The sequence below is a fragment of the Centroberyx gerrardi genome, chromosome 16, assembly GCF_048128805.1.
Source record: "Centroberyx gerrardi isolate f3 chromosome 16, fCenGer3.hap1.cur.20231027, whole genome shotgun sequence".
In the NCBI taxonomy this organism is placed as follows: domain Eukaryota; kingdom Metazoa; phylum Chordata; class Actinopteri; order Beryciformes; family Berycidae; genus Centroberyx; species Centroberyx gerrardi.
Window position 1 is genome coordinate 1701565 of NC_136012.1, and position 144179 is coordinate 1845743.

General features: G+C 42.0%; 2 protein-coding genes across 3 annotated transcripts; one reads left to right on the top strand and one right to left on the bottom strand.

Moving 5' to 3' along the window:
- Positions 1-3193: 3193 nt before the first annotated feature.
- Positions 3194-89372, top strand: stox2b (storkhead box 2b). Of its 2 annotated transcripts, none has more exons than XM_078289318.1 (4): positions 3194-3533; positions 71795-71947; positions 83737-86131; positions 89168-89372. In XM_078289318.1, the coding sequence occupies exons 1-4, from the start codon at positions 3194-3196 to the stop codon at positions 89370-89372; spliced, it is 3093 nt and encodes a 1030-aa protein (XP_078145444.1). The 2 variants fall into 2 exon arrangements, with proteins under 2 accessions (XP_078145444.1, XP_071751569.1); XM_071895468.1 differs by lacking the exon at positions 3194-3533 and adding an exon at positions 64139-64235.
- Positions 89373-98644: 9272 nt separating this feature from the next.
- On the bottom strand, positions 98645-130107 carry enpp6 (ectonucleotide pyrophosphatase/phosphodiesterase 6). Its single transcript, XM_071895491.2, has 8 exons — positions 129795-130107; positions 114216-114395; positions 109790-109901; positions 108858-108999; positions 108470-108649; positions 104025-104162; positions 102363-102486; positions 98645-99708 (listed from the first exon to the last, which is right to left on the bottom strand). Exons 1-8 carry the CDS (start codon positions 130054-130056, stop codon positions 99497-99499), a joined length of 1350 nt encoding a protein of 449 aa, XP_071751592.2. The 5' UTR covers positions 130057-130107; the 3' UTR covers positions 98645-99496.
- Between the last annotated feature and the right edge of the window lie 14072 nt (positions 130108-144179).

The window sequence follows — 144179 nt, forward strand, 5'->3', positions numbered from 1 at the left end:
AAAGGAAATGATATTCCACCGTCACTTAACGTGAATACCACAGGTAATAATGTTACCTACCGTTAAGGTTTGCAGGACAGCAGAAGATGTGGATGTCTGTAAATTGACAGCAGAGAGTGTAACTCAATGTGTGAGATCCAATATGGCATTATCAGTGTATGGGACTGAATGTGGCATTTAGCCCATAGGTGAGAGGCCATTTCTTAGTCAAAGACGCCCTCTAGAGGCCATCTCACGAAGCGACATCTCACTAAGCGTTACCTGACTGACTGACCGCCTGCCTGCCTGACCTGAATTTGCCTTGTGATGCCCTCAGCTGCTTCATGGGAAAAATGGCCACCGCTCCGACCATCCAGTAACATTGATTTGAATGGGAATGACTGTTGTATCCATTCAAGTTCTGTAGGTGTGGTGCGCTCAGCAAAAGTTTGTCAGGTCAAACTTTTGCTTGTAAGTAATATCATCAAAGTTTGTCAGGTCAAACTTTTGCTTGTAAGTAATATCATGTGCATCTTTGACGCTGGAACTAACAAATTAAAATTACTATTGTTATTGCTTTACTTGTACTTATCCATTTTAAATCTATCTACATTCTAATACATTTTAAATTACATTTATTGCAGAGTACAAATGTTGTGTACAATTTAGCATGTGGAGGAAATGTTAGCTAATGTAATGTTTAATGTGAACATTTATCCATGATAGCAGCAAATTAACATTAGCCAGAAAGCCTTGCTTGCTAGTTTGCCAGCTAATGGTAAGAGAAACATATAACAAGTTACACACGTGACGTTATTGATTAGCATTTTCATTTATTGTCACACAATAAATTGTGTTGATTCAGGATTTACTTTGTTTATGCAGGCTATTTTGTATTTTTTTAAGTAACTCAGTACCTTTTAGGCCTAGTCTTGAGTACTTTAAATCAGCTAGTTTTATTTGTATTGAGTAGATTTTTAGACCAGTAATTTTACTACTTCTTCATTAAAAATTCGGTATTTCAACTCAATTTTGTTACTCTTTCCACTAGTCTGTTGTTTTTCCGTGATAAATTTTAGGCTTTTGTTTTGAAGGAAGCAAAATAGTTTATATTCCTGTCTATTTCTGGCTAACCCTAGCATAAATGATAGTAGTCCACACATCCCTACTAGAGGTACCTGCCTCTCTGTGTGTGTGTTTGTGTGTGTGTGATCTCCCAGCTGCATCAAGTCAGCTGGAGTTAGCTCGAAGGAGACCATAAATCAGACAATTTTGCCTCCAAAATAAAAGTGTACAATTTGTTACTTTTGGAAAACAGCAGAACAGAATAAAGCAGTAAAAATTGCATGAAACTTCTGAATGGAATTGTTAGATTAAGTATGGAGTAAAACTATAGTTGTAAAACTATAGTTGTAGAATAGATACTAAAAAATAGTGTTTAGTTTTGGCAAGTGACTTTGGCAGGGAAAGGGGAAATGTTAAGATTTAATGTTGTTTTCTTTAGCTGGCTGTTAGCTTTATATATATCGTAGTAGTCTATATTTAGTATATGAACATTGGCTAACTTATTACTGCAGGTTTAGCTGACTATCATACTCCCATTCCATCATTACCACTAGTTTTGTGAAGCAAATATAACATACAGCTAAAGGCACATTGGCTGTCCTGAGGGGCAAAATATATTTTGTATTGTATTGTATTAATTAATGTGCATGAAAATGCTACTGTGTGTGCTCAGTAGGCTATATAAGATGTGCACATTTAATTAGAGCTCTTCTCTGAGTATAACGTCCATAACATCCCTATGGAGATCCCATTACCTCTCCATATCTTTGTCAATATTTCTAACAAAAAACAATGCCTTGCTTGTCAATATGTCTTGATAACTCATTCGGTGTGTTATTTACCTTAAGTAAATTGTGATTAATGAATATGCATTATACTTTATCAAAAGCGTGAATATTTTTATTCTACAAAATATCAGGCTAATTAAATAACCTAAATCAACGCAATTCAACTAATTAAGGCATGTGGGTGAAATCAGCTTGAAACTTGCTGAATGGGCTAAATCCAGCACAAGCTTTAAGTATTTCAAGTCAAGTTTATTTATATAGTCCTTCATTACAAGCATGTCTCAAATGGCTTTACATATCATATACATGTCATAGGCCTATAGGCTACCATAGGCCTACTACATCAAACACACGCACGTTCACATTCATGCCTATGGGCAATATTGAGTTTCCAATTCACCTCACCTGCATGTCTTTGGAATGAAATTGCTGGTACAAACTAATGAAAGTGCCAGCGAATATTAAACAAAATGAGGGTATGATACGATATTGTGCATTCGAATTAATCATTTCTCTGGGCAGGGCACCCAAATATAATATATGGGAAAATATTAATATTTGCATTACTCAAAACAAAACAAAACAGAACAAAACCAAAAAACCTACCTGTTGCAACAACTACTGGTTTTATTTTGAAATTTTGACCGGAAAACTTATGTTTTCATTCTTGCTACCTTGACACAGCTCCGTATCCCTGCTATCACCGTACCTGGCTGACTGACCTGCATCCAGCTCCGTTCATACACAATAACCCACTCTACCGGAGCTTGCCAGGCACAATACAGGACACCTTTAACCGGCGACTAACGACATCTTGTTCCCCGTTGACGGCGAATAGCGGGAAAAGAGGGACAGGTGTCCCACGAGACCCGGTTACTGCCTGGCGACGAGAAAAGGGGGGCTCGTCGCGCGCCGCATCCGTTGCCTGGGTGAATTCATTAGCTAACGTTAGCACCAAGCTAGCTAACCTACCTAGAAAGGTATCAACGACGTTTTCTCTTCCCAATTTAAAACGAAAATCACGAATGTCATCTTATGTTTCGAGTGGGAAGCGTTCGAAATGAATCGTTACTAAATGCCGTCCCCGCTTACGCGGCGATATATTTCGTTCGGAGAGGAAGAAAGACCGTAAAGGTGTAGGAATGTGTTTCATATTAGGCTAGGCAGCTAAGGGGGGCTAGCAGGCTAGCTTCACGGACACAGTCACAGGCTATGCGGCTGCTGCAGAGCTTAGCCAATAGCTAGACACCCTGCTAGCTAACATGGACTGTTTATTTTCTACGGAGCCGAACGGTGTCTGATGATAGTTAATACGATGATAACATTGCATTCGGCAGCCAGCTAGGAAGACCGACACGACAATGGAGTCTTTCTTGCAGATAGCCCCCCATTCCCTGGCTATAGTGCTGTCCAGGGTCGGGGCTGGGGAGGCAGGGGGGGCGGCCGGGGTGTCAGAGAGCGACGAGTTGCCGAGACACCACACCGGCTACGAAATATTCGCCGATTTTAAAGCGGAAAATACCCAGCAACACGTGTGGAACCAGCGGATTACCGAGGCTGTGTCCGAGACTTTCTTCCTGGGATGGATAGACGAACATGTGTTGCTGATACAAGGGAAGGAGGACCATTTGGAGGTGCTGAGGGAGGGATGGATGCGGAGGTCCCTCAACCCGCCCCGGGGCTTCACCATCAAATACCTGGGTAAGGCCTCTACACCGACCGTTGTCTGGCTAGGTTTAGGCCAACTATTATTCGTGTGTGTATGTGTGTTTCAATTGATGGTATGCGGCACTGCCAGCTCCATTCAGCACCAAGACATTGACACTAATAATACTGATACCCATCATCGTCGCCTGTTGGGCCATTTCTGGGCTGCATTCAGAGGCGCTGCTCTGTTACTTTGCAACTCTCCGTTTTGCAACGCTTCTAAACAATTGTTCAACTTCTACGATGAAGCACTGAGTATTTGCAGATGATATTAAATCCACTGAAACTGAAAATGTTTTAAAGAGTGTAAAATCCAACTCGATGCGTCCTTGATGAGTATGACTTTTAAAAATGTGTTTTTAAAATGTGTTTTTATCATCAGGTAGTCTCATTGAGATTGGGATATTTTACAAGAGAGACCAAAGAACAAGAAATACACAATACAATTCAGTCACACATTGCAGCAGATAAACAATCTGCAACAGACAGGGGCATATATTAGGCTATAAAAAGCAATCACAACATCATAGAAAATGTGAGCTAACATGTCTTTAAATCGCTGAGGGACAAGAAATTCTAATTTCTAAGTGGTCTGCAGACTTTGTACCAGATGTCTTGTTCTCGTCACTATTTCTCTGTTTGTATTTGTCCACCATTTGCACTTTGTACTGGATGATTACCAGACTACTTGGAATAATGAGATTCATGAATGTGGATTTATCTTGTTTAACTTACTACCTTACTAACTTACTCAGGGTAAGACGGTGGCTAAATGTCTAATTTTTAAATTGCTTTACAGGTAGTGTTTTAGTAACAACCGGGAATGCAGACTAGGGTAAACCCACCTAAAATCAGTTTACCCAACTTTTTATTTGCAGAATAGAATTTGCCACCATTTTAGGCTGGCATAAACCTTACAATATGAAGTTTATAGTATCATATACATCATATACATCATAGTAAGCATTATCAAACTTATGTAGGTTATATGAGGATAGGATGTTTAAATGACAAAAGCATGAATTAATACTTTTCTGAAAAGATTATTGACTTTTGTTGATTTTGGTGGTTGACTGATGATCAACTGGAGATTGTAGTTTACTACCTTTTGCATCCTTGGTAACAGTTGTGATTTGCTGAACGCACCCCAGGGAGGAGGAGGGCCTAGTCTGGACCTATCAAGCAATAGCTTGTCAGCTCCCTGTATAAAGTAGACTTAAACTCCTTTTTTAAGAGTTCCTTGTCTGTTCTATACTGTTGGTGTAGCCTTTCTATCCTCTCTACATCTCATTCTCTTTCTATCCATCCATCTGCAGGGATAGACTAGTGGTGTGGTGTTGCTGGAGCCAGGAGAACAGCATTGGGTTGAGAGTTGAATTCTAGTTAGTATGTCAGTGTTTCCCCAACAGTGGATTTTATAGACCTTGTAAGTGATGTCATCATTATGGGTGTTAGCCATGGCCAAATACGGACTTACGGATCTAAAGCTATTTCTCTGGGTGGAAAATGAATTGGAAATTTAGGCTTGGATGTTTTTACTAACATACATTTGTCTCTCTAATGGCACTGAGTCCACACAAGTCCAAACAATAATTTTGCTAACAACAAACTAACACTGGCATGCATATAATTTGCGTTACCTGATAACTCCCATTTAAACTGTGGATGCATGTTCTGATGTTGCAACTCAGACAGATGACAATGGTTTGTTAATGGTGTGTAAATGGTCACAAATATGTTGGAAACGGAGCTAGAGAGTGCCAAAGCAGAGTTGAGGTGTTTGCGGGAAAAGTAGGCCTAAGCCTGTTGTCACAGTAGGTACTCAGCATCTCAGCAGACTGAGGAGGTTCTCAGAATGGAAAAGGGATTGACTGATTTACGTTTGGTTATATTCTTGGGTTGGACTTGGTTTGTCTTGCAGGGCCGCGGGCCAGTGGCCTTTCAAAATCACTGGCCCCACCATTGTAGCCACTGGCCCGGTGATATATGAGTTCATTCTGACTTGACAAACATGAATGGCCAAGAATTGATAACCTAGGGGTGATAACCTAGATGCTAAGCCGTAAGGAGGATAAGGACAAACATTTGGCTTGCAGTGTTTCAGTAAGGTAGGTCGGTTTACCTCAGTTGTTAAACTATGACAGACAGTGGTCAAATTGTGTATTTACATGTGTAACTATCTTTGTCATCAAAAATCATTTGGATAGTTGCCCAAGTGTGTAACGTGTGCATTTTTTGCAAGTGTAGTCTAGTTTGCTAACGAGCAGCGTTTGTCATACGCTAGCTAGCTAGCTAGTTAAGGTCTTTACACACCAAGGGCGATTTATTCATGCTATTTATTCGCATGCCGATAATATTCTTCGAACTTATATCCAGTCAATGCAACCTTGCATATCAACAGAATTTATGATGAGCTGAGCGAATTTGCGGCATTTATTTTTCCATTTTTGCGACATTTCGCCTGTGACATGAACACATCTCACCAATCAGTTTGTTGATAAAGTCACACAGACAACGTATGGAGAAGGATAGCAGATGAGCTTAATCTGTATGCCTAAACTCTCCATGCTCTCTCCTCCTCCTCAATATTGGTTGTACCCAAATATTGATTTTTTCCTCTTTTTACTGAGCAAAAGCAGGACCAGGTCATCATCACTTGATGTTGACCATTTTTTCATGGGACAATTTTTTTTAAGAACCTGCATAATTTATTCGCAAAATCACATCGCGTTTGGTGTGAATATATTTAGTCTGTCAAATTCGCCTGTGTATTTTTGGCAGTTTTGTGTTTGGTGTGTAAAGACCTTTTAGTCTGCACACGTTTACACTTCTGCTGTTGTGCTTTGCTTGATTTATTATTATACCGCCCGGTTGTAGTTTGTGCTCAATAGTGAAAGGTTAGTCTTTTGTTGATAATGACATTAATGCTTACCATACATTAGAAGACATTTAGTCTGACACTCTCACATTTAACAACAATCTGTCTCAAGTAATGATTTTTTAGTCATAGAGGAGCTCACATTTTAAGATTCTGTTAAGCCTGAGAATCAATAAGGAAAATTGTCTGACCACTAGAGGGCAATGGAAACCGCAACACATGTATAAAAGCTAATAGCTAAGCTAAATGTACCTACGGAGAAGTGTCGCCAGTTACCAGTCTCACTTTGACAGATCTTTCTCCCGCTGAAGGTTACGTGTCCCACAATGACAAGAGAAGAGGTAGGTAGCAAATTTACTAATTTAACAAGTTCACTCACTCGCTTCATTGTCTCCACCATTAGGAGAATTTCCAGGAATGGGAGGAAGTGAGGGACGCTTTTAAACAGTGAGGGAGGTGCCAAGCTAGTTTTTAAAAAATGAAAAGCTACTGAATGGCCTGAGAAGAGCTCTGTTCCAGAGTGGAATTTGACAACAAGCTTTAGAAAAGAGGTGAAAACAGCAACACAGCTGGCTGCTGTGTGGATATTGGTTTATATCGTTATGTCTCAGTGAAATCTCCACATAGCACATGTTAGTTTCAGGATTGGTTATAAGGTCTGATATTGCTTATTGCAGGATTTTTCAGACATTTGGTAGTTCCTTGCTTGCATCACGCAGGTTTGGGGCGGCAGTCTATGTATGCCATATGTCATATCCTATGTATAGGAAACACTGGATGCTTTGAAGGTTGGAAATGGCATATGCGAGTCAGGCAGATTAACCAGTGACAGAGACTTTTATCTGATATTCGAAATCTCCGCCAGTGATGTTGTGAATTATTGGGTGCGTTTGTGAATTGGAACCGGTTACACAAATGTTCCCTGATGGCAGGGATGACATAATGTTCGTTTGTCATGACTTTTCTAACTTTGACAAAATTTTGAATAATTTGCACAGGGTGTTGAGTGTTAAAGGTTTGATGCTATTTCTGATGCTGCACGATATTGAAAGAGGCATTCTGACACATTTTATGAATCATAGATGGGTAGCTATGAAATCGTGGTTTCAGATTAAAGTCAATTGACGGTTGTTTTTTGTTAAAGGGTTGATGTGACTTCAGATGTTCCTTCTTTCTTGCTTGCTTTGTTTTGTTTTCTCTCTTTCTCTTTCTCCCTCTCTTTCTTTCATTACCACCTCTCTCCATCCACCCACTCGGATAAGTCCTCTCACAAATTTCTTATTCTGACATCCTTTTCTCCCTGATGTGCTGCAGAATGTCACCTGGGTAATTTTTTCCCCATGATAATTATCTGACCTGTTATTACTGTCATTTTTTTTTTAGGGTGTAAAGCTTGAATGTTCGCATGCCTGGAAATAGGCTTATGCCTCCTGGCCAGCGGGAAAATGGCAATGTTGAGCCCTGGTTATGGTCATGTTGGCTGTTTTGAAGACTCCATTAACTACTATGCTGGATGTAAAGTTGTTGATTCAGATTCAGATTTATTATTGGCAAATACATATGCACATACGAGGAATTTAGCTTGGTATTCTGGGGACAGTTTGCGCATCGGGTGATACCCCCAGGAGCAAATTTATTATCTAAACTTGGTAAAATTAGGTGAATAGTTGGCTGTTGACTGACCAGTCGACTCTTCTGGCCCATCCCTACTACTCCCTACTGTTCCCCATGGGCCACCGTAGGTGATTTGTGGGGGCCTGTAACTGGGAGATTCTTTCCAGTGTTTTCTGGGTGAGAAAAATTTAGTAGTTTATGATCAGAAAACAACCGAGTAAGCAGCTGAAGCACTAGGAAATGTTGGCACCACACAGCCAGCAGTACGAGAAAATACCCTACTCAAACCACTGTCAACAACAAAATAAAACAACCAGTATGGTAAAAAAAAAATCTGGCCAGTGATCAAAAATGGACAATATTTGGTTGCTTTCTTTGGTTATGAATTGATGACTGAATGATAATCTCATCAGAAAATGCTTTCCTCTTTGAGATCAAGCATGCAGAATGCCGACAAGGTGGTTTGGTTAATTACATTATAGCAACATCAACGTTGCCTTATGTGAATGCATTCACGGTGGCTCGATACACACATGCAGCGCCTTTCGCACACGCTGCATGGCGCACGCATGAATCACTGGTCCTTCAAAGAGTCAGGACAGCAACAGGTTATAGAAAGTGCTATAGTTAGCTAGCTAGATGTAGGACTAAAAATGTTTCTTATGCCCCTGTCATTTCGTGTTCAGGGCAGTAACTTTAAAAACCGCTGGCCATTTTACCAAATTGGTTTGAATGTCAACCCATGATGTGACAAATTATTAAAATTATTAGTCGTAGGTCACTAAACTATCAGCTCAGAGTGTACATTGGTCTTGAATAGATTTGGCTTTGATTTTTGCTTGATCTTTGCTCTCCATTAAAAACAAAGGTTAAGGCGGCAGCCATGCTGATCCATCAGAAAAAAAACTGACAGAATTATTGACTGATAGATATCTGTCCTTTGGGCTGTTTTGGGGACATCAACATGGTGGTCAAGGCAGAAGAACAGTAAGGCTTTGCTCATAACGGAGCTACTTCATAGAAATTTGTTTTATTTTATTAGCTTCCTATTTTAGTCAGTCAGTCAATGCACAGACACAAAATAACCCACACTAGGGCTGCACGATTAATCGTATTAAAATCGCGATCTCGATTCATACCTCTATGCGATCTCATTCCTTAATGACAACGATTCTGCCGCATGTTCATTAGGGACATCTGTTGCATCAAACCAAGCGCTCCTAACAAGTGACAACAGTGCGTTTCACCACGTGACGAAATGTGCACATGCAGAGTGGGCAGAAACCGGCAGAAAGGAAAACAAATCCAGAGAGAGATATAACAGAGAACAGTAGACACACATGGGAGAACATTTGTTCTAAAGAAGAAGAGAGATGTAAGTTGATTGTTTTTATTATAAGTGTTGGATTCATCAAGCATTTGAATTAGGCTATTTTGTCTGTTAAAAAACAAGCGCATATCTTTGACAGGCCGACAGCGCGTGTGTTGAGCTCAATTCAATGCATTGCCACACGGTTATCAATTGAATTCAATCAATATAATTACATTGTGTGTGTCGACTACTGTGTGTAGCCCATGTGACCCGCAAAGTTGATGTGACAGTCCCATTACATTCTCATTTTATCCAGAATTGTGCAGCCCTAACCCACACTCACTGTCTTAAAGCAGTATTCCACTTAGTTTTGGAACTTGACCGCCATGAGAACCATAATAAAAATAAAAGCTGCAAGCAGCGATGATCGGGCCCTCGCACTTTGCGCACGTCGGGGTGTGCCGCAGCCGCGGCGGCGTTACTGGACACCGACCGGTCGATGCGGCTATGAATTTTCAGGATAAAACATGTCATTTGCTTTTGGCAGTAGGTGGCGCTACGTCTATGATTCAAAATTGGCCTGTAGATGTCTTCAGGCCAGGACTCTGATCAAACATGTGAAGTTTGGGGCAGATTTGACCATGTACAGCCGAGTTCCAAACCACTTCCTGTGTTGCCAGTAGGTGGCGCTATGACTGTAAGGGAATATTGGCCTGTAGATGTCTTCAGGCCGGGACTCTCATCAAACATGTAAAGTTTGGGGCAGATTTGACCATGTACAGTGGAGTTACAAACCACTTCCTGTTTTGCCAGTAGGTGGCGCTATGACTATAACTGAATATTGCCATGTCGATGTCTTGAGGCCATGAGACTTATCAAACGTGAAGTTTGGGGCAGATTTGACCATGTATAGTCGAGTTACATAGCACTTCCTGTTTCGTGGCGAAATATGGAAATTCGACGCCTCGCCACGGCCACGCCGTTGGACGAAAACTCAAGCTTATACTCACTTTTAATCGTCAAGGTCTGTTATATACGCTGACCAAGTTTGAGGTGGATCCGATTAACCTCCTAGGAGGAGTTCGTTAAAATATGACCCCTGTAAATGGCCAAAAATGCACAAAAATGCCACAATAAATTCAAAATGGCTGACTTCCTGTTGGGTTTAGGTCATGGGACCTATTGAACTTTTTTTTAAGTCTGGACATGATACATGTGCCAGTCAAATTTTGTACATGTAGGTGAAACGTACCGCGAGGGGTATTTCGTAGAAATTTTGTAGAGGGCGCTATTGAGCCATTTTGCCACACCCATGCGCAAGACCCATAAAATATGTAATTTTTCAGCACTTCTGAGGTATGTGCAAAGTTTCGCAACTATCCGAGCACCTTTAGCCCCTCAAAAATGCGAATCATTCGGCAGAAGAAAAAGGAAAATAATAATTCCTTGCATTACAATAGGGCTTCGCACCGGTCGGTGCTCGGGCCCTAACTAATCACCAAGATCAGATGCAGCTGGACGAGTTTGTAGCGTTGAGATTTTTACTTCCCATTCATTTGAACGAGGCCACGAAAATAGCCTGAAAACGTAACATTTAACACGTTTGTTAACATATTCAACAACATATCCCGCTACTGTGATTTTCAATTGACGTTTGGTCATATTTTTTAGAATGTCATTTCGCCAAATAGCATTTTTATTGATATTGATATTGATGAATAACCCCCATGTTAAAACTAAGTGGAGTATTCCTTTAAGGTGGAACTGTCTCACACACGACAGAACAAAAGTGACCAGCTTCTCCTGTTGAAAACACCTTAAATAGTTTTTTTAGACATACGGAAAAGCTCACTGGCCACCCGGACTAGGAGATTAAATGCTAAACTAAATACTATGCATTCAGAGTGTGCGCACACACACAGCCTTGGTTGTACATCCGCTCAACTCATAAAAAATACGCATCAGACATTATTCTAAAAGTATCGGTACTAAAAACAAATGGGTATTGTGATACTTTTCTAGTAGGGATGCACATTTAAAAAAAAAATCTTGATCGATTTGCACTGCTAGTTGACGATCAAATATCGATGTTTGTTAGGCCCAAATATGTTACACCCCCCCCACCCCCACCCCAACAAAAAACACGCGCGCGCCACTACACACACTTGAAGTGTGAAGCATTATCCAGACAAACAACGTAAGTCACACTGACAAGCATATTGAAGCTGAATGGAGGCTACAATCATCAAGAACAAAATAAGAATATTATTATGTAGGCTGAGGCTACAGTATTAGTCTATGCAGGCGATGCAGTTATGGCTCGTAAAAACCTGCTGCATTTTCATCTGGCATTCTCATTCCAATATTAATCTGACTGAAATAACGTTTCCAAACTCCAAATGAAATAAAAAAAAACTATTGTTGACCAAACCCTAACCCTGGGGTTAACTGTTTTAGGCCTGTTGCTTAAACATTTTCATTTATACAGATCAGCATGTCCAAACGCTCTGGAGTAACGCACCACATACGCACCGTCTGTCACCGTCTGCCCAGCGGCAGAGAAGACGCTCTCTGACGGGACAGAGGTCCCGGGTGCAGAGGCACCGCTGTCTTAGTGCTGTCAGCCTGGGAATCCTACCTGGTGGGCTTCCCACCAGTCCAGTGGATTCATATCAAGTGGTGGAGGCATTTCTTGCAAGTAGCTCTCCACTTTGGTTTAATGGTCATTTGCGCAGTTGGACTAACCAGCTGTGATGACGCAATTCAAACGGTCGTTAACCGTTAAGGTTAATCGCCGTGATACATAACAAACAATAAATCGATCATCGAGTTTTGTTGGACATCCCTATTTTCTAGTATCAGTATATCATGCAACCCTATTCTGGACATGTATTTTTTGTATCCCAGACTTGGTCAGTGTGTGTTATAAGTAGAGGAGAACAACACAGTAAATGCTGACATAACTAGCTGGTTGATAATAGAGAGAGTGGTGCCTCTCATCTCTATAATGGAACACTTCCTCCATAGCCTCTAGTGGTTGTGGTATTGGTGTGTGCGTGTGTGTGCGCTTGTGGTGGTGGGCAGGAGAATAAGACCTTTATTCACAGCATTCCTGCCTTTCTTCTCTTTAATCAGAGCAGAAAACACACCACACACACACACACTCTTTCTCTCTCAGTCGCTGTCTTGTATGAGACAGGCCCATAGGTAAATTTGAATACTGCAGTCTAGTAGGTTGATGTCTGTCTACGTACTTATCTGTTTGTCTGGAGTGAGGTACAGTGTACTACACACATATACACACACACACACACAAACACACAAACACAACCCCACATCGGAAATTTTGTCATTTACTATATCTTGACGTGCGTTTGATGTTACCAGGTAGGAAACTACTGCTTTAGGCTCCTTTAGGGACCATGTAATTAAACTATGACAAAGACATCTGCACTGCCTACATTTTAACTTAATTTATCTTAAAGCCCCTACATGTAGAATTTGTATCTGATTATATCATCCTCCAATTAATTTTGATACCAAAAATGAGACCATCGCGGAAAAAATTGTTTTAGTCTATGTGTTGCTTTCAGTCTGTTCATTCTCTGTGTCTGGGGGTACGAACTGGCTTGAAGTGCCGTACTGACTTACGGCAGAAAGTCAAACCAAACCCGAAACACAACAGATGCAGTTTGAATACAGGCTAGTTGGTTAGATTGAACAGCGTGAAGCTAATCAATGTTGCAGATAGTGGTAACATGGAAGACAGGACTCTTAACTGCTGGACCCTCTGCAACAAAATAAAACGAGACGGAACACGGCAGACCGGAGCCCCCGATCACCAAACCCTGGGAACCCCATGGAACCATCGGCGCCCAGCACTAGTTCTATAAGAGGCTAAAAGAGCTATGAAGGAGCGTGACAAAGCACGGGGTCAGACCGACCAGAGTTAACCGCGGCCGGGCGTTCATTCGTCAGATTGCTCCAGGAGCTGGAGGGGTTTAAGACCGACGTAGAGCTGGCTTTCTTTCTCCTACACATGTAAGTGAAATACGAGTAAGGATGTCAAATTGTGTTACCGAAGCTTTTAACAATTTTTTTAGGACCAGTGTGTTTTATATCTGCGCTTATGTATAAAGGCATAGTTTATTTATGTAGTCAGCTATCTGTAGTTAGCTTCACTTGTCGGTACATAGCTCACTGCTGACAGAGTGTGGGGCAACAGAAGGGAAAGAAACTATCGTAGCCAGTTTGATCGGCCATAATCGCCACATTTAATACAACTCTGTACTCTGACTACTTGATTTAGTCTAGTTCGTTAGCGGTAGCATTTACCATTAGCTGCAGCTCGTAGCATCAGAATAGTAAATCATCAGTAAAAACATCTGTTAACTCGAATTGTCACAATAACAAACTACTTCATAGTACAATGCTGTCATTAGGAATAATATAGGAACTAATGCTTGAGCTACAGTTATCTGCACTGTACTTTACTGCACTATACTGTACTTTGTTTACATATTCCAGCTATATAGAGCGGGGTATTGCAAACACGACTAAAAGGTGGCAAAGGCGTTGGCGACAGTGTCTTTTTTTGGCACTACCACTAGGAGTTGCCAAAATCAAAAATTTTCAAATCCTACACATAGGGGCTAGTGGACATTTTTTTAGAGATTGCTTCACATATAGGAATGAATATGTTGTCTATTGAAATATGATTTAATACAGAGTGCAAAATGAAATGAGTGGCTAATGTAAACATAGCCTATATACCTGTTAAGTTGGATTAGTTTAAGGAAACGTCCCTCCACATATCCAAAGGCATTATGCACATTTAAATATATATTTTTTTACTTCTTCAAGGTGCTACATGTATCATTTTAAAACATCAATATATCATTGTCAAATGAATTGTGATACCTTGGTATAATTACTGCAAACAAATGATACCATGCTGGAGATGAACTGTAGGTTGCAATTCGGCTGCAGTAATGTGGGCATTGTATCATGTCGTGGTGGTGAAGAGAGAGCTGAGCCACAAAACAAAGCTCTCGATTTATGTCAACCTTTTTTCCGACCCTCACGTATGTCCACGAGCTCTGGGTAGAGAACGGAAGAATGAGATTGCGATACAAGCGGTCGAAATTAGATTTCTCCGTGGGGTGGTTGATCTCACCCTTTGGGATAGGGTGAGGTGTTCAGAGATCCAGGCGGACCTTGGTATTGAGAGGAGCCAGTTTGGGTGATTTGGGCACCTGGTAAGGATTCCCCCCAGGGACCTTGCATTGGAGGTCTGCTGGGCATGGACTGGAAGGAGACTGCGGGGCACATCCAGGAAAGGCTGGGAGGACTATATTTCCTGGGAACACCAAGGGACCCCCCAGGAGGAACTGGAGGAAAAGGGAAAAGGACGTCTGGGCTACTCTGCATGCCTTGTTGCCAACGCGACCCTGACCGGCTAAAAAATGGATGGGTGGATGGATAATATTGTAAAAAAGCAAAAGGTGTGAACAAAGCGAACATAAGGCACATAAACTGCTGGCTAGGGATGGGACAGTATATCTATATTCAATACATCGCAATACAAAAATGTGACAATACGTATCGTGGAGCAGAAAAATGAATCGGGGATATTAGCTACATTTTGACATTTTTACAGCTGAACAATTATAGAATTTGGAAACAAACATTATGAAAGATTTTTACTAAGCATAGAGGTAAAAACAATCTCTCTCTGGTGTTGTCTTCATCCTCCGCTAGCTGCTTTCACTAGCAGTTATGTCTATCCTAGCATTTGCACGAACTCGTCTGAAGTGTAACAGAAGCCCAACGGAGAGAATTACTGCCGTCATTGCCAACATGATTGCTAGCCCACATTTTCCAGTGTTAAATAAGGGCCTGTTGGCTCTTTATGTTTCTGTGTTTGGCTCAGGGGCACTTCAACAGGTCTCTGTGCTGTTCTCAGGTGAACCCTGTTGAAGGGCAGGAATGTTTGTGGAGCTGCTATTAGTCAGAAGCTCAAGTTACAACAACTATGTGGTTACTACACACCTTTCTACCTCTCTCTCTCTGTCTCTGTCTTTGTGTCTATGTCTCTCTATATCCCTCTCTCTCCTTCACTACCACACACACACACAGACACACACACATAGGCCTACACTTAGTCCTGTACAGACAGATGAAGTGAGTTTTGAAGGTGGTTGAGCTGAGCCTTTCATCAAGAAGAAAATTACTTTAACACCTCCCGCACCTGTGTGCACGCATGTGTGTTTATAAGAGGGCTGCATATTGCGTGTGTACTGTGTGTGTGTGTGTGTGTGGTAAACCTCTCTTCTCCTGTGTTGGGGTGCCAACTGGCCTTTCCCTGCAGGCATGGACTTTCCTGCCCCCCCTACGTCTCTCTACCTCTTCCTTTCTCTTTTGTCTGTCTCTCTCATTTCTGTTCATTTCAGTTCATTTAATTTTGAATTCAAAGAGATGTACTGACAGGATAGGATTTTCCTGTGTTACCAAAGCAAACACATAACAGCTGCCTCAACAACCATAACAACACAACAAAAAAAACTTTCTTCCTCTCTATCACCCTTACACCCCTTCACATACACGTACACACGGTTTGTGTGTGTTTTGAGAGGTGTATTCCAGACAGGGGAAGCTAGGGAATTTGAAAATGTTCTGGGAAAGTCAGGGAATATCACAGAATTTTACAAATGGGTCACTTTCCAGGAATATAGCAGAATGTATTTTACAACTTGTTTCACACAATCATTTTATTCGATGACTTTCAGCCCAACTTGGGTGGAAAACAGACAAACAAAAAAAACAGGATGGAAAAGCAATTGATTTAGTTATGTTTGATGTAGTGAGCTTGGGATGCTTCCCTAGCTGCAGAATGACTCAGTGTTGCCACCTTCTGGCCAGATTCTGTAAGTACCTCCTTTTAATCACAGTTCACTGGCCACTTTTTCTTGAATTGTTACCAGCAAAGATGCTTGCACCTTTTCAGTGATAATTTGTGGTAAAACTTGCAGGATTTGTGATATTTGTGAGCCTGACAAAAAGTTGAGGCGATATGTTTACTGATGCAGTACATGGTGTGTGCACTGTAAAAACTCATAGTGCAATTTAGTGAAATCAACTCATCTTTATCCATTAACACAATGTATATAGATGTGTTTGTCAATTTCAACTTAAAAGTGCTAGTTATGAGCTTCATCACTTAAAATCATAAGTTCACGTTATTAGCAGACTTCCCAGTATGCATTGCATTCAGTTTAACTCTCCAGAAACTCTCCCTTCTTCTGGTTTGAATGACGTTACAGGATAGAGACTTGTTATGTATCTATGTTTGGTGAATCATAGGTCAATTTATGATAAAAATAAATAAATAAATAAATAAAAAAACATGATAAAATCTACTATCTATCTTATCTATGTATCTGGGAATTCACAATCAAGTAAGTTTCTCTCTGATGCACATGGCAAGTACAATCCACTACAAGTAAGTGTATTACAGATGCATACTATATGCTGAACTGTATTAATCATGTGAAACAAGAGGAACTGGAACTTAAACCTAGCAAACCTTGTGGAAAAAATAAGTAACACTGGATTTCAGTTCATCAATTAATGCATTCAACTTGGAAACACAAATCAGCATGACTAGACATTTGTTGATTGAACTTATTGTATTAAGTTCACTCAGTTAGCTTTTCTACATTAGAACAACTAACTAATTATCTTTGACCTAACTATTCAGTACTACTTCAGTCAACTCAGTCAACAGTCAATTTTAAGGCAGCAAGGAAACTTATGTTTTTAAGTTAAACTGCCTTAATATTTTTTTGCAGTGTGGAGGAGTTGGTGACTTGCAGTGGAAAGGGATATTATGTGATGCCCCCTGCACTAGGGTGAGGGTTAGCCATGGAACAATCTATCAAAGGCACACAGCAACAGGGTTTCCCCTGGCTTTTACCCAAGAATGGAAAATTGATCACTGTCTGTGACCAAACAACATCCTTTAGGGCCAGAGATATGGCTATTGGAACCTTATGCAAGGGAATTACACAACTGAAAGTCATTCAAATGGCTTGGGCAAGGAATCACTCCAAAATCTGTTGGATGTTTCACATTTTCTTTTAGGTTTTCAATTCAACTTTATTGTCAGTCCTCCTTCCACAAGTGCACAGACAAAGAAAAAACTTTTGGGGGTTATGGCACATTCCAAACGAGTAAAAATAAGACGAAACAAAACGGTGCACAAGACAACATGGTGCAACAACACAACGGTAGGTCACATATGCGTTTATAGTAAGCAAAATGGGAGTCCAGGATGTAGGCATAAAAGTGACTGATCATAGTGTGAAACCAGCAAACAGGAGGGAGACTAAATGTTATGTTTCACGAAATTAGGAATTGTAAGAAAACAAACACAAACTGTCAACTAGGTCTATTGATTCCATTTTCTAGTGCCAAAAGTAGGCATTAGAGGGCTGGGTTCAAGCCTATGTGTCAGCAAGCATCTGTCCTGCTGAAATGTCCTTGAGCAAGACACTGAATCCCTACCAGATCCAGAGGTGCTGTTTTGTACCAGACCCTGACCTCTGACCTCCCTATGAATGGGAGCAAGATAAATGACTGTTTCTCCTCCAGGGATCAATAAAGAATTGCGTTGTTTACCATGACATTTGCAGTGGAGCGAATGTCACGAGCGAATATACGGCACCTTAAATTAAATTAAATTAGATTGGAAGGAGATGACACATTTGGTTACCATGTTGTTCTGGTCCTAGGAGAACTGTTGCCCAATGTAGGAAAAGATTCAATACCAAACAGAAGTTAGCAGCAAACCGTGGGGGACAGCTTGGCTACAGGAGGGTGGCATCCACCAGCAAGTCCCTGACATCTATAGAGGATGCGGCCGACTCCACAATCCCCACTGCGTGTGTCATGGCGCATACTGACAATTCTATGTTGTTCCATGTTCTATGACATTCAACCACAGCCACATGTGTATATAGTTAGAAGGAATGAAAAATGTATATTATTTTTTCCTGCTTGAGGGATTGAAGTCAAATTGGCCAACATCGCTTGGTAAAGCCACAAAAATAGCACAAAACATGACAGCGTTTTGTGTCATGTGCCGTTGACCTGGTTTGAGCAGGTGGGCAGCGCAGGCGCAAATCCCTGTAATCCTTGACACCAAAATTTCAATGCACTGCTTGATCGCAACTGACACACCCCATACCAGAGGTGGGGGACTCGAGTCACATGACTTGACTCGAGTCAGACTTGAGTCGCAAATTTGAGGACTTGAGACTTGCTTGACTAACATTGATAAAAGACTCGACTTGACTTTGACTTGGTATTCATGACTTGAGACTTGATTTAGACTTGAGACAGATGACTCGAAAGGACTTGACTTTTTTTTTTATTAAATATTTGCATTTTTCTAGATATTTGTTTTTGAAACATGATTGGGTGACTTTTAGTGCAGTGCGCGCAACCCAGGCTTAAAAGACAGTGTCTAGCAGGACCTAGAAAACAATGCAAGACAGGATCGAGCTGAAAGCATGTTGAAAGGATTCTCCCATACCTGCGCTGATTTTCTCTCGAGCCTTATATTACCAGACCGTTTCTGATTCAGACAAGACAGCTTATGAATTGACAGCTTTTCCAGACAGAGCTTCATCATTCTGTTCGCAGTCCCTCACTAGTTCTGCGTTTACATGGAGCCTTTTAATCAGAATAGTAGCCCAATCAGAATAAAAATGCCTCATATAAACGCCTCAATCAGAATAAACTGGCTGATCCGAATGAAATTTCATTCCGTTTGAGAGGGGTGGTGTAACCCTTTCATAATCCGGTCGATGGATACAATTTCGTCATGTAAACACTCATTCCGATCACTTTCCTTATCTCGCCTCTTTCTGCACATGCTCGCGCATTTAACGTAAGTAACGTCAATTACGTTACCCTTTTTTTCCAGGAGGATTCGAATGGATGTGCTTGTTATTAACCCCGGGGCGCTCGGGCTTGATGTAGGCGGCGCAGCCCGTTTTTTTATCAAGTCCTGACTCCGCCTCTCCGGGCCAGTTTCGGTTTACAGCGATGAAAATTACAAATGGACCCAATCATTGCGGGGGCAAAACAAAACGTCTTTTTCTGACACTTATGGAGTCATATGTTTTGATAAAACTGTTGCTTCATCAGAAAGAACAGCAGTAAAGAAATAACCGACACAGGTCCATCTTTTAAAAACGTAAGCCCCTGCTGGATTCGGTGTTTTGCGCATGTCAGAAACTTTTATTCTGATTACATACTGTGGAGCATGTAAACGCACATCTCAATGCGATCGTTATATTTAGCGCTCATGTAAACACTTGCGTAGCAATCTTCCTTCGGAATGATTTCATTCAGAATGAAAAAAAAATGTCTCATGTAACCGCAGAATGGTCTCTCCCTCTCTCTAATCAACTGTGTGACAAATGCAATCCTGCGAGATCAGGCAAACAAGATGGTATTTTTCCTTGATGAGGATTAAAATTTCAGTGTTCTAAATGTATGGATGTGTTAGTCTACACAATCCACAGCAGAAAATGGTAATCATCAGATAGAATAGGCTACTATGTTTCATTTTCACGCAATTTGAACAATTGCCTATACAGTAGGTACTTGCGTGTGCCGCATAATAAATACAAAGTGGGAAACTGTTATAATAATAATAATATAATAATCTATTTCAACATTCAAAGGGTCTTAGATAAAGATTTCAAAACTGCCATGATCATCCAGACATGCTAGTCACCCTCCACACCTAATATCAGTCATTTCAACTCTCTATTTTAACGTCACTCACTATCCTCTATGTTGAAAACTGTCAATGGAAGGCCTAATTAAAGGAAAAATGACAAAATGCCTAGAGATGAAATAGCATACCAATATTATATGCTATCATATATGTCTGTTTTAATGTAATAAGTGATTTTAAAATGTCAGTAGTGTAACCTAATGTAACCAGAGCAGCCTATATTTTTAGGAAGGAGGTTGAAAAGAAAAACATACCTGCAGCTCACAAAGGTAGCAGTAACTAGTGATTGGTGGACACACTATATTACAGTCATATTCCCATTAAGTTAGTGAAGACCAACAGAAACAGAAATTTCTCAAGTGTCAACAACTACCAGACATTTACAGTATCTATACCAATTGGTCCCATCATCATGTTTTGTCTGAGAAAACAATCTATTTCATTTTATCAACAAAAGTATTTTGTTAAATATTTTTTGCCCAAACTAATATAAAAGTAGTACTGATCATTTTTTTAACATGTATTTTGCACTCAAAAGAGTATTGATAAGTATTGGTATCGATAAGCAGTATCAGTAGTGGTATTGGTATTAATAAAATCCTAACCATACCCATCCCTAGTTGTAGAGACTAACAGGTGCAGTTTTCTCATAACATGGCTCGCCATTGTACCCCTTTCTCTCTTGTTTTAAGCACTTCTTTCATGGTGAGTTGACTTGTGACTTGCTTGACCCGAGCAATGACTTGACTTGTCTTGCTTGACGTTTAGCAGTGACTCGACTTGACTTGCTTGAGTCTAAACACAGTGACTTGGGACTTGCTTGAGACTTGAAGGTTAAGACTTGAGACTTGCTTGTGACTTGCACATGTGTGACTTACTCCCACCTCTGCCCCATACTGCACCTCCGCTCCCACTTGGGGGCAATCAAATTCACGGCGAGTCACCAAAATACCAGACGGCCGCAGGTGAGAAAAAAAAACTGCGCGCCTGATGAAAGAAGAAGACTACTGCATTAATTTAGGGATTGGTTAAATTTGCATTGACTCATTATGGAGGGAGCGATTTGACAGCTGGAAGCTAACACCAGAGGGGCCTTAGTGTTGGTTAATGTGTTTTTTTAAATCGTAAAATCGTAAATCGTTTTTTTTTAAAAGTACAGCTGTGGGAGGATTAAAATGCTACCCAAATTATTCTATAGGAATTGGTAGCAATGGGTATTGGCTAAATTACATTTTCAAATCCCTTTCAATATAAAAAATGCTAAATAAAACATTGACAGGATAAGTAGCTTCAAGCCGCTATGTGTAGGATTTGAAAATTGTTGATTTTGGCGACTCCTAGTGGTAGTGCCAAAAAAAGACACTGTTACCAACGTCTTTGCAACGTCTTAGCGGCGTTTGCGATACCCCGCTCCATACAGCTGGACTATGTAAACAAAGTACTACTGCAGGTTACTGTAGCTCAAGCATTAGTTTCTATATTATTCCTAATGACAGCATTGTACTATGAAGTAGTTTGCCATTGTGAGAATTCGGGTTAACAGATGTTTGGGGATCGCTGTCGTTGTACGCCTATGCAACATTTTACTATTCTGATGCTACGAGCTGCAGCTAATGGAAATGCTACCGCTAACAAGCTAGACTAAACACAAATCAAGTAACATTATCGGAGTATGGAGTTGTATTAAATGTGGCGATTACGGCCAATCAAGGTGGCAGAAGGCAGGAGACCGGACTATATATGACGCGATTACAGCCCACACACTGATTGGACAGGAGGAACGTCATGGTCTGCTCACTCATGTAAGTCACTATGGCTTCTTTCCCTTCTGTTGCCCCACTCTCTCTCTCTGAAGCAAATTTTCTAGGTTAGGTTACATACGGGTAGCTTAGTAGCTGTACAGGTAGCTGACTACATAAATAAACTATGCCATTACACATAACACAGATATAAACCACATGGGTCCTAAAAAAAATAGTTAAAAGCTTCGGTAACACAATTTGATGTTGTCTTCCTGGTTTGGTTGAGGTGCATCCTTTCTGCTATAAGTCAGTATGGCACTTTGCACCAGTTCGTACCTGGGGGATACAGAGAATGAACAGACTAAAGCAACACATAGACTAAACCAATTTTCTCTGCGCCAGTCTCATTTTTCTACTGACAAACTTTTATAGTATCAAATTAATTGGAGGATAGAAAGAAAGTTTGACAGCCTCCAGTCTCCAGTGCAGATGTTGGATCTGGACTCTTTACTTAAAGTTTCCCCAGCACAGCTGATGACAAAGCCTGTGAACTATAAAAGGTTCACCATAGAGGGATCAGACTACACCAACTGAAAGCTTCCAAAATACTATGGTGGAAGCTGGCACATTGAAATCCTTTATAATGCAGTATCTTTGTTTGTCCACTAGGTGATAGTGTTACACAGTAAGGTAAAATGCTGCCTCACCAGTGGAGTCTACTCCAGTAGAAGGCAGCTGTAATGAATGAATTTATGTCTCTCTCTCTCTGACTCTCTTGCCAGTAATTCTCAGGCAGTTCAGTATGAAATGGTAATATACTTTAAATTAACTTATAAATTGCATAAAAACAACATGTTGCATGTTCCATGTTGCACCACTATCTGAGACAGTAGTACTGTTTTTTTTTCTACAATGGGAAGATACAGTTGCGAGTTTGTACTCAAGTTGGATGGAGGTTGCAACCCTGCAAAATTTTAGGATTTTGGTATGATTTTTGTAGAAAGCTGATTTGTCTCCTAGTTAAGCTCTTGTGCTGCTTAAGGAAGGTTAGATTTTTTTTTTGTTGACAATGGGACAAAAAAAAAACACCCTCAGATTGCTGGGGTCAGAATTTTTCAAAGTAACTCTTCAAGTTACTTTGAAACTCTTCATAGTTTGGCATTCACTTTTTTCAGGAGTGTCTTATATGATGATAATGGTAAAATGTCCTTACAGCACAGTTCCTTGTTGGTTTGCTTTCCATGAGTTTTTGTCAGTGAGCAACCTCAACATCTATTGAAGGAAATCACATTCTAGGTGCCACAGCTTACAGAAAATGAACAGTAGCTCTTTAGTCTGTTTAGTATAGTGTTGTAGACAGAGCAGGTCGGGTCTTGTCAGCCTGTGTGGTATCTATCTCTGTAACACTCATCTGTCTGGGCTTCTGTCACGATCTTATGTAAGAGGTGGTTCCTTATTCTCAACCTGTGTTTTTGTTGTTGTTTGAAGACCCTCCTATCACAGTGTTGGACCGCTCCACCCCCAACAGACTTGGCTCAGACTCACAGTCCTCCCTGCTGTTTGGCTTTCGACCAAAAGTTGGAATGCGCAAGGCAAGATGCACGGAACGGAATTCAAGCGGTGCACTCCAAACGACGCACCCCTAACGTTAGTGAAGGCGCCTGCGGCAGTTTTGGAGCACCAGAGGCAGGGTCCAAAATGAACACTCGCCATTCGCCAAATGCGGGTAAATTTAGTCTTTGGCGAGTAAATTATGGAGACCACCCGCCACTCTGGCTGGTAGAAAAAAATGAATTTCCTACACGCGCTGGAGAAAGCTGCTGGTTTGCTGTCACTTCAATCTGCTAGATCTGCCGTGCTGCGTGTGTCATGCGTAGTACGTAATTGCGTCAGTCATCAAACCGCGAGATTTTTTGTTATAGTACGTGAGGTACTTGTTGTCATCCGGGCAGTTGAAACAAACCCAGCCATGTGGAGATTTATTGTGGGAGTGGAGCCCCCAGGAAAGAGAAAGAAAACAGGCGAACTTCAGGCCGAAGAGACCACTGCTGCCACAGCCAATGCAAGCGCCCCCTCCTTGTCTCATCCGCCAAAACTATCATCGAGGAAATTCTGTGAGAGGTGGCGATACAATGATTCAGGTGCTCCAAGAACATGGCTGGAGTTTAAGGAGGGGGTCATGTTTTGTAGTGTGTGTCGTGTTAACGCAAAGGAAAAGCGCAGAGGCAATTTCTTCGTTGTTGGCACTACAACTATGAAAGTGGAGAACATCTTGGTTCACGAGAGCTCAAAATGTCACCGTGATTGCGCGCAAATTGCAATAGTAAAAAGCAATTTATTATTTTTGGCTGGTAAAAAATCTGTCTGGCCAGTAAATTTTTTCATCTACCAGCCACCTTGGCAGGTAAGCCAAAAAGTTAATTTTGGACCCTGACCAGAGGGCAGATATTTTAATCGGCAGCTCAGGCATGGCACCGAAATGAGACACCAAAATCTGCATTGCTATTCGGTCCAGTGGGTACCGGTTATATGGGAACCGGTGCCATAGTGGTACCGGGTTTCGGTACCCAACCCTATTCAAGGGTAGGCCCAGGCAGTCCTTTTTTTATTTAAAATTCCTCTTGTTGAGGGAGAACATGAATGAATGCAAGTGAGAGGCAGAGGAACCACTGACATGAATGGGTTGGTTGCAGTACTCCTCTACTCCCCTCAGCAGGATGCTTCGTGTGCATGTGTGTGTTTGTGTGTGTGTAAGTGAGTGACTGAGCGGGAGACAGACAGAAGGGGGGTGGGGTGGGGGTGGGAGGTGACTCCGTCTTGGCCCTGTTATGTGTTTGCAGACTGGACTTGACCATGTGACCTGTATGGTCAATGATTTCACACTGACTAGTAATACACAAATTACACACATAAACACACACACACACACACACACACACACACACACACACACACTCTAATCCACTGAGAGGAAGCAGCAGAAGCCCAGACTTTCTTTTTGCCTTTCTTACTCAATCTCCGTCTGTATCTCGGTCTCTCTCCATCTCTGGTGTCTAAAGTTTAGGTTCAGTTAGATCTTAAATCGGTAGAAGCTTGGAGTATTTGACAGCCTCTGCTTTGCCTGCTGTCCAAACTCCACACTGATACACTACACAGATCCACCGTCCCCTTTTTTCTGTCACAAATGGAAAATAATGGCCCGCCTGACAGCCAACCACAACCTTTTCACTAGACCACTAAGCCACATTTTCCCCTGGTGGAAACACAGGCTGAGTGCATTCCATCACCATGTGTAGTAAAGTCCTGGACTAAGGTACACATTACATCCTGTCAGCCCATTCATCAGCAAACATAAACCAGTGATTTTCAGACACTAAAGTGGGTCACGATTAGATTAAAATGGGCTCCCAAAATTGGGTTAGACCGATATATTGGTTTGACATTGGCCTTTAATTGAATATTGGATATTGACCATGTCAACCACTGCTGATATGATGCCTCTGCTTTTCCTCTGTAAAACTTGAAATGAAATTTTACTGGATAAATGACTGACTAGGTAGCTGATGGAGAATCCACAGGTTGTATGGCATAGTTATTATATATTTTAACCTGTTACTGAATTAGAAAAAAAAATTTTTTTGCTAACAACAATGGTGTTGATGTTGCGTTATACTGGCTAAGTATGGCGAGCAATTTTTTATTTTTTCATTACAGTTTTAATATCCATCAGAATCCACCTCAACAAATAAAAAAATGCATAATAGAGGAGCCCTCAAAAGCAACAATAGTCAGTATTAGTGCTGGACATAGTTAAAGGCATCATTTTACACCCCTATTCATTTTGACTGAAAGGGGTTGGCTATCCAGTATGCCTTATTTGGGCTGAAAAATTATGTCATGCTTGAGAGGACAATTACAAGAAAAACTCATTTGCTAATTTGAAAAATTACTTTTTCTTTAGAGCTGAAAATTCAAAACTAATGACCTCTCTATCTTCGATGATAGGTAGTCACCATGAAACACACTCGAAACATGTTTCAAATGAAGTCTATAAATTAAGTTTCTAATCAAATGTCGCATGAAAACCTGAAAACCTGAAAACCTGGCTGTCTGAAACTTTTCAGTTGACGTTTATTCAGTGGGCTTTGAAAGGGTTTCATATAGGCACAAAAATGGTCAAAGGAATCATGTAGGCTAATCCTTAAATAGAAGTTAAAACATAAAAATCACCAAAAATTTAGTTAATTGAGCTTTTCACCACATCTATGTGGAGGCAGCGGGTTCTGAGTCCACCAAAAATTAGAAGTTTGGTTGGTCTCAGTGGACCTCCATACTCTCAGCTGCTAGCTAGAAGAAACCTGACACCACACACACACACACACACCACATCCCTCATTCTGTTCACACTTGTGTGAACAGAACAGAATGCGTGTTTCCATCCTCCTTTCTCTCCCTGGAGACCAGGGGGCGTGTCAATGACCTTTGACCCTCTGCTGATTAGAACAGCATTGCTTTGATGTCCTTAACCCTCCTATACACAGAGCCCGCCCACAGTGGTCAGTGATTGGCTGTTTTATAGAGAGGGGAATCTCTGTATGCATGGAATGAGGTGTCAATCATCAGGACGGTGTTTTATTACACTGGTGTCAACACCTCCAAACTGAACCAAACTGTCTCTGTGTCAGATTTGTTGAGAAATAACTGGGATGGTTCGTCATCAGAGTCCTATACAAGGATGTCATGACTTAAACATATTAAGATTAAACTGATTACACGTGGTTATCGCTTATAGTATTACAAAATAAACTTTTGTTGCAACTGATTCAATGACAAAATATTTTCATCATGAAAACTCAGCACAGGATGCCAATAGCCTGTTGACTGCGTTGAAGCAGTATACTGCAGTGGCAGTATTTTGCTTAAACCTACCGGAAATCCTTCCCTGCTCAACCAGTCAGCATTGGTTAACGCTCGACGTGCAGTTGAGATTTCGGGGGTGTGCACATCGGCTCCTTTGCGAGCCTCTGCAAAAACCCTTTCTATGTATCCCTCTGCAGAGACGTTTATGTGCACCTTCGCAGAAGTATGTTTCGAGCTGAAGTCCAGCTCATGCACTAACTTCATCACAATGCAATGCATTTGCAGCAGATTCTCATTTGAGAGGAATGAGTTTTGACTGGAGCGTAATGCATTCAACACATTAAGTTTGATCCTTGCCTAAATTATCATACAGAGAAAATTACTGTTAATTTAAAATGTAGTGTAGCGCAAGACACTCAGGGTTTCATGCAGCACTTGACAAGCATAGTTATAGTAAAAAAAAACTTAAATAATCTAAAACTCCATTTCATTGAGACCAAAGCTGTGTTGAACACAGGGTTTCTCTGCAACATAGGCCAAAAGCCACATTGCAACCAATGAGCAGATTATTTTAGGAGAATCACAGCAAAAATAATTGACATATTGGCAGCATAGCCTGTCTGTCATGTTGGTATTTAGCTCTGTTAGCAAGTAAGTAAATCCATTAGCAACCTCAAATTATGTCCTTCATGCCATCGCAAATCATGACTTTTCACTGCCTCCCCTCTTGTATTTGCTGTTATACTCCGTTAGCCTACAAATGAGCTGAAATTAATTTGACTTTTCAAATGCAACAATTGAGTTCATTTACCTTTCCATATTAAACAGAAATGGTACATGGAAAACATAAGTGTGCATGTTAATTATTTAGATATTTAGCTTAGTCATCTACTAGCACCTTCAGAAACTACTACCTCCTGTGAGCAACGCTGACACTGAAATGGGAAAGCACACGCAGGGACAAAAATTATGCTCAAGTTGATTTAAATTTTCAAACTTTTTTTCTTGACTGCAAAGACTTGCACTATTATTTAAAATGTGAAAACACAAATCCTTGTGCATTTAAAAGCTATGTTTCAATTCAAATCATCATGCTCTGCGCAGTGCGTGATCTGTCTAAAGTTAAACAAATTTAGGTTTTGCCAATGTTTCTATGTGTGTTGAACTAGAGTTTTTAGAGGTTATGTGAAAAGGCTGTACTAGGCTGGTTCCTGCCTTTGTTGCAGAGTGGATTCAGAGGCTAGGCTTTTTGTTGTCAGGCTAGGTGATGTAAGACTGGCTATTGTAAAGCTACATGTTGCCTGTGTTGCTTTGTGTGTTTAGCCAGATATCCCAAAGAGAGGTGATGTTACCAGGGTTAATTTAGGTTGGCTAACATTGCCTCTGTTGCTGTGTGTGTTGCAGCATTTGGCCAGTTCACTGCTAACTAGAGTAAATCTGAACTGGTTTTGTTTTGTAGGTTATAAAATGTAGGTTATGTAAGGCTAGATATTTAAAGGCTGTGTTGCACAGATAAGACTGTACTAGCTGTTTTTAGGCTGTGATAGCTGATGCTGTTGCTGTATGTGTTCAGAGGTTAGGCCAAGGTGGGGTCCGGGGACATCTGTGGGTCCCAGAGGAGGTTACAGGGGGTCCCCAGCAAAATGATGAATAGTTTACTAAGCATTAAGAATCGCAAGAGGAATTTCACTATTACATAATTTAGTAGACAATTAGCACAATTGAGAATGTATGAGGATGACTATGTTGTTCATAGGTTTCATTCTCACCATTTTTACCTCCCCACCTACAGTATAGATAGATGGGGCTCCTTTCAATAACATCAAATGATCTAATGGATATCTGTTTAGGGGTCTTTGACATGCAGAAGTTTGAGAGCCCCTCGGTAACTGAGCTTATCTGGTGACGTGTTGCTGTATGTGCTTAGATAGAATCTCTAAAGAAAGGCTATATTGTAGCTGTTTGGTTATTTTAGGTGATGTTTAGCTGGACGTTTAAAAGGGTTGGCTGTGTGCTGCTGGTGTTGATGCCAGGCTAGACGCAGTAAGGCTACGTGAGCCAATATTGCTACCTATAAACACTAGCTGTTGCCTGTGTTGCTGTGTGTGTTGCAGCATTTGGTCAGTGTGCTGCTAACTAAAGAGTAAAGCTAAGAGCCACTAGCTGATTGGCTGGCTCATGGACCTGGCTGCTAGCCAACAAGACTTTCTAACCACACACACACACACACACACACACACACACACACACACAGTCCTTACATTCCCCCTAACAATTCCTTCCAAAAACACACAAGCCGGGCTTACTAGCCACCATTTGGCAGCAGGACATCAATGTGTAGAAACTCTGGGTCTGTTTTCTGTGAATGGGCACACTGACAGCAGCACAACTCAGCTTCAACAGGAGGAGAAATGAGGAGGGGAGGGGATGGGGGTGGGGGGGTGGGGGGAGACGTACTGGTTCACTGACAAGCTTCCTGCCCTCCCCTCCCTTCGCCTCCTCCCTCTCCCTATCTCTCTCCCTCCTCTCCCACAATAACACAGCAACAGAGCGAGCGAGAGATCGACACAGAGTGAGTGAAAGCGCAAGCAAGCGAGCAGCAGGCGTAGAGAAAGAGAGGCGAACGGAGGGAAGAGAAGACAAAGGAAAAGCAGAGGCACCGCTCACTTGGCTGTGGATTAACCCTTTTTCCTCATCGTTCATCGCGTCCGTTTTTTCTTCTCGTTTGCGGATCCCTCTCTTTTATACGTCCTCCATCATCCCTTCGCTCAGCCGTGGTAGAGACACACACACACACACACGCTGTCACACACACATGCACACATTTTTTTTTTTCAGAGGAGAAGGTTAGTTAGTAAGGTTAGTTTCCATGGATGGACAGCTGAGGCTGACAGAAGTGTGAATGGTGTGATAGAGGATAGATAGAGGAGAGGAGGAGTGTATCTGCATTTCCCAGGGAGATTCTGTCGTTCTCTCTCCTCCCTCCGATGGCTGATCTGCTTCTTTCCTCTCGGCCTCTTTTGTATTAGCGCCCCCTCCCTCCTTTCCTTCTCTTGCTTCGCTGGGCTTTTGTCTATCTGACAGGGATCCAGGGGTGTCTTTCTACTGCCCGCCCCGCGTAGCGACCCCATTGACCCACACAACTAGCGTTGTTCTCCCCCCCATTCCGACCCCCCCACCCCACCCCAAGTCCTGATGCTAATGCTAAAGCTAAGACTGGATGAATGGGAAGCGAAGCAGAGGCGAGGCTAGGCTAATGGCTAACCGCTGGAGCAATATATACACACCTGCTGGATACGAGGGGTTGTCAGTGTTGAGCACATGTGTGCGTTGTGTGTGTGACAACTTTTGTGTGTGTGTGTGAGAGTGTAAAGCCAGAAGCAACATCATGGAGCACTAGTTGACATATATCCAACCATTCCACCATGGATTTGGTGTGACTTGGGGAGGAAGAGGAACCAGGAGGAAGAAGGAAAGGTGTGGATGCAGGGTTGGAGGTAGCACCTCCCCTTCGCCCCCCCTCCCTACCTCCTTCACCTAGGATTCCCCTGGTCAACCTGCCCCCCACCACCTCTTTTGTGGACCAGTGACTTCCTGGTCAAGTCAACAGTGTCATGACCATGAGGGAATCCAGCAAAAACGGGACCAGAATTCTTCTTTTCACAAGACGGAGTTTGTTCGATTTTCATTATTCAGTTTTATAACATTGACGTACCAGAATGGAATTCACGTGAGGAACTGGGAACTTGTGGCGCTTGGGTCAATCAGTGGGCCCAAATATTCAAATTTTTGTTTGGTAAAAAAAATTATTAGAATTTTACAGAATTTTGTAGATAGTATAAACCTATCTGCCTACCAGCCGGCGTGGTAAGGATGAAGAAGGCGAGCAGCGCCACACTGAGGCGGGCATGGCCCAGTTCGGACCTGTCAGAACGCTTGGTGCCACCGGTGGCTTCAGTAGAACCTCATAGGAGTCGGCGCTCTCGCAGTGAAAAGGACTACAGAATCCACAAACACAGCAAGCGGCACCACTACCCTCCACAGTATCTATGTCAGAGTCCGCCCGCTTATATACAGCCAGGTATTGTACACTCAGAAATACACACACACACACACCATCAATGCCATTTGTATCATCATATTACCTTGGTCAAAACACACCAGCTTATATAAAGACAGGCAAGCAAACCTATAATGGAGGGTAAACCCTCTTAAACTCAGTGTAGCCACATTTTATTTGTAGGATAGTTTACCCACCTGTTTATGCTAACATAAATCTTGAGGTAAATTCATAGTATCATTATAGTAAGAAGTATCAAACTGGTGTAAGTCATTTTAGGATAGGTTCTTTTAAAGGAAAAAAATTATTGGTTTTCTGAGAATATAATTGATTTTTATATTTATGTTGGTGGTTGTCTGCTGTATGATGATCACCGACTGGAGGTCATAGTTTACCCTCCTTTTTATTTACCACTACACCCCTGGAGACAGGTACTGTACACAGAAATAAACCATCACCACCATCCGTATCATCATCACCATCATCATCATACAACTTACACAGATATTTAAAAGCTTTATTTGCAATGAAGTTAGAATTGACTCAGGTTGAAATATTACAGTGTTCGAACCTAGTAACTTAATACATATAAAAACATTTTAAATGTTTATTTATATGGCAATTACATGACAGTGTCTTTGAAAAATGACTTAATAGTGTAATGATTAAATGTAATGGAAGTGTACCATCTGATGAATCAAACTGTTCTTCAGAAGGAGCACTGTGATTGACTAAAGGTTGTTGAGAAGTAGGGAAGAGATATACTTTGATTAAAGAAAATATGAAGCGTATAAAGTCCCAGAGAGTGTAGGAGGCTAGACTAGTGTTAGTAGAATGGACTGGGGTACCATTTAGCTTAAGTTATAATAAGATCATTATAACATTGTTATCTCTTTCTTGGTTAATGGTTTAGTGTTAGCTAACAACGTTTGCATCATCTGAAGCAAAAGCTTCCATTGCTTGCTGTCGTTGAGTCGAACTTTGTCAATATCGCATCACATTGATAGCATCTCACCTTGCTTTTGCTATAAAGTCTAACTGCAACTTTGCCTGCTTTGTTTTTTGGCATTGTGGAAAAACCAGTCCAAGTCAAAAAGCACTCTCAGAAAGTGTGTTGTTTCTACTTTGCGGATACTGTGATGGTTTATTTGTGGTTATACTGTCAACAATGACAGGCTTATCGGAAGAACTGAAATTTTGTCAGAGCTAGCAAACTTGTTAATTATGTTGGACACCATTTAGATAGATTTCTGCCTGGGTCTGCCATACTAGCATGCTGCAGTCATTCAGCATGCTAGTAACTCATGTCATGGTGTCCTCAAACTCATAATTCAGCAACTCAGCATAACTAATAATAGTGTTTTCTAATCATCAACCAATACCATGAATCAAACAACTAGAACAGTATTGAATTCATAAAAAGTGAACTCTGGCAAACAATCTTGGGTAGCATGCTCAGAGGTATGGAAGTATTTAGATGGAAGGAAACCCATAGATAGAGTTTGACGAGGTTGTTGTGAGTCTGGCAGCATGTTTGGCTTCACTGCAGGCTGTTAAAATTTCTTCAGCTAGCTATTAATGACGGGGGGAGATGGAGAAAGCGCAAAAGAGAGGAGGGATGACAAGAGACGAGTGGTATTGTGTTTGAAGAAGCTTTCAGAGAGAAAAGGAGAGAGTGATGAAGAAAGTAGAGCGAGAGAAGCAAGAGTTTTCTATTGTGTCAGATTTCATTCAGAGCTGTGTGAATGGGGCGGGGCCAAGCAGCATGCTCTCAGACCTTCCTCTCGTCTCCTAGAAACCTCAGAAAGGCTGAGAGGACAAGTTGAGATTTGAACCAACAACTCTCAGCAGGAGAGACCCTCTGCATCCTGAAGCTGGTGGGCCTTATTCATACAGTCTCGGCAATGACCCAAAGCCACTGCTAGAGTATTTTAACCTTTAATTACCCAGCGAAAGTTGACTAAGCACACTTGGCCTCTCACCTGCTTAGTACAATCACCATCCTCTGTTGTTGGCACATCTGCTTGAGCAGTTAGGGGTAAAATGAAAATCCACCCTAAAACACTTAGACACTGTTAAAAAAATCAGCTATTGGCAATTTACCTTACATTTTTCTTTTTTTGTATGTTTATTCCCATGGATAACTGGCCAAATGTAGATGACGTCACGCCACGTCACGTCGAGATATTTCCAGCGCTGCTACAATGGAGTTTGATAGAAATTTTTTCAGCGATCTAAAAATCAACCCCCTCAGAATCAGAGAGCAAGCCGTTCTTTCTAGGACCGGACACATCACACCACGGCATTGTTCTCTCTCCTGTTTCTCCACTGGAAAAACTTCAGAGTTTCCGTTATATACATTTTGCAGCGGCGGCCCGCCACTGCAAAATTATTGCCGCCGCTGCTTCAGAATTTTATGAAATGTCATGAAGTCGCAATTACACGACTCTGCAGAGGGCTTTTAATTTGAAACGACGGATACAGAAGTGGCGACACCCGGCCAAGGCGAGAGGGAGAGAGAGAAAGAAAAGAAAAAGAAAGAAGAGAGAGAAAGGTAGATTAAAAGGCTGCGTTCACACATAGCGTTTTTTGGTGTGGAAAAAGCGCTGCCTGGAGCGCTTTTTGTGAGGAGAAATAAACAGCGGATCACGGCAACGTCACCTGACGTTAGCTAAGCAGCTGCTAGCTCACTAACCAGCTGGCTAGCACTTCTAGCAGACAGAACAGTGTTGTGCAACAAGCAAAGGCTTACCAGATATTTCCAATACATGTCCAGTATAATCCATACTGCCTTTAAGATCGCTGTTACAGTAACAGAAATTCACTTATTACAACGTCCAATTTCTCCACCGGCACTTTAACTTTCTCCATATTTGTTCTTGCTATGGGAAACGGCCAGCGTCTCTGTCATCGCGATTGGTTGGCTGGGAAAAAGCAGTTCACGTCACCCAGTGCTTCTGAAAAGACAACAAAAACATTTCTCAACTAAAAAAAAAACATTTCTCAACTTTTGAAAGCGCTCCACTCTGACGAAAAAAACGCTGCAGCACTTTTCGGGAGCGGCTGCCTTTTGTGCGCCTTGCGGCCGCTTCCCATTACTTTTGATGAGAAAAGGGCGCTGGCAGTTGGGGAAAAAACGCTGTGTGTGAACGCAGCCTTACATCAATAAACGTCGGTAAAATAATTGCCAACAATGTTTACATAAGCAATGTATTAAAATATTCCTGATTGCATTTTCAGATGAGTTTGTTAAAATATTTCTCCAAGAAGAGAAAGATGCCTGATGTCGATGAGGAAGATAGTCAGGTAACGTTACTTTAGCTAGGGAGGGGCTCAAGGTTCTTAGCTATGCCCCGAAGTTTTGAAGGGAAAGAAATGCCTTCTGGTTCTAAAATATGTAACGTTAGTGGTGGCTACTACAATATTTTAATGTTCTTACTGGTTGCGTGATCAAATATTTGTGATGTGAGAGAATTCTAACGTTACTCATTCTCAAATGTAACCTTATTAGACAAGTAGACAGGCAGGAGTAGTGAGGCGAGTGGAGCAGGAGAGAGGGTAGAAAGTGAGGAGAGTGGAGTATGTTCTAAAGTTTGTTTTGCAATCAAGTGTCAATTTATTTAATATTTTTTAATTACCTATTGATATTCACTCCGACCGCGCGCGCACCACCCAGGTACAACAAAACCCTTTCCCCCCGCTGCTAAAAAAAATCCTAGAGGAAACACTGAACTTACTACACTAACACTAGCACTCTTTCTACCTACACACTCTACCTACAGCACAGAGAACCCCCTTGACTGGGGGTGGTCAAAAGGCGTTCTGGGAAACATAAGCCCATATGCCGTTTTACTTTTTCCGGTTAAGGTAGCAAATTATGTTGTTCACACAAGACATGCCTTTACGCTTTTTTAATGTAATGCTACCATTCACACAATACTGGAAATACCGTTAAATTCCACTGTTTAACCGCCAGAGTCAATGTAGTTTGAAAACACGGTGGCCTGTTGTATAGTGGTTTGTATTTCCCTCCTACAGTACGACAACAGAGCGTCCTAACATTGTGCTGCTCGTGCCGTTAATGTTACGACATCATTCACACATACGGACGATACAGAACTACTAGTAATGTTGCGTCTTGAGCAGTGAAATTGGCAGAACTGATTTACTGGCATTTCGACACTGGCTCCTTGTCATACATGACGGCGTGCTGTTACATTTACGGAACAGGCTGCATGTGTGAAAGGGGCTATAGTAAATCACTAAAGAAGTAGAAGTAGACAAGGCAGGTTGAGGGAAAGTGGGTACACCAAAAGTTAATTACAACACTTGATCACAAAATAACTCCTGGAATGGAGAAAATTAAATGGGCAAGAAAGTGTGTTTTTACATTTTAAAATATAGTTTGTCCTCCCAGTCAATAAAATAAAAAGAACACGTACCAAATTAGGGGGAAATTCCTTCACCGCGACAGCCCTAGTGTTAACCAATTAAAAAGTTGAAGAAAGTTTAGTTGCAATTATGTGCTGCAGAATTTACCATTGGCTCCTAGCGATTTGTTAAAGGATTTGAGTCATATTCTACAGGTATGTATTGTTTGCTGATAAACAATTTTTGAAAGGAGTGATCTTCTCTCCATACAAGAAAGAATGGAACATATCAGGCTAACCCTTCCCTGGAGTGCAGTGTTGGCTGCTATTGTGTTTTGAAGTGATCTCCATAATATCATGGTGCGTTCATGTAGCTTGATGATTTGTACAAGCGTTCCTTGATATGAAATTTGTTCTGGTATTTTTCCTTAAAAAGTTTCTGCATTGGCACGTGAGTAATCCAAAAAAATGTGTTAGCATTATTAGCATTTCTCACTCTTTCTCACTTTTTCACTTAGCTGCAGCCTTAAGTACCCAAATGGGTAAAACTTTTACTTACTGGTAAAAAAATAAATCAAAATAAAATGTTGATTACCTGCAGGACAAATATAGAAACTTATTCACTCATTCCAAGGGAACTGACGTCATGTAAACCCCACAGCTGGACAAGAGCAACACATCTGGTGCCTAATCTGATTGAAACTTGAAAAGTGGTTGTGATTTTTCTCTTGCTAATGAACCAGCTAATGCAACAGTGTGACAGCCTTTCACTGGAGTAGGAAAAATATTGTAGTTGTGTCCTGCGTGGAAACATAGTCAGTGGACAGGTCTGAATTTCACTAAGCTCAAACTTCTCCAGGATCTTGCTGCTATTTAGCAGAGTTATCTTTTAAAGAGAACAACAAAACTACTTCTGAATAAAATGTGCATTTTGGTAATGATGGATCATGGCTTTGGATGGATAAGGATGTCTATTATTGGACTGTTGATGGAGTTTGAGTTTGTATCTTTGCCCCTTGATTCTCCAAGAAGCCTATAAACCATGAACTTTAACTATTTCTCTCTCAGAGGTGTTGGTGTTGTGGTCCATTACTGATAAATGTATATAGATGAAACCCTGGTGTAGCCTAGTTCTAGGCTAGTATAGTATTTATCCAGTGGCTTGTGATGGCAAAGCAGCTGACTTCTGGCCTCAGTGTGTGTGTGTGTGTGTGTGTGTGTGTGTGTGTGTGTGTGTGTGTGTGTGTGTGTGTGGACCAGGACCCCCCAGTCTTTGGGTTGTGACAAAAGTGTGTATTGTACAGAGACAAATGGGGCAGATAAGCCCTACCCTGTGCTCTGACTTTTCCATCTCTCTCTGTAGTAGTAATAGTCTTTCTAACAGATTTTGCATTGGTCAGTCTTCAGCTAACCGACTCTGCCCTACTCAGAGCTTTAGACCCCAACGAGTTCTAGTACTATTGAAATTGTTAGGATTATTATTTTTCTCCACTAAATGTATCTGGAGCTCAGACACTGTAAGACCCACAGCAACCAAATTTGGCAGATATGTTGGAATGGTCAACTGCTACTGAGGCAAAAAAAATTACACCAATCGGCCAGATGGTAGCACTATAAGAACCACACAACAACTTCTTCACCGTTTGACTTAGAAACAAAATTATTTTTTCCATAGATTCCTTGAGTCAAGCCAAGTCAGGTGCACATAATGGCGTCAATTTCCGTCAATATTGGATTTTCCGCCATTTTGAATTTTATAAAAAACTGTTTTTTCGCTGCTTCTTCTTCATTTTTTGACTTTTTGGGGTTTACGAGCACTGTAATGTTGACATTTTTTGGAGCCGGAGCAGCCAGAGTGAAGCCAGGGGTTGACCGCAGAGCCACAGCGCCGCAGCACCGTCTGCTATTGGTCCGTAATCGGCGACCTGCCAATCACTGGACAGGCGACCTGTCAATCACTAGGAAAACAACCTGTTTTATAACTGTTACATCCCGTTAATGACGCAATTATTTTGAAAATCGCCATATGGACACATATTAGAAGAAGTGAAATTGGCTACTGAGACCATAGCCTCTTGTCGAAAAAATGTATTGACTTTATATTTTGAGTGAGAAGTTGGGTTGTGGTCCCGTTGACTTGCATTGAGTTGGGCAGGATTTGGAGTCTTTTTGGAGCCGGCATCCAGTGGACGTTAGAGGAATTGCAGCTTTCAGCCACTTCCTTATTGGCTTCAAAATTCACCCGTGGTTTTGGCCACTTGAGAACAACACATGCATGACAAAATGCAGTCCCTCTAGAATTGATTAGTATTGGGCATGTTGTTATTGTTCTTTAAGGCCAAATTATACTTCTGTGTCGCATTGCCACCGTAGTTCTGGTGTAGGTGTCTACAGCGGTGCGAGCATTTATAGTTCTGCGTTGGTGATTGTGTGCATAGACCACAGAAACACGGCAGTGTTGTGTTTTGTTAACACTGAAGTAATAACAGAAGTAGTAGTGTTTGCATTCTCTGAAATTCATGTTCTGGATATTTCTCACCACAAATTTAGTGACATCTGGTAGTCTTTATAATTCAGAGATGAGGTGTCCTACAAATGAACATATTTGCAAACCTCCTCAGCTAGTCTGTCTTCAATCTGCTCCATTGTCTTTGCTATTGGCAGACATCAATTGGATACAGGTAGGAGGAAATACAAAGCCAGCCAATCACAGTTCTTGAAGTCTTGTGTCGCCCTACGTGCAGTTACATTTTTGGGGATGTGCGCATAAGCTACAACATAGGTATGGTGAGCTACGGCAGTACTTAGGCGCAGAAGTATAGTGTCAGCTAATGTTGACCATATTTCATGCTTTCATCTGAAGACGAGAGGAAAGAAATGCCCTTGTTAATATTCTAATACACCAACTACTGGTCAGTATCAGCTGTCAATTATGGTAGAGATGTAATTGGAGATCGGAGTTTAATGCAACGTGAAGACGGGAGCAGTGATGGCTGCTATTTAGCAAGGGGCTCAGGACAAATCTATCTATCTATCTATCTATCTATCTATCTATCTATCTATTAGGGATCGGCATGAGTACTTGAGTTCTCAATTTGGACGTCAGTATTCGTTCAACAGTTCGTATAGAGTACTCGCAATTTTTTTTTTTGTTTTGTAAAAAAAACATGTATATAATAAATTTAAACGTAAATTGGCCCTGTTCTATATTAAAAGTTTAAATTTTTAGGACGGGACTGCTAGTAAAAATGATAGATCTGCGCACGCATTGTTACAGGATCTAACGTTACAGGCAGAATGGTGACCAGGCATAAGAGTGATGTTTGGAAGTATTTCGACAAAATAGATTAAATGAATGTGCAGTGCAGCTATGTAATGTTAAACTTGCGTATCATCAACTAGTTTGATGATTAACCATTTGCGCATTAAGCACAAGGAGAAAACAGCAGAGACGGATAACAGGCAGTCTCGCATCACCTCATTTGCTAGCAGTGTTAGCAGTGCTAGCAGTGTTAGCACACACCGTTATGCCACCAGGGCAGAGAAGATTAGCCAGCTCATCATGAAAATGGTGACTGGAGATATGCTCCTGTTAAGCTTTGTGGAAGGAGAAGGCTTCTGCGAGCTGATGGCGTTTGTTGAGCTGGAGTACAAGCTATCATCGCGGCGAACAACAGCTACGAGAGTGGAGAAGATGTATGAGGAAAGCGCGGTGAAATTGAGGGCTGATCTGCAAAGTGCCGACAAGGTAGCCTGGTTGTTCAATAAATGAATTTAAAATTGCACTTGTTTTCTGTTGTTGGCCAATTTACATAAATGTGAAAGCATTAGTTAGTAGTAGATATTCGCCAAACTTTGGTTCCGCTTGTGTGTTCCCAGTCGGACACGGACCCCTACCCGCATTTTCGCTTGGGTGTTAATTTCGGACCATATGTTAGTTTTTTTTGCGAGTACTCAAGTACTCTATAATAATTTCATGTGAGTACTCGAATATTGAAATTACTTAAAATGCCCATCCCTACTATCTATCGTGTATTCTCATCAATCATTCCTTTATCCTCATGTTTCTGTCATCCCTCTCTTCCTGTTATTATCCCTCTATCTCTGGGAATCTCTCTCTCTGGTGTATAATCTGTTCCAGTGCTGCAGCTGTGTGTGTGTGTGTGTGTGTGTGTGTGTGTGTGTGTGTGTGTGTGTGTGTGTGTGTGTATATTTAGTTGGTCACCTTGTGCAGTCCCAGATGCTAGCCTGATGCCTCAGCAGCAGAAAGCCACTATACAGTACAATACCACACCAGAGTTGATTTCTACTCCGTTAAACCAATAACTCAGTAGCTGTGTTTACATGGAGCCTTTTAATCAGAATAGTAGCCCAATCAGAATAAAAATGCCTCATATAAACGCCTCAATCAGAATAAACCGGTCAATCCGAATGAAATTTCATTCCGTTTGAGAGGGGTGGTTTAACCCTTTCATAATCCGATCGATGGATACAATTTCGTCATGTAAACACTCATTCCGATCACTTTCTTTATCTCGCCTCTTTCTGCATGCTCGCGCATTTAACGTAAGTAACGTCAATTACGTTACCCTTTTTTTCCGGGAGGATTCGAATGGATGTGCTTGTTATTAACTAAGGGTGCTCCGATCGATCGGCCACCAATCGTTATCGGCCGATATTCGTTATAAATAGTTTGATCGGTGGTCTCTATAAAGGCCGATCAGAAGCGCCGATCAGATGACGCAAAACACGCGAGACAATTTCTCTACGCGCCACTAAAATGGCTTCACCGGTCTGGCAGTTCTACCAGGTGTCTGAAAAAGACAATCAATTTGCAAAAATGTTAGGGAGAGATGAGTTGGGAAGAGATCCAAACAAAAGTAGTCTCTTTGTGCGGTCTGTCTCTCGCTCTCTCTCTCCGTCTCTTGCGCTCTCCCTCTGTGTCGCTCTCTCTCTCTCTCTGTGTGCGTGTGTGTCGCGCTCTCTCGCTCTGTCTCGCTCACTCTCTCTCGCTCTGTCTCGCTCGCTCACTCTCTCTCTCCCCGGACTCGTCTGTTCGCCTCCCATTGCACACGCGGGCGTGAGGGATATATTTTTTTCCATGCCAAGAAGACGACCGGCTGAATTCCCAAAAAGAAGAACGTTATTCGGAATACAGCTGGGTTTCCGAGACTAGCAGATTAGCTGTATATAGGCTACTGTAGGTGCTAGTCAGTATCCACTGAGTGGACTGAAAACGTTAATATTTACTTTTTAACTCTGACTCTGAATGTTTGCTCCCTCAATCAAGATTAATATTGAAAAATATTTTGTTATGTTGCAGTTTTTATAGTTTCTAAAGTTGGAGTAAATTGATAAAGGCCCTGTGTTTTCCATCTATTGGAATTGATTTTTGTCGCCTCAGTAGGCCTATATATAATTTATTGTTCTAACTTGGTGTGTTGTGCACATTTAGCTTTTATTCTAATTTTTATTTTATAAAATTGTATTTATTTTATTCCACAGGAAAGCTATATTTGTTAAGCTCTAAGCTGCTCCCAATAACCAACCATAGGCTGCTATGGTTTAAGTTTTGTCTCTAAGAGAGAGTGGAATATGTTGCACATGTTGCCTGCCAATAAACAGTTGTCAATTCATGATACTTTCTCATCTCTTAATTTTAATACTTAATATACAATGTTGTTAAGAATAGTTAAATAAATAAATAATGCTACACGATGAATAGAAGGCTTCAAATAAACCCTGTGATCGGTATCGGCCGATACTGCTTCCAGCGATCGGTAATCGGTGATCGGCCCCAAAAATCCTGATCAGAGCACCCTTATTATTAACCCCGGGGCGCTCGGGCTTGATGTAGGCGGTGCAGCCCGTTTTTATATCAAGTCCTGACTCCGCCTCTCCGGGCCAGTTTCGGTTGACAGCGGTGAAAATTACAAATGGACCCAATCATTGCGGGGGCAAAACAAAACGTCTTTTTCTGACACTTATGGAGTCGTATGTTGTGATAAAACTGTTGCTTCATCAGAAAGAACAGCAGTAAAGAAATAACCGACGCAGGTCCATCTTTTAAAAACGTAAGCCCATGTTAGAGTGCTGGATTCGGTGTTTTGCGCATGTCAGAAACTTTTATTCTGATTACATACTGTGGAGCATGTAAACGCACATCTCAATGCGATCGTTATATTTAGCGCTCATGTAAACACTTGCGTAGCAATCTTCCTTCGGAATGATTTCATTCAGAATGAAAAAAAATGTCTCGTAACCGCAGCTACTACTAAAGGCCCTGACACGCCAAACCGACTTCAAAGAACCAGCGGCGACGAAGGCCGACTGTTGCGTCGCCTCACGTCGCCTGCGTCTGGTCCAAAAAGTTGCACTTGAACACACCGCAAAGACTACACCCGACGGCCAACTAGCACGTATGTTCTGCGCCTGCGTGAGGGGAAATAACTCTCCATACCTTATGGCTGATAAGAAGTTGCAAATGGCACTGGCGTTGTCAGCCCTTGGTCTTTTGGTTGTGGAAGAAGAAAGGAAGAGGCGGAGGCGAAAAATAAGGAGAAACCGCACTAAATGGGTGAAATCATGAATAACGTTACTCCAGCGACAGGCTCAAGGGGCTTTCCCGAACCTGTGTCGAGAGCTGGAGATAAAAGGAACCTCCGATTTAAAAAATTTCGCTCGGCTCTTTCCTTTTCAGTTCCACATGTTGAAGGAATTTATCAGTCCAATCATCCAGAGGCAAAACACGAACTACCAATCAGAGTGATCTCTCTCACCGACGGCTCCGACGCCGATTCAACATGCTCAATCGGCCGAAAAGACGCCGACAGGGTCCGACTAGTGCCGACGGTGCGGGACACACCGCAAAAACTAGGGACACCGACGCTTACCGACGGCCCGACATTGCCCGACGGCCGACCGTCGGCCTGGTGTGTCAGGGCCTTAAGGCAAGGCACCACAGGTTCCTTTCATCCTACCAGTTGAAGATGGACACAAACAATTTTTGTATAATGACGGATATATTTTATTATGACCATATGCAAATGAGCTAATATTTCATAAAAATGGTTGAATTTGGATCTCAGAATATCTTTTTTCCCTCAGTGAATACAGTCAGAGTGCATTTTCCTGTGTCATTCTGATGAATAACTGTATAGTTGTTTATTTAAAGCTGGAGTAGGCAACTTTGGAGAAATTAGCAACAATTTGAAAGTATAGGCCTACAACATGAGAGGGGTGAACTTAAAGGTCCCATATCATGTAAAACAGGATTTCCCTTGCCTCTCTGATTATAAAGGAGTTGGATGTGCTATCTAAACATCGTGAAAGTATCAAAACGCACGGTCGCCAACCAAATCCACACAATCCATATTAGAAAACCTTACTTTGTAATGCGTTACCCCCAACACTGTTCCTTACACAAGTTTATTCCAGTCCCAGTATTCAGTTTGGATTATGGCTGTTTCACCTCATTTCTTCTGTGGATATTGTCTCTTGGCAGTCTGCAGGCTGGTCAGGACTAGACTGAGATATGTCAGTGACAGGCAGGTGGGACGCCTCCTTGCAGAGAGCTGGCCTGATTGGTTGTTAAGATTCAGGCGCCCTTAGATTTTGGAGTGGCTGATTACAGGGCCTGGGACAGTAACAGTGATTGGATTTTTTTCAAGACTTTTTATTAAAGAGAATTTCACAAAAATGGTCATTCACAAAATACTATGCATATGGTGAAAATGTGTTTTCATGATAAATAACTCATACTATAGAAATGTAACTTTGAGAAAATAAGAAATTAAAGTTTTTATTAGCTAATTTTGTAATTTGTGTACTTGATGCAGCTGGTATAAAAACATAGGCTATAACTTGACTACTTACAGTTGTTTTTGAGGTTTGTTTTATATAGTTTATGAAACTACAGTAGTTACAAGCTAAATATTGTAATATCTCTTTAAAAAAAAAAAAAAAATTGTATTCTCTTTTTATTGAGGGTTTTACATAAAGACAGAAACAGGCGAGCAGAAAAAGAACACAATTCATACAGACACTAAATGTACTCACACCTGCCTGCCAATTCCCACACCCCCAAGCATGTTCCCAGCAATCTCATACACCCACATCCTAGCCCTCATCCCCCCGGCTGGGCGGCTGTGGCTCAGGAGGTAGAGCAGGTCGTCCACTAATCAGAAGGTTGGTGGTTCGATCCCCGGCTCCTCCAGTCCGCATGCCGACTGGTTACTGAACCCCAAATTGCTCCCGATGGTTGCGCCAGCACCCTGCGTGGTAGCTTGCCGCCATCGGTGTATGAATGTGTGTGTGAATGGGTGAACGTAGGTATTGTTGTAAAGCGCTTTGAGTGGTCGGTAGACTAGAAAAGCGCCATATAAATGCAGTCCATTTACCATTTACCATTTACACATGGACTGACAAACAAACATAAAAGATTGAAAAATAATACAGATAATGGAAATGGATAGCATACTAAAAAGTAATACAGAAGAAATTAACAAGACATACATCAGTGTGGACCTGTATACGCCCATGTTAGCACTATACAGTAAAACCTACAGTTGCAAGCACCTTGGTGCATACTAGAACACATGTAGGCCCACTCGTAAAAATAACCAAAATTATTTAAAGGGGTTGGTCGTGTGTTTAGACTAGCAAAGCACTTATTTTAGAAATACAATATATAATAAATTCATGCCTATTTACATAGAACCTTTAAGATAATACATCACATGAAACATTCTTAACGAGCAGGTCAAGGCTATATCCAGTCATGTCATAAAGGATAGGAAAGGAGCCCAGATTTTGTCATATCTGCTCACAAAGTCTATGTTGCTATATATGACTCTTTCCAGTTTAGCTATTTTGGCAAGTGCATTAGACCAGTCTTGAATAGTAGGAGCGGAAGTGTCCTTCCATTTGCAGTACAGTAACTTTTTAGCGACTGTAAAGGCTATAGCCAACCACTTGCTATTAGGTCGATTTACAAGTCTGGAGAAGATACCAAGTAGGCAAATTGCGGGATCTGGATCTATTTGTGTTCTTGTTACTTCACTAACCCTTTGATAAACCTCAACCCAAAAGCTCTTAATTGTAACACAATCCCAAACCATGTGCATGTAGGTCCCTTCTTTAGCTGAGCATTTCCAGTAGGTGCCTGTTGGTCTGAGGCCAACCCTGTGTAGCTTACTAGGGGTCTAGTGGTACCGGTGCACTGTTTTGAGTTAACTTCAGTGATACATCCTTAGAGACGGTGTGGGCCCTACTCCAAATCTCATCCCACTCTTCTTTGGTAATGTCACATCCTAAATCTGTAATCCACAGCCTCTTTATGGCCTGAAAGTTTGATGTTATTTTGTCGATGAGTTCTTTATAGATTCCAGGTGAGTTTATTTTAGATTGATCTCTTTCCAGTAAGAATTTGTCCCAATGTGATGCCAACGGAAGGTCTTTACTTTTATTCCTAAAAGCTTCCACTCCACTTCTTAGTTGGAAATATTTCCACCAAGGTAGTAGGACAGGAGAGATTGCTGTGTTCAATTCCGTATATGATTTAAATCCAACATCTGTGTATAGATCAGCCACTTTGGAAACGCCACTTCCGCGAAGATCTGACCGTCATTATAAAGTTATTCAATGTGAATGCCCAATGATATAACTGGAGATTGGGCAAGTTAAACCCTCTTTTATCTTTAGGTGTTTGCAAAGTTGTAAGGCTAAATCGTGCCTTTCTCCCTTTCCATAAAAAATTATGTATATGTTTATTGACTTGCTTATATACACTCACCGAGCACTTTATTAGGAACACCTGTACACCTGCTTATTCATGCAATTATCCATTCAGCCAATCAGTGGCAGCAGTGCAATGCATAAGATCATGCAGATACAGGTAAGCAGCTTCAGTTCATGTTCACATCAAACATCAGAATGGGGAAAAAATGTGATCTCATTGACTTTGACCGTGGCATGGTTGTTGGTGCCAGACGGGCTGGTTTGAGTATTTCTGAAACTGCTGATCTCCCGGGATTTTCACGCACAACAGTCTCTAGAGTTTACACAGAGTGGTGCGAAAAACAAAAAACATCCAGTGAGCGGCAGTTCTGCGGACGGAAACGCCTTGTTGATGAGAGAGGTCAGAGGAGAATGGTCAGACTGGTTGGAGCTGACAGAAAGGCTACAGTAACTCAGATAACCTCTTTACAACTGTGGTGAGCAGAAAAGCATCTCAGAATGCAACACGTCGAACCTTGAGGCGGATGGCACTTTGGTAGCCGGTTGACATTGAGCTGAAAGCTGATACCTACCCAGTATTAGTATGGTGTTTCTAATAAAGTGCTCGGTGAGTGTATATTTTCACGCATTTGGATTGGCAGCATGTTGAGTAGATAAAATAGTTTTGGGAAGACCATCATTTTTATAGAGGATATTTTACCCCAGAGGGAAAGGTTGAGTCCCTTCCACCTCTCAAATTGACTTTTCATTATGTTCTTTATATCAAGAGGAAATGTAATGCCAAGATATGTGATGCCATGTTGTGGAATCGTAATATTAAATGCACTCAGGTCAGGCATACATGCCAGATTGGAGAGGGGGAAGGCCTCTGTTTTGGTCCAGTTTACTTTGTATCCAGAGAAAGTAGAAAATTCCTCTATTGTTGTCAAGACACTCCTAATTGACTGAAGGGGCTGAGAAAGGAACAGGATGACGTCATCAGCATATAGTGATAATTTATGAATTTCATTGGCTATTGTCACTCCTTTGATGTCAGCGTTCTCTCTTATTGCTATAGCGAGTGGTTCGAGGGCCAGAATAAATAGCAAGGGAGAGAGAGGGCACCCCAGTCTGGTCTCCCTATGGAACTCAAAATTGCGGGAAGCCTTGCCATTAGTAATGACTGAGGCGCAGGCACCAGAGTATAGACTTCTGACACACCGGATGAAGTAATATTTCTTAACATCTCTTGTAATATTGATCAGTCCAGCCAAAATTGCCATTTTACCTGTGGTGCCTCACCTAGCAGAAAAGTGATTAGAATAAGAATAAGCAAACCAGGTTTTATTTAAAGGGGGGGGGGGGGGGGTGGCAATTATTAGTATTTATGGTGATTTTGGTACTTGGAGGTGTGAAGTAATCACAGTAAAAAAATTAAATCATATTACTATGCCGTTTCCCCACAGTCACCAACTATAAAACACGCCCCCTTGTACAAGCCAGTCAGATTTTGCTCCAGTTTCTATGTAAACACTGGACTGTCTGAAATCGACCAATCAGCGCAAAGAGGAGGGCTTCCAGAATGGCCAGCCAATCAGAGCAGTAGCTCATTAGCATAAGAAGCTGCTTATGTAAAACGACCTGTTTTCTTGTAGGTGGGAAACAAACACTGGGAAGTGAATAGCTAAAGCTATAACTAAACGATTTTTACAGAAAAAACTTAACATGTATTTTATAGACACCAGGTAATTGTATAAAATTGCTGAAAAAGCAAATGATACCCCTCCTTTAAAGCTTACACAGGCTGCAAAATCAGTTATGGTGAAGTGAAAAAAACAAATTACCTTCTGTTAGATAGTTTCCATTCAGCTTCTCTAATTCACATCATAATTTGCATAAAAATACTTAGATGAAAACCCAGCTAATGTCATGCCCCCTCTCTCCCAGCGAAAGTGTGAAAAGCATTGGGCTGTTGTATTGACCTATAGTGCACTAGAACACACCGCCGGAGTAAAATAGGTTATTGAAGCTTGTTTGGTTGGGGTTGGGATGGTAAACACTACTGCATTAATGCACTGCTAACAAGAGTTAAAATGTCTTAAAGCTACATGATGTAACTTTTTTGTGGTAAAATACTGCTTTATATTCAATCTAAGTGATGTGTTGGGGCTCACCCAGAGAAAATCCACCAATCAACGTTGCATGAGACCACCTAGTTTGTCCCATTCCAGCCCCGGGGAAAGCCAGTGGTCACATGTAACTAACTTTGCAGTCTGAGCCATCTTACATATGTGCTGTATCACACTGCAGCACTTAATTTTTCTATTAGGATATTTATTTTGTTGAGGAAAAAGGACTGAAAAAAGGATTTTAATAACCATTGGTTTTGGCCTTGGTGCCCTATATTTTGGCCGCGATGCCCCTATAAATTTGTATTTCTCAAAGGCCAAAGTGGCCTTGCCCTAAAAATGACTTAATTCCAGGCCTGTATTGGGTAAACAAGGAAGAGAATCACGCCACAATCTGCTGACTGTTTTGGATGGTAGTGGGTCTAGTGTTGCATGACAATTCTACGGGTATTGGCTTCATCACTTCCACCCTCAGCCGTCCAGAAAAAAAAAAAATATATATATTTTAAAGTTGCCATTCTTCTCTATGGCTAAGTCTTTAGCCTACCCGCTAAAGTTGTTGGTCTAGCGTTAGCAGCTAACCAGTGCAGTTACAATGAGGATAAGTTGCTAGCTTAGTGTTAGCAGCTAATCTCTACAGTTACCGTAAGGATACATTGTTAGCCTAGCATTAGCAGCTAGGCAGCATAGTCACCATAAGGATACATGTTGGCCTAGTATAGCCAATGCTATCTAGCATTTAGGCTCTGTGCCTCAGAGCACTTGCAACTTCTTCTGTACTTGGGTTCAGATGCTCCGAAATTGTAAAATAACAGAATTCATAGACTATATTGCACAAAATGACAAATAAGCCAGTTACATGAAAACATTAATTTATTTTTAATATCATAGTTCTCCTTTTTTTTCTCTAACATTATCCTTTTGCTTTGGCATCCTACCTGTTGCTCTGCTGTGCTGACACTGCTAACAGTTTCAACTTCAATAATTTGTAGACATCTCACCTTAGCTTTGCTAGATATCTTAACAAATGTTAAACACAGTTTCAGAGAGAAAGAGAGAGACCTTCAGCACACAGAACACAGGATGGAACGTTGGCCAACCTAAGCTTACTCTCAAAAATACAACAGTTGTTAGCTAGCTAGCTAAACGTTATGTCACATGACTTTTTGCCTTTCACCTCTGGTGGTTACACAGTTAAGGTCTTCAGAGAAACACACCTGTGCTGTTTTTATCCTTTTCATTGCCCATAAATTGTGCAATGTTAGCTGGCATTTCATAGTTCAAACAATTAAGCTGCTGTCACTCCATTCATGATCGCATCGTTCCATATGGTGTACGGAGTGCAGACTATTTTTAGCAGGTTGGAATATACCACTTGGGCGGGAAAGGGGTTGTATATTAGATTAACTATTAGATTTTTACTAAATTTTGACTTTTAAAAGGGTTGAAAAGTGGAGTGGCAAAAAGACAATTTTGCTCCTCCTAATTTCCAAGTAGAGGGGCATCTACTTAACTTGCCTAATGGTGTAGGTGCCAGTGTAGGGTATTTTAGCATGTGGATCTAACTAAGTTTAAAATGCGTGTTTGTGAAGAAGAATGTGGTTTGATCTTTTATCTAAAAATAAATGGTGCAAGGTCTTATGGGTTTTTTTTCTCTTGTTTGTCTAAGGATATGTCCTGATAGGGTCATTAGATGAAGCACAATTTGGAGTGGGGCCTTGTCAGATGTACCAGCATTATGCAAACCAGAGGGATGGACACATTTTTATGAATATTGATTGCTTTGCAAATAGTAATATGCTATTGTTTAGAGTGTCTCACTTTATCTGCGCCTTTGTTGTTTTACATGTTGAAGTGCCTTTCTAATAACAGCAGTGACCATAAATGTCTTTTCCACAAATTAAAAAATGGCACAAAGTTCTCACATTGTTTCTGTAGAATGGTGACGCCAGTAGGGATGCCGCGATCGATCGGCCAGCAATCGGAATCGGCCGATATTCAGTATAAATATGAGATCGGAGAATTCCGATAATGCTTTATAGTCGCCGATTGCAAAAACCGATCGATGACGCAAAACACGTGAGCCATGTGCGTTTGTTTACATAATGGTCTGCACTCTGCACCGCTGTCCGCAGCACTGAACTGGACGACGGTCGAGACCAGAGGTTTGATTCTCTGCCCGAACCCAGGCCGGCTGGTCTCGTGGTCAGAGATATAATGTCTTTTTTTTTTTTTTTTTTTTTTTAATTGGGCTGGGGAGTAAGCTATTTGGTGTGATAATCAGAATGTTATATGTATTATAACATTGTAACCTTAAACCTTATGTATCAATCACTGTGATCGATACATATTTACATCTCAGTCAGCAGCGGCACAGCGTCTCCTCCTCTCCTCTGGCGCCGTGCGCACGCAGGCAGGTTGATAACCATGGATCCCGTGCGTAATTCTGAACAGATTTCTGTCATTCAAATTTCTCTGTAATCCGCAAAGTCTGATTGTTAATTCCTTGTGTCAATTATGTTTTTATCCCCAGTCAATCAAAGGTTACTTTGAAATGTAAGTGTCGGGTTTTCGCTGCCTACGGCACCACACTCGCTTGGCAAGTCCTTTGTGAGAGGAAGTAGGCTATTCAGTAAGATCCCGTACGTAATTCTGAACAGATTTTTGTCATTCAAACAACTCGGAATTAGTTTACTTATAAACAGCCAACTTACTAAACCGGGCTCGGGCCCATAAATGCAGCCAATGGGACGGGCCCATGCCGGGCTCAGACAGAACGTGCACGGGCTCGGGTCGGGTCGGGCTTGTTTTTTTGGGCCCGATCTAAGGTCTGGTCGAGACCCTAACAGCGGAGAGGCAACTGAAAAGTCTCATTTCTCTCTCTCTCTTAAGAACATTCATGTAGGCTATACAAAAACAAAGACTGAAACGGATATATATCTTCGGAGAGTGCCTCCATTTATTTAACTCGACTCAACAACACAGGCAAGTGGCAACAGTCTGAGTCTTGTGCTTCGGTTATCTCACTAAATCATGTTGCGCTACCTAGAACGCGCCTGGTTTTGTTTACATAATGATCAAGTAAATATTGAGGTAGAAAAAAAGAAAATGTGTATACTTTTTAACCAGGACTCAATTTGATGGATGAAATGTATGTAAAATGGAAACTGTTAGACCTATAATACTGCTATACCAGCTGCTATAACAAAACAAAAAAACTATTGGCATGGCCGATCGGTATCAGCAGATATGGCTCATAGACGATCGGCAATCGGCGATCGGCGGCAAAAAACGTTATCGGGGCATCCCTACTATAAAGCATCGGGGAAGGATTCAGGAGGCAAAAACCACTGAACAGTACCACTCATGGCCACATGGCGCAGACAAAATGCAAAGTTACGTAGCGTACCTTTAAATTGATTTATCTAAATTAAATCCTTTGAATGGTATTAAATGCAGATAAATACAGCCATTAGGCATTAGCTAACTAAAGTTTCAGCTGCAACCTGCTTTACCTACTGAAATATCCATCTCTGTTTGCTCTCTTCTTTCCTTTCATCTTCTCTCCTCTCCTTTCTCCCCTCCTCTTTCCTCTGTTCATTCTTGCTCTCCTCTCTTCTTCCCTCTCCTCTGTCCTCCTCATCTCATATCCTCATTTCTACCTCCTCTTGTCTTTTCCTCTCCTCTCCTCCTCTCCTCTCCTTTCCTCCTCTCGTCTCTTCGATGCTCAGTGAGCATGCATAGCGGCAGTATTGCATGCTGGGATTGTGAACTCGTTAACCCTCGCTGAGCTGCAGCCCCTGGCGGCCTGACGCATCACACACACACACACACACACACACACACACACACACACAGAAGCTGATGTAATGGGTGCTCCTCTCCTGTAAAGCGATTGTAGCTCCTCCTCTTCTCTGTCTGCTGAGTTATGCTCATGGATGCTACACACACACACATACACAAAGAAAATCTCTCTCTCTCTCTCTCTCTCTCACTCACACACACACGCACATTCTCACAATTGACATCCTCTCTCTTTTCACGCATACACACTCCTCTCTCTCAGCATCCTGACCAATCAGATCATTCATAGCCCTGGCCTGGTTTATAGGACCCGCCCCCTGCTCTCTCGGGCGTTTGGCCTGCAGCAGCTCATGCTATTTATGTTCACTCACACACACACATACACATACACACTCACAAACTGTTGCAAGCCCCCTTAATGATGTAGGAAAATCCTCAGCAGCTGGCCGGCTGGTGTGGATGTGTGTGTGTAATGTTACATACTACGTCCATGTTTGTGTGTTTGATGTGCATGAATAAGTGTGTGTGAGGGGGAGGGAGAGAGGCTCAGGTCCTTATGTGTGTTGAGTATTGGTCAGTGTTGATGGTGGCTGTGGATCAGATGGGTAGATGAATCTTAAGCTTGGGTCAGACTAGAAGACTGTTCAGGTCTTGTCCGACTGGGGCAGTTCGGACTAAACACTTTCCGTCTGGTCAGGAAGCTGTTCACACTAGTTGACGGGGCAAATGGGCGTCACACATGAAGATGAGAGGTCACACACTACCCTATTCTGTCATTCAAAAATGTTTACCCATTCATCCAGAACAGTTCACTGTGAATATAATTACAAACTAGGTGTTCTGCCAGTACAATTACAATCAATATTGATGAAGAATTTTGAGACTTTTCACTTGATTTGTGCATGCTTATGTGAACTGATCCAGGCACACTGCCATTTTATACAATTTTATATGAGATTTAGCCTATTCCCCCAAATGAAATTGTATAGTAACTTATCAAGAGTGGAGCAAGTGGAGTTGGGAATCTTACTGATATTAGGCTAACTATCTACGTGAATCAAACATGTTTAGGGCTGCAGCTATCGATTATTTTAGTAATCGAGTATTCTACCGATTATTCCATCGATTAATCGAGTAATCGGATAAGAAATACTTTTGCTTTATTAAAGAGCACTAGTAAATATACAAAAGAGAAAAGCTGTCCGCACGAAGCTGTCCATACGACACTGTGATTTACTGAAAACGAGGTGAAATAATAATTATTATTGATATTTATTACTAGGCCTAAATATCATACAAGTTCATAAGACTGGCTAATGTACATTTATTTACTATGTTGAAGGGTTGCCCTACACCTGCTGACCCTACTCACTGCAATCAAACTAAACTGAATATACCTGCTGTATTGGACTGGTGCATTTTAGGCTCCAATTGCTACTTACACCACCTGATATTTTGCTTTCTGGGGTATTTTATGCATCACTGTGAGGGGAGTAGGTGTGTGTGTATGTGTGTGTGTGTATGTGTGTGTGCGCCTATCATAATAATAACATGAATGAAGCTCAGGCTTTCACAAATTGACTGCAGCGTTTTATTTTCTGTGGTTATTTTCTTGAGCAAAACTTAGCTAACTTAGGGACATCATAACTAGCCACCATATTGATTTACGTTCTTAACTAGCCATTACATATAGCCATAATTAACGTGCATTCTTTACTAGCCTTCATCTCATCCCGTTTTAATATTAAGTGCTGACTCCGCCCACCCGGCCAGTTTCGGCGTACGCCGGTAGCAATTACAAGTGGACCCTATCCTACAGTCCCTGCTCTCAGCGGAGGGAGGGAGCTACGCTGTGTGTGGGAAGCGCTGTGACCGTCAGACCTCTCTGGATTAGACAAGCAAGTAGAGAAAACCGGCATCAGCCGAACCAATTTATTGCCAAATGCTTTGGGATTCAACACATTAACATTGCTTCCCATGGTCAGAAAAAGTCGGCAGATTTGTCGCTAGTCGCTTTTGAGAAATAAAGTCGCCAGGGGGGTCTGAAAAGTCGCTAAGACTAGCGACAAAGTCGCCAAGTTGGCAACACTGGATCCGAAACTTTGGACACTTTCTGTCGTTTTCTCTGGCCTGTCTCTTCTCTTCGCCCCTCGCTATTTTCTCTCTCTTTCTCCAGCGCGTTGTGCAACAGTAATAATCATCCATGCGAAACACTGAGCGTGTATATAGTTATATGGATTAAACGAAGCTTCGATGCAAAGAATTTGCATCGATGATTTTTAGTAATCGAGTTACTCGAGTTTCTCGAGGAATCGTTTCAGCCCTAAACATGTTTGAAAAAATCGCATTGGGCTGAACAGATAGTCGGCAGTCTTCAGTTATGGCCACACTGCTTGATTGACAAATGATCTCTGGGAAGTGCAGTGCAAAAACACCATAGCAATGGGCGCTTAGCACCAAAGATGGAGACCAAATAACACATGTCAAATTGTGGGCTTAAACAAAACCTTGTTTGCTTTAGTTGCCCATCTGCGCTCTTTCAAAATGTGGCCTGTGTACTCTGGCCTCTGGGTATCTTTGTGTCCTTAAAAAGTCTTAAATTTAAGGCCTTCAAACTTGCAGTTGGCCACAGTGAGTTTGACACGCATGCATGTCAACTCTTTGACATCATGTCCCTGAACTCAATCAGAAATCAGGCTGTTTTCGCCAACTTTGTTACTTCATTTTGGTTTTTAAATTGGTCTTAAATCCAATTCAGCTATCAACTAAATTTGGCTTACTGAATCGTGCATAAACCCTGAAAAAAGCCTTTACATGCCATGCAAGATAACATCGAAGTGATTTTTCTTCTTTCGGCTCGTTCCCTTTAAACTAAACAATGATTTTGTGTTGCTGTTGGCTTCCCGTATATTTCCATGTTGACTGAAGCATACTTGGCCTTATAACTTCACAAAAATGTACATATTGTATTGATATTGTGATGATTATTCATATTTCAAGACCATTAATAAAAAACCATGATGTTCTATTAGGGGATGTTCTTGAAAATGGTCCTTGAAAGAGTGCTTGAAAATTCTGAAAGGTCAACCGGTAAGGTATGGCTTTTTATCAAACATACCACGGCACTGGCCACCACATAGGCTAAACCAGCAACATCTATGGCAACAACCGCCGATCAGTCTGGACACTAAGCAGGACCTGATTCAATCAGTTTCTTGCTAAACTAGTTGTATGGTGGAGTTATTAGTTTGCACTCGCTGTCCATCATCAAGCAGAACCAATCACAGGACAGAGCACCTTCAACCAGCAAGTATTAGAGGATTACAGGCTGGTTTAATCTGAACTGAACCCATACACTATACACACACACACACTCACACACATCACATACACACAGATTCAGAGCTTATCAACTATGGATCAAACCACTAGCTTGCTCTTTGGTTTGGTCCATTTAAACCTCTGTCTGTCTGTGACTGACTGAATGTCTGCTGTTGATGCCAGGCTTGTGTTTGAAGTGGAAATGGCATAAAAAACATCTTAAAAAGAAACAGACCGTCTATAGAAGGTATTGAAGCACTGGTGACAGTTTTCCCCCACTAATGGATATTTCCGTGTTTAAAATGGGAATGGATGCATTATTGGAGTGCATTATAGAGAGATGGCAGAATTACACAGTGAGGGATGGAGGGGAGGTCATCCAGTCAGCCAGCTGTTGAGGCCAGACCTCCAGCTTTTCAGATTACTGCTGGACAGCCTGTACTCAATGCACATTCAGACACACACAAACACACACACACACACACACACACACACACACACACACACACATACACACTACAACACTGCAACAACTACTTCTATCCTCAATACATACACATACACTACTGTTGCACTGGTACATTGCTATACTGCTAGATTAGGGAGAAACTTGTTCAATGGAGTTTAGTTAGACTTGTTGCAAAGGTAGCATGAAAGAAGGCGGCACTGTAGCCCCTGTGAAGTGCAGTCAAATGCTCCCTCGTCCCAAACTCAATCCCCTTTTTATGTGGGAGCTAGGGTTTCTCAGGTTATGCAATTAACCTATTTTATCCCAATTCTCAACGTTTGACTCATCTCATAGGATTGACTCATCTCGAAGGACAGCTTTTACATCAATTGTAGTGTAGCCTGTGGGTGTTTTGTGTTTTGAAAAGTACAGGAAGCTAGGTAGTTTATAAGTGGGCCTAGATGTTTTTGATTCTGAGGTCAGTGGTCTCTCTCCCTTCATTAGAATTTTAGTTTTGGGTCTTGGATAGATGTTACCTACGAAGAACTGTATACCATAGATCTAAGTAGACTAGGCATTCATATCAACATTTTCAAGCTGGTTTAGAGGTTATAGGTAGAATTATCAGTTTAGCACTGTAGAATTTAACAAATTAGTGGGGAGAAACACTTTACAGTGTCTTTACACACTGACTACTACAGAGTTTGCAGCTCTGCATAGGCTTGTCCAAAGATCGCCTAATCATAATTCGCAACTCTGGCTGAGATCCTCAACAAATAAACATGACTGCTTTGATGCAAGAGAGTCTGTGGAGAAAGGGAGAAAGTGAAAAAGATAGAAGATATAAAGCTCTACAGCAACTGCTACAGCATTTGTTCACCTGTACCCCGCACACAATAGGGCTTTTCTCACAGCACTTAGCCCAGGGCTGCTAACTTGTGTTTTAGCCCTGGGCTAACGAACGTTTCACACAGGCAAATTGCAAAGTGGGAGCAGGGTTATCCCCAACTTTTTAGGGTTATCTCCAGAAAATCGTTTAAAACCAGGATTATCTGTTGGCTGTGTGAAAAGTGTTAGAAGATTTTATGTCACTTGTGTGTTGTCCAATCAAGTAACTTCTCTTTCTCAACGTTGCTAAGCAACGCTGTGGTGCATTCCTGGGCTCAAATGTTTTTATTACCACAGAATATTCTGACATGTAAGCCCTGGGCTAAGAAGAACACTTGTGTGCATCATTAGCCCTAGGCTAAGAGTTAGCTATGTGTGTGAAAAGGGGTTAAGCTAACCCTGGGCCAACTGTTAGCCCAGGGTTAAGATAACCTTAGGCTAAGCGTGTGCTGTGTGAAATGCCCTAATATCTCAGACACTGGCGATCGGATTTTCATGAAACTTAGGAGAATGATGCATCTCATTGCTCCGTTTCAGCATTTTCAAAATTGCACTGATTTGCCTAAGGGGGGCACCACAGTGTTTGTCTGTACATCACACGCAAGTAACATCAGGTAGCATATTTTCTACTTATTGCCCCACTACAACTCTGCATCATTTGTGGGGGACAACATGTTTGCTGTTTACTTGTTTAGTTTGTCTCCATCTTTGGTACAAAGTGGTCATTGCTGTGGTGTTTTTTTGTTTTTTTTGTTTTTTTTTTAATCTTTGGTGCTAAGTGATCATTGCTGTGGTGTTTTTAGCTGCGACCAGCAGCATGTGTAAGTTGCTCTGTTGGTCGGTCAGTGGGATCGGTAGTTTCTGTCAGTCCAAAAAAAAAAAACCCTATGGAGCCACAGGATACAGACATACAATAGTTTCTCAGACAACCACACTGGTGCTTTACCTCACTTGGCAGGGCAGCAGACTTGCAAGGGTCTTTGGTTCTAATCCCAGGGTTGGCAAATGATTCAAAGTTTGACTCTTGAACTCTTGAATTAAGCACATTATGTTATGTGACATGGTCAGTTTAAAAGAGTATTATTTATACATATAAGGGCATTTTTTTTCCTTTTGGGTGTTAGGCTACATTTTTGAACTGTGAAATTATACATTTGCATTGCATATTGCCACATAAACACTAAATTTGTACCACTAACATTTGTTTTAACCTCTATCCCATTGCTGGAAAATGGTGGTAGGGTTTACAGAAGAGGATGATGTTGTTTCCCCTCTCTGTCCCCAACCAGTCCATCTTCCACCACTCCATTGTTGAGGTTTTTATGGTATTGGTTGTTTTCTGATCAAAAACCACTGAGGTTTTCTCACCCAGAACGTATTGCGTTGCTCCCTTGTCTGATTTCACAGTCATTTTATGAACTTTCAAGGGCATTTTGCCCTGAACCCCTGTAAATTTCTGACCCCGATTTATACCAAGACCACCCCAGTCACCAGATCTCCACCCTATTGACCACTAATAGGAGATTCTGTAGCGGCAAATGAAACAGTGTTTTCCACTATCATCAAAACACCAAACACCCTATTTAGATGTCTTAGGTTTGTGTTTCCTTTATTTTGGCAGGTAATTGTACATACAGTATTAACTACTTATACACTTGTTGTAGTGTCCACAGCTTAGCTAGTATTGTGCCACTGTGCTAGTGTACAATACAACTACTGCTACTGCTCTAATTGTGGTATCCTATGGTACTGGACTGTAATACCCCCACAATCAGTACTACATCAGTTTCCTCTTACTTTCTATAATCCAGTGAGTGATAGAACTTGAATACTACCTCTGTGCTTCCTCTAACTCTGGCTGCATATCAAATCCCAAAAGTTACCCACCTCAAAGAGGTGCTCGCAACTCAGAAACTTACTTGAAGAATAAATGCTAATTATTAAACATTGCATTGTCATATTTCACAAAATCCTGGCCACTACACTTTAACCAGATAAACCTGAGGTATAAAGACTGACTTTGTTTTTGTAGATTTTGGGTTCAGTGGCTTGCTCTGAGGCACTTCTTGTGGTAAATGTAAATGCCAGTCACCGTCCAATCACCAGAGCAAAGATGTAATACAACCCCCTGTCAGTGCTGGGGATTGAACCTGCACCTTCCTGGTTATTAGTTTCTGTTACCTTTAGGCAAACCTGCTGCCCAATAATTTTAAAGATCTTTAAATTATAGGGCAGCAGGTTTGCCAAAAAGGTCAATTTTTTTTTTCAAGTTTCTGGAACCACAATAATCACCGACTTATGTCAAGGCAAACGCACAACATGTATGTTTTTAATTAGGGTATTCTTGGCAAGAAGTACACTACTGTAACTTCTTCATCTTAACAAAATGCAAAAATATGTGACTGCAAACTTAGCAAGACGTTTAGCTAGTAGCCATTATGAATACTATTCATAATGCCTATCTATGAAGCGGACTGTAGAATAGGCCATGGAACAAAAATATACTGTAATGTTACCCATGGTGGTGGTGAAATGCAGATTCCAGTGCTGCTGATGCTTGAAATCTTCCATCTGAACCATAAAAATGTCAAATTAGTAATGTCAATTATCATATCCAGCGCATTCGGGCCATCACCCATAACCTACACCTACACTTAGGCTGACATCTAGCCCACAACATCACACCCAATAATTTTCAAGGGTTGTTTTGTGCTCTTAAGGACCTGACACACCAGGCCGACGGTCGGCCATCGGGCAATGTCGAGCCGTCGGTAAGCGTCGGTGTCCCTAGTTTTTGCGGTGTGTCCCGCACCGTCGGCACTAGTCGGACCCTGTCGGCGTCTTTTCGGCCGATTGAGCATGTTGAATCGGCGTCTGAGCCGTCGGTGAGAGAGATCACTCTGATTGGTAGTTCGTGTTTTGCCTCTGGATGATTGGACTGATAAATTCCTTCAACATGTGGAACTGAACAGGAAAGAGCCGAGCAAAATTTTTAAAATCGGAGGTTCCTTTTATCTCCAGCTCTCGACACAGGTTCGGGACAGCCCCTTGAGCCTGTCGCTGGAGTAACGTTATTCATGATTTCACCCATTTAGTGCGGTTTCTCCTTATTTTTCGCCTCCGCCTCTTCCTTTCTTCTTCCACAACCAAAAGACCAAGGGCTGACAACGCCAGTGCCATTTGCAACTTCTTATCAGACATAAGGTATGGAGAGTTATTTCCCCTCACGCAGGCGCAGAACATACGTGCTAGTTGGCCGTCGGGTGTAGTCTTTGCGGTGTGTTCAAGTGCAACTTTTTGGACCAGACGCAGGCGACGTGAGGCGACGCAACAGTCGGCCTTCGTCGCCGCTGGTTCTTTGAAGTCGGTTTGGTGTGTCGGCCTTTAGAGAGTCTTCAAATCTCCATATTGGTGAAAAACGCACCTCACTGCCAAAGTTACAACCTAAGCCTCTCTTAAAGCCTGGGAAACCCCTGTTTACTGGGATCAGCTTTACTTAGCCTAGGTTAATGTAAATGTGGTGTATTTTCATGTCTAAGGCTAGCTTCCACCAGCCCCATCTTTGCTTCAAAAAGTTATGTGCTCAGACACTCTTCAGTTAGTACTCAAGCCAACTGAAAACTCTGGTGTCTGGCTGTTAATAATGCGCTCAGTTTTTCTACCTGATATTCATGAGTCGATATTTTAAAAACACAACTGATTCAGTCCACATAAACATTGCTATTTTGCACGCAAATGTTTTGCGTTGATGTTAATTTGACTCATAAGACACTGTGCTTTGTAATTTTGCAAAAGTAGGGGTCAGCTTTTTCCATTGGTGGAGATCTCGTTTTGGAATGAAACTCTTTATATGTAGCATGGTTTGTACATAGTATTGTTGAAACCAGCATGCTAATTCTAGGAGTCCAGTTTTCAGTAGATCCTGCTGAATTCAGAATGCTAATTCTTGGAGTCTAGTTTACAGTAGATCCTGCTGAATTCAGAATGCTAATTGTAGGAGTCTAGTTTTCAGAGTCAAATGGCATGTAAAACCTAGGTTAATAAATAAGTCCTACAAAAAAATCCTACAAGATGTTGCCCAACATGGGCAGTACAGACTAAACGACTAGTCTGGGGTAAATGTTATCAGAAAGCTGTTCACACTAGGTGATGAGGCGAAGATGAAGGATCACACACTACCTAATTTTGTCATTCGAAAACATTTTCAAATTCATCCAGAACAGTTCACTTCTCATTCTCATTTTGAAATGACATTATTACAAGGGTAACATTAGTTGTGTACTTATGTGGATTGATCCAGGCATGTTGCCATTTTACACCATTTTATGAGATGTATTCCCCCAAATAAAATTGTGTAACAATTTAAGAGTGGAGCAACTGAAGTTGGGAATCTCTAAACTACCATGGGCTGTAGCCAGGGTCACTCTCAGATTTCAGTCTTGGTGAGTCTTTGACCGCTTCAATCCACACAAGCTTGACCAAACTGGACCAACCAAATCAAGCATGTTGGAAAAAATCTTGTCAGGCTCCAATTGGTCTACAGTCTTCAGGAGGGCCAGAGTCTCCAGACTTGAGGCATTCACACTTCAGGATAATCTGTCTGACCACTGGGCCCCGAGTCCCCCCCACCCCACCCCACCCCTCCCAGCCCAGACTCACCTGAATGTCGGGATGGTCCAGTCAGGCTTAAAATCAGTGCCAAAAACGTCTAGTGTGACCTAGCCTTAAGCAGTTCTGTTGGAGGCTTTGTCTTCCCTCTACTGCTCTCGCAGTGAGACTTAAAATAGTTCCAGAGCAGGGGTCGCGTTAACCGAATATTTCCCGTCATTGACGGAATTTTTCTAACAATGACGGAAAAATCTGAAGGCCATCCGTCATTTTGACAGATTACACTGAGGGCGATCTACCCTAATGTTAAGTAATTCACACGCAACACTGTCAATAACCATATGTAGACTGCCTGTAGTAGACCCCCCTGTCCAGTTGGTGGCGAGTGTGCATATTAATTAGCTATTGTTTACTCATCTTGTCTTTGATCTCACTCTCCTTGGAGCGCGTCTGTGACCACTACGGGTCACAGAGGGGTGCAGCAGCCGCGCCCCTGGTGTAGAAGGAGCGCATGCTGCGGGATTTCCTCCCGGTAAAGCGAGTGCTTGCAGGATTGGGAAATCCCACGTTCAGAGAGTCTTGCCGACTTCTGATCACTTCCCTGGGAGAAATGTTCCCCGACTTCAAAACTCTGGCTGAAGTGGCGCTGGTAATTCCAGTCTCCAGTGTGGCAGCAGAGCGCGGGTTCAGCCTTCAGAACAAAATTAAAACGGCCATGACAAGCCGTCTGTCCGAGGCAAAGACGCAAAACCTAATGACAATCGCCTCTGCAACAATCTCCCTTGATGTGTTTCATTACGCTCAAGCGAGCACCCAGTTTAAGTCCATGTGGACCAGGAGGAAGGTTTGAGTTCAGGCTAGGCTACAGCAGGTCAACTGAGTTCAATTTAATTTCTTGTAAATGGTTTGTTCATATTTTAATTGTAATTGTCTAATTCTGTAAAATTGCATCGTTCATATTTGCCTGTTTAGGACGGTCGGTGTCTCCATTTGTTCATCTTTTCTCTCTTACTAGTGCAGTGCCCGTTTGTGCCGCTGCTGCACAGAGCGCTGTTCACTTGTTTATTCAGTTTATTAATATTGAACGTGTCGTGTGTCCAAATTGCACCAAATCCGACACTGCACGTCCTTGGGTCCCCAGCAATACACCCGCCAAGTGTGAAGTAGATCGGACGAACGGTTCTCGAGATATGCGAAGGACACACATACAGACAGACAGACAGACAGAGATTCCTTGCTTTATAGTAGCCTATGATAAATGCATAATCTAAGTTTGTTCTTCTGTATATTAAATGTTATTGTGATTGATTGTTTTTGAAAAATAAATTGCTATTAAATAGGCTATGTCTCATTATCATTAAAAAAATTAAAATTAAAATGACGGGTAGATAATAGATTATGACGGAATTTTTACGAGCCTATCCGTCAAAATGACGGACAACGAGAAAGTCTAACGCAACCACTGTTCCAGAGCATGGTAGTGCCCAATAGGGATGCACCGATGCCACTTTTTCAATGCCGATACCGATTACGAGTATGAAAGTATCGGCCGATACTGAGTACCGATCCAATCCATTACTTTTACTGAACAGTGCAGGCTTACTTCCTTAGTTTGGGGTCAATGGACAAAATTATTGAGATAAAATCCTTGTTTTTCCCACTGTTTGAGAAATACAGGCTTCTATGTGCCACAAATGCATAAAATCAAGACAGTTTGCTTTTATTTCTTACATGTTACTCATGGCTTTCGGTATCAGATTTTAGTCTTGGGTAAAATCTCTGATACCGATATTCCATTTTAGCCTGGTATTGGCACCGATACCGATACCAGTATCGGTATCGGTGCATCCGTAGTTCCCAATGCTTCTGTGAACTAATGAGGCACCAAGCAGTGTTTTGCCTAAATTTGAATCCAGAAAGTAAAAACGGAATCAGTAGAAGCTTACAAAAGGATCCAGACCTCTCAATGTCACAACCTTTGTAGCTATAGAGATTTTGGCAGGGAGCTCACTACCTACCAATGCAAGGCCTTTCTGTGTCCCAACACATGATACATATGATTTAATGCAGGGGCAACTGGGGGGCTGTTAACCACCTGTTCACAGCCTGGTCAACCACTGACTAGCTGTTTTTTAGACCAACAGGTGGTTTTTTGTCTAGCTGAACAGTAGGGGGAAGGGTTGAATACAACTTAACGCCTGTCTCAATAGGTAGTTAACTCTTTACTGTCTATTTCAACAACCACTCAACAACAAAAATCCTCCATCCATTTCTAGTTTGTTGTCCGTTGCACCTATTCTTTACGAATGCTGCCTTCAAGCACTGCCAGAAATATCGTCAATACCAGTCAAACTATGAACAACCCAACAAAGTGATAAATATGACTGGAAAATAAGTCTGAGTTCTCTATGATACCTGAGTTGCCGAGATGTGGTGTTTATGGGTCGGAGAGCATGGAAGATGTGTCAACAATTGATACATTGATTACAAAATCAATTAGATGCCTGTTGTGCATTTTCTCATCTTCAGAAGCTCTGTACTTCTTGGTTTCTGAAATTTAACAACAGCCACCAAAAACTACTTTTGTTACAGAGTCCATTTTGTTATATCTAACCAAAAGCTCTTGACAAGTTGCATTTACAACTTCCAAGCTTACGAGGAGCACTGGAAGGCAGCATAAACCACACATTCATAATTGTTGATGTATTCCACTGCTGTACTTTGGTGTAAGTGGCTCTGGATTTAGAGCACTGACTAAATGCCTTAATTTGTAATTGTAACTGTCTGCTGGCTGCCTGTTGCAGCATGATATTATGGGAGTTGTGGGAGCCGCAAGTCAGGGGCCCCTGAAAAGAGGGTGGCCCCCCTCACACCATTTCTCCTTTCCTTTTCTCCCCCCCCCCCCCCCCCCCCCCAATCCACCCCAGTTCAACAAGCCCCAACCAGCCTGACAGACACAGTTGCCTTGTCCTTTCACATGCTAATGCTATTACTATAGACCTGTCTGTCTGCCTGCCTGTCTGTCTCCTGTCTCCTAAGAACACTCAATATACTACTGACCTTTCTTTCTACCTGCCTGTCTGTATTTCTGCCTCTCTCTTTCTGTCTATTTTTCAGTCTATCTTGCTTTTATTTTGTCCATCAGTGTGCTTGTCAGTAAATTCTATAATAGTATACTATAATATCATAACTATAACTACGTTATAATCGCTATATACTATAGCTACATTATACTATAACCATTCTTTTCATAGTTCTGGAATGTTCTCTGGGCTCTGTGTGTGTGTGTGTGTGTGTGTCTGTGTCTGTGTGTGTGTGTGTGTGTTTGTGTGTGTGTGTATGTCCTACATCTAGCCTTAGTGTTCTAAGTGGGTCACACCAGAACCCAACCGCAGCACTGCAACACCGGCTGTGCGCACACACTTACACACACACACACACACTTACACACACACACACACACACACACACGGTGTAGCAGAGATGTATGTAGTGGAGCAGAGAGACAGAAAGGGATATAGAGGTAGAGACGGTAAAAGGGAAAAAATAGAGGGGAGGGTATGTGTGTGTGTGTGTGTGTGTGTGTGTGTGTGCGCGAGCGAGCAATAGCAAGCAAGTGCAACTGGGGATGCGTTGTCATGGCAACCTTCTCGGCAGCCCGCCCACAAGCTTGTATGTCGGTGGGCATTACACAGCGAGGGAGGAAAAAAAATGGGTGCATAGTGAGGCAGTGTGTGATTGGTCACACCCCCTTGTCTTTGTGTGGCGCAAGGGATTGTGGGTAGGCCCTTGACTGAATGCTCATTTGTGTGTGTGTGTGTGAGAGAGAGGGAGAGAGAGAGGGGAGGGGGAGGAGCAGAGAGTGTGTGTGTGTGTGTGTGTGTGTGTGTGTGTGTGAACAGAGGAGGACATAGCTAGTATGTGTGTGTGTGTGTGTGAAAGAGGGGAGGGGGAGGAGCAGAGTATGTGAGTGAGTGTGTGTGTGTGAAACAGGACGAGCTAGTGTGTGTGTGAGTGTATGTGTGTGTGTGTGTGTGTGAGAGAGAGAGAGAGGCTGCGCTACCATTGTAGGCAACACTGGGAAATCTAACTGGATTATATTTTTACCAAAAGGAGCGGATTTATATCAGCCAAGGTATGGCTATTCTTCTCACTCTCTCTCTCTTTCTCTGTATCTGTCTATCTCTCTCTAGCTAGGCAGTTAGCGGTAGATGCTAGTTAGCAGTTAGCAGCGTAGCGTCACTGCTCTATGGAGAGAGAGAGAGAGAGAGAGACAGACAAGGGGTAGAGGGAGAGAGGGGCAGACAGACGGAGGGAAAGAGAGAGGTAATGGAGATTCATGGAGAGCCAGAGAAATGGAAGGATGCAGAGAGAGAGAGGGAGGGAGGGAGAGCGAGCATGACAAAAGGAGGGGGTGTGGTTTAGTGCTCTGGACAAAGGAGGCTGGCTGATTGTTTACTACCACTGCAGTAAGAGACATGGATGACAAACGCTCCATCACTCTTATTCCATCACACTCTGTGCTTCTCATTCGCTGTCTATCTCTCTCGTTCTCTTGCTGCACTCCCCTTTTGCTTCCCTACAGCTCTCTTCTCCTCCTGCCTCTCTCTGCATCCTATTTTTTTCTCTCATCTTTCTCTCCCTACATATTGTTTTTTCTCTCTCCTCATCTCTTCCCTGGCTAGTCCTCTCTATCCCTCCATCTCTGTCTCCCCATCTCTCTCTCTCTCGCTCCCTCTCTCTTTCATGGACACTGTAGTAATAGTAATGGAGGGAGAGGGGCTGTGAGCTAACAGCTGCTGCTACAAAATGGCTCTTCTTTACCTTCAGTTCAATGACTTTATTGGCATGACCGTGTATCAGGAAGAGTGTTGCCGATGCAATTTACAAAATGTCAGTTTTCAAAACCAACAAACAGGTTATGCTTTTAAACCATACTGAGATGACAAATGATTTGCTTTGAAAACATGTACTATGTTCTGTATGTTCTGTCTATCTCTGTATGCCTGCCTTTCTCTTTGCCTTGTGACGTCTATCAATCTGTCCATCCGGTAGTAGTAATAGTAGTAATAGGAGCAGCAGTAGTCGTAGCAGTAGTAGCTGTGGTAGTAATAGCAGCAGTAGTAGTTGTCGCAATAATAGTAGTAGTAATAGTAGCAATGGTAGAAATAGTAGCAGTAGTAGTAGCAGTAGAAGAAGTAGTAGTAGTAGTGGTAGTGGTGGTAGTAGTAGTAGCAGTAGTAGTGGTAATAGTAGCACTAGTAGTCGTAGTATTAGTAATAGCACTAGTAGCAATTGTGCCAGTAGTAATAGTAATAGCACTAGTAGCAATTGTGCCAGTAGTAGCAACAGTAGTAGTAGTAGTAGTAGTAGTTGTACCAGTACCAGTAGTCATAGCAGGGATAGGAGTAGTGGTTGTAGCAGTAGTAGCAGAAGCAGTTGTAGTAATAGCAGTAGTAGAAGTAGTAGCAGTAGTAGTAGTTGTACCACTTGTCGTAGTTGTAACAGTTGTCGTACTAGCAGCACTACCACTAGTACTAGAGCGAGTTGTAGTAGTAGAAGTAGTCATAGCAGCAATAGTAGTCGTGCCAGTAGTAGTATTCATTATAGCAGTAGCAGTTGTCATAGCAACAGCAGCAGTAGTAATAGAAGCTGTAGTAGTAGTAATAGCAGTAGCACTGGCAGCAGTAGTAGTAGTGATTGTAAGTAGTAGACAGAGACAGACTTGTAGACAGACCTTTTTTGGAATAGCACTGCGTAATAGTAGAATATTGATGATTATGTACTTTTGTAGAGTACATGTTTTCAAACCAAATACTTCATCATTATCATCAATTTGAATGTATAAGCTGTTGTGTTTTGGCTTTGAAAAATGACATGTCATATACTGTTTTGGTGATATGGTTTCTGATAAACAGTCAGGCCAATAAAGTCATTGCATGAGACAAACAACTCAAATGGTTGTTTTTTCCGACTCAGTTTCTTGTCTCACCTTTATCTAGACCAGTGGTTCTCAATCCTGGTCCTCGGGGCCCGTACTGCTGGTTTTATAGCCTACCAGCTAGTTAATTGCATTCACCTGGCATCCCAGGTTTAAATTAGTGCCTGAATGCAGTCCTTGAATGAAAACCACCAGGGTTTGGGGTCCCCAGTACCAGGATTGAAAATCACTTACCTAGACTAGATACCTTCTGTTCTCGTTTATGGAGAGAACATCATTCCAAACTCCAGTCAAAAATCTGGCAATTTAATTATCTTCAAATGTACATACAGTACCTGACAAAACATAACATGGGACCTTTGACAAATCACTAGGAGCCACTAGTAAATTCTGCCTACAGATGTTTCAACAAGCAGCACTTCATTTCAATGAAATTTCAACAAAACAGCAACTCTACCGCCCACCATGGTGTATTTTGGTGGACGAAAATTATGGGAATAACAGGCAAACCAATTCCAGAAGTCAAAGTCAGTGCCCTGACACACCAAACCGACATCAAAGAACCAGCGGCGACGAAGGCCGACTGTTACGTCGCCTCACGTCGCCTGTGTACTTGCCAAAAAGTTGCACTTGAACACACCGCAAAGACTACAGCCAACGGCCAACTTGCACGTACGTTCTGCGCCTGCGCGAGGGGAAATAACTCTCCATACCAGCAGGTGGCGGTAGTCTGTATTTGTCATTCAAAAAGGGAAACCGGAAGACCTAGGACTGCGGATATACAAACCGTAAACAAAGCAGCGTTTGCTTACCATTTTCACACCACTCTCGCTCATCACAGACGGTTTCGCTATTTCTAATCGAGAATATGTCTGATAAGAAGTTGCAAATGGCACTGGCGTTGTCAGCCCTTGGTCTTTTGGTTGTGGAAGAACGACTTCGTCGTTTGCTTGCTTTCGTCACTTCCGTTTCTCTTCTCATGCCAATCAGAGTGATCTCTCTCACCGACGGGCTCCGCCGCCAATTCAACATCCTCAATCGGCCGAAAAGCCGCCGACAGGGGTCCGACTAGTGCCAACGGTGCGGGACACACCGCAAAAACTAGGGACACAGACGCTTACCGACGGCCCGACATTGGCCGACGGCCGACCGTCGGCCTGGTGTGTCAGGTCCTTTACTGAAACTGCTTGGTGGATCATGTGTATGCTGAATTGAAGAATGGCTCCTAGTGATTCGTAAAAGGTCTTAAATGGTGTTCTAGCAGGTATGTAGGTTTGCCATTAAGCAAAGCAACATTGACTGTTCAGAATTTTTGAATGGAGTTTGGCATGACATTCTCTCCTTTAACATAATGCTGTTTCAGCCAGGAATATGGAGGCCAACATTAATACAGAAACATCACAGGCAGCAACAGGAAATGGCCTCTCTCTCTCCTCTATTTCTTGTCACCCCATTTTTACACAAGTCTTCTTGCAGAAAACACATGCTTTCCTTCGGTGTGTGTGTGTGTGTGTTAGGGGCAAGGGGTATTGGGTTCATCCTATGGTCACTCTCCATGTTTAGGCCTTCCCAGTTGTCTCTGTATGAGGGTTGGAGGGGGGTGGACAGTGTTCCCACCAGAGTCTCTGCAGCTGTGCTCTCTTTCCTCTCTTTCTCTTCCTTCTTTCACACACAGACACACACACACACACTTTGTATAGTAGTATCCTACCACTCCACTGTTCTCCACTGTTGTGCATCTGACTTCCAAGATATTCACTTTTCCATGGCCATCAAAAGGCAAATTGCGGTCCAGTCAGTCAAGTGTGGTCATGTCTGTTCTTTCTTAAGCAGTATCTAGTTAAAGGTTGCTTTATTGTATAAATTTAACTTTAACTATGAACCAATTGTGATTATTTTTTTCATAAAACTCCTAATCCTTTCCTCATGATCAAATGAATTTCGATGACATCACACAACAGGAGAACTTACTCATGGGTTCTTTATCTATTAGTTTACATGGACTGCTGCCATACAGTGACATATGGTGATATATATAGCCACATCTTTTTATGATGGTAAGACAACACATATGCAATGAAGCACATTGTTGTATAAGCAGTGCTGCTATGTGTGTATTTAAGTTATGTTTGCTAACACTGTATTGTCCTTAGAAGAGATGAAGGCAGCTGATTAACCAGGGAGCCAGAGAGCTGAGATCACATTCAAATAAACTGATAGTTAATCAATGTTAAAACACATGTTTTTGCCATTCTGTACTTCATATCAGTTGTGTTAAGTCAGGTTTTCTGTCACTGCTAGAATTCCTTCAACTCTCAATCCCCCCCCCCCATTAGAACCAATAGAGAATAGAAGTGGTGCTTGATGAGAATTAGGCCTATAGGCAGTGTGGAAAAGCAAAGATTCACTCTTGCATTGCATTTTTTATTTCTAAAACACAGCCTGTGTGGACATTTCTATGAAACATTTTTATGCATAATATTCTTTGACCCAGTGGTATACAAACATCACATAGAAATATAGGCCTTGGTCATGTGATAATTTGGGTTGTTTTTTCCCCGAGCTCTTAAATGGAACAAAATGGAACTGCCCAGACATTTTAATGCAGATGACAGGGTTCTCCCCAGAAATTGGTGCTCAGCCCCCGGATGTCCACAAAGGTGGACCTTTTGCAGTTTCATACCTCCTTAAAAGCCATCTCCTGCATTCTAGTGCCTGAAAACACAAAAAGAAAGCCTTTAGACAAAGAGGGATAAGATCAGAAATCATGACATTTAGGCCAATGATCAAATTAGGCCTAATCTTAAATTTCATTTTCTCTGAACAGATAATCAAAATATTGTCAAGCAATGGTGTCTCCAAAAATAAACGTAGTTATGAAAATAAACTCCAAAATGAAAATAAATAATAGCAGATAGAGCAGGGCCCGCTCTAGTAGGAGTAGTTTCGGGCGCCTTTATTGTGGACTGGGTACGGGTTCGTTTTTACGATCCGATCTTAACAAAGTATGCAGCAATACTTTTTTAATTCGTCAACAGCTGCTGCTGCCATCACCTCACACAACCCATGGTCACCTCTCCCCTCAGACTGTGTGGCTAGCCGGCAACAACAGGTGACACAGGCTACTATTTTCACAGGTCACAAGAGGCACAGAGGCTTCTAAAGTTTGTATTGTATTTGTAGGGTCTGAAATTCCCGCCAAACTCCAAATGCTGGTGAAATAAATCAGAAGGGTCACCCACCATACTGGTCAGTAACTTTTTGAGATGCTAACATTTGAATGCCTCGTCCGCAGCCATTGTTGTTGTTTTTCTCTGAGTTATTGTCACCACTATTTCTGGTTTCCCTAGGTTGTAGTTACCTCTTTAATCTTCATGTCCCCCCACTGGCATGGAGTATAATAAACAAAATGTCTTTGGTCTTTGCTTTTTCTCAAACTCTCACACTCTCTCTGACTGTGAGCCAATCAAAGCAAAACAATGTCTCTGTATCAGACAAGTTCCTGATTGGCTGCCTGTTAGTTGCTATTATGTATTCATCTTAATTCCTTACTAGCCCCTTTCACACATGCAGCCTGTTCCATAAATGTAATGGCACGCCGTCATATGTGAAAAGGAGCCAGTGTGGAAATGCAGGTAACTCAGTTCTGCCAATTTCACCGCTCAAGATGTTGTAATGTTACTAGTAAAGTTTTGTATTGACCATATGTGTGAACGATTCCATAACATTAACGGCACAAGCAGCACAACATTAGGACGCTCTGTTGCCGAGCTGTAGGAGGGAAATACAAACCGCTATATTGTGTGAATGGTAGCATTACGTTAAAAAAGCAGAAAGGCATGTCTTGTGTGAACAACAGAAACTGCTACCTTTACCGGAAAAATGAAAACGGCAATTTTACGGGATTCATGTGTGAAAGGGGGCTACTGTGTGGCATAATGTATAATAAGTAACGAGGATAATGAGGATCTAGGCTTAATGATGCCAATGATTCAGGCTGACCTGATGGGATATTATCTCTACGACAATGAGAAACATTGATTGAGTTTGGCAGTTGTCATTTTCAGTGGCAGCCATGTTTGCTCCATCATCCCTCTCTATAGCTGTTGCTTAGTTACTGGTGATTCTTTGGCAAGGGATCTTTAAAATGTTGGGCATCTCACCATGCTGCTTTGATAGAAGCAGAGGGGAAAGACGCGACCGGAAAGAAGGGGAAAGCAGAAGTCATATAACCATGCCAATGTCTACTGACTACTTTTCCTGTATTTTGACAATAAATATGATATCTTTGTCTTGTCCTCCATGTCACGCTTTTTTGTATTTTTTGAGAAACAAATGCGTGACCATTAAAATCCGCTTGTCTTAAACCACTAATATGGTAAATGTCTGACTACGGCTAGCAAAAGCTAGTCGCATATTTTGACCTAAGCATCTATTTTCCCACGCTGTTTTTGGATGGTTTAGTGTATTTGTAGAGCAGAAATGTGTACAGCAACTCCAGGGCGTTTTCAACATTGCACTCCAAATGTTACTGGGTGCTAACGTTATTTTGTCATTTTCACGTCACAACTATGCTTCATAATTCCCGGCATTTTGTAACCCTGAATTAAGTCACTTATATGGTTGCACAGTGCAACAAAATATGTCAGTGTCAGTGATAACACTTGTATTATGTTAAACGTCTGATGATGATGAAGTGATGACTGGCAATGGTGAGAACATCTTCCCATCCCCATGTTTGTGGGTCTGAACTCCACTCGGTTTCTATCCATCGTTGCATATTTACAGCAACATGTTGTCCGTTCTAGAGAAGAGGAAGCAACATAACAGCCATAGCGCAAGCAGCACTAGCTCTCTCTAGTACGGTTACTGGTGAGAGGGAACCAATTTAAAAGTCACCAGTGTCTTTCACTTAATTTGATTAGCAAAGCTCCAACATTGATTTGATTAGTCATTTGAAAGATGAATTTGCCTTCTTTTATTTGAGCCTTTTCATATGCTTGTCAGATGAACACTGCAGTCAGAGGAGGCCGTCAAACTGACCATCCTCCTGGTTTCACCTTTTTTCACCTGAAGCGCATATTCTTTCTCAGTTTGCTGGGACCTCTGACATGGGCAAAGCATTGAACATCAGTCAGCTGACCTGCCATTCACTCTCCTGTCTCTCCCTCCCTTCATCGTGTCCCTGGGAATGAGGTCATCCCCCCTCCCCTGCCCTGAGATAAATTTTTAACCCTGTGTTTTTTTTTTTTCTGATTCATTTCTATTGCATATTCTCTTTTCTCTTGCCTTTGCCCCACCCCATTATTTCCTGCTGCTATTGTGTATTGTTCTGTCAGCCCAAAACAGGTTACTTGCTTGTTTCTGGTAGCTCCTTGCATGACAAGAGCACTAGTATATCCCAGAGTGAGACTAAATTCGCTTAAATTGGCCTGAAAAGAAGAAGAAAGAAGACCTGTTGCAGGGTAATAACACGTTAAATGACAGGACATGTCTTTACACTACCTTCTTTCTTGCAAATAGCCAGACCTCTGCAGTGACCAGGTCTAATCCTGAACCCATGACCACTATTGCATCGACATTATATAACATTTAATGATGCTATATTGAGTGTGTGTGTCTGTTTTGTGTTGCTGTTTATTTCAGTTTGGTGGAGTACAGTGTGTCTCTCTGTGTATCACTGTTTTCAAAACATCACTTTTTTGAGGTGTATTGTGTATTTTTATTAATGAGTGATTTCTCTCTTTCTGCAGGTGATGTGTCGCCCATCAGTATGTCCCCTATTAGCCAATCACAGTTCATCCCTCTGGGAGAGGTGTTGCTATTGGCTATCTCTGCTATGAACTCCGCCCATAAGCCTGTCACTCAGGAGGCCCTGACTGAACATCTGCAGACATGTTTTCCAGGTAACAATACTTCACACAACACCTAACCCTAATCCTTACACCAGTCGACACTTAACCCCAAAGTTATAATACCAATTATTGTGCTAAATGTTCTGATTACTATTATTAATTACAATCATTTGTCTCGGTTTCAGGAAACAGAATTATTTTATTGCACTTTGGCACCTCAGTATATATTTTCACTTTTTCATTGCAGTATTTCTCAAAGTAGCAGCAGCTAGAAAGTCTTGTTTTCACTCTTACTATCTTACTCTTACCGTGGTCCTTCTTTACAGCATTTATAAAATAATGAATACTTACTGCTTTATTGCTTTGAACCAGCAATAATCCTAAGGGAAACATTGCACAGAATCTGTACTTGTTTGTCGTCATCTGATTTAAAACCAAAGTATTACCAAATGACAGGTGATGATCCACTTTTAGGAACTAAAACTTTTTTACCATTTTTTCCAAAGATGGTCAATGTAAGATTTCTCTGCCTGTTTCTCCATCTTAACTTTAGCTTTGGTCACATGGGTGCACATTGCACATTCAAAGGTTGTGATTGGTCACACACTTTCAGGGGAACTGAGAATATAATAAACACTTCAGTATTGCTGAATTACGATTATTAATTACGGAAACATAAAATAGTGATATATGATGAACACGTAAGCTACAATGTAAACTATCATTATGTAGCGGAACACCAAGAAAACTAAAGAAATCATCTTTGACTTCAGGACTAGCAACAACACCCACCAACAAATAAATATCAGTGGGGAGGGTATTGAAGTAGTAGATGAATACAAATATTTAGGAACTATAATAGATGCTAAACTGACATTGGATTCGAACACAGATGTTATCTACAAGAAAGGTCTGCAGCGTCTATATTTCATGCGTAAACTGAGACAGTTCAGAGAACTTTCTGTTCTATTGCTTGGTATTTTTTGTTGTCATTGAGTAATAAAAAGAAACTGCATAAGATAGTCAACATGTCCAGTAAGATTGCTGAACAGCAAAACTTGATTGATCTATGAGTCCCAAGTAGGGAGGAAAGGGCAGGCGATTATTAGAGATTAATCATACCCCCTATTTAGTGCATATGAGCTGTTAACATAGGGTGCCATCCCTCCGAACCAACCGGGCTTGCAGATCATTCGTTCCTACCAGTATTGCACTACTGAACAAACTGTGAAACAGAAATGACTAAACATCTGTGTGTGGGGTTGCTGCACCTTACAATATGTAGAGCACACTAATGATGTGTGATATGATCTGATATAATGTTGGGATGTCCTGTTGTCAGGTGATAGTGCTGTTGTTGTTGTTGCTGTCATTGTAGTTGTCTGTTTATTTGCTTGATCATTGCTGTATGGCACACAACAAATTTCTGAAACAACACCTAAAACAACACCAGTCAGCACCTAACCCAACACCTAAATCAACACCTTACCCAACAGCAGTCAACACCTAACTCAACACCTTACCCAACACCAGTCAACACCTAACCCAACACCTAACTCAACACCTTACCCAACAGCAGTTAACACCTAACTCAACACCTTACCCAACACCAGTCAACACCTAATTCAGCACCTAACCCAACACCAGTCAACACCTAACCCAACACCTAACTCAACACCTTACCCAACACCAGTCAACACCTAACTCAACACCTTACCCAACACCAGTCAACACCTAATTCAGCACCTAACCCAACACCAGTCAACACCTAACCCAACACCTAACTCAACACCTTACCCAACACCAGTCAACACCTAACCCAACACCTAATTCAACACCTTACCCAACAGCAGTCAACACCTAACTCAACACCTTACCCAACACCAGTCAACACCTAACTCAACACCTTACCCAACCCCAGTCAACACCTAACTCAACACCAACCAACGCCTAACGCAACACCTATCTTCTAACAAATGAATTTGTTAGAGGGTATCTCAAATGTGTGGAAAAGTGGGGTTCTTTGGGAGTCACCATTTTGTGTTTCTTTCTTGAACAGAGCAAATCTTTTGATTCAGCTTGTTTGGTTGATTTGTAAACAGGGCAGGAAACTTCCACCAGTCATAGTGGTAATAGCCATTTTTACAATTTTACTCACCAAATATTGTCTCGGTGTCATGGTCATCAAGAGGCAAGGTCAGGTCAGTCAAATAGGGGTGAGACACTTCACTTCTCTGTACATGGATGCTATTAAATTTCATCATGGTTTACACTGCACGCGACATTAATGTTTGTCCGACTGTCCAGGACGGTGGAAAAAATGTTGCATGTTGTGATGTTGCAACTGCATCGGTCAAAGAAACAAGTACTCTGATCTGTATGTTCTCTCTGTGTGAATGTGTGTATTAGTGTATGTGTTTCAGTATGTAGTACATCATTATCACACTGTATAAGATGTGTGATCGGTTGAAAAGTTTTGACTCGTGCAGTGTGAGCTTTGACAAGCTGTTCAACTCTGAGGAGACGAGTGAGAGAAAACTACAGATTTAAGAAACAACATGGAGTGAAGTGGAATAGAGAGGAATTATTAAAAATAGGGGTAGGGATGTGACACAACATGGCAGGTGATGGAGAAACAATGTACTGCTCGGTGTATCAGGATTTCCCTAAGATTGCAGACAAATAAGTGTTGTAGAAAAAGTGAATTACTTGTAGTTAACCGAGTGGAAAGATTTTCCATTATATGTAAGAGCAATGTGCTATTGCCTCGACTGATAGGTGAGCCAATGGTGCAAACACAACACAGTCAGCTGACTGTGAATTTAGCTATCTAGCTAGCTGCTAAGCTTCCAGTCAAGACAGTGTTGTTGTGTGCATCCAACAACACTGTAAATGAAGGTACATGCCTTTCCACAGTGCACCGTTCTTATAGTATCACACCCCAATTCCCCAACAAAAGATCACGGACAGTGGCAAAGATTTCTGCCAGTTACCAAACAGGACTACTTTGATAGTGTCAGCCTGTGTTTCTGTGCCTGGCTTTTAGTCTGTTGTCTAGTCTGCATTCTTTTTAGTCAAACTAGTTAGTTTAATAGTATGTGATCTACATTCATTTGCAGTTCTGGCCATCATCTTTATTGTTAATAAGTTAGAAACAAGACTAAGAGTGTAACAGCCCTGCAAAGTTTAAAGGGTCTATGCAGGGCTGTACGTTAACTTTTTTTGCACATAGCACTGGTGCTACAGAGGTTGATAGTTTTGTAGCACAGGCCACAAAATTGTAGCACGCGTATAAAACGTCTGTTACCATCTCTAAAAACAACCACAAGTAGTGCAGTTCATCACTTAAACAGGTATGTGACTGGCAAAGGACATTAATGTTGCATACAGGGCACACAAAATCCAAACCTTAACAAGAAATGTTTTCAGACAAACATTTTCTTTATTTGCCCATAATGGTAAATTGCAGGGACATAACAACTGTATACAAAACATCAATATATTACGCTTCAAATTATGGGTGTGAATCTTTGGGAATCTCACGTTTCGATTTGATTCCGATTCTTGGGTGTCCAAATCGATTCAGAATAGATTCTCGATTCAAAACGATTCTCGATTCAAAACCGATTCTCAATTGAATGAATAGAATAGGGGGCACTATTTTCCGTCTCTTGCTCCAGTATACTGTGTGCCCAACCATTCACTGGAGTCCACTGAAATACAATATGAAACATAACTGGCAATTAAGATAAATGGTCCGCAGCCTTTTTATTTTAAAAAGTTAACCGCATTAATTAATGAATAAATTAATTGGAAAGCATCTTACAGTCTCCTGCCTGTATGAGAATAACAAAATGAGGGGGAGGCGGACGTTATGTCTCCAGCAGTGGAGAGCAGCCTCTCTGCACCGTTAGCTCCGGGGAAAGCCATCGTTGTCCAAGACGCTGAGTGGGCGCAGGGTTTTTGAGGTGAAACAGACTGAGCTCCAAGTTATTTTCTTCACCTCAGAGTTGGTTTAAGGTGTTTAATGCTGCAGTGTGTGTTGGTCAGCCGGTCTCGTTTGTTACTGCCGATCGCTGCTCCGCTCTGCTAACGTTAGTCTCTGAGTGACGGCGTAGAAAGTTCACAATATACTTCACGTTCGTCTCGCAAAGGTAATTATTTAGACATTAAATCAAAACATGTTTGCAACCGCTTGCCTTTTTTGAAGATGAACTACAATATAACTCTAGCGTGTGCGCGCTGTAGCCTGTCCGGATGCTGCACTGCCCTCAGAGGAAACGGCGTAGAGGCAACCGCATAGGAATTATGGGATTGTTCCCTAGGAATTGTGGGAATTGGTGTTGGATGTATGGACTCTACGCAGCCGGGGACATGATTTTTAATCGCACGATAGACTACAACTACCAAGTAGAATAGCGATGCGCCATCGATTCACCTCACACACAAACAAGCACACAAACCCTCACTTCACACAAACAAGCGGCTCCACACACACACGCAAAACTGTATCGCACGGGTGCTATTGCGCTAAATTCATTCATTGCACAGACCGATTTTTTCGTAGCACGTGCGACATATACTGTATGTCGCACTGTACAGCCCTGCTATGTGTAATTTTTGGTCCAATGCTGGCCTCTATCGTTCAGCGTTGTCATTGCAACAACATTGCCTTAGTCCTTAGGCCTTAGTAGAGCAAGACCATCATCGGCAAGGTGGTGCCGGTTGGACTGTTTCAGAATCAACAACAATGAACATTTTATCATTTTTTTGACGCTTGCCGTGATTAAGATACTGAAAATTTGGTGCCATTTGTCTTAAGGAGAAGTTAATGTCAACCCCTTGTTTACAGCACTTGAAATGAATGTTGCACTTGAAATGAAAATTGAACTAACTATTAATCTTCACACTTCACACAATTTATCACAAAAATCACACAACCCCCCTCTTACATTCAGGAAAAACCCATATGTCATTACAACACGGGACTAACCCCCAGTTGCTCCTGTGGAGCTGCTCAGTGCCCTACAGCAGAAGACTATGGTTGTACTGGGCAGCTCCCTGTTGGTAACATGTGAATGTGAAGCAGGGTGGTGCTGAAAGAAGAGCATGGTGCTCAGTTAACTTACACTGGATAAATAAAAGGTTAGCAGATATCAGATGATCAGTATGAGAGAATTTCCCCCACACTAAAATCCTTTGCCAAGAGCCATGTGTTTCATGTTGGAAATCAAAGAAAAGCCATTTGATTTTTTCTGGAAAAGTAATGATGGGATCAGTTCTTGGTATTGGCCTGGCAATCTGAAACAGCATAGAAAGAGTCCACGGAAAATGAAGCAGGAATGTTAATTGTACTTGCAACACCGGTTTATTTCTAATGGGAGATTACACTTTCCCTATTCGCTACGCTCCCTCCCATTTTGGTGAGCCAAAGCAGTAAAACAATGAGCAGTATGTCTGCTGTCTGTAAAACCAGAGTTGTGGGAGTGTAGGGCATGTTAAACTAGAAACTGTGTAGGAACCTCAGCATAGTCAGTGCCTTCGAGTAACATCTGAATGGCAGACTCTGCTTCTGACCACGCCTCAACAAACACACAGAGACATTTGTCTATTTGTGTGTGTTAGTGTGTGTTTTTGTGTGTCAGTCAAGCTCTGGGTTTCCCTCTAAAGGGAACTTGCGTCATGTCACCACAGCAACTGCACACGTATGATGTAATGACAGGTAACGCACACACACACACACACACACACACACACACACACACAGACACACGGCTGTCTGCCTGCCTGCTGCGCTGTCTATCAATTAATCTGAGAATGTGTGGCTCGGTGATCTTCTAGTCCTCATGATCTTTTGGTCATCTTTTGGTCTACTGATTTTGAGGGATGTTTTTCAACATTTAGGGCAATTTAATTGATTTTTGCTCCAATCCCCTATTTTTACCACACCCTGCTGTATAGTGTGTGTATGTATTAGTGGGGTGAGTGTATGACCTCAGTTGGCATTCATTTTTTTAAATAGCTATTTTTGTTAAATGTCAACAATCTTGATAAAGATAAAAAGTGTGATTAAAAACATACTATGGATTTTGGTACGATTGTTAAATTAAAGTATGGACAGTGCTAGTATGTACTGGTCTAGTGTGGTATGTACTGGCCTGGTCTGATTGGTATGCACTGCTCTGGTCCGATTTGATGTGTACTGGCCTAATCTGGTCTGGTCCAGGATAGGATGGGATGGGATGATCTGGTGTGTCTCGATCTGGTATGTGCTGGTCACCAACCAACGATTAATCAACTAGTTAGGGAAGTTATCACAAATGTTTTATTATTTTTGACAGTATGGAAAGTACATGACTGGAATACCAGCCAATGAGTTTAAACCGTATAGTTCATTGGTTGAAACTGGCCATATCCATTCAGATGATTTATGCCTTACGCTGAGAGTAAATAATATAAAAGTAAAATTGTTAAAGTGGTAATCTCCAAAATCCGTGTTTTTTTATTTTGGTCATGTCTTTTTTGCTCAGACTCATTGCTGTGGTGTTTCTGCACTGCACTTCCCAGAGATCACCTGTCAATCAAACAGTGTGTCCAGTGCTGTGATGTCTTTTTCCTTGGGTTTTTGTCTGTTCAGCCATGGTGGCTATCGTTGCTCATGCTATTTACCCCGTTCTTCTGCTATTTATTGCAAAGAAACCAGAAACATAAAACGCATCACTTCCTGTACCAGAGAATTTTTCTCAGGAAAAATCTACCAGACACTGGGTGTTTAAAACGGCAAATGGAAAAGCTTTTGTGAACTGGCTGTAGCTTGGACCACCATTGTGGTATATCTGGGATAAAGTGGGATTTGGCAGGTGGGGGAACCCTGTTTCCGGGGGGGGGGGGGCACATAATGATACCCTGTATAACGTTAACCGAAAATGTAAAATTATGTTATATTACTAGATTTCAGCATTGAGGTGCTTACATTCATGATTTTGCATAGGCATACTAACCTAAAAACCTATTATTGGGAATCGCGAGAAAGTTTCAGAGCGACAGAGACACAGTGCGTCCCCGTAACCATAGTAACTCACTCTCACTCCTGCCTGCGTGCGCACGGCGCGAGAGGAGAGGGAGAGACGCAGAAGAGCCGCTGACTGAGATTACTCTGAGCAGCATGCATGGGAATAAATTACAATATAATAGATTTGTGTATATTTCTCGCTATTCAGATGGTCTGAATAACTCGCTGCTGCACGGGGCTGCTCTGTCTCGTCTGTCTGTGCGCTGTCAGTGTCTCTTTTCGCGCCGCGACGTTATCGGTTATGAATCTGTTTTTCACTGCGTGAGAAAATGGACTTGTGGCGTGAGAGCGTGTGAAAAATGTCAATTGCGTGAGTCTCACGGTCAATGCGTGAGAGTTGGCAGCCCTGTGAACTCGCTTGACATTATTATGTATGAAACTGCCAATCAGATTTATTTACTTATTAATCGAAGGTGCCGGAACGCTGTTCCGGATCGTTCCGGCCCACTTTAACCCCTGGGTAAGGTAGAGTAGCAAAATAGTCATTTTTGTAATATGAAAATGTTGTAGATTATTACTTTAAATAGCTAACCTGAAAACCATTTTAAAACTGTTGATTGTTTATGATTGCATTGTAAAAATGCATAATTTGATCTGAACCACTGTGGCCAATGAGGGTATGGTGAACAGAATAATAACTGAATAACAGACTGCTGTTTCAAACAGTATAACAGACCACTGTTTCACATCTAATCATGCCACTCCCCATTCAAGAAGTCTGATTCATTAAGTTGATTTCTAATCAAATTAACTCATGCCACCTAGTGACAAAACAATGTTACTCCATGGTTATTGCAGACAGTCCTGCTGGATTGTTTTTTGATGGAAGCTCGTAAATTACTTAAGCTTGAAATAAAATCATTTTAAATCAATATGTTGTGCCAAATGATTGTCTATGGTATGTAGCCGTGCAATAAGAGGGATAATGTACAGTGAGCCTCCAGTTCGTGTTGGGGTCTTTATTCAACCTGTCAGGGCTCATTTTGCAATAATGACGACTCACATTATCCCTTACATTTCACCCAGCCCTAAGTCTAGTTGTTTAATCGTTCCATCACTATAATTCTCAGTTCTGTCTCAAAACTCAGTAGAACTGATCAGTAGACTGTTTCACCGCACTGAATTTTAAAATGTTTTAGTAGGCTAATACTTATGACATCTGTATCCCAAAAATGCCAGGATGTTAAATTGTTTGGTTTGATGAAGTAAACATTTGGATATACAGTATATTACAGATATAGTAACATTAGAAGCTATCCATAATGCTGTGCAACATGAATGATGGTCAATTCAACCAGTCATGAAAAACAGCGTGACAGTAGACATGCCTTAGCATGTGGACTCCAGTATGTTTTAAATTTTGTGTGCAAAAAATGTCATGTTCTTAATATTGGCATGCTGCAAAGATATGGTATACTATTCACAAAGGTTAAACCAACATATGAGGCAGATATTGATCTTATTTTTTATTTTATTTTTTATTATATTATTAGGATTATTGGGATATTATCAGAGGCTTTTTCATCCTGGCAAGAATAAAATTGTGGGCGACACACTTGTAATTTTATTTTGTTTTTTGTCATGAAAATTGTCAAATTTAAAAATATTTGAAATTTGACAATTTATAGAAATATCAGCTACTGGCAGCTTCAGTTAAAAAAATATTGATATCGGCTTTCAAAAATCACATCACATCACATCACTCAAACCCTACTGTTAAACGACAGTCTCGACATTCTACATTTAAACTATGCTTAAGTCCGACACATGGTGAGCATCATGTCATTGCTGCTTTGTATGACTATTACTGGCAGCATTACTGCCAGCATGATGAATCTGATAGTACAAAGATATAATGGATAGCTCTGCACCACACCAACTGCTTTTACTGTAGCAACCAATCTGGTACAGACCTCAGACAAATTTATTTTTCTCACATACTGTTATTCACAAATTGATGTAGACACTTTCCCCTTGTGGAGAATTTATCTCAAACTAGTCTTGTCGTTAACATAAGATGGCCACAGCAACTTTTCCCTTCATGCCAATACATTGAGAACAGACAATGATCTGCTTCATGTTTTTCCTCTACCACACATTTTGATGCCATTACGATGTCAGGAAGCGTGTGTGTGTGTGTTTATGTGTGTTGATAGCAGGTAACGTGGTTAGAATGCAGACAATACTGCTGAATTCAGCATGCTAGCTCCCTCTCTTCAGCCTTCTTATGAAGAAGATGGAGAGAAAAAGGGATGGACAGACCTTGTGTGTGTGCGTGTGTGTGTGTGTGTGTGTGTGTGTGTGTGCATGCCTGCGTGCACGTGCAGCCTGTCTGTCTGCACTGGTGTTGCATCACTCTGGCTGGGCTGTAAGGCCGCTATGATGTAACCAGCAGTAATACCTCCAGACTGACAGAGAGAGAGAGCGAGACAAGGAGAAAGCAGAAAGAGAGAGAGAGAGGAGTGGTTAGTGAAGGGGAGAGAGTGGGAGAAAGAATGGGAGAATAATAGAAAGAAGAAACAGGGGAGGGGAGTAGAGTGAATAAATGAGAGAGAGAAGAGCACAAAAGGGGAGGGGGATTGAAACTGTCTCGGCATTTGTAAAATTAAATGAATGCTTGCCGATTTGAATGGATGTACTGTCTTCTTTTTGGCTGCTGCTGCATTCAATCATTTGGAGCTTTACAAACTTCTCCTGGGAGACTCCCACCATAGCTGCTTTTAGTTTGAAGAGAGAGTGGGCAAATACTTTAAACAAGTAGTTATTAGGATAGCTTTATGGCGTTTCTGCTTCTTAGATTAGAAGCAGTGGACAAAGGAAAGAGAGGACAGAGAGAAAGAGAAAGGATAACGTATAGAATAGGTTAGAAGCCAGATTTGAACCCATGCTGCTACAAGTACATGGTAGGTGCTATGTGAGTCACCAGGAGTTGTGTAGATATTTTCCATGCATTTTCAGTTATTTTACATTCAGGGCATTTATTAGTTCAGTTCAACCTAAAGAGATGCAGTGACTGCAGGTCCTCAAAAAGTCTTCAATCTAAACTAAACTTTAAACTCAAGGACTTCAAATGTCTTGTATACAGTTAAATGTTTATTTAATTTGTTCATTTTTCATTCTTTTTTTTTTAAATCTTGTTTTAGAAGTCTAAAGTTTAAAATGTTGCGGTTTCTTAGTGCGCTGTCTTTCGGGTGAGAAATCAGTCCAGTCACACAGACTTTCATAGGTCTAAAGTTGTTTTCATTTTCACATTTATTTCAGTTGCAAATTTGGTATTTTTTCTGTATATCATTGTAACATTGCAATGATTTTAGAAAGAAAGGAGTGTGGGCAAGGAAAACAAAATAACTGACTGCCTCCCTTTGGAGCTTTTACCTATCGTCTTGTTTGGTCCCTCCCTAAGCCAAAAGCCAGTAAGTCCAGTATCCTTTAAGCGATTTTGAAGCCTGCAGCCCTTTGTAGTGAGCTCCAGCTAACCAGCTCAACTAGCCTCACTTGTGAGGAGCTTCAAGTTGGAGGTTGTAGCTTCCAGTAGCCACCAGAGGGAGACAATTGAGCATAGCAGTGCTCCAATAAAATGCCTCTCAGCCCCTTCCATCACATGAACAGAAAAGATGTAGCCTGCATTATACCAGTCTTCCCTACCACTGAATAGTCATGGCTTGCCATCCTGCCCTCAGGTGCTACCACCTGCCCAAAATGTCTTCAGTATTGGCGTCAGTTAGGTTTCAATGGAGCATGCTCAGCGGCCTTTCCAACCAACAAGAGTCTTATGCAATTGAGGGGGAAACACTTTGTACTATTCTCAATTCTATAACAACGGAAAACTGCAAAGACAGTGGTTCCCAAATAGAGGTCCAGGGACCTCCAGGGGTCATTGAGAGCGTCCCCACTAAAATGCGGAAAAGTTTAATTTCATTAATATTTCAGTCACATAAGCTTAGCACTATGAGAATATGTGTAAGGATGAACATTAAATCATAACTAACAACAAACATTTTTTCAGATGGGATTCCTGTGGACAAAATCTTTTGAAATGTTAGTCTAAGGACTTGTTCACACAGGACGCAGAACAGACGCGCATCAGTTGCGTAGCATAGCCTGCTTCCTTTCAGCACCCATGTTAATGGGTGGTTCCAGTAGTACATTTTCTCTGTACACTGCGTGCAGATTTCACAGACACAGTGGAAATGCACTGTAGATGGTCAGATTTGCATCATAACACCTCAAAGGCACATATATATTCAATGATCAACCTACCAGTGTTTTTACAGTTGTTGTTGTTGTTGTTTATTAGTACATTTAACCTGATGTAAATTTTAAAAGCAAGAGTCATAGTGGGATGCTTTTGAAATATCACATGCCAAATGAACATTCGGTCTGCTATTGAATTATCACTAAAATAAATAAGATTAGATTAGTAAATATTTGGGAGATAGAGAGAGATGGATAGATCCTATGCTTGTCCAAAGCTCGTCCAATCACAAGTCAGAACACTAGCTGAGAAATAATCCTACACATATCAATGTGACAGCTTTTATGCGTGAGAGAGTCTGTAGAGAGTGAAGATGGATGATATAAAGTTAATTGCTGTAGTCGAAAAATACAGGGAGCTGGGCTATATGATCATCAGCATTGTTTCTACAAACACATTATTAAAGTAGATGAGGTTTGAATGTTGTTGCTTCGGCTATTGGATGTGAGATCTGTGTGGGGATCCTTGACATGAACCCTTGGTCTAACTGTTTCTTCTCTCTGATTGTTGCAGGTGTTCCCACGCCGACAGAGGAGGTTCTGCACCACACGCTGAGCATGCTGGTCCGTGAGCGGAAGATCTACCCAACACCGGACGGTTATTTTATCGTGACCCCTCAGACCTACTTCATCACCCCCAGCCTCATCCGAACTAGCTCCAAGTGGTACCACTTAGACGAGCGATCCGGTGACCGACATCAACAGCAGCAGCATCAAAACCAACAGCAGCATCAGCAGACGCAGTGCACCTCCCCTCTTTCTGGCACCATCACCCCATCCACCTCTGGAGGTGTTCGAGATCGAACGCACCCAAAGCCGAGCCAGAACCACGGTGGGGGTGGTGGAGGAGGTGGGGATTCTTCGTACAACAACAGCTACCGTGGAGACGACCCCCCCAGCCACCACACCACACTTCAGCGGCGATCGCCCAAGGACCATCGGGAGGCATATTCCTCCCCACACTCCCCCCAAACACCTCCTCAACAGGGAGTAGGCACCACAGAAAAGAGCCGCAGCACTCTCAGCTTCCCCTTCAAGACGGATACGCTTACCAAGCACCGAGGAGGGGGAGGAGGAGGAGGAGGAGGCGAGACAGAGAAGCAGGCAGGAGGAGGGGGTGGTAGTGGAAGTCGGAAGTTTGGTCTGAAGTTGTTCCGTCTGAGCTTTAAGAAGGACAAGGCCAAGCAGCTGGCCACCTTCTCAGCCCAGTTCCCCCCTGAGGAGTGGCCGCTTCGGGATGAGGAGGTGCCCAGCCAGCTGCCCCGGCACGTAGAGATGGAAATCATCCGCAGAATCAACCCTGACCTTACTGTGGAGAATCTGGCCCGGCACACAGCCGTCATGAAGCGTCTTGAAGAGGAACGCGCTCAGAGGAGTAAAGCGTCTTCAGCAAATCAGAGCTCCAGGAGTCGGAGGAGCGGGGGCAGACACAGGAAGCAGTCTCAGACCAAACCCAGTCGCTCCCATAGTAAGACTAGGGTGTCCCGCGGTGAGCCAAATGACATTTCCCACCTGGAACTGGCCGACAGGGACTACCGAGCCTATTCGTCCTCGCTGGCCCGGTCACCGAGGGAACATGCCCTGGCGATGGAGCGGCAGCGGGCCCGGCTTCACCTGGCGCACAGCAACCCCAACATCCTAGACTCCTCCCACTTGCCTGTCACGCCGGAGTGGGATGTGTCCGGCGAGCTCGCCAAACGGCGGACGGAAATGCCTTTCCCCGAGCCAAGCCACGGCCCGTCGGCCCACCACTCCAAAGTCCACCGCTCCCACTCCCACACCCAGGAGAGGAAGTCCAGGACCGAGCGCAGTGACAAGGCCAAGGAACGTTCCAGATCTATGGATAACTCCAAAGGACCGCTGGGGGCTGGGTTGATCGGACCACCCGATTACTATGACGACCGGAGCCGCTACTATACTGACGACGGAACCCTGCGAGCCAATCAGAGCTCTTCTCACTACTCGCGGGCCACGCCCCCCACAGCTAAGTTGGCTGGGGATTCACTCGGGTTGGACGGTGGGAGGAGCTTGGAGAAGAGTAAGAGCAGGGACAGCCTACCGGCTTACTCACCCAAACCGATGCCCACTTCCATCCCTCCTGACGACTACTTCCAATGCTCCTCCTCTTCTGAGGCCGTTCTCACAGCAGCCAACCCGCTGGGAACTCTGGGTAAAAGTAGCCATGACGGGTTAAAACTGGGCGGGGTTGACCGGCAAACAGACAGACAGACGCCACATCCCCCAGAATACAAGGAGGACGTGGCAAAGGTGGGTCCCAAAGGTGGCAGTCTGCCTCCAATACCCCTCTCCCTCCCTGATCCCCCTCTCCCTAATGGCCGGCCGCCCCACAGCGCCTCCTCTGCCCAGGAGAAACGTAAAGAGATCTTTAGTAAAGATACGCTCTTCAAACCTCCTCCCAGCCTCCCTCTGCCTGGCTACAGCTCCTTGAGAAAAACCCCGGTCCTCACCTCCTCTGCTCTCTCCACCTCCTGTGACGCGCTTGACTCCCAGGAGGCCTTTGACGCTCCCAAACCTCTAGTGGCCACGCCCTCTGTTCCACCACAGGGAATCGAACCTACTACCAGTGCTGCTGAGGCCTCCTTTGACTACTACAACGTCTCGGACGATGATGAACTCGAAGAGGGGGGGAATAAAAGCAGAGGAGCGGACGAGAAGGCCGGAGAAGGAGGTGTTGGGATGGGAGGAGGAGGTGGAGGAACCATGCAATGGTTGTTGGAGCGAGAGAAGGAGAGGGATCTACAGAGGAGGTTTGAGAGGAACCTCACCTTCCCCGGTGCTAAAGAGAACCTTCCAGAGCCCAGTCAGAACCAGCAGTCGGCCCACTCTGCCAGACTGGACAGTATGGACTCCAGCTCCGTCACTGTTGACAGTGGATTCAACTCACCACGGTGAGAACTGCATCTCATGTCACACACACACACTCACACAACACTGACAGTCTGTTACCATTGATTAGTGTTGCATAGTGTCTTGGTACTGAAAATGTACAGCAGTACACAAATTAAGAAATGGTATTATACCCAAATGTTTACAGAACTGGTAGGCTTATGGCGGTGTTTAGAGTTGTCATTTATTTGTCAGTATGCATTCAGTTTAGACTCACAAACTTGAATCTTTGTAAAACATAATTTATATTACACAGATTTAGTTTGCCATTATTTTTACCAGCTTCCGTTGACTTCCCATTCCGAGACAGGAAGACTGCAGGGATGGGAAGGGGACTGCAAAATATGTCCTTATTAGTATTATCAAAGGCCTTTTAACTGAAAAAAATCGTAAACATTACAATTAATGCATTTAACACAATTTAAAGTGTTTTTCAAGTTTTTATTTTTATCATTTATTATTTGTTCAGCGATATGGTCAAAGAATCAAAACTGTGATACTTGGGCTGGCACAAGCAGTCAAAATTGTGCCATTGTAACATCAGTACTACACACACAGTTAATGGCACCGGAAGGGTTTTTAGCCCTCCTGGTTAAGTTCCCAAAAACCTTAAAGCAAAGGTTCAGGTATTGTTGGCTTTTTTCCCCCCCCAGAAAATTAAGACATTAATTAAGGCTTCTCTTATGACAGTCAAAAGTTTTCACACCAATGTTATTTATATTTGAGCCTCTTGTTAGCATTCTGTATCAATGCTAGTACAAGTTATTGGGGAATAAAACAGTCCTCTCAAAATAGTGCACAATTCAGTTGCCCATGCATTTTGAACGATATAAAGCTCTGAGAGGAAGGAGGAAAGGAAGCAGCTTTGTTCTGTTTGTTGCATACAGAGCAAGATAGGATACATAAGAATATATTCCATCTTCCCCATCTTGTCCTTAAGTCATTGTTTTTAGTGTGATGATTATGACAACAATGATGATGATCACACCAGGCCAAAGTAATGTATTTGAAAGTCATATATTGACTGGGAGCACATAATTTGTAAGATAAGAGAAATCAAATTCTCATCTTGTTGTTTTTTCAGCTAGTTCTGGCTAGCACTATCTATACATTTGGAAGTGCTACAGTTCCACGCATTATTAACAGTCTAAACTAAGGCCGCGGCCACACTGATCCATTGTCTTTGTCCATTTCAATGAGAGCTGTCCGTTGTCTGGACAGGGCTGATAACGCGTCCATCTCCATTAGATTTCCATCCGTTTTGACAGACAGAAAGTTCAACCAAGTTGAACTTGGATGGACAACATCCATTTAGCCAATTATAGGCGTTCCTACGTTTGTTTTGGAAAAGCGATCACAGAGACAACAGTATGACCAAGACAAAGATAAAACGGAGAAAGCCTGGTATAATGTTGGGATGAGGCCAGTTTATTATTTAATTTATACTGTATAGTCAGTGTTACTTCGTTTTTCTATGAAGTAGCACCGTTATGAGCAAAGCTTTAGGCTACTGTATGTCGCGCTACCATGTTGACATTCCAAAACAGCCCAATGGACAGACATCTAGGCCTATCTGTCAATAATGCTGTCTGTTTTCCGACGGATCAGTGTGGCTGAGGCCTAAGTGTCATTGATCAAGGCAATGTACCATGCGTGCTTAACTGTACACTCTTTTATCAGAATGAAGGTCCAGTGCAATGAGAATTGCATTTCTCAATTTCATGGTATAATTTTACAAATGACCTGTTAATGTAAAGTTACCCAAATTATTAAACTGTCAGCATTGTGGAAATTTGACTAACGGCCTTTGAAAAACTCTCCCTCTGGTTGTCAACAGAATCAAACAAATTTAGAATTCCAATCTACTTCATGGTATGATAAATAAATGATGTCAGCTACACCCAGGTTTTAATTAATACTCGGATTGGTCAACAGTATGCATAGCTGATGAGGTGCCTCATAGTCTGTCAGACAATAGCCAACCAGCCACATGCCAAAATCTCTGTGCCTCCATTGTTGCTGGGTGCCAAAGATCCAACACTGGATATTTGTTCCCAAAAATCGAAATATTGGCCTGCAGTGGATTGCACAGTTATAGGGAAGGTTAGGCTCTCACTCAGTCCTACAAGCTTTGTACCATCTAACCATCAAACATTGAAAAAAATGATGCTCATTATGTTAGATATCAACATCAAACTTTTCCTGACTGAGTTGAAATCATTTCACTGGATCTTTAATAACCCCAATATTGCACCATCACAGATGTTCAGTTTCGTTAATTGATCAGAAATTTGTTGCAGGTCTTTGTTCCTTGTTTGTCCTTAACACATAATTCCCTGGGTGTTTAACCCATAATGCACAGTGCTTCCTGTAGTCGGGTGGGATCACGGTCAGATCACGGTCAGATTATGGTCTCAGTCCAAATGAACGTCCAGGGTTGGTTTGAAAACGTACCGAGAAACCTTTCTCTCAACAACGGACCAAACGAAGAGGAAAATTCTCCAGGGTTCTAAATAACTGCTCTAAATAACTGTTGGGACACACTACCCACCTAAAGGCTGATTATAGCCATGATTTGGCCATCATGACTGATTTTCCAGATCGGAGCGGTTGGTGCCAGTTTGTGGTGGTCGCACAGATGATCTTGTAGTGTGGGAGAGTTCAGGACTGTAGTCGCTTTCCTGCCAAACCAGTCGGGATCATCACAATTATTTCAAATGTTTAAGTTTTACAACTTGAATTTGGACAAGTCTTGATTCAAGATTTCCTGCTGTAGTATGAGCTGGTCACCCACTCAAATGTGAATGGAGCCAATGAGTAGCCATTGCGAGACTTTCAACTGGTTGTTGAGTATGTGTTCCTTTTATAATGGCAAGATGAGAGAAATCTGAATGCCAGTCGTTTGGTGTATGATGTTCAGTGTTTTCAGTCTTATAGTTTATCTCCAGCATAAGTGAAAGCTTCCAGCACCTCCTTTCCAATCTTTTCTCTCTTGTTCTAGTTGTATAATCTCTCTTTCCATCTCTCTTTCTCTGCAGAACCAGGGAGAGCCTAGCGTCCAACACTTCCTCCATAGTGGAGAGTAACCGTCGACAGAATCTGGCACTGAGCCCCGGCCACCTCGGCATCGCTACTGGCAACGGTCCCCCCTTCTCCTTCCGTGCCATACCAGAACCCGCCGGCACCCAACCGGAGAAACTCCAGAAGCCCAATGCCTGCCTCGCGTCAATCACCAGCGTCTAGGGGCGGAGCCAAGGGCTGGGCGTGGTTCAGAAAGTTAACAGGCAGGGCCAAGAAAATAAAAGTCCCACCCCACGGACTGTTACAGCATCAGACTGACAGACTGACTGACTCAGTGGAGCTCCAACAGGCCCACTGTAGAACTACAGCTGTTGCACACACACACACACACATACACACACAGGACAAACACACTGACAGATACACAGAGAAATTTAGGCCACCAGTTTCACACATGCACACACACACACGCTGACACATACACACCAGGCCACTGGGCAGACTCTGACCATGTCATTCTACAGCCTCTAGTTTACACACTGCTGTTGTGTTGTTTCACTTGGATAATATGACTGACTGCTGCCTGTATATATATATATATGTGTGAGTGTGTGTGTGCGCGCGTGTGTGTGTGTGCGTGCGCGTGTGTGTGTGTGTGTGTGCGTATGTTTGTATAATCTGTAATCTCAGGTCATGTTATTTCCACTCCCATTCCAGCTGCTCCAACTCAGTGTGTCTCCCTAGTGGTGTCTCCTGGTATTACACTCTAAAGAAATGCAGCTCTTATTGACTACTGTTACTGATGATACAGATGCTGTCTGACAAGTCCAGCTCCTGTTCACCACTCATCAGTTTCCTCTCCTCTATATTCATTCACCAGTGGCAGCCACCATAGAAAGTGCATTGCACAAAAAATGTAAAATTATTACCCCTGACTATTACTACAAAAAGTAACGGGTAACAGTGATGCATAGACAACAGTGTGAGGCAGTGTAGATGGTCAAATTTGCCAACATCTGTAACCAAGACTATATTTGCCATTATGCCCTCTGTATAATCAATTTTGATTTTGTACCTGTTGGAGGCCATGTTGCCCATCTACACTGCCTGAACAAAGTTGCCCATGTAGCATGGTTGTAATGGTAAGGACAAGCTAGTCTGCAATTCCCACTCACAACTATTACTAATTGTATGGATAGCCTAATGGTATATGTGGCCTAAACTGCAGCTCCAGGGATGGGATTTTTCAAAACGTATTTTTTTAGGATTTCAAGGGGACTCCTGTTTCTCTCCTGTGTTTTGTGCCATCATGATCACATCCTTGTTAAGTTTTACAGCTTAGGCTTGTGGTAGTTTTACAGCTACAACTTATGGAAGCCTTAGGTTTTGCAGTTGAAACTTGCGGAAGTCTGAGTTTTACAGTTTGGTGGCAGAGCTGCTGCTTGCTCAGCCATTGATGCGCAAGTAGACGACTTCCACCACTGACAAGCCTTGGGATTTTTCTACCAGATTCTATTGCATGTTGTCCCTCAGAGTCAAGCCCAGCTCCCAAGGGTGTAGGAGTGCAGACGTTTTGACTCTTGAGTTGGTTCTCTATCACTAGGAGTTGTGCTGGAAGAGGAGACGGAGAGACCAAACTAATCGACACCAGACCAGTGTTACACGGAGTAAGCAGGGATGTGATTTTAATTTTTTATTTCAGTATGTCTTTTTTGATACACTACTCTCCCCTTCATTTCCAATGAGTTTCTAATGAGTTTACGACTTTCCTTTTTTTTCTTCTTTTTTGAGTTGTTTTGATCAAATCCCTGAGCCATTCTCACTCCTGGTGCTAAGATGTATTATGGTCAGCTATGGCCATAATGAAAATAATCATAATAAAAAGAGTGATGATATAGGTGGAATATAGTATTATATGGCTGCCCATACGTGACGTGACAGCTCCCGCCTGCACACATTTGGTGACAGCCATTTTGTGTCCCCGCTAGTAAGCATTTGATTGAACTCAATTGGGAAAATGGTACGCAAGAAAGCAACCCATTGAGGTCTGACCGAACAGACAAAGACAGAGAAACGCCCTAAGCTGAAATACACGGTACCTACAGGCGACTGGAACCAGGCCTTTACTGCACTACGGGGCGACCACTGACTATGGCATAGGGAGACGTGGAATAAGACCCACACTTTAAACCCACAAGTTTAAAGTGTCGGTTTAATTGTGAAACCAGGCCTGAGCTGAGCTGGATTCACCCATCCGTACGAATCCTGCAGTCCTATAGGTCCAACGATTTGTCAATCATTCAAATCCCGCTGTCCTATAGGCTCAGGGAGCTGTTAGTCATCCCAGTGTCGTCGTCCTACAGGCTCTTCTACAACTACCTCCACAGCAGCAAAAACACAGCCCACCCCTTCTACTACCACACTGTCATCAGCCTCTAGCCTGTGAATGTCTATGTACACACACACACACACATACATGCGCATACATACACACACACACACACACACTAACACACTATACATCAAAGTGCTGGACTCCCCCCCCCCCCCCCCCCCCCCCCATCATCTCCCTCTTTCTTCGCTAACAAAGCTTCTTCTGATGGTACATGATAGCATTGCGGTTCAGCCCCCACCACCCCCACACCCCACCCATCCTCCTCCTCCCTGTATCATTACTGTGACAACCACTTGCGTCACATGACTTCCTCTGCAGAACCAACCTCTGTCCAGATCCCAGGGAGGGACTTGAACCCAAGTACTACCCTTAACACAGACTGACAGGCACCACAGTAATGGTGGGTCAAGTTTAGACCAGAGCCATAAAGGGACATCGTTTAGTCTTTGCACTTTGAGTGGCAGCCATGTTGGCTCCACAGTCCTGCTCCATGGCCATTGCTAGGTAATATCAGTTCTAAGGAGGAGGCAGCAACATGGTCCCATAGTACAACCTGGTCAAACTCTGGGTATGACATTAGAACAGAATGTCAGATTGATACTAATTTTTGCACCACTAGAATATGATTCTAGTCTCTATTGTACCGCTCTATTGGGGTTTTAGTCCCTGTTCTACCACTGTACTAGGGTCCAACCGCTATACTATGGTACTAATTCATATTTTACCACTGCAGTAGGATTCTAGTACTGCTGTACTAGATTTTTTGTCTCCATTTTGCCACTACAGTAGGGTTTTAGTCCCTACGCTACCACTACAATAGGGTTCCAGTCTTAATTCTGCCACTATTCTAGGGTTCTATTCCCTGTTCTCATACCGTTGTACTAGGGTTTTAGTCCCTATTCTACAACTGTACTACAGTTCTATTCTCTATCTGACCACTATACCAGGGTTCTAGTTTGTATTCTACCACTACATTGGGATTCTAGTTTATACTCTACCACTGTAGGGTTCTAGTCCCCATCCTACTAATATTTTAGGATTCTGATTCATTTTCTACCACTACAATAGGGATAGTCTCTATTCTCCCACTACAGTAGGGTTCCAGTCTCTACTGTACCACTATTCCTGGGTTCTAGTCCCTATTCTACCACTATTCTAGGGTTTTAGTCCCTGTTCAACCACTATGATAGGGTTTTAGTTCCCATTCTACCACTATAATAGGGTCTAGTCTTTGTTCGACCAAAACAGTAGGGTTCTAATCCCTATTCTACCACTAAAGTAGGGTTTTAGTCCCTATTACACCACTACACCAGGGTTCTAATCCCTAGTCTACCATTTCAGTAGGATTCTAGTCCCTATTGTACCACTGCAATACAGCTTTAGCCCATATTCTACCACTACAGAAGAGTTTTAGTCCCTATTCTACTACTACAGTAGGGTTGTAGTTCCTATTCTACCATTACAATAGGGTTCTAGTCCCTATTGTACCAAGTGCAGTAGTTTTAGTCTCTATTGTACCACTATTCTTGGGTTTTAATCCCTATTTTACCACTACAGTTGGGTGCTTGTCCCTATTCTACCATTACAGTAGGACTCTAGTCCCTATTCTACAAGTACAGGAGAGTTTTAGTCTGTTGTACCACTATTTGGGGATTTTTGTTCCTGTTCTACCACTACTGTAGGGTTCCAGTCCCCCTTTCACCACTAAAATAGGGCTCTAGTCCCCTGCCTGGTGGAGGTCATGGGTTCCATCCCTCATGTCTGATGTTTGCACTGCCCCCCCATCCCATCCCGTCCCGACCCCCCTCCGCTGCCTGCCCCAGTGGCCCTCCGTCCGCCCACCCCCCAACCACAACCCCCCCAACCTCCGATTCCCTCTTCCACACTGACAGTCCATGAAATGTCTTCCCTTAACATTGGCGGTGGTTTATAAAAACGGAGGTTCAACAATAACATTGTTTCTAATGGTGACGGTATGTCATACTTGTAAATGATGTTTATCTGTCATGCCTAGTCAAATAATTTAAACAATAAAAAGAGGGATTTTTTAAATGTCTATAATATCTGAAAGTCCCTCCGATGTGTAGTACTGGTGTTACCGTTGTTGTAGTGTATGTGATATACCCCATGGGGATTGTGTTACTTTTTAAGATAATAAAATAACAATGTTTGGTTACACCGCCGTGTGTTTTATTATGATCACGAATAGGCACTTATTACTGGAGGCCAAGCCAAGTTTTTAAGAGAAGATGAAGATAATTATTTTCTCATTGATGCTTGTGAATTTTTGACATTATACAATGGGTTTAACAAGTTTCAAGGTCCAAAGGTGATCAAACTCACTCAACAAGTTAATGACTGTGTAAACTTCAAATTAAGAAAAACACCAAAACTGCAATCTGAACTCATTTTATTCCAGCTTTGGGTGTAGTTTGTTCAAGAAAAAACGTTTTATAGCTCTTTATACTATGTGTTTGTTATGTTTGGTTAATGCTTTGTTGTTGTTTTTTTTGCATTCCTAAATAGCCAAATTCATATCCTTCTGAGGCTTTAGTCCATGTCAGTTTATTTTTTTAATAATTTCAATGAGCTGTATTTGACACTCTGGAGTAAGTGTTTTCCACATAGCATCACTTACACCCATACCAACTCACTAAGTCTTAATTACTCTCAAACCTAATGGATTTGTGCATGACTGTTTACAGCTTGGGGATGCAGTGACTATAAAAAGTATTCACTTCCTTGACTTTTTGCACAATTTCTTGTGCTGCAAAATGAGTTCAAAATGTTTGGTCTACAATCTACACTCTTTCCTTCCAAAGTGGCTTTCAAGAAATTCACATGAAAGTATAAACTTTCAAAACAGAAAAATACAATTTGCAAACGTATCACCCTCCTTTACTGAATTGGGCTATATTATCTCACTGGCAAAAACATCATAATGTATTATTTTGCTATTAGCCTACTTTAGGTAACAGTAAGACATTTTGAATAGATTTCCTTTTCAAAATTGCAATTTTTTTTTTCTTTCTTGCTTGGAAGTCCAGAGGATGCACTTTTCAGTAGGGTTTCTGTCCGATTTCTTCATTCACTTCCATAAAATGAGAGAAGAAGTTGAAAGTTGGTTCATGTTATCTGCATATGCTATATTGGGTTAAGTTTATGCTGGTAGTCTATAATAGCTAACATTTTCAAAATAACCCACATAACTGTGGCCTCGCTCTTCTTTCCAGGTGTTATTCAGGCTTTAACTGCTATAACCAGCTACAGCCACTAGAGGGAGATGTTGCATCAAACATTAAACAACTCCTTACATCCCTATCAGTTACCTTTGTCTTTAGTTCTGTCTCTCACTCTCTCATCCACCCTCATCCTCCCCTCCTCTCTCATATCGCATGGGATTATAGTTATTATAAAGTTGTTTTTATTACACTGACTGCAGAGTGAGATGGTGGTTAAAGGTTACAGGCTGGGGTTTTTTACACAAGCCCTGAAAATCTGGTTTGGAACTCTTTGTGACACAGTTCTGGTCTAATGCTCTCTGAACTAAGAAAAATCTGATCCTATTTTTTCTTCTTGTTCAGACAGCCATGAGAAGATCATGTGCGCACCACCCAATAATATATTTAATTAAATCAGGAGAGAAACCCCACAATGTCATATCAGCTTTTCTTCTTCATATGTTATCTAGATCTTTCTATTGTCATTTAAACAGGAACAGATGGAACCACAGTCATGGCCCAAATGTTTTGATAAGCTAGAGAAATTTAGTTGTTCACGCTTTTATGTCCTTTTGCTTAGACTACTTTTGATTTAGGCAGGAATAGAGAGAGTTAAAGTCTCTCCAACTCCTGCAGCTTTTACTGCTTTAACTGGTGCTAACAGAATTCAGATTAAAAGCCCAATGGTCACTTTTAAACCACAGATAACTTTGGCTGTTACCCAGCAAATATTTCAACAGCTGTTGACCGCGTGACATCTTTTAACCTGTTTCCACGGCAACCAAAAGTGACAATTTCAACCATTAGAAATTTGTCAAAAAGATATGGACACAGCCATGCATTTTTAAAGAGAATTACATTTTACATTAGGCCTTATATTGCCATATATAGCTCCCAACCAATTGGGATCTATACCAGAGATCTCCATCTATGCATTTGGTCATTTTTTGATGTGACCAATCGCAGGAGGCATAGACAGGAGGTGGGACTTCCTCTGGGTAATAAGAATTTTCTTGTTTCTTCGCTTAGTCACATCCCAAATATGCAAGGCTAGCAGGGGAAAGAAACAATATGTACATCCACAATACGCCACAACATTTTCAACATAGAAATGTTTTGTGTGATTTTCAGTGTGTCCCATTCTTCCAGCCAGTTCTACCCTCACAATCACAAGGGCAACAGTTGAGTTATTCCAAAAGAACTGGTCCAGTTTCTGGACTCAGATATAAAATGTAGCTAAGTAGCTACTTCAGTATAAACTTACATAAGTAAAAGTAAAATGACTGACTTGAAAAAATACTCCAAAAAGTACAAGTACACAAAGAAGCTACTTAATTACAGTAATAGGTAAATGTAATTAGTTACTTCCACCCTCATCAAAATTAGTACTAGTTGTTTTGTTAGCTAGCCACACAGCTACGCAGCTAGCCAGCTATGCAGCTCGCCAGCTATATCTAATTACCATCGACTGTAAACATTATAGAAAGCGTAGGACATAAAATGAGACCATTTTTATTGATGCTTTGTCAACTTATCAAATTGACCAAGCCTGCACATGCTTTTCATTCATGCGAAACAACCGTTTGAAACCGAGCCTCTGCTTTTTCCGTTGGCACATGAATTCATGTCGGAAAACAATGATATTGAGTGGTGTAATGCGCAAAGAAAAGTAGTTCAGAACAAGGTAGCACAGGATGGAACAAAACAAAAACAAAATTAAATCCTAGTAAAGCGGCCACTGATTTTCTGCATTGTTGAATCTGTTATGCCAGTAAAAGAAAGCGATTTCGCATTAACTAGCAAATTTTGTTTATGTTGCCATTTTGACTAAGGTTTAAATGACAGCTATGTCATGTCAAGTTATGACGGGACGTCGGTTGGTCTCAACGCCGGTCAGTCAAATGTTTGCTGGGTAGTTATATCTCTGGGCCCACATGTATAAACCTCCTGTTTGTTGCTTAAAAAACTCTTGTTTGTTGCTTTAAATGCTGCTTAAATTTGGTCTCAAACTTGGAGTTAGGAGTTAAAAAAAAATTCACCTAAAACTAGTTTGGTGATAGTCTATCTGTAGGTCGCAGCAGAACGTGAGGGAAGTTGAACGTCCAAATATAGCTGTGGGTACTGGTTGCCAGTTGCCGGGTACAGAAGTGAGGAGAATAGGTGCGCAACACGTAGGGACAATGCTCAATCGAAGAAAACTCATGAGTCTTTCCTCATCTTTTAACATTCTTTTAACATTCTTTTGATTTTATTTGCCAAATGAGAGCTTTTGGACAGCGGGTTTGGATAGAGGCGGATGGTGGTGCCTCCAAATATTCTTCATCTGGCTCAAAGCTGTAGACATCTTGAGCATGAGAAATCAGCACAGCCATTGACGGCAGTGCGTAGCAGGTAGGAGTAAGAAGCATAACCAGTAATGGCAGCAGTGGCATGAATGGTTGTTTTACAGCAGAGTGGGTGCAGCAGTTGGTGCGATAGGTGTGGCAGCAGTCGGTCAAACCCTAATAGACAATACATATTCCTAGCTCTCAAATGGATTTCAGCCCAAATGAAGCCGTCGCATACAAATGTATAAAATCTTGGTATGAATACAACATATTTTTTCCAAATCAAAGCAAATTTATTTATAAAGCGCTTTTTACAAAACAAGTTTGTCACAAAGGGCTTTACAGGTCACACAAAAGGACACATTCAGTTGAAAACCAGAAAAAAACAAGCATCACAGTTACAATATATGAGGTCTGTGTGTGTGTGTGTGTGTGTGTGTGTGCGTGTGTGTGTGCAACACCAGGACAGACTTTGCAAAACGTCACCAGAGGATCTCAGAGGAACCCAAACAGAGAAGGGAAGGATTATTACAGCACATTCACTGCCAAAAGGCCCGCCTTTTGAGTCTTAAAATCATATTTTCACCAAATCTGCCAATAGAGTGAGATAGTTTCACTTGTTTCCAATGCTAATCAACTTGTTGCAAGATTTTTCTTGAATTAAGAAGTCATTTTCTTGATACTAGTGGAGTGATGCCTTGTTTCCAAAGTTCCCACTGTGGCCCTGATGTAAAATTCAGTTGACTTTTCATTACCAAAAATGTTCTTCTGTCCTGGTTTGTTAATGTTGTTTTTCTAAAGGGCGAACATGTCTGGTTTCTGCTCCAGTTGGGCTGAAAAACACCCGATAATGCAATAAATGCGTGAAACGAGTTGGAAAATACATTCTCCTATGTTCCGGTAAAGTGACTAATTTGTGAAATCCCTGATATTCCCCGGCTTCCCCAAAGAATCTATCAAATTCCATGATTTTTTCTGTCTGGAATACACCTCTCTAAACTTCATGATATGTCTGAAATTCCATGACCAATGGGAACTTTGAGTTTCAAGACACTGTCACTTTTTAAATTGATCTTACCCTATTGGCAGAATCTTCACTCGTTTTAAGAAAAGTAAGGTTTTAAGACTCAATACACTAAATGACTTTAAGGGGCATGCTGCCCATTTCAGTAGTAAAATATGTGATCATAGAGTACTGTGATCATAGGCAAAAAGTTTGAATCAGTTCCAGAGCACAATTGCCAGGCCCAGTATAATGCAATGTAAATGGGAGTTAGCAGGTCTAAGATGTGAACCTGCTAAGATGGTAAATTTGTGCTTTACTAGTTCTAAAAAATCATACAGCTTGCATCATTCACCCTAATACATGGGTATTAGGGTGAATGATGTTTGTGGCTTTCACACACAAACACAGTGAAGCCGACAACATTTATCACCAGATCCAATGATAAATAACACCTCTTTATTCCTGTAGTTTGTCTGACAGCTATAGTCCTTTATGAGCTCAAGGCAATTAAAAGTGCTATTTTGTCATTTATATGCATAAATGATTTGTGCCAATCTGGCAATGCAAGTTTTTGTTTTTTTTTCTAAAAAGCTGTGTTTTTGGAGAAACAAAGTTTGCCTATGACAGGGGTTTGGAGGGGAAAACAGTTGAAGGGAATGAGGTTTACATTCACCATGTTGGTTCATCATAAAAATGTTTAGTTTCTCAAGAGGAACAGGTTACACATATATAGAAATATACTATAAATTGTAAAGCACCAGCATTCCCTGTCTACACGTTACTGATGTCCTGCAGAAATCTAGTATCTCTCGTTTTTCTTTTTTTTTATTACTACAATTGGCAACTACTGTCATCACCTGCTGAGTAGAAAAGCTTGGACTAAGCCAAACCATTGAAAATGCTTCGGCAAATATCAAAAACATTTTTTTCTCGGTTCCTGAAATGTTGGGAAATGTTATGGAGAGGTTTCTGCAGGACACTGATGGTATGTGCCATGTAACGACCCACTATGAACTGTGGGCCTTGTGGTTTTCTCTGATCTTCTGACCAGACACCGAGGCCTGAAGAAGATGTTAAGAGGTTTGAAGGTTCAGACCCCTTCTGGATCCATTGTGGAAGCCCATTTAGGGTGTTGCGTTGTAGGCACATAAGTTGATCTTGGTTCCCAGTCCATTTAAGAAGTTGGGTTAAGGTCCTTTCAATTTCTCTTGGCCCTTTAAGGCATTGTGTTCTTGGTCCTTAAGAACGTTCTAACCACTTTAAGGTGACATTTTCTAGCCTATTTAACATTATAGGGACATTTAAAGCCAAGACCTCGTCAAAGTTCTATGTTCTAACTCGTTTTTGGTGATTTCTAGGTACCTAATGTTGCCCTAAACTCTGTAAGGTTATATGTTCTAGTCCCATAGCCCCAGTAGTATTCCCAGCAGGCCCATGCAGCAGGTCCAGAGGGTTATGGGCCGGGATGGATCATTCGAGCCACTCAGGAGGTACTCCACCCGGGACCAGGACCCATTATTGGGCAAAGGAACCACGCCCATCGTCCGGCACATCAGGTTGTAGACATCCACTGCTCGGATCGGTGACACCCGCACATTCCGCTTGAAGTCTGGATGGAATAAGGTAAAAATAATAAGTGGATCTCAAATGTTAAAGAGATACCCTTACAGTCTGTTATTATACTTCACCACAAACCTGTCAGGTTATGGGGAAAATGTTTCAACGCCACTTCAGCTTTCCTCAAAATGGATTGCAAGTACTGTTAGCATTTCTTTATGAAACCAGTGGATACTGCTTGCTGCGACTGGTACTCATTGGTTTCTGTGATGAACACTGGGACTGCTTACAAACCTTTTTTTTAGGTAAGGTAATCCGAACACCTTGGCTAACTCCAGATGCACACTCATTGATGTGGTTTCCAGTCCTTTAGTGCAATTTTTAAAAAAGTTTCAAATCATAAATCATACATAATCATACAAAATACGTGTCAAAATTGCTTTTTTTTTTCAGAAATATGTTCCCTACCATCTTAATTCATTCATGCAAACTAAACATAAGAAATATGACAAAAAATGTTACAGAAAATGACTTATTTAGTCTGATTAATCATTAATAGTCTGATTAAGCCATTTGATTGCATTAATTGACAATTCCCCATAATAATCCTGTTTACATGAGCAAAGTACTTATTTCAATTATCCTGTTTTTTTGTTGTTGTTGTTTTTTTTTGCTAAAACACCCATAGGCCAACCTATATTGCAATTTAAAAATGCCATGCTTCAGGTGCTACTTTTGGGAAACCTGATGGAAAGAAGGAGATGACGCAACTGACACAACCTGGCGTTTTTGGATGAAGATACGGAGTGAGGACTGGTCGGAACGGGCGGTCCTGAGGGAGTTCAGTGATGTAGAGTGGAGAGAGAACTTTAAAATGGAGCTGTGCGAACTACTGCGTCCAATGGATCTCCAGGATGTCACCGTCCGTGCTCCTGTACCCCTGATGATGACAGAGGCATTGGCACTCTATAAACTCAGAAGCTGTGCAGAATACAGATTCATGGCCAACCAGTTTGGTGTGCACAAAAGCACCGTAAAGAAGTTTGTGTACCTATTTTGCGAGAGTTGTGCAAGAATAGTTACCCACATTGAATGAGGTGTGCACAATAGCGCACCGCTTCAAAATGTGCACCATAAACCTCAAATTATAGGCTGCAGATGGAACACACATACCTGTTCTGCTGCCTTCGCATGGCTATAGGGATTTTGTCAACTGAAAGTTACAACCATTTTGGCACAAGCAATGTGACAAGCCACGAAATTACTGAACAGGCGCAGACAGAAAGAAATCCGCTTGTGCCCAACTAAATTAGCCTACCTCTACCTGCCAGCACAAGGTCACAGTGCTTAATCTGTGCTGGCATGCAAATAGGACCCATTATCTGTTTTCAGTTAACTTCTATGTGTTTCTGAGTTATCTTGTGCTTGTTGAAGTATCACTTACCCTACAGATCCAAAGTACACTTAATCTGTTCATGAGATTAAAAGGCACATAAAAACACATTATGCCACCTACAAAGACTATATATTTTTGTTCTCCTTTACGGTGGTGCTGTTGGGCAGCAGTATCCTCAACCTCTTCACTGCAACCATTAGCTAATTTCCAGTACCCACACCATATGCTAACAGTTAGTTTACCTATGTAATCCTCATTGATTTACAGTGTCCCCCGGCTAACATTTTGAAACATTAGCGTATTAAATACACTCAAGCGAAGTTGAAATAACTTGCTTGTATCTCTGTGGCACACATGAGAGGTACATGTAGTTTCACAAAGCACAATGCACCAATTGTTGATATTGTTTTGGTATTTAGCTAGCTAGCACTGTTTCGATGTTTGTGTTGCTCCGCGGCTGTTTCTAAGAGGAAAGCCTGCAAGACGGTAATGCCATCCACATTACTGCTCTCCAGTATTGCCTCCAATGCTTCTGTTGTTGTGTATATTGTTTTTTTTTGCATTTCCTCATCATTTTACTTGTGTAGAGTACTGATCTTATTATTTTATTGTCATGTAATAACGCTTCTGCCTTTCTCTTTTCTCTCGTGGATTGCTTACTCCTGTGCAAATTGGAATCAACTCGTCTCTCTGTTTGCTTCTGTGTGTAAACTGATCTAGACCCTTTCAGCTTCATCATTATTCACTGTATTGTGAATAAACATTCGGCCCTATCCAGATTACACGAAAATTTCAAGACAGCGCTGCTCCGGCTGTGACTGGCTGATAGACACCATTCAGAGATCGTTCTTTAGATGAGAGTTTCAGGTTTCCGATGCTGTCAGCAGATTCCTGCTATCATAAACGGTTCAGAAAGAAAACAGTTCGTCATCCAGTGGTTCTCATCCTTCCACACAAGATCCTTGGTTGCTGTGGGAAGAATGCACAGCAAAAAGCAGTTCCTTTATTTCACAATACTTTTTAATCATGATCACATATACCCCCAACTATGTATTTAATGCGCTATTACATTTAATGTGCTATTTTTTTCAGAATGCTAGCTGGGGGACATTGTAAATGAATGAGAATGGTGTATGTAAGCTAACTGTTAGCATGTGGTTTGGGTACCGATAATGGGTCAGCTCCGTGTGAATATGATGCAGGGTGTTGCTGGAAAACAGCATGGTGCTTATTTGACTTTCCCTGGATGAATAACAGGTAAAAAAGAAAGTGGCTAAATCTTAATTGTTATGAGAGTATTGGTTGGTTACCGGGTCCCGTTGCTAGGAAGAAGCCCCTCATGTCGATGAACTCATTGTCGTAACCATGCCAACCATGTTGCCATCCCGACGCCTCCCCTGTCCCATTTTTCCAGAATGGAAGTTTGGCCTTATTCTAGAATGAACACACACACACACACACACACACACACACACACACACACACATAGAGATACACACAATTGTAAATATAAAGTTAGGATGGAGTAGGGTTCGACCCATATTGTTTCTTGAAGGCTGTTACAGATACTGATATTTTTGGCAATCATGGGACACTAAAACTCTCCATTGAGACCCAGGATAACAATAATAGTGATGAACATATTCATGCATATTTGTGTGGAATCTGATCAAATTGTCTCACTAGAATCAATTCAGGTTAAGGCCTTCCCATAGACAACCAGTGTAGTATTGATCAATTCCACAATAAATCAAATCAATAATAAATAAATCAATCAAACGGCCTCATCTAAAGCATGCTGTATCTCCAGCCATGTATGAGCTAATGTCATTAAACTTTTTACATCTGTGCATTAGGAGAATACAAATATTTCTGCCTATAACCTAAACCTATAAGCTCTACCCATTAGATTTTCCCAAAACCAGGAATTTTTTATCTTGTATTCAAACTTCTCCTTCATAATTGAAGATTCTTTAAATTTTCTTGCTGCACAGCCAGACAATTTTGCCTGTTTAAAGAAATTTCACTCACTTGTGATTGATGCACTGCAAAAAAACATATCAATTTAAACATATCTCTTTTTCTTAAAACAAGTGAAAAATCTGCCAATGGCGAAAGATATTTTCACCTGTTTTCATACAGTTTGACCAGTTTTTAATTATTTCTTGAAGCATTAGTATGTTGCTCCGTTGGTGTTGTTGATTCTGGCAGCAAGTTGATTTGCATTGGGATAAGGGAAAGTAACTTATCCTGTAGGCAGATTTTATCACTTATTTTAAGAAAACTAAGATGTTAAAGGATAAGGCCGGTGTTTTTTAATGCATTGCTTACCATCAACAAATCCTATGAAAATAACAAAATCAACAATGTGTTTGCTCTACTCCCATTACTTTCTGACTTCCCACGTACCATTTTTAGCCGTCAACCTGGAAGTCATTGGCTCCAACGGTAAGCTAAAAACCTATATATATATATACATAGTTTCAATTTTAAAAATCGCTAACAAAAAAAATTGCTAACAACTTGGCTGTTTACAGCCGGCTTATTAAGTTGTTTGAGGAAAAAGTCGGCTGGCCCGGTGCATTGCGATGATGAAATATGCTGCTCAGAGCAACGGCATGGCTCTTTGACGTGTTTTTAATCGTTTTTTTAATACAATGGAGTTCTGTGGCTGCTGGGACATGGCTTCATTGGGCACCGGCTACATGGACGAGATTTGCTGGCAAAACAAAATCATTGCTGATTTTGTTATTTTCATAGGATTTGTTGACGGTAAGCAATCCATTAAAAAACACCGGCCTTATCCTTTAAGATGGACATTGTTGTTAAGATGGACATTACAGTGTATGACAGTGTAAAAATCATGAAAAGGGAACACAATCTTCAAAAGTAGTTTTAAGACAAGTTGACCTTTTTTTCAAGTAAATGTAAAAAAAAGTTAAAAAATTTAAATAATAATATCTGTGTTTTACCTCAGTGATAAACCAGCCTGGGTCTGCCAGCAGCGTCAGGGTGGAAACAAACTTTCCTCCTCTGTAATGGAAACGCTCTGGGATCTCCTGTCTGCCATAGACACGCATGTTAGGGACCTGGGACAATGCAGCATACACCTGGCGTAACACACACACACACACACACACACTTTTAATTGAAGCACTCTAGTACCCGATCTGGATGTTATAGGGACCAGAGCTGAGGAAACCTGGTAATATACACACATTGTCAACATTTTTTGAAACTTTGTCAAAACACTGCTAGCACTGTATAAAGATTAAGTAACTATTAATCCATTTGCATGAGGTTTATGTATATAAAATAACAGGTCCAGCATAAAAAGCTGTTAGAGGAAAGGAGGACCACACCCTAGGTCCAAGGTGTCCATGCCGAAGACAACAGACAAGTAAGCTGAATAATTGAAATGAGGAACTGATCCCAGACTACCTACACTGCTGAACTGTAAGTAGCCCACAATGGGGTCCTCAAATTGCAAACAAGACTAGGGAGGCCAGGGTGAAGAAACTCCCTCTGAACCACGCACAGTGTCGCAAGCTCCATTGATAAAACTTTCCAATGATCCTACAGAAGAACCAATGCTAGACACCTACATTGGCAGTTTCAAAGTCTGTGTCTTGGTTGACTCCGGTGCTACATTGACTAGCGCTGCTCCTCATGTCGCTCCTAAAAGTTCTACATCTGTGCAACCCGTAGGTGCAGCTGGTATTCTTATGTTAGAACCCTTGTCACAACCAGTCTCTACAACTGTGGCCGATGTACAACAGTAGTTTGCTATCTGACGCATGCCCGGTTTCTCTACTGGGTCCTGACCTCCTCTGCAAATTATGTGCAAGTATTCATTGCACCCCACAAGGGTTGTATCTCGAATTGCCTAAATCCAAATTGCATGATTTCAAACAATTGCTTAGACAACACACTACCACTTGGTTTGGTTGGGAGCTCATTAGCCATGTGTTCCCCTGACTCTCCTGTCTTCACCTCCCTTGTGCAAAAACACCAGCCTTGCCACACTGTTGTTACAGATGTGTCATACCACATCATGCCATGTCACTGCCGCCTTCTTTTCCGACCCCATTCCTGCCCAATAGAAACTGGCAGTTTCTCATTACACCAAGAATACTGATGCTTACTGGGACACTATTGAACCTCCGACAAACATATTTTTCGGCCCTAAAGGATGTGGATGTGTCTGTCTTCAGGGATTCACACCCCACATCACGCTGGCGCTGATTGGCACTACTGCCGCACGCAAAATTCGCCCTATGGTTTTTCATCTCATGTTGGAAACACCAACCTCTTCAATTGACACTGTACGGTAAGTACGAAGCTCCTACCTACAGGTTTCAAACTGACTGTCACCCCGAAACCCGAAGTGCTGCAAGCCACGTTTGTCTCCCATTGACCAGCCCCGCCGAATAATATACAACCTCCACATGCTCTGTCAGCGGTTCTGACATCGCTATGGGCCAAACACAAAAAACAGGCAGGTTTTGTCACATCTGCTCTGCCTCACTGCATCACCCTCCATGCCGGCGTCAACCGCCGTGCGTCAGACAATTCCCTATCTCTAAAGGCATTAGACCAGTGCTTGTGTCCCTACTAGAACAAGGCGTTCTTGTACCTACACAAAGTAGTTGTAATGCACCTATCATGCCTATCCCCAAGCCTGGTAAACCTGGCAATTGCCATTTCATTCAGTCAATCACACTGTCGTCCCTATTGCTGCCATAATGGTAAAAAAATCAGAGCCCATGATTGTTTTCTTCCCATATGCAGTGATGTTGCTCTTGAACTCTTTGGCAACTCAACTCCCCCTCCCATCGCACTGGCTACAAAGTTATTCTTCTCAGTGCCTCCAATTTGACCCTTGTCCGTTCACCACCCATGAACCCTGTAACATTGTTGCACCTAACCGACAGCTCTGAAGTTCCGCATGATTGTGTAGCCACAGTGGCTATTTGCACCACACCGCGTCCTGATTTGTAACAAACCCTTATTGCCAATTCTGTATACTGACGGTTCCACTTCGCGACCTTCTAATCATGACTATTGTGCAGGTTACACCATTGTGTCTGATCACGTCGTCATCCTGACCACCCTCCTGGTGATGACAGCATTCTGCATCCTCATCTTCCTGGATGACCGGAGCAATGCCCCAGAAGCAGATGTCTCTACAATACCATCCACTGCATCTGCAACTACACCTCCTGAGCGCACATGCTCATCCACTCCCAACACCGACACGCACACTGATAATTACACCACACTCTCTTCTGTTGCAAGCGCCAGAAGGAAACGCCACATCTCCACTCATGACCTCTCCGTGTTAACCCCTGAAACATTGAACTCCTGGTATATCCTTGCATTACTACATGTTACTGAACAGAATGTGTCTGATGATTGTTGTGATTCTGATACTGATGACCAGGACCTTACAAATATATCAGTTTAACTATGGCTAGCGGAACAAGATATCCAACTGACAAACATTCTGATAACCCCACTGTGCATGATGATAATGATAATGAATGGTCTACCACTGATATATACATTTCCAAGGTTTGCATATTTCAATTGACATCTTTGATAAAAGCTAAGGTTACTTTCTGCAAGCATCCCCAAGACTCAAAAGTTAGAATTGTTTATTGGCTCACTGTGCGTTTTTAATGACTATCATTGAAGGTGACTGCACCTGTTCATTGCCTCTACCCCACATGATGTGGTGCAATAGATGTCACACTCTACATCCAGGTTTTGATCGTAACAAAGGAAAATTTGTCCCCCCTGTTGTTGTTCTTGGGAGAAGCCCAAGATAGCCTCGCGGATGATTGACTGTATAAACTTGCATGTTTAGATTATAGTTCTAGTATGGTATGATTTGTTTGATACTTTTCTCTACAGTAAGAATATGAGGGTTGTAAACCTTTGACTAAATGTTACTATAGTTAATACATGGTAGGCTTATAAGTATGTTGGTTGACAAAGTTTTACATGGATGCTTTTAAATGTAATTCAGTGATTGTGTTGATCTAATGATCACAAGGGTGTTTGATTGCTTGTAGAATGTATAGCCTCATTTAGGATTTTTCCCTCTTTCAGTCATCCTGAGGGTTTTTGTCCAAAATATGTGGCTAGTGTAGTTACCCACTGTGTCTTTTACCCCTCCCTTGTTAACAGTGGGCTGATGGACAGAACTCACAGGACATACTGGACAGGTTAGTCGACTGGTATCTCCTTGTTCTGTGTATGATGTTTTTGGTAGATCCTTTGATCCAAAAGGGAGGAACTGTGAGAGAAATGTCCATGCCTATCTATGCCTATTCCACATTATATACTCCTCCATGTTAGCTCTTTCATATCTTTATACTCCTTAGGGCCTGCAACAAAACGCAGCAGTACGTCCTGGCATTCAATGTTTGATCCTTTGCGTCCAGATCCTGAAAGAACATTCTATGTGGAAAGATGCTGCTTGCATACCATGGTTGTGTTCCCATCCCTCAGTAAGGCTTAAAGCTCCTATTGCCTGTAACTGTTTACACGTGCAGTAGTACAACTCTGAGTAGTGATCCTACAGGATCAAAGAGGGGAACTGTGGAAGAAATTAAGCTTTAATCATTTATATGCATTAAGTATATCATTCTTTCTTTAGTGTGTATCTGTCTCCCAGTGCACAGATAAACTTCTATATTTACAAGAGACTGAGACTTGATTATTGATATCACTGAGTGATTTCCTTTGTCCAAAAGAGACCACAGAATATTAGATGCATACAGTAAAATAGCTCATTTCATATTTAATTTATTTCATACTACACACCTCAGTGTTGGTATAATCCAAATATCTCATTCTGGTTTCTCTATTAGAGGTTATTGTAAATGGGATGTAATAATAGCCTTTACTCACACTAAAACTGATTAATTGAAGTATTGAAAATAAAAACAGATAGACAAAGATTAGAGAAGACTGAGATTCAACTTGTATTGATTTATCTCTTTGTGTTTTTATGTTTACTTTATTTTCATGCTGCACCTATTTCATTTTTTCTTATTCTTCATTTTTTTAAATTCTTTCCTTTGCCTCTGAATGTTCTACTGCTATTATTTTGTACAAACCCTAACCCTTCATACACGCTTTAATTCATATATTTTCATACTTTTCGCCATACATCTCTGCTTAACATGTTCTCATGTTGGAATTGGCGGGTGTTATGTTTACTATCCCCTATTTTGCTCTATTCTTACTTTTATTCTATTTTTTCTTTTCTTTTCTTTTTTCAAATTTTTCCATGGGAATCGTTCAAATTTCATCTAGTCCTCTTAATGATGAAGAGAGGAGAGGAGAGAACATGGCACAGCAAAATACAGATAGACAGATATACAGATAGATATATAGAGATTCTGACCTCTTGGTACTTGTTGTGTTTGGGCCAGAGACTGACCACCGGTCCTCTATCCATCATCCTGACGATATCGGACATGCTGATGTATTTGTCCAGCTCTATCACCTTCTCCATCCACTGGAGCTGGGTCATACCGTGGTCCGAAAACAGCACAATATTCAGCTGGTCCGCCAAGTTCTTCTCCTGCAAAAAAAACATCACAATAAGCAACAAAAAACTGGTAAAAACAGGTAAATCATCTGAAAAGCAGTTACACTATAGTCTGACAGCATCAATGCATTTAGCTGATCTGCATATTAAAAGAGACAGATAGCAGTAGTAGTAGCAGTACTAGCAGTAGTAGTAGTAGTAGTAGTAATATGTCATAGTAAATAGTAATAATACTACTAACCTTGATCTTACTGTTGAGAGCCTGCATGGCGAGATCCAGCTGTCTTACAGCCGTTCTGACCTGGTGAGAGTCTGGTCCGAAGTGATGGCCCTCCACATCTATCTTCTCATAATATATCGCTGCCATGTCCGCCTGGCCTGACCTGCACACACACACACACACACACACACACACACACACACACACACACACACACAACTCTCCATTAGGTATGAATTGAAATAAATGGCTCTTCCATGATTAGGGCCAATTTCTATTTGATTAATTTGTAGCGTATCATATCGTCACTGTCAGGTGAAAATAGTAGTAGTAGCAGTAGCAGTAGTAGTAGTAGTAGTAGTCCCAGGTCTCTCTTGTGAATGAGACCCTGTGTCTCAATGAGATTACCTGTCTAAATAAAGGTTTAATAATAATAATAATAGTAGTAGTAGCAATAGTAGTTGTAGTAGTGATAGTATTAGTATTAGTAGTAGTAGTAGTAATAGCAGTAGCACTAATTGTAGTAGTAGTGGTGGTAGAATTAGTCGTAGTAGTAGTAGTAGTAGTAGTAGCAGTAGTGGTAGTAGTAGTAGTTGTAGTAGTAGTAGTAGCAATAGTAGTAGTTGTAGTAGTGATAGTATTAGTATTAGTAGTAGTAGTAGTAGCAGTCACAGTAATTGTAGTAGTGGTAGTAGTAGCAGCAGCAGCAGTAGTAGTAGTCATACTAGTAGTAGTAGTAGTAGTAGTAGAGGTAGTAGTAATAGCAGTAATAGCAGTAGTAATAGTAGTTGGTAAACCGAGTTTAGGTAGGTTTACCCTCCTAAACTCGGTTTACCCTCCACTTCCCTAGGTATATGTACAAGTAATCGGCTTACATGTAAAGCATTGCTTCCTCAGTGTAACCCTGGGATCAGAGTAGGGTACATTAAAGGTGTACATTAAAGGCTTCTTACCGCAGGGCGTTGAGGGCATTCTCTATAGAATCGGTCAGGTTTTTCTCTGAGGGGTTGTAGACATATTCCTGACAGAACGACGGGCGTACACCCAGAATCTGCACCTCACAGCCTGAGGACACACACACACATACACACACACACACACACACACACACAAACACAAGCAACTGGAATGATTTACCGGTATGCATACATTACTAACACTTCTTAGGAACATATACATTGCAGATACAGATATTTACAGGACTTGTCAGTTATATATATATTATATATTGTGTGTGGTGGTATGTGCTATGGCTCTCCTGCCCTCCTCTCTCAGACCCTACCCCTGCCCCACTCTACCCCGTTATCACTCTTACTCCCCTTGATTCATAATTGATACAGTTAAAGGTCTAAAAATCATGCACTTGAATATAAGGAGCCTTCTCCCAAAAATTGACCTACCAGTAATTAGAGTCTGGGCTGCTCAGTACAAACCTGATGTACTTACTTTCTCAGAAACATGGTTGCATAGTAAAACTTGTGACAATGAGAGCAAACTTGATAATTATATGAGCAGACAGGGGTACAAGAGGAGGAGGCGTGGCTATTTATGTTTCCTCGCACTTTGTATCTGAACTCGCCATTCCTAAAGTAATCCCATCGTTTTTTGAATGTCTCTTTGTTAAGCTAAAACTTCATGAAAATAAACATCTCATTATTGGTAGTATTTATAGGCCTCACCTGTCCATCCTGATTCAACTAAATGTATATTGTTTACCTTTACCTCATTTGAACACCCAGGTGACATGATTATTTTAGGTGACTTCAACAGTAATTGGCTTGACTGCTCTTCATCAAATGACAAAAACCTGTTCAAAAGTATAAACTTAACTCAGTTGATCAATGAGCCTACCAGAGTTGACGCCAGATCTAAGTCATTATTAGACTGGATCCTTGTTACTCATCCTGACAGAATTATAAAATCTGGGGTTCTATCTGATTGCTTTAGTGATCATTCAGCTATTTTTTGTGTTTGGAAGATTAAATCTTTCAGTCTTCCTCCAAAATGCATTAGAGTTAGACAATGCAAGAACATTCATTTTGATAATTTCATACATGATTTGATTGCAATAAACTGGGACAGGTTTCAATTTATACCTTATGTTGAAGATGCTTGGAATTATTTTTATTCAGAACTCTCAAGCGTTATTGATAAACATCCCCCTGGAGGGAAATTAAAGTTAAAGGTAGACATTTACCCTGGATCAGCTCTGATCTGATCAGTCTTTTTAAACAACGGGATAAAGTCTGGAAGAATTATAGGGAAACCAAGGATCCTGCTGACTGGGACAAATATAGGTCTTCAAGGAATTTATGTAAGACAAAAACACGTAACGCAAAATCAGCCTTCTACAAAAAACATCTCTCTGAAGATGTGCATAATCCAAAACAGTTCTGGAAAAGAATAAATAATATCCTCAATAAGTCAAACAAAAATACCAGTACCCAGATTCGAGTCATCAACAATATCATTCATGACCCTTCTGTTATCTCAAATGCTTTTAATCAGCATTTTTCCTCCATAGGTAGCTCTTATGTGTTTGACCCATCTATGGCATGTGATTCTTTTAGTAGCTCTACCTGTAGAAGTTCTTTTTCTTTTCTAAAAATACTACAATTAATGACCTAAAGGATGACTGTGGACCTGGACCCCAGATGGCATTGAGACTAAATTTATTAAGCTAGCTGCTCATATTTTGATGTATCCATTATGTGACTTATTTAACCTCTCTTTATCAACTTGTGCACTCCCTTCCATTTGGAAATGTGCCCCACTTCATAAGGGAGGTGACCCCCATGATATTAACAATTACCATCCAATTTCTATTATCAGCTCTGTAGTTAAAATCTTTGAGAAACTAATTTTCAATCAATTATCACGCTATGTTGCTGATTTCAACATTTTATCTCCATGCCAGTCTGGCTTCAGACCTAATTATTCAACAACTACAGCTCTTTTAAAATTACTAAAGATGTGTTTACAGCTTCTGAGACTGGTAAACTCACTGGTGCAATTTTTCTTGATTTAACCAAGGCCTTCGACATCGTTGACCACTATTTACTTCTTGATAAACTTTATGCCATTGGTGTCTCTCAGAATACTCTACTTTGGTTTAACTCATATCTTCATAATAGACGCCAGTGTGTCAGTTTCAATGGAAGCCAATCCGATTATTTAACCGTTGAGAAGGGAGTACCACAAGGTTCATCTCTAGGACCACTCCTTTTCTCCATTTTTATTAATGATCTTCCTAAAATGTGTTCTGACTGTCAAGTACAATTATATGCTGATGACACTGTAATTTATACATCTAGTTAACAGATCTGAAATTGAAAGATCCCTACAATGTGAATTTGCCTCTGTTGTGGTTCTCATCCAACAAACTATTGCCGAACAAAAATAAGTCATGTAGTCATGTAGTAGTGTTGTTTGGTACCAGACAAGGTCTTGGTGACTCTTCAGATTTGACTATTTCTTTTAATCATGGATCATCCCTTGTAAAAGTGGTTACTTTTAAATACCTGGGCCTCTGGATTGATCCAGTGCTCTCTTTTAAACATATTAAACATATTGAGACCATTATAAACAAATTAAGTTGCAACCTGGGTATATTGTATTGTTCCATAAACTGTTTTACTTTTCAGATGAGGAAAATAATTGTTACACAGTTGTTATTGCCTACACTGGATTATGCTGACATTGTTTACCAGAACACCTTCGAAACACATCTTCAACCCCTCAATGTAATTTACAATAGTCTCTGTAGATTTATCTTAAGGTGTCCCTATCGAACTCATCACTGCTCCATGTACGAAACTCTGAACTGGTTACCCCTCAATGCTAGAAGACATTACCATTGGCTCCAATGCATTTTCAAATGTACCCATTTCAATTATCCCTCTTACCTAAAACAATACCGGCATACATACCTTCATACTCTCTTAGACACACTCAGCAAACTTTCTTTTTTGTTCCCAAAACTAATTAACTAACTAACTAAACTAAAGAAATTGGCAGACGTGCCTTTAAATTTAAAGCTCCTTCTGACTGGAACAACCTGCCCAATACTATAAGAACAATTAACTCATTACGCCTCTTTAAGAACTCATTATTACCCTTTCTTAAAACGTCATGCTGCTGCGTTTAATGGTAATGTCTTCTTGCCCCTTTAATATTGGATGGCTTTTGCTTGTCAGTTCACTCTGTTATTATTATTATTACTACTATTATTATTTCATTATATATATATATATTTTTTTTAATTTATTTATCCATTCATGCTCTATAAGCTTGTAAACCTTTTATTTATCTTTTTTTGTTTTTTGGTATCTACTTCCGACTTATTTTGTGTGGGTGTTGTGGGTTTATGGGAATGATGTGTGGGTGGGTCGGTAAATGAGAGCCTCTGTGTATGTTGTATGTGATTGTGTCTGTTGTATTGTATTGTATGTTTTGTGTTGGACCCCCTCGAAAACGAGATGGTTCATCTCAAGGGGCTATCCGTTAAATCAAATTTTGTCACAATATAACATTTGTTCTCATGTTAACCAGCTCTACGCCTAGAAATAAGCCAGTCAGCAGAAAAATTTAGTCAGCAGGCCAGTAACACATAGATGTTATTAACGGCCCAGTGCAATGAGAATTGCATTTCTCAATTTCATGGTACAATGTAACAAAGGACCTGTCAATGTAAAGTTACTGAAATTATTAACTGTCAGCATGCTGCTTGGATTCATATGGGGAGCGCCCTAAAGAGCAGAACCTGTTCCGCCAAATACAACTGTATAACCATTTGTACAATAATGGTTTTAACTTCATGATGAGACTGTTCCTGCTATACTGGCATCAAAACCAGACCTCTGTCTCTGGTAGATAGCACTGTCTACCATGCTAACACCACTACTCAAGGATGATATTGCCACAGAAATTTTTGGACTGAAGGTGCCAACAGCTGATATTTTGTCAGTGTCTTTAAATTTGACCATTTTCATGTTCCCCACCCCAAAATCAAAGTAATCAGTGTTTCCCCCGGAATTGTGTTCTTGTCAGGGTAGAACAGCCTCTGAAACAGCATTTAGACCATCATGGGACATTGAAAGCCACGCTAATCAAATTCTTTTAGGTGGCTTAGCAGCTTCAGGCAAGGTGAGACAGTGCAGGTTTTACAGACAACCCTGAAGAAGTTGAGTAAATTCTCAATCATCCCTCCATCATATCAGTGGTAGACGACATCACCGACCAATATCTCACACTTCATAAAAGTCAAATATTGGCCCGATATAGCAGAAAACCAAAATATCGGTAGAACACAGTGACCCATTTGAGCTGAGGTCAGCACGGTTTTTGGTTAGTGTTCAGGGTAATATTCTATATACTCACCAGGCCAGTAGTACATGAAGACCTTCTTTCCTAGCTTCTGCAGGGTGACCCATATCGGCTCTGACCCATCCCACCAGAAAGGCAGCCGGCTATCGGGATTCGTTCCGATCAAAAACTCCTTCTTGGAGGCTTCATCCCACATGTAGTTACCAACCATCTGATGAACCTCGCAGTACCGGCCTGAGAAAAGCACATGGTGAGATAGACTGTCCTTCAACTAGAGGACCCAGGTTCAAGACACACAAAAAACACAAATAACAGCTATTACAGTTTAGTGAACCACTCTATTCCTAGTCATCTGGTGATGCTCATATTACAGACCTAGACATATATAGACACACACACTTACAAATTTGAATTAATCAGTTAACTAAACAAAAAACTCCACAGCTCTCAGCATGTTGGACCATATATGGCATTGGGTATTTATGATTTTTTGAAGTAAAGATTAATTTGGTTTTTGATCTACCAGTAAAGGACTGAGGTTGCACTGGCCAGATCCAGGTTTGAATGTACTGCTGAGTGTGAAGCAGTGCTAAGAAACAGCATGCTCAGTCAACAAACCTAATTAAAGGCTAAAAAGGTCTGGAGGTCTTATATGTCATAAAGACAATAGGTGAATATCATATACAAGAACTCCCAAGTCGGTACTTGTGTCCTTGTGGAGAAAGTTTTTCCCAAGTTATCTTGGAGAGAGCAAACTTCTCAAAAATTAGAACAGAGAAGCATCCTCACAGTTTGGTTGTCTGCTTGACGTTGCACGATCAATTAAGACACACAGCTGTCAATTTTGCGGCGTTTAAATGTGATACACCGTTCTTGCAGTGAATCTTGGCGCTTCCCATTCATTCTTGTTGGTCAAGTCACCATGAATCCTCGGTTGGCAAAACTTTTGTAATCTTTATCTGTCCTCTGTCCTTGTGTTGTTTTGTTTTGGTCATTAGATATTATGTAACACATTATGGAGGACACAAGAATGCATTTTGAGAAAGACTGAATGGGTGTCAACTGGTCTCCAAACCAAGCCATGCATTGGTCCATTGCACAAAACATTGTAATTTTTATACTAATTTCACTTTATTTTTTTATTTCAGATAATTGGCTAAGAGAGTTGCAAAAACATCTCAGACTGATTCTTTAGGTAAGAAAAAATACAAAGCCGTTTACCACAGTTGCCGATCGATCGTCTGATCCCCAATCCGATCACCAATTGAAACGATGCATTTTACCCAGACTTTCTACTAACAGTGGCACAGCAAGCATAAATAGTAAAATTCCAATATATCACTGTGTTTAACAGATTGTCGTTATGGCTGTATGACATTGCATATGGCAGAATGCTGCTGCAAGGCTGTTGACCAGGTCCAGCAGGACATCTCACATCACACCCTCTCGTCATCAAGGCTCGCCCCAGGGCTATGTCCTCTCCCCGCTTCTCTATATCCTGTACACAGACGACTGCCGTAGCCATTATGAGACCCGTCATATCCTGAAGTTTGCGGATGACTCTGTAATTGTCAGCCTCCTGCAAGATGAGGAAACTAACCATGGCCCTATTGTTGACTACTTTGCAAGTTGGTGCAACAGTGTATTCTTGCAACTTAATGAGTCTAAAACAAAAGACATGTCAATTGACTTCAGGCACCAGCCTCCTTCCCCCCAGTGCACTACCATTGAGGGCCAGTTGGTAGAGACGGTGGTCAACTACAAATATCTTGGCACCATGATTGACAATAAGCTCACCTTTGTATGCAACACTGACTTACTGTGCAAGAAGGGCCAGCAGCGCCTTTATATTGTCTCAGGAAGCTGGCCGAATTCCGAGTCGACAGGTCCCTGATGACGCTTTTTTATAAGGCTTATATTGAGTCTATCCTGTCATTCTGTCTGCTCTGTTGGTATGGAAACTTGAGCATTAAATCAAAAAATGCACTTGCTAGAGTGGTTAATGTCGGCAGCAAGATTATAGGTGTCCAGCAGAGTAGCTTATCTGACCTCTATAACAGACAGGTGGTGAGGAGTGCAGAATCCATCCTGTCCGACTATGACCACCCCCTTCATCAGCAGTTTCAGGCTCTACTACTACCCTCTGGCACCCGTTTACAAGCCAAGACCAACAGGTACAAACACTCCTTCATTCCCACAGCCATTACCCTCCTGAACTCAGGGAAAAGGAGGTAGGCTAGCCCAAGGTACTAGCCACTAATTCAACTTTTAGTTTATGGGTGGGGGGTTGAGTTATGATGTATGACTTATGAGTTATGAGTTATGGTAACGTTGTCGACGGTGGTGTAGGTGATAATGATGCCGATTGTTGATGATGTTACTGTGGACTGTTGACAATAATCGCTCAAATGTAACTATTTCTGTGAAGCTGTATGTGTGGATTCTACTGTGGATTTTATTGTCTTTCATGTGTGGATTTTACTGTCTCTTATGTTTTTATGTGCACTTGTGCTGCGCAACCAATTGCCCTTAGGGGACAAATAAAGGTGAAAGTTGAAAGTTGAAAGTTGAAACACCCATCTTACCTTCTTTACATTGGCTTCCCATCAAGTTTAGGATTCAATTTAAGGATCTTGTAATCACATATAGAGCCCTGCATGGTCAGGCACCTGTGTACATCTGCGACCTACTCCATCCCTACATTACCAGCAGGTCACTTAGGTCTTCTGACCAGGTCTTACTGGTTGCCCCTCGCTCTAGACTCAAAACAAAAGGTGATCGAGCCTTTGAAATTGTGGCTCCTAAACTCTGGAATGCTCTTCCATTGGACTTAAGATCTGCGGTCTCAATTGACACTTTTAAAAAGCAGTTCCAGTTTTATTATTATAATTATTTTAGGATCCGTTCGTCATTTTACACTCCTGTATTCTTCATTTTACATTTCTTCTTTTACCTGCTTTTTTTAACTGTCCCTCTGTTTATGTGAAGCACTTTGTGCTGTAAGCTTGAAAAGTGCTATACCGTATATATAAAGATATTATTATTTAAAGATATTATTACACGGGGCTCCAGAATGTGGCCTCTAGTCAAATTCTAATCCTTTTCCTCTAATGCAGACTACCCAGAGGCTTCACTCACACCCTCTGTGGCTGTTAGATAATCTCTATTCACTGCTAATGGAATGTGTGTTCTGTTTTACTGTTCCAGCATGATCTTCCTGAGGGCTTAAGTCAAAACCAAAAGGTTCCAGCAGCTTGTCCCTTTGTTCTCCTCAGTCTAATGTTTCTTGTGGATCTTCGCCTGATTGAAGAACAAGGTCTTTCTATTAATCTGCAAGCCTGTTTTGTTGCAATGTAATATAAATGGTCGCTACTCTAGTTGTAAGTACACTGCACAACACTGCCGAGCTTGACATGACCATGGTGAGATACAGATCCAACAATATCAAATTGCTGACATAGATAACCAGAGAGGTAAATGGGAAAGACTCAATGGGAAAAACACGTTTATAGGGGTACACACTGAATAAACATTTTAATGCCAACATTAGTTTTACAAAGTATGTTTTTTTTTTCACCGTTATTTATGAAAAATTTTACTGAGTTCCATGCTGCCCAGTAAAACCACAGTCTTCTACTGTTGACCTCTAAGCTGAGACAGGGATTCGAACTGGCAACCTCCTAGTCACAAGTCCACTTTTCTAACCACTAGGCTTTCACTGCTCACAATCTATAAATTGTCCATGGAACCAATATGGCTTTCACTGAAACCTGGCTAAACTGTGTACAAATGTGATGTTGCCACATTCTCCTATTCCTAATCAGCAGTAGCTGGACAATAGATGCTAGCTGTGCTTGGCTGAAGAGGCTGACCTGCAACAGACCTATTGTCTAAGAACAAATAACCAGACCGGACCCATTGTCTTTAGACAGATGACAACACCAGACGGTGGTAGAGACAAGGCAATACTCACCTGGGTGTGACCTTCTGACACACCAAAAGCCCAAAGGAAAGCTCATTTGTCTCTAAGGAACAAATGTCTCAAAGAAACAGTCAGTTAAATCAGTTAAATCAAAACAATTCCGCTCTACAGGACCTCCAATGTGTGTACGCATCAAAGCAGCTCTTGATCAAAGGACCTAAAACAGTATTGTCCACTCACAACCCTGTGCAGCCAGAAGGGTCCAGATCCCCATTCCATAGGTCTCACTTGACTGGAGAGTGACCTGGCATGAACGTGCCTAGGCTGTGTTCAAAGCAGAAGAATAAAGGAATATTTCTGTGCTAAACTCTCAAATAGGGCTGCAGCTATCGATTATTTTAGTAATCGAGTATTCTACCGATTATTCCATCGATTAATCGAGTAATCGGATAAGAAATACTTTTGCTTTATTAAAGAGCAATAGTAAATATACAAAAGAGAAAAGCTGTCCGCACGAAGCTGTCCATACGACACTGTGATTTACTGAAAACGAGGTGAAATAATTATTATTATTGATATTTATTACTAGGCCTAAATATCATACAAGTTCATAAGACTGGCTAATGTACATTTATTTACTATGTTGAAGGGTTGCCCTACACCTGCTGACCCTACTCACTGCAATCAAACTAAACTGAATATACCTGCTGTATTGGACTGGTGCATTTTAGGCTCCAATTGCTACTTACACCACCTGATATTTTGCTTTCTGGGGTATTTTATGCATCACTGTGAGGGGAGTAGGTGTGTGTGTGTGTGTGTGTGTGTGTGTGTGTGCGTGTGTGTGTGTGTGTGTGTGTGTGTATGTGTGTGTGACTATCATAATAATAACATGAATGAAGCTCAGGCTTTCACAAATTGACTGCAGCATTTTATTTTCTGTGGTTATTTTCTTGAGCAAAACTTAGCTAACTTAGGGACATCATAACTAGCCACCATATTGATTTACGTTCTTAACTAGCCATTACATATAGCCATAATTAACGTGCATTCTTTACTAGCCTTCATCTCATCCCGTTTTAATATTAAGTGCTGACTCCGCCCACCCGGGCCAGTTTCGGCGTACGCCGGTAGCAATTACAAGTGGACCCTATCCTACAGTCCCTGCTCTCAGCGGAGGGAGGGAGCTACGCTGTGTGTGGGAAGCGCTGTGACCGTCAGACCTCTCTGGATTAGACAAGCAAGTAGAGAAAACCGGCATCAGCCGAACCAATTTATTGCCAAATGCTTTGGGATTCAACACATTAACATTGCTTCCCATGGTCAGAAAAAGTCGGCAGATTTGTCGCTAGTCGCTTTTGAGAAATAAAGTCGCCAGGGGGGTCTGAAAAGTCGCTAAGACTAGCGACAAAGTCGCCAAGTTGGCAACACTGGATCCGAAACTTTGGACACTTTCTGTCGTTTTCTCTGGCCTGTCTCTTCTCTTCGCCCCTCGCTATTTTCTCTCTTTCTCCAGCGCGTTGTGCAACAGTAATAATCATCCGTGCAAAACACTGAGTGTGTATATAGTTATATGGATTAAACGAAGCTTCGATGCAAAGAATTTGCATCGATGATTTTTAGTAATCGAGTTACTCGAGTTTCTCGAGGAATCGTTTCAGCCCTACTCTCAAATATTACTAAATAACTGACTTAAACTGAGCATTCTGCCAAGGACTCAATGGAGAAATGCATCTAGTGTAACGTACGTATGTGTTTGAATTATCTATCATTTCTATTTCTATACGGTACTTATACTGTGGTCATGTTAGTTGACCAAAGTTGACCTAGTTTCAAGATGTGCCTGATGTTCCTGCTACAAGGCCATTCATCTCCGGGCGTCAATTGTTACCTCAGCTATCAGGCATATGGAGACATGTGGGAGCCATGTCTTGTCATTTATCTGCCATGTACGTAACTGACCACTATATAGATCACAGGTCTCTCTCAGTACTGGGGGAGAGACTAACCTCACTGACTGTGTTGTTACTCTCCAATGATGCAACGTCTACTAATTGATGAGATCGACTCCTGTCTGTTCCTGTGCTCCGGTATCAGTATCATAACCTACAGAGACACCTACATCTAATTTAGTAGAATTTTGAAAAAAAAACCTAAATCACTGGATTCATTTTATTGGAGGACCATTCATATATGGGATACAGGATCTCTGCAATTTCCTTCAAATCACTGCTCTCAGCCTGGATGTAAAATATTATGGTCTACGCTTCCACTTCCACTCCGCCCAAAATGTAATGCATTATTACATTATGACCTTTGAGTTCGCTGAAAAACAGTAGTTTGCTCTAGATTTATTACTTTCTGGACTCACAAAAATTATGGACATGGCTGATTCATACTGGACTGAAATTACAGATGCCTTTGGCAGCTTCCAATGCAAAAATGTCAGTGTCGGCCTTCAAAAACTCACATCAGTTGAACCTTAATCCCAATTACAGGACTTCCACCCAGTAGACAATAGCCTAAAATAGGTTTACAGTCAAAAAAAAAAAAAGTTTTGTGTTGTGAGAAAAATTATCTGTTAGTTCTGTCAAATTGACTGAACTAACCCTATTTCTGACAGAGGGTGAATAGAATGTAGGGTCCCCATTCACACCGCGCATGTTTGCAGTGGTTTATTTGAACTCTGAAGCTTTTATTCCTTTAGTCCATTAGGCCAGGTGAAAACAGTGCCATTCAAGCAGCACCAAATAACGGCACAGAGACTCCTGAAAATGAGAGTCTCGGTCCTCTAACAAGACAATTTGTTAGGAGTGAGAACGTAATCCGCACCAACTACAGGAAACAACCCCAAAATGCAAGGGTTATGGGTGTGAGGAGACGGATGCTGACATGTGATAGCCAGCAGCTCCTCATGCTTGGAAAGCCTGAAACAAACAAATGAACCGAGGGCAAGCCACAATCTGGACTGATGCTCAGCTACTCAGCTGTTCTTAACAGTATGAACACCAGAGAAGGTAAATCACGAGAGAGCAGATAAGTCCATCATGCTTAGCTGAAGTTACAGGAACTGGAATCAGATTTGTTTTGACTCTCTACCCTGGTGGAATGACAGGTTACCAAAGCTCTGTACAATAAACAAGCTACAAGTCCATGTGACTTTTGTTTACAAGCCGCTGATCGCTTGTAATTGGGCCTAACCGAACCAAATACAAGTAAACTTTTTCCATTGTGGTTTGGACCAAAGAAAGCAATCTCTAGGTGTGATTAGAAGCGAATGGAGCAAGATGGATGCAACTTCGCTCTAGTGAATTGAGGTGAAGAAGCCTTTGATCCAGTTGAAATTTCTCAACTTAATTTACCTACAAGTCACTAAATGGACTTGCGCCAATCTACCTCACTGACCTGCACCACACATCCCAGTCAATGGACTGGGGTGTGTGTGTGTGACTGTGTGTGCCTATGTGTGTCTCCAGCCAGTAATTCTTTGTACAGGGGAATGTGCTCCATCAAAACACCATCATCAGCACATCACCAGTGGGCACGCTCCAAAGCTTGCATCCCGTTGGCCAGGAGCTGCTGTTGTGTTTGGGGCTTATGAAGGGGGGACTGCAATACACATGCATGAACCACACACACACACACACACACACACACGCTGCTGCTGCCAACCAACCAGCATGTGCACTGCAAAGTCATTTAATCTGGTCTAGTAATCTTAAAATCTTACTTTCTTAAAAGAAGTGAACAAATTCTGCCAATGGGGTATGCAAATCAACTTGATTAAAGATTTTTCTTGAATCAAGTTATTATTATCTCATAACTGAGTGATCTGCCTTATTTTGCCATGTTTCAAGATATTTTGACTTGTTTCAAGAACACTTTTCTCATGTTTTAAAGGCATATTGAGTAGGATTTTGTTGACCCCTCCTCCCTGCGGTTGCCAGAACGGTAAAAACCTGTAAAAAAAAAAAAAAAGTACAGCGAGGCAAAACGGCAAGCAGACAAGGCTTGTTCCAAATCGAGAGTGAATCTGGGGTTGGCTTTCACCTGTTGGAGAATATTTAAGGAGAGGATGGGGATGAAGAGTGACACGGAGTTGGCCTGTTTTCTGTTGGACAGGTAGGTGCCGGTTAGCTTAGCTATCAGCTTTTCTACTACAACGAATCTCCGTTAACGGTAGCTAGCTGCCAGCTCACGATACACACTAGCTCTGACCAGTTGCTCTGTTCGGGGCCGCTACCACAGCCAGCGTGGCTTTTAGATATAAAACAATTCAGCAGTGGTTTTGGTTGCAGGCGGACACACCTGCTGCCAAAAGGTTGACGCCCAGAAACGTCCCGAACATTCAGAAATAAGAAAATCCGGGCAGAAGGCAGCAGGCTCTCTGCAGACACACACACTGTCACACACTACCAATGATCCATAAGTCATGATTGAGTAGGATCATTTTTGGATGATTTCATACTATTTCAAGGGGGAAAATTCTGCTCAGTATGCCTTTAAGAAAAGTACGCTTTTAAGACTCAATACTCACTACATTTGAGCAGATTACGAATAGACCGATATCGGGCCAATATTGGCCTAGTCATCGGCCAGTCATGTCTGTACTTCTTGAGAAGGCTTAGATCCTTTGCTGTTTGCAGAACCCTACTACTTATTTTTTATCAGTCTCTGTGGCAACATGCTACATGCTAGTATCAGTGTGGCAGATACCAGAGGACTCAACAAACTAATCAGGAAAGCCAGCTCTGCCCTGGGTATCAGTTTGGATTCTGTTGAGGCCGTGGTGGAACAAAGGACACTGCATAAGATACAGTCAATATTAGACAATGTTTCTCATTCACTACACGTCACTTTGACTAAACAGGAAAGCACCTTTAATAACAGGCTGATTCAGGTGCGCTGCTCCAGTAAGCGCTACGCAAAGTCATTCCTGCCTGCTGCCATTAAACTTTTTAATGAGTCACGCACTTGCACACACTATGTCTATGTTGGATGTCTTAAGTGTCTTGCTGCTGTAACAATTTGAATTTCCCTCTGGGATGAATAAAGTACTTATCTATCTATCTATGTAGTCCACTGTGGAAATGATGGTATACAGTAGTCTGACCAGTAGGGCGGCAGTCATGAGCCCTGTTGTACCCAATCTCACTATGCAGAAGAATTCAAGAGAAAACAACAAGCAGTGCTCAGCAAGATGTGTGAAACTACTGAAGCTACTGCTTCGAAACTAGATGCAAGCGAGGCAAAAATGTTATCCAACTTTGGACCAAAGTAGTATACTCATCTGCCAAATAATGTTCTTTCTCTACAGGAAAACTGGTAGAGGTAACTGGTAGAGAAGCCAGGTGTGTTTGCTAAATACCTGCGCAGAGCCTGTGTGTGTGTGTGTGTGTGTGTCAGCCAACAGCCTCTAACAGTAGGCTTTGGTCTAGCCTGTAATTTGTATGCAGTGTTCCAACGCTAAATGTGAACAACCAAATATTAATCCAAACTTCATATTTTTCCATTTCTTAATTTTGTGAAATGCTTAAAGATACAAAGACCTACCTCAATTTTATATTGCCTAATGATGGAAATATCTCTTGCTAGTATGAGTGGTGGTAGAAGTGCGCATCAGCCAAAACAGACTTGATTGGAGTGCTTAACCACAAACACTGAACTTTAGGGGAAAAAAGCTGCTATTATCTGTACACAGGATGCTTATGCAAGCTTTCCCTGAATTATTATGGTTTTATGTTGGTTTTCGTATTGATATGTCTACTATGTCTTGGGGGTTTATTGCGCTCCCTGCAGAATCTCTCGCATGCTGCTTGGATTCATTTGGGGAGAATCCTCAAGAGCAGAGCCTTTTCTGCCAAATACAACTGTATAATCACTTGTGCTATAAACGGCCCAAACTCCTTTGATGTAAGTGTCACAGCCCTTTTCTGAGCCTGGAAAAACCCTGTTAAAGACAAATTATGATCTGTCGGTGACTTCGGTCTAAAAATATTGGTCAAACCCTAGATCAGATACCTGCTATCTATGAGCTTAAATAAGCTAAAACAGAAGTTGTGACAGTGAGCTAAAGTTTGCCTTTTTAAAGTCTAAATATGGATGGGGAGTTTTTGTTCCAAAAGAGAGTACAGGCCGCAAAGTGAGATTTGAGAGTCAGAAATCTGAGCACCTGGCCAAGTAATCGTTGAGATGTCAGTGTTGATCAACAACCCTATCAACCCTCCACAGATATATTATGATTATTTTGTGCTACAGGACAGTAAATGCCTTACTTATCACTTTTTTAACATTGAGACCAACAAAGAATAAGAAACAAGCTCTGCTTGCACCGTAGTCAGCTTATGATGTGAAATCCATATTACACTGTAGATGAGCTAACAGAATTATGTCTAACTATAGAACAATATGGTCCTGCATCTGTGTGTTTGTTGGGACAGAAGGGAAAATGACAGATGGAGAGAGAGAGAGAGAGAGAAAATATACAATATAGCGACCCAAGCAATATATACAGCATGTTTTTTTCCACTGTAAGGCCTTGGGTTCTTCATAGCAAAAAGAGATGGGTAGAGACTGTAATCTATTGTGATGAGTCTCCAAACTCTGATATGTATGACAGGGTCCGAAATTAACAGTCGCCAAGCGCCAAATGCGGGTAGATTTTCCGTTTGGCGAGTTAATCTCGGAAGGCTATGTCATCAGCAGGTAAATGTTTGTACCAAAATAGTCATGTAATAAAAAACTATGCTGAGTCTCTACCGCGTTTTGGTGTTGGGCGCGCAGAGGGAGCAAGCGAGAGAGAGAGAGCGAGAGACAGAGAGCGAGAGACAGAGAAAGAGAGAGTGCGAGAGAGAGAGAGAGATCACGTCTGTGTCGGAGTTTCACAAGGGCGGAGCTGAGCTCCTACGCACACACACACACACACACACACACACACACACACACACACACACACACACACACACAGGAGCGCCAGCCACAGACCGTCTCAAGCTCTCCTAGTTTAGTGGCACTGTTTACCGTACGGGACATCAGCTACTCCACTGTCACTTGCCGCCAGTCTGCTGCTAGCTACCGTTAGGCTAACTAAATAGCTATTATGTGGCGATATTTGCAAGGAGTAAAGAGTGAAAACCGATTGGCGGTCCAACCTAAGGTCTAATACACTGTCAGATCTCCTTATGGTCCAGCTGTCCTCTCCAGAGATCAGGGAGTATGATCCCACAGAAGCTGTGATGCTGTGGCACCAGGACTCTGTCAGGAGCAGGAGGCCAGACTTCATGGACCGTGCAAAGAGGGTAGAGAGTGAGGAGTCTGATGAGGAGGTTTAAGTTGATTAAAATGATTAAGCATCCGATAGGTTTACAAAACCTTCAAATTTACTTTTATGTTTGATCCTTAAGTACATTTAATAGCAAATACTTCAGTAGAATTTTGAGATCAAGACTTCTTGAGTTGTATTCGATTGATTAACCATTGATCAATATATTAAAATAATTTTGCTTCAAATTTTGCTCTGGCCTCTTCTTTAAGTTTGTATTCAACATAATACTTTATTATCTCAATGAAATGTACTGAAACGAATGTGTATATATATATATATGTGACACAAAAAGACAATTTATTGTTTTGGCCGTTAAAAAATATGCTTGGCCGGTGGATTTTTTCATCTACCAGCCACCTTGGCCGGTGAGTCAAAAAGTTAATTTCGGACACTGGGTGCAGAACTCAGAGGGGTAAACTTTGAAAAAGAAATGTCCCACACTTCATGCCGCCATGCTGCCAGGTCTCAATAGGCTTCCCAGCAACCCCTAGGGCAACACACCACAAGCCAATCCAATCACAAGAACTGCGAGAACCCAGGCCCTACCATAATACTTAGGCTCAGTACAATACATGAAACTGTCAATAACCAGGCACCCAAATATCTTTCAAGCAACTTAGGTGTGTCCCCAAGGGTTGGCAGTTTAAGTTATATAAGTTATATTAGAGCTGGCATTTTAAATTCATATACATTTTCCATATACTTAACCGACCATCCTGATCCCCCTATCTGGATGGTCAAGTGTACAGTGGGTGCAGTGAGTGGACAAACAAAGACGTTGATAACGAAGTGTAATATAAAATACACAGTGAATACAATAAGAACGCTTGGGTGAACTTTGGGATCTGGCATGGGGGATCAACGGCACCTCGGTCAACATCGTCACTGTCGTCATCATAGGAACGACACCCGGTGCAGGGACATCCGTATAATGCTGACAGACCTTCTGAGCTTGTTGTCAACGAGACACATTATACAAACGACAGAAGGGGACAGCCATAGGGGCCTGTTATGCACTCAGTTATGCAGGACTATTTTTGGATCATTGGGAACAGCAATATATATCCTCCAGCAATGTATTTCTCGACCAAGTGAAGAGGTATGGCTGTTATATTGATGACTTTCTAGATTTAACTTTAGAAAGATGGTTAAGGGTTCTTTTTTTGCTGCTTTGGTTTTGCTTGGCATAATGTTGCATTGTTTTAAGAAGTTAACATTGGTAGCTGGCAAAAACTAATTAGGGTAGTATTAATTGAAAATAAACTGAAAAAAAAATCTACAGAATGACTTCAGAGTTTACCATCGACCCCAATGATCGATGCAACCGTTCTCCAAGCATCGTTTTTGAAACATTTATTCCTATCATATATCTATCATATCAGGGGTGGACAACACTGACTGGACCAGATCTGATTTTTAACGAAAGGACAATATCAGTCCCCATTCCTGGAGATTTGCATCAATAACAAACTGGACTGATAACAGAAGCACTGTCCAAGAGAGGGCAGAGTAGGCTGTTCTTCTTAAGGAACCGCCAGTCTTTGAATGCAACAGAATACTCAACATGTTCTACCAATCAGTGATGGCCAGTGCTCTATCTGCCATGGATACAGGTACTGGCGTGAAAGCTTAGAAATGCATTACCAAACATCTACAACTACGTGCAGACTTCCGGGGATGCGCGTGCCACAACTCCGCGCAGATAACCGGGGATGTGCGCGCCACAGCTCCGCGCAGACTTGCCAAAAAGGCGCATAAACAGCGTAAATTCAGGAAAATGGAAAAATCTGCTTCGTCAGTCCCTACCTATGCCAATGCTCAATGCCCATGTGCAGTTTGAGATTGATCGGCCAACCCGTTGAGGAGCAAAATGGATGCGGACAGACGGACGGACGGACAGACAGACGGACAGAGTGTTCCTCATTCTATAGTAGGATTATTATTAGTATACCAGTAATATTTTTAGGCTATAAAAAGGCAAGTGTATGAATTTGCCATTATTGGAAGTTCTATCTATGGAAGAATCTATCTATGTTTATGCATACCCATATTTATATATACTTAGATATCTATTTATATTTACTTATATCAATATATACTGTAGATATTTTAAGTAAGCAATCAAAACTGTTAGTAACATATGCAAGTAACAATGTAAGTATATCCATACATTCATACTCTTGCTTGGTTGCTTTGCTATTATTTTATTTTATTATTATTATTTTATTTTTTTTACCATTCTTACTGTTTCTACTCTTTTTATTGTATATTTTATATTTATATTTATTATATTTGCATGCTTACATTCTACTTGCCTTCTCCCTGCTGAATCATTTTACCTATGCTGCTGCAACGACCTAATTTCCCCATGGGGAATGGGGATCAATAAAATGTTATCATCTTGCTCTTGCTTAGGCTGCTTTGGCAATGTAAGCAAGCCTCACTGTGCCAATAAAGCAGACATTTGAACAATGAGTTGAAGGACAGACAGAGTAGAGAGAGAGAAAGAATAGTATAGAGAGGAGGGAGGCAGAAATGTAAAGCGAGAGGAGAGAGCAGTACCATGTTCCTGATGGGGAGCAGGAGGGACCGCTCACATCTGTGCCTGTCAGTCAATGGCTTTATTCATCTCTCTGTCTCTGCTTCAATCCCTGTCTCTGTTTCACTTTGTTTCTCTCCCCCTCTCTCTCTGGATTCAATTCAAGGAGCCTTATAGACATGAGAAGATCTGTCCTACACTGGCAAAGCAGACACAACCATGGCGATAACATGCCGCTAATGGTTGAGACCAGAATAACTTTGACCAGAATCACATGAACTACTTTGATTCCTTTGGTTCAAGCATCAGAGCAGCTGAACAGTAAGAAAGTAGGCCTACAATGTTATAAAGAGCTGCTTGACTTCCTCACAATTCTCTTCTATCTTATCTTATTCTAATAATGGGACTAGTCCTGATCCTGATACCACAGGACCATTCAATAATACTAATACAAACATAATACTACTATTGCTGCAACTACCGCTATTACTACTGCTGATACTAGTAGTAGGCCTACTGCTACTACTACTACTACTACTACTACTACTACTAATAATAATAATAATAATAGTTGTAGTGTAGCGACCCATATTTATCAATTAACAGAAGATTCACGATGATTATTGCATTAATAGCTTAAACACAAAGCTTTTTCAAGCAAAACCTGACCAATGAGGATAATCCAACAGGACATCAATCAAAAACAAGTTTGCAAAAAATGTACTAAATGAAATCCAAAAGAATAAACACAGTTTGCTTCAAATCTCGAGGCAGTCGGTTCAAAAATATAGGGCACTGAATTGCAAGAGCACTGTCACCATTAGTTCTTCGTCTAGACTTTGGAATAGCAGTGCCTTTCCTGAAGACTTGAGGTTGAGGTTTTGATTGGAGACCAGATTGGAGTGATATGCTGTTGCATTCTGATGGAGCAGTTTGACTGGGACAAGAATAGACACACAACAGCCACATTAAGGGGGAATGCTTAACCGCTCACTTTCTCCAGGTCGATAAAACATGAAAAAAAACCTTATGTATGAAATATTTCATAAGTGATCGAAGCAGGCCTGGAAAGCCATTTTGGCCTGTCATAATTGAATGAGAATGAAAACATACTCCGGGATTCCAAACAGGTTTATACTATGAGTGAGGCAGCCAAGTAGTAACATTTTTGACATTTGGTAGGACAAATTAGACGACCGCAGATTTGTTGTCTTTTAGGTGGAGTCGTGGAGAAAGTTTTGAAATATCCAACACTTAAAGCCATTACGATATTCTCTAAAACCAGCTAAATCAATAGACACCCATGGTTTTCTTAATACAGATAAATATAACTGGATGTAATTGCAGGTTTATCATGTCTATGAACGATATGACCAGCTGGGTAGCATGTAAATAGTGAAGAGTGCATAAAGCCTTTTGAATTGCAGAAATAATAGAAGAAAAGACCAGAATAAATATAAAATCGATCTAAAAAAAAAGAATAAATCTACCAAGAAAAAAAAAATCTATCAATGGGATTAGATAGGCTACTTTCATTTATTTTTTCCAATAGCTTTCACTTGTTTGTTTCAAGAAATTTCTCTAAAAAAGCGGATTTGCATTGGAAGTGAAATTATATCCTAGATAATTTCACTATTTTAAAAAGAAAAAAAAACATTTTTTAAGATTATACTCTAGATTAAATGACTTGTTAAAGTGGACTGTTTTTTGTTGGTTTTTTTAAGCCTATGAGCGTTATGTTTTCAAACTACTACATTCAACTATTACATTCAACTAGATAGATAGATAGCCTAGATAGATAGATAGATAGATAGATAGATAGATAGATAGATAGATAGATATTCTTACCTGTCATTAATGAGTAGTAATTAGGGTATGATAAACTGGGGAAGTCTGGCGTCATGTAATCTACCTTCACCCCGTTGCCCACGAGCTCGCGGAATCCCGGTAACGCGTGCAGGTCGTCCATGTAGTCGTAACGGAATCCATCAATCAAGAACACGAGCAACTGGCGCCCCGCGAGACAACGCTGTCCCGCACAGAAGAACAGCAGAAGCATCGGCGCCAGGCGTCGGAGGGTGCACGCAGGTGTCGGTCTCGGGGACATCATGATGTCTCGTGCTGTGGTAGGCTGTGCCGTGGTACCTCCGGACAGGCGCTCGTGTTCACCGGGAATGAGAAGCCGGTGTTCGGAGTCAGAGGGTTTGTGGTGTCCCCGTTATCAATGGGCGGGGCTAACGATGTTAGTATGACAGTGAATGAACGACGCCGCTCTTGTACGGAGAGCATGTGACGCGAAATGCTATTCAAAAATATGGCAATTTAATGCTACCTTGCTTATCGGTAAACGTACAAACCTCCGAGAACACGACTTAAAAGCTTTGCTGATTCATTAGGTTCCACTGGTAAATGCGGCATTGATAAGATCCACTAAACAAGTCTTAGTTTAATAAAATCTCAAGTTTTAGAATTGGGTCACCTGTTATTCCTACATCAGTCTGCTTCCAGCAAAATGATCCGTGGTGCGATTTTATTTATATAAGTACTGCTTGGTGGGTGATAGGTATGCCGAAGTTACCAGTGGAACATAATGATTCAGAACCTTATGTCATGTTTTAAAATGTATGCAGGCTTTGCCATTAAACTGACAGTTTTTAAAGGTTTTACACCTAACAAACCTCACGCGCCCTCTGGTGGCCATATTGGGGAGCCACATCTATTTGGAACAATGGCACAGCTGATTGTAAACTTTTCAACCTTGACTGTAGAGGCTCATGCACACCTTCAGTTTCTTGTAGACAGGTGCGTAGGAGGAAATGTCCATAGGCATTGCAATAAACTTTATTACAAACGTTGTATCAGTAATAAAGTTTATTGCAAGTAAAAGGACAGTGTGCGGGAATTCTCTCCTCTCTTACATAAACTTTTCAACCTGCAATAAGCATGGTTCATATGTTTTGGACTGGGTAGCTACTGTCATCACTGACGCATCTATTGTTATTATTTATTTATTTAACCTTTATTTTACCAGGTTGTCTCATTGAGATGCAATCTCTTTTTCAAGAGAGACCTGGTCTAAGAAATGGCAGTGCTAGCAGCAATGTTACATGACACAATATAATACATACAAAATTAGATACAAATATACATAATCACATTAAAATATAGCGGAATCAGGGCAGGGATCAAGCCCAGGCCTGGATCAAAAACCACACCCCAAACAGAGAACTCCATTCAGAGTGGAATTGTGTTTAGCTTGTTAGCTAGCTACCTAACCACAGTGTCTGGTCAGCCACCACTCTCTTGTTTCACCTTTATTAGACAGTTCACAATAGAGAGAGAGGAAAGATTGGGAGAGGGAGGGGGATGACATACGACGTTGCTAAGCAACACATAAGTACCTTTTAACATAGGCCTATTAATATTTCAATTAGCCTACCTGTAATGCAATCATAGGAGTGTATTTATATATTACAATATTATTGTGGCGGACTCTATAGACATTATTCATCATAATCTGTGGTTTGGGTATGTTTAACACACACAGTTATATTGTGTGCTTCTCAGGGTTAAGGAGACATGCTCCCTTTAAGAAAGTCTGGTTTTCTGAGTCTGACGTCAGCTCGACGTATGTTGTGTTTTTGAGCGCGAAGTTAATTGTCTTGCTCTGTGGTTAAAATAAATGACACACGAGTTGGTGTAGTCTGAGAGAGAAGTTGTCCGTCTCAACTTTCCTGCCACTTCTACACTGGTGACCCCGACGTTTGTCTGCTGGACGTTTCCAGTGACAGCTCTTCTTGAACATGGCGACTAACGCAGTTTCCCTCAAACTACCAGAGTTCTGGGAATCGTCAGCCTCGGCCTGGTTCGCCCAGACGGAAGCGCAGTTCGCGTTTCGGGAGATCACCGCGGACGCCACAAGATATTTTTACGTGGTGTCGGCCCTTGGGAGTTCAACTGCATCCCAAGTGGTGAACCTCCTCAAAACTCCCCCACTGCAGGATAAATATGAGACACTCAAAGCCCATCTGTTGAGAGCTTTTGAACTTTCCGACGCTGAGCGGGCTAGCTGGATCTTCTCTCTGCAAGGCCTCAGCGACAGCAAGCCGTCTGAGCTCATGGACAGGATGCTGAATCTCCTGGGTGGGCACAAACCCGATTTCCTCTTCGTCCACCTGTTCCTGTGACAGCTGCCTTCCCAGGTACGGGCTCCACACCGCCATCACTGACTGCCGTGTCTGGCCGAGGAGGCTGATAAATTTTTCCTGGCTGGTCAACAACACTGCGCGGCCGCGCTGCTTCCTGCCCCAGCTCTTTCACCACTGCCTGGAGGCACAACGGTCGCTGCCGTAGCAACAGCTCCTCGTCGGCGGCAGGACCCCGGCCTGTGTTTTTATCACACAAAGTTTGGGCCCAAAGCCAAGCGGTGCCGATCGCCATGCGGCTTCAGCGTGGCGGGAAACGCCGGGGCCGGCGCTCAGTAGTGGCCCTGAGCGTCGGCCGAACAGGCAGGCTGCTGTTCATCCAGGACACTATCTCCGGACGGCGTTTCCTGTACGACACGGGCGCGCAGAGGAGTGTCCTGCCCACATCGGGAGTGGACATCCTGGCCGGCGGACACGGCCCCCCCATGGTAGCTGCTAACAGCAGCCCCATCCGCACCTACAGCACGAGGTACGTGGCGCTATGTTTCGGCGGACAGCGGTTTGGCTGGGACTTTGTCACAGCAAAAGTGTCCGTCTCCCTCCTCGGCGCGGATTTCCTATGCGCCTATGGACTGCTGGTGGATGTCAAACGCCGCCATTTGATCGACGCTGTTACCTTCAGTTCATACGCGTGTACACTCAGCGGAGCAGACTCCATCAGACTGTCTAGCATGCTCTCCGCCACGGACAAGTTTCTCCGTCTTTTCGCCGAGTTCCCGGACGTCACGCAGCCCACCTTCTCATCATCCACTGCCAAGCACGGGGTGGAACACCACATCGCCACCACCGCCCCCCCGGTCTACGCCCGGGCCCGGCGCCTCGACCCGGCCAAGCTCGCCATCGCCAGGACGGAGTTCGAGACTATGGAGCGCCTCGGCATCATTTGCCGCTCCAACAGCCCGTGGGCTTCACCCCTCCACATCGCCCCGAAGCCCAACGGCGGGTGGCGCCCGTGCGCCGATTACCGCCGTCTCAACAACGTTTCGACGCCGGACCGCTACCCGGTTCCGCACATCCAGGACTTTTCTGCCCACCTGGCGGGGAAAGTCATCTTTTCCAAAGTGGACCTCGTTCGTGGATACCACCAGATGCCCGTCCACCCGCTGGACGTCCCCAAAACGGCGGTGATCACCCCATTCGGACTGTTCGGTGCTACGGGACCTGCCTTTCCTTTTCGTCTATCTGGACGACATCCTCGTCGCCAGCACCTCCAAAGCGGAACACCTGTCCCACCTTCGGACTCTCTTCAAGCGGCTCAGCCAGCACGGGCCGATCGTCAACCCAGCTAAGTGCCAGTTCGGGCTGACCACCATCGACTTCCTTGGTCACCGCATCACCAAAGACAGGGCAGTCCCCCTCCCGTCGAAGGTGGACGCCGTCACAAATTTCTCACGCCCGCTCACGATCAAGTCCCTGCAGGAGTTCCTCGGCATGGCGAACTTTTACCACCGCTTTATCCCCCAAGCTGCTCGACTCATGCAACCCCTGTACGAGGCTCTGAAAGGCAAGGCCCCCAAACATGCGGTGGACTGGTCCGCGGAGAGGGACAAGGCGTTTGCGGACGCTAAGGCTAACGCCGCAATGCTGGCGCACCCGTCTCCCACGGCCCCGATCGCCATCACCATGGACGCTTCGGATTATGCCGTCGGCGCGGTGCACGAGCAGCGGGTGGGCGGTGCCTGGCAACCGCTCGCTTTCTTCAGCCGCAAGTTACGCCCCAGTGAACGGAAGTACAGCACCTTCGATCGGGAGCTCCTCGGCCTCTTCCTCGGCATTCAACATTTCCGTTTCCTGCTCGAGCGCCACCAGTTCCCGGCTTTTGTGGACCACAAACCGCTGACGTTTGCCATGGCTAAGGTGGCCGAACCGTGGTCCGCCCGCCAACAGCGGCAGCTCTCCTACATTTCGGAGTTCACCACGGACATACAGCATGTCGCTGGCAAAGCCAACCTCGTCGCCGACTGCGTCTCCCAGGCCATCGTGGAGGCCGTTCACTTGGGACTTGACTACGCTCGCATGGCAGCTGATCAGGCCACCACCGTGCAGGCTTACAGGACGGCTGTCACAGGGCTGCAGCTCGAGGACGTGGTTTTCGACGACGCCGGCACCACACTCCTGTGCGACGTCTCCATGGGTCAGCCCCGGCCGTTCCCTCTGGGTGGAGACGGCGTGTGTTCAATGCTGTCCATGGCCTCTCCCACCCGGGCAAAAAGCCATCTCTAAAGCTGGTGGCGGCCAGGTTCGTCTGGCACGGGCTCAAAAAAGACGTGAGAGACTGGGCTGGCACCTGCATGGAGTGCCAGCACTCTAAAGTGCACCACCACACCAAAGCCCCCCTGGCACAGTTCCCGGTGCCTGAAAGGAGGTTCGACCACGTCAACGTGGACCTGGTGGGCCCCCTTCCCCCCTCCCACGGTTTCACTTACCTCCTCACCATGGTGGACAGGACCACTCGATGGCCGGAAGCCGTCCCGCTGTCGTCAACGACGTCCACCGATGTGGCCCGGGCGTTCATCGGGTCCTGGGTCGCCCGGTTCAGCACCCCATCTGACCTCTCCTCTGACCGAGGCCCACAGTTTACGTCCGAGCTCTGGAACGCAGTCACAGAGGGCCTGGGGGTGAAGCTCCACCGCACCACCACGTACCACCCACAGGCCAACGGGTTGTGCGAGCAGTTTCATCGTTCCATGAAGGCCGCTCTTCGGGCCAGCCTCAAGGACAGCAGCTGGGTTGACAGGCTCCCGTGGGTCATGCTGGGCCTCAGGACCGCCCCTAAAGAGGACCTCCAGTCCTCGTCTGCCGAACTGGTTTACGGCCAGCCGCTGCGGGTCCCAGGGGATTTCGTCCCTAACACCACGGCTCCCTGGTCTGCAGCCCGCCAACGGGCCACACTCCGGGACAACGCCAGTGTTTTCGCACCGGTCCCCACTTCGCATCACGGCCTCCCACGGTCTCACGTTCCCGCAAGTCTGCAGTTGGCAAGGTACGTTTTCATCCGCCACGACACCCACCGTGGGCCCCTGCAACCTCCCTACGACGGCCCGTTCCGCGTCCTGGAGGCCGGGGACAAGCACTTCGTGGTGGACGTCGGCGGCAAGCCGGAGCACGTTTCTGTGGACCGCCTCAAACCAGCTCACCTGGACTTGGACCAACCCGTTGGCCTGGCCCCGGCCCCCGCTCCCGTTCTGCGGAGCCGTTGTGGCCGGGTCATCCGTCCCCCTCCATGTTGACTTTCTCTGTTATGGTGAATTCTGGAGGGTAGTCAAAGAGAGAAGTTGTCCGTCTCAACTTTCCTGCCACTTCTACATTATATCATTAATATTTAAATGAACTGTTATGAGGTCAGAGGTGTGCATGGTTAGGCCTGCCTACAACTGACTTAGCCAGTCAGAACTGAGGACCCAAACTATCCATCATAATGGATTTAATAGAATGAGTCTGGATCCCAGTGAGAGAGACTATATTTAGTTTGGGTTCTGGGCTGATACAGTCCAACAGTAAAGTTGATCCGCATTATCACAGTACACAATAGTCAGTCTTGGTCTTCGAAACGTGAACTGTGAATAAATGTCCAGGAGCAGTATGCTGTTGTGCAGATGAACTTTTTACTGATGTATTGTATCTCTATCCTGCACCAGCACTAAGGGGAATGTGCACATAGCCTCATGTTATCTAGTCTGGTAAAGTCCAAGTCAATCATTTGTGTTGAACAGAATAGAACACATTGCGTTGTTAAACTGTACTTCACATACTGAGCTGCAATTTACATCTGGACGATTGGCGTTTTCAAAGTAGGCACTTCATTGTTGTCACAATACACATTACAGAGACAACGCTTAAGTAAATTGCAATATTTATAATATCTTATTATGCATCATATTATCCACTGTCTCCACTACCAACTATTATGCTTCCAATTCACATAACAACAGCAGCAGCAATAATAAACCATTTAGTACACTGTAATGCCAATTTTTATCAGCAGAGTTTTTATATTTATCAAGTCCAAATCAATGTAGGTCCACTGCTTTTATGATGCTCTCTCTACAAGTTAATACATTATTCTGGTTGAGTCCTTACAAAACAGTGGGAATTGATGATAGCTATCATTATAAACACCATGGTCAAAGCCGGAGGAATGGTGACTCATACCAAATCAGTTGTATAATTCTGAATTTATGTTGAACCTAGCAGGCTTCCCAGAATGGGAATGCACATTTGGGATTCACATTCATCATCCCATCAGCTTATCACCATATAGCACCATATGGTACAGTACAGGTCTGGTGTTGCAACCTGTGTGCTAGAAACAAATGTGACATCAAATCATAAAACCAACTTTTTTTTGTCAAATGGTCAAAGTAGCAAGTGGATTAAGAATTTCCAGTGGATTTAATTACTTAGCAGTGATAAGTAACCTGATGTAATAACATTTTTAAAATTGATTCGTACTGCTTGCCACACTATGACCCCCAGTATATTTTAGTAGCATTAGAGGAAGGGATGACTAACAGTTCAGATGAGGTCATGAGTCATGTTGTACACAGTGTTTGCAGATGAGCAAGGCAGCATTAAATTGCCAACGTTTGGCAGGCAGTTTGACATGATGTCCTCTCCTATACAAAATACATTGACACTTACAGTATAATGGTATTTTCTGTAGTTTCAAATGCAGTTTGTGACGGGTTGTGTCTCTACCTTATGAATTCAGTGTTGTAACACGGGCTGATTCGGATCACTGGAGCTTGCAAAAATGTAGAGTGTACAGTTATGTAATTTTTACCCATAATTCAGGCCCTGGTGCTTTAATATTGGTAACTTAACCTTATGTTGGCTCAGCCTAACATGTAGATACACTGACTAGGCTGTCTTCCATCAGCCTTCCTCCAGATTTTCACCCTAAATTGCAAGGTCTTTGCAACCTTTGTGTTGTTGAGCTCATTTTTACAGCGTGCAGTTATTTTTTTACAAAGCTGTTGTTGTCTTATTTTGGATTTATATTTTACTATGTATTCTGTTATGGTGAATACATATACTGTATATTGTTGTGTTATTTGTTATGAACATAGTGACTGATATGTCTGAAATGTGTTTTGATACTCTGCTGTACAATATTTACCCCTCGGGGACAGTAAGGATTTATTGAACTTAACAGAATATTGATGGGAAGCACCTATAGAATATTAGTCACGTTGAACTGCTGGCTGGAAAATGATTCTTTAGACATAGTTTCATCTTGCTAAATGGTAAATGGACTTGTCCTAAGCTGTTATTTTACAAGCCATGAAAACAGACTGTTTCATGCTGACACAAACAGAATACCACATTACCCAGAGAGAGATAACTAGTTCCTATATAGGCTAATTCATATCGGTACACCAGTTATTCATACATCCTATGAATTTATTGTATTGCACATTGTTATTGTACATTAATGTGGCATGCATAATTTGTAACAGGTCCTTCTTGATGCCTGGCTCCCCTCTCCCACCTGGTTCATTATGATTATGCTACAATAGTGCACAATTTTTGTCAAGTCAAGTTTATTTATAGAGCACATTTCATACACAAGGCAACACAACGTGCTTTACATTTAAGAATAGAAACATAAGTGCAGAGATATACTTACAAAACACGAAGACACAGGAAGCAGTGATAATACAAGACCTAATGATAGGCTACAGTGAAAGTTTACTTTTAAAAGATTTGAGTACAGACCTCAGTAGAGTCTTCCACCTCACATCAAGTCCATATATCAGCCTCCAGAACACCAGTTCAGTCTGAACACAAGCCCAGAGAAGCTATTAGAAAACTCTATGTGTTAGCACCTGACAGTTGATCGTGCAACAATTGTGCAACAAAAGTGGACCAGTCAAGAACTCTGCTCCCTGCCACAAGGGCATGATCCCAAATCAGTTTTATATTTGTGAATTTATGTTGGCCTGCCAAGCTTCCCAGAATGGCAATGCTGACTGTCAATCCTTGACTTTAGCTGGGGAAAGAATGGTCGTTAGCATGTTGAAGAAGCAGTAGTAATGACGACAACAGTGCCCACTAACCCTATGAAAATGATGGTCCCTCCATTTACTTTTTATCAGGATGGACCAGATTTTTATGGCTCCAATAAAGTCTTCATTACCTACAATGCAGAGGGATTCCCAAACCCCCAAAGGTTTTGGTCATGGTTAATCAGTCAAAATCTTTTTGGCATGAGTTGAGATGAGTCGGTCAGCGGAAGGCATATATTCGCCTATCCACCACCGTGACCACGCCATTTGGACAAGGGTGCAGACCAAACACTTGCAAAGGTTCACTAAAAATCGATGGTCTGTCCTCTTCCATTTGGACCGTGTTGCGGAACAATTTAGATAAATTCCGACCCAATGCGAGGAAATGACAATATGTGTGAAATTTTTTGTTGTTTGAGTTGTTTTAAGCCAAAATACAGCAAAGAGGAAAGAGTTTACTGACCCTAGCTTGAAGGAATCGTAATCACCTAGCCAAGTGGAGTCATTAACAATATCAACCCATTCTCATTCCCAACTCGTCCTATATCGAAACTTTGTCAAATCCCTTCCTGGCGGAGGGAGAAATCAGTCGATAAACACTGATGAATTGTAGGTGATTGAATGCAGTGAAACCCCGGGATCCTGGTGAGGCACCCAGGGAAAAGGACAAGAAGAAGGCAATAAGTGGAAGAGATGAAAAAAAAGAGGGAGAGAGATACAGACAGAGGGATAGGGATGAGGTGATGGTGTCTCTGTTTGTCATGAATAGGGTTGGGCATCGAGAACCGGTTCCAAAATTCCGATTCCAAAGGAATCATTAAGACATTTTAATTTCGATTCTGCTTATCGGTTCCTAAACAAATTTCACTCGCGCTACTTTAAGTTTCCGTTTCTGTGGTGGCAGCATCGGGCAGCCGGTAAGGATCGGTATACTTACTGGTTTTTAGTCCGCCAACCAACGAAGAAGAAGAAGTTTCCTGTTTCTTAGTTATGCTAAGTTTAGTTTAGTTATGCTAAAAGCGTTAACGATCTAAAAGTCCACAAGTCGTGATGCTAATTTTCTCTATGTTCAACTCCATAGCAGAGACATTTGGCCCAGATTTGGCGTGAAGCTGGCACAGCTGGCATTCAGTCGGCACTGGCATAAGGCATATGAACCGAACATGGTCTTTAAGGCGGCAAACAAGATATGGGCCAGTTGTTGAGTGTAGTATTTGGCCCAGATGTCAAATTATAACTGTGGGCCACATAAGTATGGCCGGTCTTGTGCCGCAGTTAAAATGTAACTTCAGATATTTTTGAGTAAGGTGCCAATATTTTCATACACACATGCTGTTTCCCCCTTCCTGTTTGCAACATGGGTTTAATGCTTTCAAGCTAATCCATCCAACAATAAATGTTGCATCAAATAAAATGCAAGATAAAGCTATTATCCAAAGTACCCGCATCAAATAAAACCAACACGGTCTCTTCAATAAGCGTACAAATAACACAACTTTACACTTAACAACGTCACGCAATGGGCGGTGGTTAATGTTGTTTTCTAGAAAACTATTTTATCGTTATTTAACACAAAAACACGAAAGTGTCCTTGATAACTCAACAATGCGATAGGTTAATGTTATCTGTTTTAATTATTTCACCTTCGATTCTGAGAAATCACATTTTTTTTGTCAGTTTTGGACGATAGCGGAAGGCTACATTAGCCTACCCATGATCCTCCGTTACTATGGTGAAGCAAGACGCCAGCTAAAGCCGTAAAATAACCTATGATATCTTTAACATTTCTCAACACAAAAACACGAAAGTGTCCTTGATAACTCAATAATACGATAGGTTAATGTTATGGCCATCCGTTTTAATTATTTCACCTTCGATTCTGAGAAATCAGTTTTGGACGATAGCGGAAGGCTACATTAGCCTACCCATGATCCTTTGCGGCCGTTACCCATGATGCTCAGCGACCGTTACTATGAAAAAAAGATATAAAAGATATATCTACTGAATATATCAAATATCTAGTATAGCCAAACTAGTAATTACACTGCATCTAGATGATCTATGTTAAGAAAAAGTAAAGATGTTGGTTTATTTCAGATATTTTAGCCAAAACAGGAGTTTTGGCTAAAATATCACACACACGTTGGCTGACGTGGCTCACGGAAGGGCTTTTGTGGGTGGACATTGCGCGTTCGACTCCTGTTTTGGCTAAAATATCTTTTTTTTTTTTTTTTCTATATCTTTTTTTTCTAATGTACAACCCTAGTTTGCAAACAGGAAGAACTACAACTGTGGGCTGATTTGTGTCAAGCTGCGGCGCGGCTCTAGGGAATTGTAGTTTTATAAAAAAAAAATATTAGTGTTTTTCCTAGAATTGGAAGTTGTAAATACTGAATTGAGAGCACACTGAGATTTATTTTAACCATATTTTACCCATATTTGACAGCGCCCCCAGTTGTTGACTATACTCACATGATAGCTGAGGTCAAGAGCTCTCTATAACAGTTGGTCCCATGTCTGTAACCCCTTTTGTTGCTGAATTATAAGCCTTCAAATATGCACCGAGGTCAAGGTTCAAAGGTCAATATTTCAAAGCAGGAACCATGTAGAATCTTCATACTGACATATATTACTCTCCAGGTCGAGACCTTTCCAACGATGTATTTGGTTTAGCTCTACGACAAAGTTTTAATTTTCTCATTTCATGGACACAAGCCATCCCAGGCCTAGTTTCACAGAGCACTTTGAAGGCCCAATATATAAAATGAAGCTTTTTGTGTCTTCGTCATAGAGCTAAACCAAATACATCATTGGAAAGGTCTCAACCTGGAGAGTAACATATGTCAGTATGAAGATTCTACATGGCTCCTGCTTTGAAATACTGACCTTTGAACCTTGACCTCGGTGCATATATTTGAAGGCTTATAATTCAGCAACAAAAGGGGTTACAGACATGGGACCAACTGTTATAGAGATCCCTTGGATCTTGAAGGCTTCCATGAACTAAAAGGAAAACAGCAATGTGATGTGATGACATAATTGCAATCTACTACTGGAACAGAAGCTGTCATTACAAATTTGGTCCTCTCTCACCTTTGATATCTTAACAAACAATGAGCCTGTGAACAGAACCGCTGCACAGAGTTGAAGGTTCCCTGCTGGTATGTTGTTCACCATTGGCTGGCTAGACCACTGATGAAAGTACTCGCAGTGAGCACAGCTCTGCTTCACTTGGAGGAGTGTCCCAATGACTGTTTTGGAAATCACACAGCTCCGGGTGCAAACTGGACATCTTTTGAACAGCTCCATTAACTTGGACAATGTACTTGGTCACTGTATGAGGTGGCAATTCATTTGAGGTACTATGAAGAAGAGAAAAAAAGGAAAGACAAATGACATGGTGTGAAAAAAAGCTGTATCATTATTAGAGTAAATATGCACCTTATGTTAACAAGAATCTGACTAAATATACCAGATGTTAGCCAAAAGTACAAGGTTTGTTCTCTTGGGGAATGGCATGTAAGACTAAATTTTGCTTTTGGGTTATTGTATTTAAGGCATTATTCAAAGGTAAGTATGAATGGAAAATGTATTGTATTAGCTGTTGCTATTCAATCATATTATATTTCAGTAGTATTTGAAGGGTAACTGCAGCTTTGTAATGTAATATTTATTGCACTAACTGTTGATGTAGATGGACTCAGTGCAATTCAATATAAATATGGCTATAAAATGAACTTATATTGGACGCAAACACCAGGAAACTTTATCCTCAGTAGTCCTGATAACATACAAAACTGCATGTCAAACTAGAATATGAACTCTTTAATTTTACATTAATCATTGATATGGCACAGTCCTATATAATAATATAATAAAGCAACAACAGTAGTGTGTTGAACAGCACTTCTAAATAAAAGACTCATACCATTATCTGAAACTGTAAACCATAGCAGAAACAGCAGTAGTATTGTGAACTAAATCCTTTACCTTGTACAGTTCATGGTACTGTCGGTTACATCTAGCTGGTAGCTGGAGTCATCAGTTGACACCTCACACCTTGTCCTTTTGACTGGGGTGGAGCTTGCCCTTGGAACCTCAGGGATTGCCAGAGCCTCAGGAACAGCCACGAAAGTGCCCGTGTCACACGACACACTCCTGTTAGGGGTTCGGGCCTGAGTAGCTGTGCACGAAAAAAGGGTTCTACAGTAAGCTTTATTTCCAATGAGCAGCAAAGCTAGCAGCACAAAGTAAAATATGGGAGCACCAGCTGAAGTTCTATTAAAGTAGGCTTATTGCAACCAATCAAGTCTGTAAAATGTTTTGGTTAGCCTACATATGCCACAACCATATTGGTGTTACTTATAAGAAACAATTGGCTATGGTCCGAAACTCACATCTGCAAAAATCACATCAATTGAAAAGGAAGTACAGTCTTGACAGTATTATGAATTTGTAAACACATTTAAAACACACTGGTTTGATAAATCTGATAAAGAACATTATGATTTAAATGATATCATTTAAATGATATAAGAAAGAAACTCAGAGAGTGGAGGGATATGGAAAGGCTATGGCAGGTGCATGCTCGGTGCCAACTGATGAGTGGAGTATCATATGCAAAAGGCTGCCCATAAAACCTGTCCTACAGCCACCTCATATAGGAGCATATACCAGCAAAACTCTCTTTCAGACCCCGATTGTGTCTAGCTTCAGCCCATTCATGATACATGTAACAGGTAACTACCTAATATTATGACTCACCTTTGCTTCTCCTGTTGGGCTTCATGTTAGCCTGTCCAGCAGCATGTTTTGTGCTGACTGGTTCCGCCTGGCACCCGATCTCTCTGGTCAGTTCAGGCTGAAAAAGAACATAATTCTGTTTCACAATTCTACTTTATCCACGTTCATTTTTTCGAAAATAACCGTGTTTGTAGATGTTAAACGTGCAATCGTATTAGTCAAAGCGACATTCTAACCATCCTAACAATTCACATAAACCGCGACAACAGCTCTGAATAAAGATAATGTTATAGGCTACCAACTTTTGCCATATTACCCACTCTCGGCGTTACAGCGCAGCCTAATTATTACAATAATCATCACTTTACCAGCCTATTGACTGACCTCATAGGACAGCTAGATAACGTTAGGCAACGGGCAATGAGCGCACATATGGATTTAGACTCCGCAGTAACGTGACACAACAGCACCCTAGGTTAGCTATCAAGGTAGCCTAAGTTTAGCAACGTAAGCTAACCTTGCTAGAGCCGTTTCTTACCATATAACGTTAGCTAGGCAGTCATGTCACTGTCAATACAATGCTTATTACAAACATACTATTTGTACACTCACCTCAAAATGCAGCAGAGTTGCTGGCAGCAGGTGCAGCTGCTGTGACGGTGGTCCTGTTGTCAGCACTGGGAGAGCAACGTTTGGCACTGCATTGCTTTTCAGCATGGGCACTTTAGTGAAACCCATATCCACCTCCATGACATTGGAAAAGCAATCCCGGGAAAAATGACTATTGCAAACTCCAGCTCTAGGCGGGAGATCGCGGTCCGGTAGGCCCAATGCACGCAGCCACTGGTGCCTAATGTCTAGGTCCGCTGGAAAGCTGTTAAGTCTGGAGGTGATTTTACAGCCGGGAAAGCAACAGTGCCGACCCATTCTGACCACTAGCTAACAAATACTAAATCTAACTAACTAATGCTAAATCAAACAACTATCTAAAACACACAAAGTTGAACTACGAGCTAAAGCTAACCTATAACTACTAAAATTGGAAAAATCGAACAACCTAACTGCCTAAAATCGCTAACTAACCTACTAAATACTATAAACACACAACTAACTTTAAAATTTACACTAAAATAATCTATGCTAACAGTACAATCTAACTACTCAATCACTATACTCAACCCACGCAATTCGCTCAATCCACTCTTCACTAATACTCCTCTCCACAGTCTGCAGTCTGGAGACGTTGGTTTTATAGGAGGGGGCGGGGGGTAGGGGGT

What these genes read in the sequence shown, in the direction of transcription:
- stox2b (XM_078289318.1), top strand. Translation starts at nt 3,194, where the DNA reads ATGGAGTCTTTCTTGCAGATAGCCCCCCATTCCCTGGCTATAGTGCTG. An exon ending in TCTGCAGACATGTTTTCCAG is followed by an intron (nt 71,948 to 83,736) that starts GTAACAATACTT and finishes TGATTGTTGCAG; the next exon opens with GTGTTCCCACGCCGACAGAG. An exon ending in AGTGGATTCAACTCACCACG is followed by an intron (nt 86,132 to 89,167) that starts GTGAGAACTGCA and finishes CTTTCTCTGCAG; the next exon opens with AACCAGGGAGAGCCTAGCGT.
- enpp6 (XM_071895491.2), bottom strand. Translation starts at nt 130,056, where the DNA reads ATGATGTCCCCGAGACCGACACCTGCGTGCACCCTCCGACGCCTGGCG. An exon ending in CTCTCAACAGTAAGATCAAG is followed by an intron (nt 108,650 to 108,857) that starts GTTAGTAGTATT and finishes TTTTTTTTGCAG; the next exon opens with GAGAAGAACTTGGCGGACCA. An exon ending in AACACAACAAGTACCAAGAG is followed by an intron (nt 104,163 to 108,469) that starts GTCAGAATCTCT and finishes GTGTTACGCCAG; the next exon opens with GTGTATGCTGCATTGTCCCA.